At 37.8% G+C, this 144,039-nt stretch overlaps 3 protein-coding genes across 6 annotated transcripts; all 3 read left to right on the plus strand.

The window, feature by feature from the left end:
• Window positions 1-512: 512 nt before the first annotated feature.
• On the plus strand, window positions 513-32,769 carry ints1 (integrator complex subunit 1). Of its 3 annotated transcripts, none has more exons than XM_051887837.1 (49): window positions 513-665; window positions 1,047-1,137; window positions 1,230-1,517; window positions 1,701-1,897; window positions 1,983-2,120; window positions 2,199-2,358; window positions 2,448-2,553; window positions 3,130-3,316; window positions 3,410-3,555; window positions 4,718-4,859; window positions 5,089-5,265; window positions 5,378-5,486; window positions 5,735-5,785; window positions 6,272-6,392; window positions 7,554-7,631; window positions 7,726-7,883; window positions 8,018-8,114; window positions 8,345-8,436; window positions 8,522-8,582; window positions 8,672-8,869; window positions 8,956-9,085; window positions 9,161-9,340; window positions 9,947-10,096; window positions 10,179-10,358; window positions 10,446-10,550; window positions 10,643-10,810; window positions 10,888-10,999; window positions 11,082-11,240; window positions 12,055-12,201; window positions 12,288-12,386; window positions 12,516-12,640; window positions 14,587-14,841; window positions 14,934-15,093; window positions 15,257-15,388; window positions 18,827-19,007; window positions 20,625-20,748; window positions 21,460-21,590; window positions 21,673-21,760; window positions 22,248-22,495; window positions 26,256-26,385; window positions 26,490-26,623; window positions 28,243-28,435; window positions 28,694-28,815; window positions 29,394-29,503; window positions 29,593-29,709; window positions 30,331-30,401; window positions 30,498-30,589; window positions 30,677-30,786; window positions 32,408-32,769. In XM_051887837.1, exons 2-49 carry the CDS (start codon window positions 1,083-1,085, stop codon window positions 32,521-32,523), a joined length of 6,630 nt encoding a protein of 2,209 aa, XP_051743797.1. In that variant the 5' UTR covers window positions 513-665; window positions 1,047-1,082; the 3' UTR covers window positions 32,524-32,769. The 3 variants fall into 3 exon arrangements, with proteins under 3 accessions (XP_051743797.1, XP_051743799.1, XP_051743798.1); XM_051887838.1 differs by lacking the exon at window positions 513-665 and adding an exon at window positions 722-868; XM_051887839.1 differs by lacking the exon at window positions 5,735-5,785.
• A 12,631-nt stretch (window positions 32,770-45,400) lies between these two features.
• On the plus strand, window positions 45,401-48,329 carry si:dkey-43p13.5 (paired mesoderm homeobox protein 2). The gene is made up of 3 exons (XM_051888670.1): window positions 45,401-45,758; window positions 46,639-46,796; window positions 47,509-48,329. The coding sequence occupies exons 1-3, from the start codon at window positions 45,533-45,535 to the stop codon at window positions 47,932-47,934; spliced, it is 810 nt and encodes a 269-aa protein (XP_051744630.1). The 5' UTR covers window positions 45,401-45,532; the 3' UTR covers window positions 47,935-48,329.
• Window positions 48,330-51,810: 3,481 nt separating this feature from the next.
• On the plus strand, window positions 51,811-68,145 carry micall2a (mical-like 2a). Of its 2 annotated transcripts, XR_007929358.1 has the most exons (19): window positions 51,811-52,166; window positions 53,940-53,988; window positions 55,758-55,899; window positions 57,579-57,904; window positions 58,086-58,216; window positions 58,400-58,909; window positions 59,890-60,086; window positions 60,489-60,561; window positions 60,966-61,126; window positions 61,242-61,346; window positions 61,419-61,520; window positions 61,806-61,867; window positions 61,957-62,080; window positions 64,609-64,711; window positions 65,397-65,470; window positions 66,690-66,804; window positions 66,938-66,984; window positions 67,092-67,235; window positions 67,554-68,145. XR_007929358.1 is itself a non-coding variant. In XM_051888661.1 (18 exons), the coding sequence occupies exons 1-18, from the start codon at window positions 52,024-52,026 to the stop codon at window positions 67,178-67,180; spliced, it is 2,553 nt and encodes an 850-aa protein (XP_051744621.1). In that variant the 5' UTR covers window positions 51,812-52,023; the 3' UTR covers window positions 67,181-68,145. The 2 variants fall into 2 exon arrangements, 1 of the variants encoding a protein (XP_051744621.1); XM_051888661.1 differs by having other exon boundaries at window positions 51,812-52,166; window positions 67,092-68,145.
• The last annotated feature ends 75,894 nt before the right edge of the window (window positions 68,146-144,039 follow it).

The raw sequence follows: 144,039 nt of genomic DNA on the forward strand, positions 1-144,039 counted from the left end.
TACATCTTAAGCTTATCATATTTCATTGTGTCATTTTTATTTTATTTTATTTTATTTTATTTTATTTTATTTTATTTTATTTTATTTTATTTTATTTTATTTTATTTTATTTTATTTTATTTTATTTTATTTTATTTTATTTTATTTTATTTTATTTTACCAAAATGTCTTCTTATATGTCTTCTTTGAATTTCTTCAAAGCTCATAAAAGCTTAAGCTTATTATGTTTCATTAAGTTTTATTTTATTTTATTTATTTATTTATTTATTTTTTTGAAATGTACCAAAATGTGTTTTCGATTCTTTCAAAGCTCATAAAGGCTTATTGCTGTTCTACAAGTTTTGCTTCAGGAGACATGCAAATGAAGTGGCAATCCAACACAGTACCAATTACACAGTGATTGTTTATTGTACAAAATATCTCTAAAACAACTAATGAATGTTTATTGTTATTAATATTGTTATTAATATTACCCTGATATATGCCTACATTTTGTTGATGTCCATTACTGTCGGTACATTTTCTCTCGGTCATACCGTTTGTCCCCTGAGTATGCTCCAGTGCTGTAGGTGGCGCTGTCGCACTTTCAGGAAACTCTCCCACTGCAGCAGAAGTAGGAACACGGTGTACGGCAAATCATGTAGCAGCGCCTTTGAAAGACTAAGGTAGTTTATAAATATTCTTTTCATATTCTGCACTTACTATGTCAGTATATTAAATATATTCTACTGTTAGCACTAGATGTTTTTTTTTTTTTTTTAAAGTACATTGCGGCTAAAGTTTGATGTTTTTGCTAAGACGCTACCTGACAAGTACAGCTTGTAAACAAATACAGAGACAATCGAATTTAAAATAACAGCTATTAAAGGTAATAAAAGGCGTTTTTCATTCCTTCTCAGTGGTACAATATCAATGCTCCAAATATGCCATATCAACAACATACAAGCTCGTATAGTAAACCTGAATGCAGTTTTTGTATGGTATGATAATGTCATTGTAATTCCTCTAATGAGATTCAAAGTTTTTGGTGTTTATGTCTCTTACAGTTACAGTAAGTTGAAACTTGTGGAAATTGTGTAACAATGAATCGACCAAAGCCAACAAGCATCAGGCGTCCTAGTAACACCAAACCATCAGGTAAGAGTGTTTAGCTGTGATTACGGCAAAGACGTAAATTAATTAACCTTGCGTAATTTTCAGACACATCTTTATCATCCTGTGTCCCTCAGGTCACCCACCTCCAGGGGATTTCATTGCTCTTGGAGCCAAGAGTCAAGGCAGTGAGCCGAAAGCAAACCCAGCTCTCTTGAAGCCACCGTCCACCGTTTTACCCCCAGACCGCAAGAGAGAGGCAGCTTCATCCCTGCCCTCTTCCTCCAGCCTGTCCAGTCTTTCCAAACGGCCCAAGCACTCTAATACTCCACCCAGTGCCCTCTCACGCCTCGCTGAGGTGGCTGCTGTTGACAAAAGATCAATATCCCCTTCAATCAAAGAGCCATCTGTAGTTCCTATTGAAGGTGAGATTCAGAAAAAAAAAACTTTCATCCATTTAATTTGGTATGTTTCCATTTTACAGCAAATATTTTAGTATTTACGTGTTACTTTAGACATCCGTATTCCAATCCAATGTTCATATTGTCATAGACCATGTTTTTACACCCAATGTGAATTTACACAACATGTGATTGATTGTTTTTCAGTCTCCCCTGCCGTTCTTCTGGATGAGATTGAGGCAGCGGAGGCAGAGGGTAATGACGACCGCATCGAGGGTGTGCTCTGCGGGGCTGTCAAACAGCTGAAGATGAACAGAGCCAAGCCTGACATGACGCTGTACCTCAGCCTTATGTTTCTGGCCAAAATCAAGCCCAATGTCTTTGCCACAGAGGGTGTGATAGAGGTAGATATAATCTCCTGTGCTATAGTACTGGAATTTACTGCTGTTGCTGGTGACGTAGCTTATTGTGTTGAATGTCTTTGATCAGGCTCTCTGCAGTTTGCTCCGCCGTGATGCCTCAATTAACTTTAAGGCCAAGGGGAACAACCTGGTGTCCGTGCTGGCCTGTAACCTGTTGATGGCCGCCTATGAGGAGGATGAAAACTGGCCTGAGATATTTGTCAAAGTAAGCAGTCAATCTGGCCAGCTTTCCTATCTCACAGTAATCATAGTACTGATACACTGTCATTGTGGTGTCCCACAGGTCTACATTGAGGACTCTCTCGGTGAGCGGATCTGGGTGGACAGCTCGCACTGTAAAACATTTGTTGATAACATCCAGACTGCCTTCACAACAAAGATGCCTCCTAAGAGTATGCTGCTCCAGACGGAAGCAGGGCGGTCAGGAGGCGACCTCAGTGCAGGTTGGTGGTCCAAGACTATTCTCAGTCATGGATTGAAATGTGTATTTTAGTAAAATATGGTTTAACTGACTTAAAATACTGTAATTTAGGGAACAGCCCTCATCCTTCCACTCCAGATGAAGATGAAGGTCAGACTGAGCTTCTAATCGCTGAAGAGAAACTCAGTCCAGAGGATGATGGACAGGTTATGCCAAGGTAGGGAAGTACAGATATTTCAAGACAAGGTAGCAGTCTTTAATTATAAAGGGCTACATTACATTGAATAATTATGTTGAGAACTTGAAGTAATGTTTACTAAATTGAGAATGCTACGTTACATAGTTTTGACTTCAAACGTTTGGGGTTCGTAAGAAAATAATACTTTTATTCAGCAATGATTCATTAAATTGTTAAAAATTCACAGTTAGGACTTTTACTTTGATAAACACTGTTCTTTTAAACTTTCTATTCATCAAAGAATCCTAAAAAAAAGTCTTAATTTCTACAAAAATGTTTTCAACACTGATAACAATAAGAAATGTTTCTTGTGCATCAAATCATCATCAAAATCATCAGAATTCAGCTTTGCATCACAGGTATAAATTAGATTTTAAAATATATTAAAAAGTAAAAAAAAGAAATTATTTGAAATTGAAATAATATTTCACAATATTACTGATTTTACTGTATTTTTCTTAAAATAAATACAGCCTTGGAGATTTTTTTTCCAAAACTTCTTCATGGGTACATGGGTATGTGGATGTGTGTAACCGTTATCTGCCTCGGTTCCAGGTACGAAGAGCTGGCTGAAAGTGTGGAGGAGTACGTTTTGGATGTTTTGAGGGACCAGCTGAACCGTCGCCAGCCCATGGACAATGTGTCCAGGAACCTTTTGCGCCTTCTCACAGCCACCTGTGGTTATAAAGAGGTCCGACTGATGGCCGTGCAGAGACTTGAGATGTGGTTACAGAATCCCAAGGTACAACAAGGTGGACAAAAGAGAGGAAGTGTCTTTGTCTGAGAGTGTGAAACCGCATATCTAAAGGTTTGTTCTTGTTTGATGCTTTTCCAGCTGACTCGGCCAGCACAGGATCTTCTCATGTCTCTGTGCATGAACTGTAATACACACGGCTCAGACGATATGGAGGTCATCTCGAACCTCATCAAGATCCGCCTCAAACCTAAAGTTCTCCTCAACCACTACATGCTGTGTGTCAGGTCTGCATTACACCTTCAAACCTGAACTCTCAGGTTATACTCCACAAAATTATAAGTTAGTACTTTAAAGGGTTAGTTCACCCAAAAATGAAATTATGTCATTAATTACTCACCCTCATGTTGCTCCACACCCGTAAAACCTTCGTTCATCTTTGGAACACAAATTAAGATATTTTTGATGAAATCCGAGAGTTTTCTAACCCCCCATAGAAAGTAACATAATCACCACTTTCAAGGCCGAGAAAAGTAGGAAGACATGGTTAAAATAGACAGCGTGACCACAGTGGTTCAACCTTAATGTTATGAAGCGACAAGAATATTTTTTGTGCGCAAAAATAACAACTTTACAACAAGGAAGAGAAGAAATTGTTAAATAAAGTCGTTATATTTGTTGTTTTTTTTCCAGTCACTGTGTGTACCAGTGGAGCTTTGCTGGCATCTAATCGGGAAAACCTGATATTGTGCCCAAACAAAATATTTTTTTGAGATATCATCCTCAAATTTGGAACACAACTTGTTTAGATTTATGGCTTTGATTTTTATAAAATAATGTTCATAAATCATTTTCATGAACTTCAACTTTATAACTTTTTTTTTTCACTTTTTTCCCCTGCACATTTTAAACTTTTACTTCAGCAATAATCTGCCTTGGGTCTTCTTTAAAATTAGACCAAACTTAAGTCTGTGATCCCAAGCTTCAAATTTTTATGACAGTTTTTTTGACATGGGCATTTTTGTCTTCTAAGGACCTCAGAGTAACTTTTTAAATTGACGCACAAGGATCAAAGTCTAAAGTAATGTTAAAGTAACGGTACACAAAAATGATGGTTCGGTACGTACGTACTTGGATCTTGCACTTATTCGGTAGCAGCTCGCTCTGTGTCCTTAATTATTTTTCAGATGAGTTTGCAACATCGAAGTATATTGATACAAACGATATTGTCCCATCTTAGGGGCAGACTCTGACTTTGAAATTACTTTCCGCACACAGAGAAGTTCCACAGGTGCAGTGGTTAAAACAACACTGAATTCATTCGGTACACATGTGTACTGGACCTACACCAAAAGTTTTTGGTACAAATACATGTACTGTTAGACCCCAAGTAAAGTCTAAATGCTTTTTTGATTTTATGTACCTTTTTGTATTTCTCATGTTCTGCAGGGAACTTCTGAATGCTCACCGAGATAATCTGGGCACCATGGTGAAGTTTGTGATATTTAACGAGTTGTCAAATGCCAGGAATCCCAATAATATGCAAGTCCTCCATACTGTTCTGCAACATAGCCCAGAGCAGGCACCCAAGGTGACTTTTCAACCAACATGATTGGCTTCATACACAATTACAAAAAACTGTGATCAATGTTGTTTTCTAGGGCAAGTGTCACTGTTAGTATTGCTCATACTTGTTTTTAAGAGCCCAAAACCTTACTATCAAACTTTGACATATTCCAGTTGTGATATGAACGTGAAGTATGGACCCGAGAAGTTTAATAACATTTATTTTGCATCCTGTTGTTTTGTTTTGTCCCCAGTTTTTGGCAATGGTGTTCCAGGACTTGCTGACCAATAAGGACGACTACCTGCGGGCATCACGGGCCTTGCTTAGGGAAATCATTAAACAGACCAAACATGAGATCAACTTCCAGTCCTTCTGTTTAGGCCTCATGCAAGAGAGGAAAGAGGCCAGTTATGTGGACATGGAGTTTAAAGTGAGGACTATATAGATCTCTTTATTATGTGTAGTTTCTTAAAAGACAATCTGTTTTGATGTATTGCCTGTACTTCTTTTTTTTTTTTCTTTTTTTTTTTTATCCATCTCAGGAGCGTTTTGTCATCCAAGTGACGGATCTCTTGACGGTGTCCATGATGTTGGGAATCACAGCTCAGGTCAAAGAGGCCGGCATTGCGTGGGACAAAGGAGAGAAGAAGAGTAAGATGTTTTATACTCTTAGTGCCTCATATCCAAGGGCCTGTTTACATCTGGTCACTTCATGTGTTTTTACTGATCGGATAGCTATCTGATTTGTTAAAACGGTTCCATTTACACTTGGCCGCATAAATGTGTCTCTCCCCAAAACGAATATATATCCAATCTTCAATTCCCACGCTATATGCAAATTTAGCGGAGTTCACGTCAATGAAAGCAACAGATATGAGCTGCATTTTATTTATCATCAGCTAATATCAAGACCAAAGACCGCAATAGGAGAGAGAGCGACATCTGCACTGGTAAGATAATTTTGTCTCCCTACTTTTAATGAAGATGATTGTGTGTTGAGCGTCTGCGACTTTCTTTCAGTTTCATTTGCGGCAGTTTGCGCGTTGGCTTGCTGAAGAGATACTCAGCTACTCATCTGCGGCAATGCGTGTTGCTGTTGCGCTATCATATCTGACTAAAACATGTCATATAGCCTATAACGTGCTCTCAGACTTTTTTTTTTTTTTTTTATTTTTTTTATACCATTTTTGGAGGAGTAAAATTTACATATGTGGTTTCACCAACCAGATGCATTTACACTTGTCCAGTTTCATCTGGAATGTGTCTCAGACCACCTCCTGAAGTGGTTTGAGTGATCGGATTTAAATCCATCTCAAGTGTTTCTGAGGGCTGTTACACCTGGTCTTTTCACGATCAGAAGTGACCAGGTGTAAACAGGCCCCAACATTCAAAACTGTTTCTATGGTAATGAGATTGCAAATGTGTCTGTATTTCAGATTTGGAAGCATTAAGGTCCTTTCAGAACCAGATCGCTGCCATCCAGAGAGATGCTGTGTGGTGGCTACACTCCGTGGTTCCTACCATCAGTAAAGTGGGACCTAAAGATTATGTGCACTGGTATGTATCAGAGGGATGTAGGACTAGTTTTGTTATTGTTAAAAGCACAATATGTAATATTTTTGGATTAAAATATCCAAAAAAACATTTTTGGAGCTTGATTAAATAAATGCTTTTTTTTATGAGGAGGAGGATGTTTTAAGCTATGAAACTTGCAGGATGTTTTAAAGGGTACCACAGTGTGTTTAAACAACCAGCCTATAATGGTAAAAATCCACCCACTCTGTTTTTTATAATACCCATAAATCATAAACAGTCTCTCGAAGCAGTTCCAGATTTCTCCCTACTCTTACGTAAGAGTAGGAGCTCAGAGGAGGAGCTAAGCTAATAGGGCAGGTAAGCCCTGTCTGACTGGTAATGATCTGCCCTATTAGCTTAGCTCCTATGTGCCGAAATAAGTCAGTAAAGAGTTATTTATTTGCGCAAATAATTTTAAGCTGGACTGCTTCACAAAAGAGGGTCAATTTAATGCTGGATTTGCACAAAAGATGAGTTGAATCAACTTAACTCTACATAAATTTATCCACTAACCATTTAGAAATGTTCAGTTACATTCTAAAACTTGTAACTTTTTCCTGAGTCTCTCCATCAGTGTCCAAATCCGGTTCGAACATGTAAGGTTGAACACCGTTACTGTCAATTTCTGACATTTTGGCTATGTGAGATTCTCCAGTTTTGTTGTTGCAGGGCATGAGTTGTTAAAGCTCTGCCCTCTTCTGGAAAGGGGGCCAGCAGCTCATTTGCATTTAAAGGGACACACACAAAAACTGTGTGTTTTTGCTCACCCAAATAGGGGCAAATTTGACAAGCTACAATAAATGATCAGTGGGGTATTTTGAGCTGAAACTTCAGACACATTCTGGGGACATCAGAGACTTATATTACATCTTGTGAAAACGGGCATAACAGGTCCCCTTTAATGGTACGAAGACCTCTTATATGTCAAGTTAGTCATATATGGCAAATTTGATTTCTCATGTCATGACTGCTTTAAAATATGATTCAAGTTTTTTTGCAACAATAACAATTTATTTAATATTTCATGACCATTTAACACCTTTGATGGAAATTTTAAATTAAACTGTCAGTTGTAAGGCTGCTTGTACGACTTTGCATACAGCAGATTGTTATTTTACTGATTGTTTTGTTGTGTTTCAACAGTCTTCACAAGGTGCTTTTCACAGAGCAGCCTGAGACCTATTACAAATGGGACAACTGGCCACCTGAGAGTGACAGAAAGTGAGATATCTTCTCTGATTGAACATCGTACAGAAAGACTGGTTGTTAGTCCTATCTTTTTCATAGATGCTAAAGTATATCTCCTGTTTGTTAGTTTCTTTCTCCGGCTGTGCTCTGAGGTTCCTCTGCTGGAGGACACTCTGATGCGCATCTTGGTGATCGGTCTCTCTCGTGATTTGCCCCTGGGCCCAGCTGACGCCATGGAGTTGGCCGATCACCTGGTGAAGAGAGCTGCAGGAGTTCAGTCTGATGGTAAGACAGCGCTCCTGACAGTGCACACATATCTTAATCATTAAAAAACAGCTCAGACCTTTTTAGTAGTGGTCTGGTCTGTTTTTAAAGCTAGCCATGTGATGATGTTTGTCTTCCTGCATCTTCAACTGTAGACTTGGAAGTGTTGCGAGTCGAGAGGATCCAGCTCATTGATGCTGTGCTGAACCTTTGCACCTACCATCACCCAGAGAACATCCAGCTTCCTGCAGGGTATGGCCTTTACCTTTCACCCAGTTTATTCCCTGCTGTTTTTCAATTCTGTTTTATTATGCAGTGATTCACCAGCTATATATAGCCTAATAATTATTGGGTGTCATGGACTATTTGCTTTGAAAGTTTAAGCTACCCTGTGGTCTGTCCGCTCCTAAAATCTGTTACTCTGTTTGTGGGCTGTTTATTCTTCTGAGAGGTGAAATACTTTATTAAATGTTCCATTTTAGGTATCAACCTCCAAATCTGGCCATATCAACTCTTTACTGGAAGGCCTGGCTCCTGCTGCTTGTGGTGGCAGCGTTCAACCCACAGAAAATCGGTGAGGCCAGATATGATGCAATACTTGAATTTGATAATAACATCTAATTAGAACGCTATTATATCGCTGTCACTGATGGTTTCAGGTTTGGCAGCGTGGGATGGTTACCCCACTCTGAAAATGCTCATGGAGATGGTTATGACAAAGTAAGTGTTCTGCATATTATGTGGAAATGTGGTTTTATGGATATTTCAGCTCTTGACTCTTCTTGATATTTCTTTTGCTCTCTTCTCAGTAACTATTCCTACCCTCCGTGCACGGTGGCCGACGAGGAGACCAAAACAGAGATGATCAATCGAGAGCTGCAGATTTCTCAGAAGGAGCGGCAGGAGATCCTGGCCTTTGAGAGCCACCTGGCAGCTGCCTCCACCAAGCAGACCATAACAGAAACCAACAGCCTTCTGCTGTCCCAGCTCACCAGCCTAGACCCCAAGTATGACTTTCCATTTGTCGCTGCAGCGATAAGCCAGTGTGTTTTTAAAGAAACTGACCCTGTCTTTGGTTTACTTCTCTTCTCAGGGGACCCCCACGTAGGCCACCACCTCTTGTCCTGGACCAAGTGAAGAGTCTGAATCAGTCTTTGCGCCTGGGCCATTTGCTCTGCCGCAGCCGCAACCCTGACTTCCTGCTCAATATCATCCAGAGACAAGTAAACACTTTCATATGCTTGCGGAGCTGTTTTTTATAAAGAGCCATGCTAAATTTCAGATTTTCCCCCATCCAGGCCTCCTCTCAGTCTATGCCGTGGCTGGCTGATCTCGTCCAGTCCAGCGAAGGATCCTTGGACGTGCTGCCTGTTCAGTGCCTGTGTGAATTCCTCCTACATGATGCAGCTGATGACGCCTCTTCCATTGATGATGAGGAGGAAGGAGAGAGCAAAGAGCAGAGAGTGAAGAAAAGACAGGTAAAGCTCAGCCTCGACCTCACATTTCTGTTGTCTTCTCAAGAGGCCATACAAATTTTTTCCCCCCGAAGTCATCTTATAATGTTGTCTTTAAACTAAAGTTTAGTTTTACATGACCGTTTTTCCAATCCCTACTGTAGTAGATTTGTTAGGGTGGGCCAAGATGCTGAATATATAAAACTACCATTAAAACGTCTAAAGTCAAGATTTTTTTAAAGAAAGCTACAGTAAAGATGTTTGTAATCTTACAAAAGATTTTCATTTCAAATAAATGCTGTTCTTGTGAACTTTCTATTCATCAAAAACTCCTGAAAAAAAGGTATCACCGTTTTTTTTACAAAAATAATAAACAGCACAACTGTTTTCAACATTGATAATAATAATAATAATAATAAATGTTCCTTGAGCACTAAATCATCATATTAGAATGATTTCTGAAGAAACATGTGACACTGAAGACTGGAGTAATGATGCTGAAAATTCAGCTTTGACATCACAGGAATAAATTGCATTTTAAAATATATTTAAATAGAATAAAATTGTAATAATATTTTACAATATTATTGTTTTTACTGTATTTTTTTTCCTCCTCATCTTTCCCATCAGAGGCAGCAGAAACAGAGGCAGCTTCTTGGGCGGCTGCAGGACCTTCTGCTGGGTCCTAAGGCTGATGAACAGACCACATGCGAGGTCTTGGACTACTTCCTGCGCCGTCTCAGTTCATCTCAGGTGGCCTCTAGAGTGCTGGCCATGAAGGTGCGGTGTTAATTAACCGTCCACCAGTGCTTGGTTCATTTAGACACTTTAATAAGATGGTTGATTGTGATGTGTTTATCAGGGGCTGTCTCTGGTGCTGACTGAGGGAGGATTAAGAGATGGAGAGGAGAGGGATCAGCTCATGGAGGAGGACTCTGGAGATGCAGAGTTACTGCCAGGCTACCAGTGGCTCCTTCAGGACCTCCCCAAACTGCCTCTGTTTGACAGCGTGAGAGGCTTGACGGCCAGCGCCTTACAGCAGGTCAGTCCACCTACACAGTTACATGATTATCAATCTTTGTAACTTGATCAGCTTATTGTGTTTGTGTGTTTTTTCTTTTTTTGTCAGGCCATTCACATGGAGACAGATCCTCAAACCATTAGTGCATACCTGATTTACCTATCCCAGCATGCACCAGTGGAGGAGCAGTCCCTCCACAATGACCTGGCCTTGGTTAGTCTAAACCTACAGCTTTTTATCTGTCTGAAAAAAGCTCTAATCTAACCTCTTTCCTCTCCCCTCTCTGGTGTTTCCTGTCTTCTCAGGATGTGGCTCGTCTGATAGTGGAACGCTCCACTATAATGAACTGCCTGTTCGCCAAGCACTCCTGCAGGCCAGAGTCTGACGCCGTTCTCTCCGCTCTGATCACCATCTTCTCTGCCTACATCCGTCGTATGAGGAAGACAAAAGAGGGAGAGGATCTGTACAGCTGGGTAAGGAACGATTAACTGGACTTGAAATTCAAATCAGCTTGTGCACATGATTAAAGACCACATTTTAAACCTCACAGTCAGAGTCTCAGGATCAAGTGTTCCTGCGATGGACCACAGGAGAAACAGCCACCATGCACATTCTGGTGGTCCATGCTATGGTCATCCTGCTCACGCTGGGTCCTCCCAAAGGTGAGTGTCTCCTCTGCTGCAGTGTGTGGTGATGGATTCTGCCTGTACTTGTAGTAACAGCTACTGTGATTGTGGTTTTTAGGGGAAAGTGAGTTCTATATATTGCTGGATATCTGGTTTCCTGATAAAAAGCCCCTTCCTACTGCGTTCCTTGTTGACACGTCTGAGGAGGCCCTTCTTTTGCCAGATTGGCTGAAATTAAGGATGATCCGATCAGAGGTCTCCAGATTGGTCGATGCAGGTATACATATCTCGTGTTTATGAATACAGATTTCAAAATACCGAATTTGATGCCAAGGAAATACCAAAGTTGTTTTATTTGATTTATTTGATTAAAAATATTGTAAAATATTATTATAATGTGAATAATACATTATTATAATATATTAATCTATTTTAAAATGTAATTTATTCCAGTGATCAAAGCAGAATTTTCAGTATCATTACTCCAGTCTTCAGTGTCACATGATCCTTCAGAATTTGCTACTCAAGAAACATTTCTAATGATCGATTTTGAAAACAGTTGCTGATTAATGTTTTTGTGAAAACCCTGATACATTTTTTCAGGATTCATGAATGGCAAGTTCAAAAGAACAGTATCTATTTGAAATAGAAATCTTTTGTAACATTGTATCTTACTGACCCCAAAGTTTTAAAACGGTTGTGTAGTTCAAGTCAAGTTTATTTCTATAGCACTTTATACAATACAGATTACAGAAAGCAGCTTCACAGTAATGCCAGACAAATTCAGTTTCAGCTATAAGCAGCTCTAAGAAGACCATAGTATCATTATTCACCTCAGTTCAGTTCAGTGTTGAGTTCATTAACTGTGTAAAGTTCATCAATTATGAAACAAGTTCAATTTCAGCTCTACAGAAGACAAGAGTGTCATTATTCAGCTCGATTCAGTTCAAGTTTTGTTCTCATCCAATAGTGTCAGTGCAGTCAAATCGATAATATTACTGAATATTAAGTGTCTTTTAAACCCCAACGTCAGTTAGTTGATAAACTGAGGTTTGTGTACAAGTCCGAATGGGTTTCTCTGTCATTTGCAGCCCTACAGGATCTGGAGCCCCAGCAGCTGCTGTTGTTCGTCCAGTCCTTCGGGATCCCTGTCTCTAGCATGAGCAAACTGCTGCAGTATCTGGACCAGGCCGTGTCGCATGATCCTCAGACACTGGAGCAGAACATCATGGACAAGAGTGAGGATCTTTCATTTGGTTTACTCTGTTCTCTCGGCATTCAGTGTGTGAAATGATCCTAATATCATGGATGTTTTACCTGTTAGACTACATGGCTCATCTAGTGGAAGTCCAGCATGAGAGAGGAGCTACAGGAGGACACACATTTCATAGTTTGCTCAGTGCTTCACTTCCTCAACGTAGAGGTCAGGATCTAATACCTTACACCAAGGGTTTAGTCAGCACTGATTAATGGTGCTGTTTTACTCAGTTTGAGTTACTAAAATTATTAAATTCTGTACTAATGAGTCCTTCGCTGATCTGATGTGTTACAGACAGCTCAGAGGTGAGCAGGGCTAAGGTTACCGTTGAAACGCCCCATGGCTCCGTAAAGATGAGAGCAGTTAGTCAGGTGCCAGTGATCGGCCCAGAGGATGATCTCACTGGGATCCTACTACAGGTACGACATCTTGCTTTGATCTACTTATGCTGATTTTTTAGAGGGGTTCTTTCTCCTGCCGAGATTTATTTCTACTATGTTATTAATAATAATATAACAATCTTTTCAGAGCTGTGGCACAGCTGCATATGCTTCTGACACGGTCAGTCTTAAGCCCCGTTCACACCAATAATGATACCTATATTTGCGTCCAGACCAACGAACGATAGTGGTCTGTTTATTCTAAGTTCTGCAGTTTTAAAGTGTGTACAACATGTTTTTGCTGTTCTTGTTGCATTTACACGGCTTTAACCAGCAGATGTCCTCAGCATGCTATGTTTCGAGTGAATAGCTAGTGCAATCGATCTAATCTAACAGTGAATGTAGCTCAATATAGTGGAATAAAAACAATGCATAGTTTTTTTAAATGCACTTTCAAAGGAAGCAAAACAATGTCGTTGAAACAAGCGCTGGATACCTGAGGTAATTTTGTGTTACACTGTTTGCTATAGTCTGGCATAATGATCTCATCGTTAATACTTTTCACCATTTATTCCGAGGGTATGACTGATTGTTTAGCATATATCCATTTACTTTAACATATCCTTGAAAAGGGTGTTTGACTTGCGCGCAAAAAGTATTCTCTTCGCTTCATAACATTAAGGTTGAACCACTGCAGTCACATGGACTATTTTAACAATGTCTTTAGCACCTTTCTGGACATTGAATGACGGTAATTGGGTGCGTTCACACTTGTAGTTCGGTTCGTTTGGTCCAGACCAAAAAAAACAAACATTTAGTCCAGGTCTGATTAGCATTCAGATTGGCAATTTTATCACCGAACCAAAAGATACCGAACCTAAATGGATAGGGACACGTTCACAACCTGATTGGTTGACATATTGCCTATTTTGAGACTGAACTTACCGAACATCCAAAACAATACTGTGTGCTGAGATAAATGCACTCGTTGTGTGTGCGTAGCCTGCATATGATGGTATTTTGGCCAGCTGGGAACTCGTGAAGAGCTTATAAAATGTGTAAAGGAGTCAAAATAGTGGCGGGAATCCATCCGTCACACTCAAAAACAATCTGCTGCGTGCGTCTGATGCCTGTGATGGACAAACTTGTGACTATGATGAGAAAAACCGATATGCGTGAGGATTCTGTCCTTTTTAGAGTCTCATCTTCCTGTTTTTGGTTCAGTTTACATGTCTTTGTTCCGTGTTGCATTCATATATCATTCAAACCTGCACCAGAGTTTGTTTGGAAGCGGACCGAGACCCATCTTTTCAGTGGTCTCGGTCCGCTTGTTTGGTGTGCACAGGGTTCGGATGGCGGCGTTCACACGTTCCGAACCGCACTAACAAGTGTGAACACACTCTAAGTTGCTTTCTATGGGGGATTAAAAAAAACCCTTGAATTTCATCAAAAAATTTTTATTTTAATTTTAATTTGTGTTCCGAAGTTAAACGAAGGTCTTAACGAGTTTGGAATGACAAAAAATTTCACTCATGTCGTTCCAAACCCGTAAAACTTAATCTTTGGAACACAAATGAAGATCTTTTTGATGACATCTGAGAGCTTTCTGTGCCTCCATTGACAGCTATGCAATTGACACTTTGATGCTTCAAAAAGTTCATAAAGAGATCGTAAAACTCTTGAACAAACCTTGAACAAAGCTCAAACGTGCTGCATAACACACAAGAATGAACGTCATTGGTTCTCGCACGTCAAGCAAACATGCGTGAGCTTCTGTTTACCAACTGATGTGTGAGTTGATGAATGTTTATATGTGAATAAAAGCCTAAATTTAATCTGTTCATCATATAAAGCAATCGTTTCTCTTCAGAAAATTTGGACTGAAACCATATAAATTGTGGTATCTTGTAAATTGATTTTTAAGAATATCAGTTTAGATCTTTATGACTTGACAGTGATGCTGTTGATTCTTTTTCCCCATCTAGCTCTTCCCTCTGAAGGTGGATCCTCGCTGGCCTCCGCCCCCGGTCCGGCCATTGTCATTAGCTCTGCAGCAGACCCTGGCCCAGGAGGTCCTGCGGGCACGGCAGGGTCACATCCAGCAGGGTGGCGCTGCCGGACGACTCCTACAAGCCTTAGCAGCCCTTCTAAACTCTGCCCACGCTGGAGCCCTGGTCATGGCAATGCACCACAGCCATACGATCTCCTGCCCTCTACTGCGCCAACTCCATCTTTACCAGGCACCTAACCTACTCCTACCTACATATTCACTATCATCACTGGTGCTTCCTTTTGCTTGCTCACTTTGTCTACTTCTCTTTTTCTCCTCTAGCGGTTGGTGTCTCAAGACGTTGGCTTCTCGTCACTGTTCTTCAATGCCGTTGTGCAGATGTTGACGTGGTTGGAGAACTCAGCGGTAGAGACGGGGCCACTCCACAGCCTGCTGAAATCTCTGGCAGCTCAGTACTCTCACAAACATCGCATCACAGATGGTGAGTCACTCCTGTTCCTGAATCTTAGCTGTACATGTCACCTTTGAAAGCACGTATTCAAACTGACAACAGAATTAGCTGAATCAGGTCAGAAAATACAGTCAGTTGATTGTTTTTAGTCCTAGCATGCTCTTCAGGTGTATTGACTGTGTCTTGTCATCAGTTCGTACAGGATTTCTGCACTTGGCTGAAGCGCTGGCATATAGACGAGATTCTGAAGTGGCAGCGAGGGGCATTATTGCCTCTCTGAGAGCTGGAGAAAAATGCAACGCTGAACCTGAACTCATACGAAAAGGTATTTAAACAGTACAGGGTCCTCCAGTTCTCACTTAAAGGGTCACATCACAATGAATCAAATTTTCTGTGATCTTTTAAAATTAGAGAGTTTATTTTACTGTAAAAAAATGTTCTAAAATGTTTAGAAATCAAAGCTCCCTCCCAAATCCAAAAAGTGCATGTATTGAAACTAAGCCGCCAAAACTACTCTTTCCATACTGAATACAGTAACATATAACTGTTCACATTTACACGTCAAAGATTCTTTGGTGTTCAGAGGAAATAGATTAGATTATTAGTAGATTATTTGTAAATATCTGAAGAACTGAAGGCTAAATGAAGTAGAGTTCGACAAACCTTGTGTTTTTCCTGGTTTGTGTGTAGCACCTGCTGCTCTGCACGTGAAATATACACTGTCCCTTAAAGTTGCGAACAGGTGTAGCAACAGATCTTTTCTTCCATATTGTGATGTACATTCAAGTGGAACGGATTATCGAAAATGAAAAAATGTAGGGCAGGACTTGATTCAATCCATTGGTTGCTGATTGAATCGAGGCAGATCTGAATACGAGTTTGCGGCATACATCACCAGAGCAAAGTATGTTGTTCCACAGGAAGAGTGAGTTATAACATTTTGATTAAACATTACAAGGTGAAAACAAAAAAAATTGTAATAAAAAAAAGCATGGATGAATCATTCACAATAAGATTAAAAAAACTGAATGAGTTTTTATTTAATGCCAACTTTAAGCATTCGCACAACTTTACCCAGTCTAAAAAGAGCATTTATTAAAACTAAGTTGCAAAAATGACTTCAAACGACTTCACTATGTTATTATTCATAGAAGACGAAAAAGAGGGAGGGTTAAACAAACCTTGGGCTGTTCCTGGCTGTGTGTCACTTTGCAACTAAATAATACATTGTCCCCAAAGGCCCCAATATACTCACAGGCAAGTTCTTTTTCGTTCTTCGCTTAGGGGTAAAAAGAAGTTTGAAATATGTGACATCCCGACGCCTGCCACACTTCTGAGAGTGACGTTTAGATGAATATGTAAATATGTGCTGAATGCTTTTCTTTCAACAACAAAATAAGTAAAAATGACAGCGGTGAGAATACAGTAGTTAAGAAAGCATCTAATTCATAGCGATGTGGATGTTTGCACCAGCTCTGCAATTCGGCCCTCTAGTAAAGTCATGTCACGTTTATTTATATAGCATTTTATACAATAAATTACTTAAAAGCAAGCAGCTTTACAGTATTAAACATGAAAAAAACTGTCAGTGTCACTATTATAAAGCAGTTCTCCAGTGTGTTCATGTTTTTACTTGTGGACGTCTGACCTCGACAGACTGAACAGAAGAAATGAACCGGAGAAGATTTCACGTCAAGCAAGGCAGAGCCTCAGAGCCACGCCTACCTATTACATCATTGCCATGGACCAATGGTAGTTTGAAGGTGTTTACCAGCCTAGACTTTTCCAGAAAGTTAGCCTTGGCAATCTTTTTTGAACTCCTGAAACGAGCATCAAAAGAAATTCATTTTGGCCTGATTTTGTTCAAACGACCAGTTCGTTCTTCAATTTCCTTGAAGTAAGAATTCATACAACATTTATTATTAATAAGTTCATAAACATTATGAGTCAACTGCCCAGTTTCCTTGCAAGATGTTATAAAACATGCCTGAGCGTTAGAGAGGATGGTCTTAGGAAACTAAATCATGACTGTTTCTGGCCCAGAAAGACTTTATTACCGTAAGTGGACATCAGAGGCCGGATTCACGAAACATTCTTAAGAATAAAATTCTTCTTAACTGCCAATTTCTTCTTATTTTCTATCTAAAAAAAAAGATAAGAATATTTTGTATTCCCAAAAACTTTTCTTCTAATATTAGAGAATATTATATAATATACTAAGAATATTCTAATCTTTTTTTCTTAAAGCTGCTGTCCGTAACTTTTTTTGTGTTCAAAATTTACAAAAATTGTATAATGAGAATGTACAACATGAATCCATTTTCCAAACCGTGTTTTTGTCGTACCCAGGATCATTAAGATACACTTCTAATAAGTGTTTATATTCAGACTATATTATACCGGTCTGGTAGAACCGCTGCGGTGTATCACAGAAACTGCGTGACCGTCATAGACATAAACTGAGAAAAGTAGCTCCGGCTACAATGTTCTTCCGCAAGACGCATGCAGTTCTGTTTATTAACTGCTAGAGCGCCAAAAGTGATGGACTGCAGTTTTAAGATTGTTACTAAGATAAAATTTAAGAAGTATTCATATTCTCAAAAAGAGCGTTCTTAAAAATCATCGTAAATAGTTTCTTAAAGTTAGGATAACCTTCAACCTGTCTTAAATACCCAAATGTAAGATGTTTAATGAATTTATTGGGTTGTTTCAAACAATAAGCATTACGACATAGCTAGCTAAATATAATGATATAAAAATATAAAATATAATAAAATATAAAAATAAATATAAAATCAAATATAATAATGATTTTAGCTGGACATGGCATTAAAAACATGATGCTGAGTGATTAACTCAGATTAATAATCTGCAGGCAGTGCAAAAAGACAGGCTTTGAGGTGTTTTTCATTCAACGAGTCTTCAGCAAAACCTGCCTTTCAATCAAATAACACCAAAGACTTTCATTTTCTTCTTGAGAAAAAAAAAACAGATGTTCTTAAGAAAATATTTGAGAACTTGCACTTAGGAACATTCTTGCGCACTTCTTAGAATTTATCTTAAGATTTTTCTTAACTTCTTTCTTAAGAAGATTTTCATGAATCTGGCCCCATGGGGGAAAAAAAAGTATGATATAATCCGTTGAATGTTTAGTGCCTACATTGCACAGCACTTATCTGTGTATGATGTTATTAACTTTAATTATAGCTCCTCTAGGAACCACGTGGTGTACTCAATGTATGCTTTGGAAAATATTTTTGAACTGGTTTGTGGCAAACGTAAGGCTAACAGGCGAGGAGCGAAGGGTAAGTCAGCTCTCCAGAGGCAGTTAAGCTCTGTGTGTTGGTGTTGGAGTGGTTGCCAGCATTAGTCAGTCTCTCCGGAGGGCAGCGTTTGACTCATGCACCATCATCACCATTCACGCTGTCCTTAATGTTTCTCTTTATGATTTTAACATTCCGTTCTGAAACCTCACCAAAACAAAAACAACCTCACACAGGGCCACACATACACTCCAGGGCTTGTTTACGTCCAGCGACGGCTCCAACGGCCAGGGTTGACTTTTCAAACATACTTCCTCATGAAAGTTAGCCTGGTGGGGCTGGAGTCCTAGAGACACTGGGTTACTCAGAAGCAAAGCGTGTGGTCGTTCTCATTTTTGCGATGTGGGATTGGCTGCGATGGGTTGTTTTTCATTCTTTTGGACCTGTGTATGTTTCACAAGAGTGCCGATATTATGAAATAAAAACCTTGTGTGCCTTAGTGTTGCAGGGCCTCATGGAGGTGAAGTCTCCGTATCTAGAGGAGCTGTTGTCCCTGCTTATGACCATCGGTACAGAGAAGGGAACCCCAGGAAACGCAGCAGGCCCCGTTGCCATGGTGATCTCTCTGCTGCTACAGGAAACAGAGGAAAGAGGGGTGAAAATAGAGGTGGATTCCAAAATGTAAGCGCACCATGAGTCACTCTACGCTGCCTCATCACAGATTTCCTTACTGTGTGCTGGTGATACTGTTTCTAGGTGGGGAAGGAACACATAGTAAAATTGGGTTAACACTTTTTTTTTTTTGGATCCCTGTCGAACAGCCAAAGTTACCATAGTACATCACAGTGAGACAAAATATGCATCATACACAATGTGACTAGTGTGATATAAACTAGTGCTTCACAACTTTTTTGACTTTTGTAAACCAACAGTAAGACTCAAGTATCCCTTCCTCAAAGCAGCAAACCAGAAATGTGTTCCTTTATATTATACTGGAAAAAATCACTATTATTACAGTGATTTGCTCTACAGAGTCAAATGTTATGAACTTGTAATATCAAGTTCATAACATTTAATTGCATGTATGTGTGTATGTATGTACACTACCAACCAAAAGTTTGGAATAATTGTTTTTTTTTTTGTTAATAATTAAGTCTCTTATGTTCACCAAGGCTGCATTTATTTTATCAACGAAACAGTAAAAACTGTAATATTGTTAAATATTATTGCAATTGAAAAGAGCAATTTTCTATTTTAATATATTTAAAAATGTAATTTATTTCTGTGATGTCAAAGCTGAATTGTCAGCATCATTACGCCAGTCTTCAGTGTCACATGATCCTTCAGAAATCATTCTGATATGATGATTTGCATAATAATGATCAATTATTACTGATGCTCAAATATTATATAATGTTATATAATATATAATGTTTTTTATTATTATCAATGTTGACAACTGATTTTGCTGCTTAATATTTTTGTGGAAACGGTGATGCATTCTTAAAGTTCATAAGAACAGCATTTATTTAAAATTGAAATCTATAAAACATAAATGCCTTGACTGTCACTTTATCAATTTAATGCATCATTGCGGAATTAATATATATATATATATATATATATATATATATATATATATATATATATGGAGTAATGATGCTGAAAATTCAGCTTTGATCACAGGAATAAATTACATTTTAAAATATATTTAAATAGAAAATGGTTATTTTAAATTGTAATATTTCACAATATTTTTTTTTTTTTCGGTAACACTTTACAACATTAGTTAACATGAACTTAGAATGAACAATACTACTACAGCATTTATTAATCTTAGTTCATGTTAAGCTTAACATTTACTTTTTTTTAACATATACATTTTTAAAATCAAAGTTGTATTTGTTAACATTAGTTAATGCACTGTAAACTCACATGAACAATGAACAACTGCATTTATATTAACTAACATTAACAAAGATTAATAAAAGTTGTAAAAAATGTATTGCTCACTATTAGTTCATGTTAGTTACTGCATTAACTGATGTTAACAAATGAAACCTTAATGTAAAGTGTTACCATTTTTTCTGTATTTTTGATCAAATAAATGCATTCTTGGTGAGCATAAGAGACTTCTTTACAAAACATAAAAAAAATCTTACCAAACCCAACAACTTTTAAATGGTAGTATAACATGCCCCTGGTTGGGAATCACTGACTCAGTTAGTGTATTATTTATTTTGCTGGAAACACTGTGTATTGTCTGAGTTGATGACGGGTGTGTGTCCTCCCTGGCAGCACTGAGTCAAAGAAGCCTGGCTCGTGTTCAGGGCTGTTGGTCGATTGGCTGGAGTTGCTCGACCCAGAGGTGACCTCTGTGTGCTCAGATCTTCAGCAGAAGCTGCTTTTTGCTCAAAACAAGGTAAAATAGTTTCTCTCTAAACTGATCATGTAGGTGTGGCTACAGATTTAGATACATACATGTGAGGGTGCAATAAGACATAAACCTCTTCCTCTCTGTTAGAGAGATCAAAAAGTAAGAAGCATACAGCTAATGTTCCTCTTTTTTGATGTGTTTAAGTTTGTTTTATTAAATATAAAATAAAGGCTAGTTCAATTTCAATGTTTTATAGCACAAGTAATTTATCCATTCACTCATAAGCAGTGTTGGGGAAACACATTATAAGTAACGTGCACTATGTAATAAGATTACTTTTTTGATGTAAAGAGTAAAGTAAGGCATTACTTTATCCACCTTATTCCTGACGAGCCTACTGCATTTTGAATTATGAGTGGCACTTCCGGTTTTGGGAACTTCCATTCAAAAAGACTGAAACAAATCAGTTCAAATCATAAGGTTGCCCTACAAATAAAGCTTATCCATCAGTTTGACTGAATGAGCTGTCAAATTTCCTTCATGTTTTATTTTCAGACTTCATGAGAATGCTACACGTAACGCTTGGTATTTTAACGTGACATAACAAGAATATCTGTGAGCTCTGACATGCATACAGAGAAAATGAATGGGAGAAATACTTCTGGATCCAAGGAAACTGAAACCATGGACTGTTGCTGTTGCAATCTGTTGCTTCTATATATAAGATATGTGTGACTTTCTCATTGTCTGTCTTAGGCTAAAAGCAGCGGTGTGAGTGTGGCCCCCTCCTACAGGCCGTACCTGTTGGCCCTCCTCACGCACCAGTCCAACTGGAGCACATTACATCAGTGCATCAGCTCTCTGCTCAACAAGCACAGAGAGCAGAGGTGAGCGGCTTTGTCAGACACACTCCACTCTTTTTGTTCTCACACCTTCGACATGTGTAACTATGTTTCATCTGATCTCCAGACTGGACCCAACCTCAGCTCTGGACTTCCTGTGGGCCTGCAGTCACATTCCCCGCATCTGGCAGGGGCGAGATCAGAAAACTCCGCAGGTTTGGTCACGATTAATATTACATCACAATTATATTTACAAATCAACACCTATTCAGCAGCTTGGCAAGATAGCTGTTTCTCATTTCACATGCAGTTAATTTAGACAACCATAACAGGGTTAGGGTTTCCACAGTCTTGAAAAAGCTCTAGAAATCAGCATAAATGACTCATGTCATGGAAAAAGGTATAGAAGTTAATTGGTCAAAAGGTTTGAGAAACCTGCAATGGCATTTTTACATGTGGAAGTCTTAAAGGATTAGTAGCATTTCAAGGACCTAATGGTCATGTCAAACTAAATTATGACTGTTTTGGTGTAAGAAAATAGAATTTTTGTTGTAGAATATGGCCCCTTTAAGTCTAGTTATATTGTTAACCAGACCCAAGTGCCATTTGTAGTGATCCAAAGGTCTGAAACTACAATGCTTGGCCACAGATTGTATATTTTTAAGTTTATATTGGCTATGGTGTTTTGTGTGTCTCCTGCAGAAGCGCACCGAGCAGTTTGTGTTGAAGCTGTGTTCTGAGGAGCTCATAAGTCTGGTGGACCTCATCCTTTCTGAGTCAGAGCTGAGCTGCCGTGACTCAGCCACCTCCAAGAGCGCTCTGGACCAGGTCTCCTGCTCTCTTCTCCAGTCCCGCTTGCCCCTCCTGCACAGCTGTCTCCACTCAGACCTGGACAATGTCAAGAAAGTCTCTGAGTACCTTATCAGCTGTGTTAAGAAGTGGGGAGACAGGTACATCCTTTGAGTCTGTATATTACTTTTTTATATATGTCAAAATTAATGCATGCAATTTAATTTTATATTATATAATATATTATATTATATTATATAATATTTAATGCAATTAACGATTTTTTCCATCAACCTATAGCTAAGCATTACATTGTGATCAGGCTATCATTCATTCAAGTGTTTTTAAACATTCAAGTGCGATACAACTCAAAAAAAGAACTTAAATCTGTACTAGCACTGTCTGCATTGAGTTCTCTTTCGCTCTTGAATGGACAAAAACACACAAAAGTATGCCAAAATGCCCACTATCCTCGTGAGCACGGTCTTAAATGAGTTAAATAATGTCTTAAATGACCATAAAGAGTTATGAGGACATCGTGTTTCAGGTCTTAAAGTGACAGCAGCCTAATAAACCTGCTGCTGTCACTGATGTTAATCAAAGAACAAAAGACAGAGAAAATCACTCACCGCTCTTTACTGAATAACTTTTGTAGCTTTAAAAAGGATTAATCTATATTTAATTTATAATTTATGCAGTGTAGACTGTGACTTGTTTGATAACTTTATTCAATTTCTTTATATTTCCTACCTGTCAGATCAAATATTTAAAATAAACTGTCTTTACGTTGTTTGTACATTAATTTGGAGATTAAATGAGAAATTAATACAATATAAAAACTTTAATGCTAGGTGCGATTAATCGCGATTAATTACAGGAAAATGTGTGATCTAAATAGTTATTTGTTTTTTGTTTTTTTTTTATCGATTGACAGCACAATTTCCAAAAAAATATTAAGCAACACAACTGTTTTCAACATTGATAATAACTGAGTATCAAATCAGCATATTAGAATGATTTCTGAAGGATCATGTGACACTGAAGACTGGAGTAATGATGCTGAAAATTCAGTTTTGCATCACAGAAATAAATTATATTTTAAAGTATATTAAAATAGAAAACCATAATTTTAAATTGTAATAATATTTCACAATATTATAGTTTTTTCTGTATTTATTATGAAATAAATGCAGTCTTAATGAGCATAAGAGACTTCGTTCAAAAACATTAAAAATAGTAATGTTTCCAAACTTTTGACTGTGTGTGTGTGTGTGTGTGTGTGTGTGTGTGTGTGTGTGTGGAGAGACTGGTCCAAAATTAGCAGTTTCTCTGGATTTACTGTTTGTTATTTATGTGTTATGTATTATATTTTAATAAAATGAACATTTTTGTTCAACATTTCTTCCAAATTTCAAGTAAAAACAATGTCATTTAGAGCATTTATTTGCAGAAAATGACAAATGGTCAAAATAACACAAATATGCCATGTTTTCAGATCTTGGTTAATGCAAAGAAAACAAGTTTCTATTAATTTTTGAACAACACAATACTAATGATTTAACTTGAGAATAGTTCAGAAATCAATGTTTGGTGGAATAACCCTGATTTCCACTCAAAGCTCTTAAGCGTCTTGACTTTATTCTACTCCTGGTGCGAAAATTTAAGCAGCTCAGCTTTGTTTGGTGTTTGTGACCGTGTGTCCTTCCTCTCGATCACATTCCAGAGGTTTTCAGTGGGGTTCAGGTCGGGAGTTTGGGCTGGCCATGAAAGGGTCTTGATCTGGTGGTCCTCCATCCACATCTTTATTGGCCTGGCTGTGTGGCATGGAGCATTATCCTGCAAGGAAAAAAACAATCTTTTGAGTTGGGGAACATTGTCAGAGCAGAAGGAAGCCATTTTTTTCCCTGGATAACTTTGTACATGGCTTGAGTCATGCGTACTTCATAAAAACAGATCTGGTCAATTCCAGATCATCACCAATCATCCACCAAATTTTACAGTGGGTGCGAGACATTGTGGGTTGTAGGCCTTTCCAGGTCTTCCATTAGAGGAGCAGGTTTGGGCAAAGCTGAAAACTGGATTCATCAGAGAAGATCAGAATCAAGCAGATCCATCTTTGTGAAGGACGCGTTACTTACAAGGTTATCCTGGAAGAAAACTTGCTTCCTTCTGCTCTGACAATGTTTCCAATGATCTATGCATAAAAAAGCCCCCCAAAACAGCAAGGACAACAGTGTCAGACAATTTGTACAATGTTACCAAACACTCTGCCACCCTCACCAACATTGCAAAGCACTGAACTTCTTCTTTAAAAGCCCCCTTAAAGAGGCTGATAAATGTGCGTGATTGCCGTTCCTTTGCTTATAGCAGAAATGCGCTACATCAGGCACAATAGCGGGAAGAGCTGTAATTAGTTCTTGTGGTGTGAAATGAGAGGCAGCTGAAGTCGTTCAGCGCTGTGATCTTTGAGAGAGCTCAGTGTAGTATAATGAATGCGTGAGGATTAAGGCTCCAGCTCTTCCTTTGGCTTCTGTTGTGAGTCGCAGCTCAGACTGGGGCTGTCAGAGAGATCAGACCGGGGCTCTTTGTGGTGGCAGCCCCCCTTCCTTTCATGAATTTGCCTTTGGTTATTAAACCCCCTTAATGAGGGGGAGAAAACTTTGGACAAGGTCAGACAAAAATTACTCCCAGAAATACGATATTTTTAAGTCTAGCTAAGCTGTCTTATGGTCGAGAATGGGCTCGAGTAATACTGGCATGTAAAGCGCATGTTTGGTGGGATAAACGCTTGTGTTTGTTTGGCATTCTCTTCGTGTCTGTTGCTTGTGAGCACAACAGCGGATTAGCAGGCATAAACCACAATTAAGCAACAAAGTTGTTGGTAAGAAGGCCTTTGCTTGATTGGACAAGCAGTTATGACTGTGTTTTCTTCTGTTGGTAATGAAGTCTTTTATTGATACTGGCTGTTTTTTCTAGTTAGACTGTGTTAATCTCTCTATTTTTTTTTAATCTTCATTGTTTTTCTTTTCTTGACTTTAAAATACTTTTGGAAAGTTGATTTGAAATATTTTTTACATAGTATTTTGCTTTTTTAAATTTAGAATTATAATAATTGTTAAAATGGCCCAAAATATTTATTATTATAATTCGTATTTAATACATCATTCTCAATACAATTACTATTATTATTAATATACTATAATTATTATATACTATTATTAATATAAGCAATTATGACTTCATGGTTTCTGGATGATTCTCAGTATTATAAACAGCATTTTATGTATTTAATTAAGAAATATAATAGTTGTTAAATTATTATTATTATTAATATTCAATATAAAAGTGATTATGATAATTTGGAAAGTTAACATGCTATTCTGTCTAAAATGATTTGAAATAGTATTTTGCTTATTTAATTTATAACTATAATAGATGTTAAAGTAAAAAATTCATATTATTATTATTATTATAAATATTTATATATATTTTAATAATATATTTGTTCTAATTATTGCTTATTTAATAGTGTTTTTTTAATTAATTTAAATTAAAACTAATCTATAATAGTAAAGCTTTATGCATAAAAAAAAAATTATATCTTCATATTAATTGTTTTAAAAATTCGATTCATTCACCACAAGACCATTTAAAGTGAATTTGTGAAGGCGAAAGTGATTAAAAATGGTGAAAAACTGAAAGGAAATAGTAACCAGTCACAGGACCTTAGACCTTAACTCTTGATGTTGATGAAAAAACTGTTCATGGTCATCCGTCAAGTCCCCTTCTATGAACTTGACATTACTCGTGGAGCCTCTCCTGGAACCATCTGCAATATAACTGTCAGCGCTGTTGTGTGTGTGCTTTTTTGCCTGTTTAAATTCTTCTTATTTATTGTTTTCATATGTGTGGTATTTCCAGTATAATGAGTAAGAGGTGTCAGACGCTGCTGCTGCAGATCTACCTGCACTTCCCAGAGGTCATCCAACACATCCGCCTACCAGAGGCCACCCTGAGTGCTGAGGGGGCAGCAGATGGCAGCACCTGCAAGGTAACCGCTGCAGCTTGAGACACCTCATGCCATGAGTTTCCTGTTAACAGCAGCTGAAAGATTAATACTCTGTTTATTTTCTGTGTGTACATGTGCACCTTCAGCTGGATGTTCTCGTGCATCGTCTCATCACTCTGCTAGCTGACACAGGAGACTCCAAATCAGCTGAGAACCGTGTGTCTGATGCCAATCTGGCCTGCAGGAAACTGGCCGTATCTCACCCCGTGCTTCTACTCAGGTTTATTACTCAACAATTTTCTGTTCAGTTTAAGAACCAGAAATGCTCTAGTGCAGGGTTTCCCAAATCCCTGGGGTTGATAAAAAGCTAAAAATTAATGAAATCATGGAAATGTAAAATTAAAATAAATAAATAATTATAAAAGCAATTAAAATAAAACACTTACTAAAAAGATTAGGGTTTTTTGTTTACCTGCATGTCATGTGACCATTAAAGGTGATGTGTGTAATTTTTTTTGACTGTACTAAAGCATAAAAATTCCTTGTGTTTGCAGAAACTTAGATACATACTTATTTAGAGTTTACATACTTGTTTCTCCGAAAAACAATGCTACAGCCAGTTATTCTAAATATGTGTTCCGAGTCAGAATGTCTGTCTTTGTCGTCTGTGTGGTCCCGCCCACTGCCAATTTACCCAATAGTATTTCGACACCCTGGGTTGCCAGTTGGTGGAAAACACAGCGTATTGCAGCCATGGACCCAAACGAACTGGGCCAGAGATTGCAGATTCTACCCAACCTAAAAAGAACCTCGGCATCAGAGGCATATTAAAGCTCTGATGCAGTAGCTGATCAACTTACAGTTAAAGGCTCGTCACCTTCCATTGTCAATTGTGCTCGTTCCTGATGCATGTCCTCAGGAGAAACAACTCTCCAATATTTTGAATTTGGACTGCAGTACCTTGCTATAGCTGTCAATATTACATACTGCACCTTTATCGAATCAATTACCCTTGTGTCGAATCAATTACCCCTGTGTTAGTTTCTTTAAATTGGCTCCCGGTCCATTTTAGAATCAAATACAAAATTTTATTGTTCGTGTTCAAATCTTTAAATAACCAGGCCCCATTTGGTAAACCTTTTAATTCCATATAATCCTCCCAGAACACTACGATCAGAGAATCAAAAATTACTTGTAGTGCCTAGAACCAACAGCCTATATAAAGGCGATCAGGTGATAGGGCCAAGACTTTGGAATGAGCTTCCCCTGCCGATCAGGTCTGCCAAATCACTGTCAATTTTTAAGAAATTGTTGAATGCACATCTAATGTTGGTAGCATACAATGATTAGATATGGTGCTTTATATGTTGATGTGGTGTTTTATGTTGTCGATGTATGTTTTCCATTCTTCTACGTGTTATGTAAAGTGCTTTGGTGCAACCTCGGTTGTGTTTTAAATTGTGCTATATAAATAAACAAGACAAGACCTTTAACTGACATCAGAGGACCGTAATAATGCAAATGTGTTGTTAAATTATTGAAATATTAACTTGACCTCTCAGGGACTTAAGCATATAAAAAAACAACAGTATTTGAAATGTATGTAACTTCCATAATATAACTGAATATTCAGCTGGAAATAATATTATATTTTTCCCTGCTCACACAGCCTTGGTCATGTAAAAAGGTCATTTCTGAAATGGAGAAAATGATTACATTTTGAAAAAAAAAAACTATTGTTTCAAAGCGTGAAAAATGTTTTACTTCACATACTTAACATGCACTGATGAGTTATGCCATTGTGACATTTATTAAGAAAGTAAACAGGGCTTGTATAAATTTCACGTTGCTTGAGAGTTTATGTCCTGAATGTGTACTAGAGCTGTTTGTGATTTTCAGACACCTGCCCATGATCGCTGCACTCCTGCATGGGCGCATCCACCTGAACCTGCATGAGATCAGACAGCAGACCCATCTGACCTTCTTCAGTGATGTTCTGGCTGTCCTGGAACTGCTGCAGCCGCTGGTTTTCCACTCTGACCACCAGAGGGCACTGCAGGACTGTCTGCTGTCCTTTATCAAAGTACTGCAGGTATAAAGACCTCCTCTTGTAATGGACAATGCTGCACCACATTTATCACATTTTTATTTTTAACACACCACAGTGTTAAATACATAGTGACATTTAATAATTTTTGATAATGGAAATGTTCTTAGCACTATTACAAACCTCTCAAACTTACTTATCTGCTAAATTAATATTAGTTTGTTATAATGAAACTATACAAGCTAATTGTTAAGAACCTTGGGGGAATATTTTTTTCAGCATTTTCATGTATCTTTCTTGCAGAACTTCAGGAGATCATCCCGTATGCCGATCATAAACAAATTTGTGCAGTTCATCCAAAAATACATAACCTATGATGCAGCATCCGCTGTGCCTTTCCTTCAGAAACACTCAGATGTGCTACAGTAAGAGCTTTTTTTGTTTGCGTCACTCTTTTCTGCATTATCAAATGTTCACAGTTAGGTTTGGGCATTGTTTGAATTTTAGCGATTTCAATTCCCATTCTGCTTATCAATTTCTAGTTTCGATTCCAAGAAAGAAAAAAAAGAAGTCTATTTTAATTATCAAAACTATTTATTCTGTCTTTTTGCAAGCTGCAGCTGAATATCATGAACAAATATCAGTAGCCTAAAAAACACTTACACAAGGAAATTTTGCCTATGGTTTCCACAAAAATACAACAGACTGAACAAAGTCCGGGAACAGAAATTGAAATCAGTGTAATCAAATGTATAATAACACTGCTTAGTTTTATACAAATAAATAAATAAATAAATAAAATATAGATGAATCCTTATTAAAGCTACAAAAGTTTTACAAAAGTACCTGATTCCTTATCTTAAGTATCCAATTTCAGGATTGGAATTGATTTTTTTTTTTTTTTTTGATTCTCAGCCCTACAGAACTACATCTACTTTCTTTTTGTGACATATTTTCCTTCGTTTAAAGAGTTTCCTTGTGTTTTCTTTTCTCTCTTTTTCAGGGGACTATCCACTGAGAATCCAGACCTGGTGCAGCTCAAGTCTTTGCTCGCCGGACTTACTCTGCCTGTGAAGTCTGGTTCCTCTGAGAGCGCTGCTGAGGACAGAGACGGTAGGGGCTCCAACACCTCACATCACAGGAGACAGAGTAACATGTGAGATGATCTTCACGAAGCCTGTCTCTCACTCTTTGTATTTCAGCTGAGGATTCGTCCTCAGGCTCCCTCCCTTTGGTCAACATCTCAGCCTCCGTGCCTCTGACTGCAGCCGACATGACTAAATGCCTGAAGAAGATCTCCAAAGGAGAAGCAATTGAGGGTGAGATAAATAAATCTGTTTTCAGACTGCTTCCTGATACACTGCTCTTTAGTGGGCTACCTTTAGATAGATAGGCTCACAGTAAATAAGTGCACGTTCTTCATATTTTCTGAAAAATTCTGTGGCATAGATTAAATGAAAAATTGTGTTTAAATAAAAATAAATAAATAAATAAATAAAAACATTTGGTAAAAAATAGATAAAACATGTTAAATTGAGCTGAGAGTGCTACACTAATGTTGGAAGCTGAAAGACATTCTTTTTCAGAATAAAAAAGGTTAATTAAATTTAAAAGAGGAATGATAACAATTGCATTTGAATTTTGTATGTTATGTAGTAATTTATTATTATTATTATTATTTTATAACATCAATAAAATATACATTTAAACATACAAATAAAGTTTTACATTTGGATATTAACTTATATAATTAAATATTTTTAATAATTATACTTGTTAAATAATTTAGAAATTATTTTTTTTTACATTTTGTATGTTTTTTAATAAATAATAAAACGAAAAATATTATTTGAATATTATATCACATATTATATATATATTTTAGATTAAATATATTAAAAATGTGTAATGTGTTGTTGTTGTTTTTTTTTTGGTTCTAGATGTCTTTGAGGGTTTGACTGAAGTGGATGAAAAATCTAAAAGAAATCCAGAAATCATTCAGTATTTTGTTGTAAGTACATTGCACAATTGCACACGAAATTCCAGAATGGAAAAAAAAACATTTGCAAGATTTAACAAGTACAAACAACTTGTCATGTATTATCAGAATGATCTTCAGCGGTTGATGAGTTCCCCCGAGGAAGTGTGCCGCAACATGGCGTTCAGTCTGGCCCTGCGATGCATCCAGAACATCCCCAGGTGAGATGCCTCCAGGGAAGTATGTAATGTATATTAAATCGAAATGTCATGTACAAATACACTCACCATTATCTTTGCTAACTCTAGTATGGCTGCTGAATTCCTGCCAACTTTCATGTACTGCCTGGGAAGCGGCAACTTTGATGTAGTGCAGACGGCCCTGAGGAACCTGCCTGAATATGTGCTGCTCTGTCAAGGTACACAAACAGACGATGACCTTATTCATTAAGAAACCACTATAATTGTTTTGGTGGTTGTTGTAACAATGGTCAATTTTTGCATTTGTTAAATGAGTTTTGCAGGTTCAAAACAATTTAAGTTCTGTTTACAGCATTTGTCACATGCTGTTGATTACCTCGAAATAGTTATGACTCATCCCTCACTTATTAACATCAAACAAAATACGTTATTTTAAAGCTCTCACAGTGGAAGTCTTAAAGGTTTAGTTCACCCAAAAATGAAAATTACCCCATGATTTACTCACCCTCAAGCCATTCTAGGTGTATATGACTTTCTTCTTTCAGACAAACACAATTGGAGTTATATTAAATAATATCCTGGCTCTTCAAAGCTTTATAATGATGGTGAACTGAGGATGAGATTTTGAAGCCCAAAAAAGTGCATCCATCCATCATAAAAGATAACCACATGGCATCGGGGGGTTAATAAAGGCCTTCTGATGTGTCTGTGTAAGAAAAATATCCATATTTAAAACTTTAAAAACTAAAATAACTAGCTTCCGACAGACGGCTGTACGCGTCGATTTACAGCGAAAGAACGAACTCTGATGCAATGACGAATGCGGAAGCACAGAGGACAGAGCAAAACAAAACACCGGTCACGAATTTGAAGTCTAAAACGAGAAATTTTAAAGAGAAATTCAGAGGATTTTGTTATAAGAGAAGAGGAGCTTGAGTTTGTTGCATAGCCCTATTTGTTTAAACAGCGAGAGGCGTCAAAGTTTACATCACGTCAGGGGTTACTCTTTTGGCATAAGTCGACTTGTGTACGGCCGTCTGCTGGAAGCCAGTTATTTTAGTTTTTAAAATTTTAAATATGGATATTTTTCTTAAACAAATGCATCGCTTCACTTCAGAAAGCCTTTATTAACCCCCCAAAGCAGTGTGGTTATCTTTTATGATGGATGGATGCACTTTTTTGGGCTTCAAAATCTCATCCTCTATTCACTGCCATTATAAAGCTTGGAAGAGCCAGGATATTATTTAATATAACTCTGATTGTGTTTGTCTGAAAGAAGATAATCATATACACCTAGGATGGCTTGATGGTGAGTAAATCATGGGGTAATTTTCATTTTTGGGTGAACTATCCCTTTAAGGCCCATTCACACCAAGAACAATAACTATAAAGATAACTATAACGAGAACTATATTAGTGTCTACACCAGCAGATGATATTGTTCTGTTTATTCTACGCCCACACTTCAGTTTTGTCATCTGTCACTTTAAATGCTGGAGTTCGTTAAAGCAGGGTTTATTCTGATTGGCTGTCAATGGTTTTATCATTCATCAGCTGGAAAAGAAAATCATTCTGAAAGTGATTCCAACGAAATCCTTCCTCTGTGTCATTATCGTTATAGTTTTTTTTTTAATATTTAGAGCAATTTTTATAACTGTATATTGATCGTCCTTGGTGTGAACGGGCCTTTAGGGGTGTTTTGAAAGGTTTTAAGCAGAAATGTGCAACTTGTATTGTTTTAGTGATTATTTAAATTTGTATGTTATTTGGGTATATATGTGTAAATCTGTGATAATGAATAGAATTTTAAGGATAATTTTTCTGTTTTGTTTTTCCCAGAACACGCTGATATCCTCCTCCACAAGGCATTTTTAGTGGGCATCTATGGTCAGATTGACACCAGTTCCATGATAGCAGAATCCATGAAGGTCTTGCGCATGGAAGCAACGACATAGACATCTATTTTAAACATGTTAGTACACAGAATTTCGCTTCGAGTCAGAAGTGTCATGCACTGTTGATCCTGTTCAGATCTGTGTTCAGATATAGCATTCCACATTCACATTTCTAAAAATGCCTCGGATAATGAAAAGCATTTTATGTTTCCAGTGAAATTCGTGTCTGCTGGGAGTAAAGACTGTCATAATTTGTTTTGTCTTCTGCTTTGAATAAAACAATGAGTTGTAGAAATGCTCCTAAAATTGTTTTTAGTTTTGTTTTACTTCGTTTCCCTCTCTCTCTCTCTCTTTTTAACACTTCAAGATTGGTATTGTTTGTAAAATAACTCTTTCCATAGCAGAATAGGGAAAGGCTGTGATCTTTTTCCTTTGCATGATTGCCAATGAGTGAGTCTGTGCTTTTTGGCCCCCCCTTCCTTCCTTCACATTTTATCCCTAACAGATCTCAGCTATGCTGTGAATGCTGTGATGGAAAGTCTATTTGCCATGAAAGTGCAAGTTGTTCTTGTCCAGTGTCACTGATTTCATCTGAATGGAGAAGAGAAGCGAGAACAGCGCGCCGGCATGCCGGTGAGAGCCGATCTCAGCCACAGCTAAATTAACCGTGGCGGTAATTGTTCAATCACACAGACCAAAGATCCCTGTCTGAAGAGTGCATGAGGGCAGGCTGTTCAGAGCCGGGCTGAGAGTGAGTGAGCGGGTGTCTGGTTACACTGGGGTCTGAGGAAGCGGGTTATCTGTGTTTTGTAGAGGGCGATTGGTGGACATGCCCGCACTGGCGGCTGGAGGACTGACAGGCTCTCAGTGAGCGCGGCAAAGTCCGCCTGATGAAAGGTGCTTCTTCCTGTGTTCAGTTTCATGCTCTCTGCTCTGCTTTTAACATGTCATATAAGTGGAATTTATGAATCTTCGTCTCTTCTTTGTTTTTAACTCCGCCTGGCATTTTCCACAAATAGAGTACAGGAAGGTGCCCCCCTTAAGAACCGTGTACATTTTTACAGCATTGACACATGAGTTTAGCATGTACAGGATTATTAATATTATTAACATTAAAAAAAGTAAACATTTGCCTAACTGTTACAGGGTTTCTGCAGGTCTTAAAAAGTCTTAATTCACTCTTGCACAAATTAAGGCCTTAAAAGGTCTTACATTAGAGCAGAAAGTCATGGCATTAAAGTGTTGCATACATTGCAAAAAAAAAAAAAGAATATCTTCTGTTGTATTTTTGTCCTCTTTTCCAAAACAAATATCTAAACATCTTGAAATTAAAATAAAACATTTACTTGAGTTGCACATGTGAAATGAAGTCTTGAAAAACCTGACAAAACTATGTGAGTTTATACTTTAAACAAGAACAAATATCTAGTTATGAAAACTTTCATTAAAATTAAGTTGATTTTTCAGAGCTCATTGGCAAACAGTTCTTTTTTTAATCATAAATTCAGTTTGGTAAATTTCTCAGACTTCATATTTTATGTCTTTTTGCATCTCAAGTAAATGTATCTTGATTTTTAGGATCTTTAGATATTTGTTCTGAAAAAAAAAAAATGTTCTGGATCACGGTGCGATCAGGAGGTACTGTAAAAGTTATTTCCATATTTTAGTGTTTGGGAGCAGAGCAATTCAAGCTACTTTTTTGCAAAATTAATTAAAAAGTAACAGATTTCTGTTGAAAGTCATATTTTCAAACTCTGAAGTGTTCGTAATACAACTCATTGTGTTTCTTAGACAATTACATATAGAAAACAGATGTATTGCTTCAATTTATTCTGTAAATTCCCTTTTCTTGGTCTTAAAAAGGTCTTTAAAAAGTCTTAAATTTACCTTCATAAAACCTGCAGAAACCCTATGTTACGGCACAAGTGAAAATTAGTAGAGAAAATGTGACATTAATGTAAAATACTAAAATGCGTAAAAAATTTTGATAAATGAATAATGTCAAATTAAATAGAATTACACTAAAATAGATGTCTTACACAATACATGTATATCTGAATTAATAAATAATATTGTGAAATATTATTACAATTTAAAATAACTTTCTATATTTTAAAATGTAAGTTAATTTATTCCTTTTCAGCATCATTACTCCAGTCTTCAGTGTCACATGATCCTTCAGAAGTCATTCTTATATGATGATTTTGATGCTCAAAAAACATTTTGTACGATTATGAATGTTGAAAACAGTTGTGTTGCCTATTTTTGTCAATATATGAGATACATTTTTTTTCAAGATTATTAGATGAATAGAAAGTTCACAAGAACAGCATTTATTCAGAATGGAAATCTTTTGTAACATTATCAATGTCTTTACTCTCACTTTTGATCAGTTAATGCATCCTGTATTAATTTCTTAAAAAAAAAAAAAATCTTACTGACCTTATACTTTTAAATGGTAGTGTATATCTTATTCATGAAATCATTAAATAATAATTACAGGAATTTCAATAATTATTAAATTAAATAATACAATGCCATGAATGACATTTCATTGGGCACCATCTGTCTTTTCTGTGGTCTCACTTTAAATTTGTATCGTAATAGATTTTTAGTTTGAAATGAAAAGTTAAATGAAATATTATCCAAGTCTTCAATTTACAAATTGACATAACCATTCATTTAACAAATAAATGGATTATCCGATGACAAAAATTTTAATCAACCTCATTTTTAAGCACTTTTTCAACATTTTTAAGCTTGTAGGCTTATCAATTACAAACCATAATTTCATCTGAAACCGTCTCATTCTACTGGGTAAAAGCTTATTTTAGGCATTTTTGTTTTGTCTTTTGTTTTGTTGGTTGAAAACTGCAAACCTTATTGAAAACAAATAGAAACAAGGTTGACAGTCAGCGTTTTATTAAGAATAAGCAACTCCTTTTATTGACTTGAAAAAAATGTAGGCTCTCTTTTTTTACCCTAATCATACAAAGTGCTGTCCTTTTGATTTGTTGTGCCAAAGAAAATTGATGCCATCCAACTTAACCTTCACATTCTGTGATAAATTAGACAAGAAAACACCCTGCTGTCAGTTAATTGTCAGATCATTTGTTCAAATTTGTACAAAAAAAACTTTTTTGATAACCGTGATTTGTGCATAAAGGGTAGATGTCATAATTGTCTTTTCTAGTGTTATGATTACTTAACGCTAATTTCCTTGGAGATGCTGTAGTCAATTTCCGTCATCATTTGTCTTGTGTTGGATGCGCTTGATCAGTCTTAATTGCAGCTGTAAGGTGTCACGTAACACAGGTTCCTTTCAAAAGTGCTGTTAGTGAAGTTTCATCGGTTCAGACACTTTAACTACCTGTGCTTTTGGTCAGATTCCCAGGCAGGTTCCCATAGGCTGGCTCGCACTGGGGCGGAACGGAGATGAGTGACAGCATGGGTTGGGTGTGAGTGAGGAGTGAGTGTGATGAGCCACTGACACATCGATAACCACTAACCTTTTCATGAGGCATGCCCTTGCTGCTCCGTAAAACAGCTGCACTGCCAAGTGTTGTGTTTTAACTTTTTTATAGTTTTTGGCAGGTAAAGATGAAGAACATTTTAATAATCTAAAGAACGCTTTCAGCTATAAAGAATGGAAAGGTTCTATGGATGTTTAGGGCTCTTTACGATCAGTGTTGGGGGTAACGAATTACAAGTAACTTGAGTTATGTAATCAGATTAACTAGTAAAGTAACGTATTACTTTTACATTTACAACAAAATATCTGAGTTACTTTTTCAAATAAATAATGCAGGATACTTTGTTTTTCCATGTATTGACTGACAGCTCTCCTGTCCCCATGTTCAAATCAGCAGTAAGTGCCGAGGTGTTGTGTGTGCTGTGTGAACATAATGCTTATTGTACCTCTAGACTAAATGTGAACAGGCCAAAATTGCCATTTTGTCCGACTAACAAACCAGACAGGAGAATTAGTAGATTAACGTCGGTGGACTTGAACTTGTAAAATGGTTTGTATTGACATCTTTCCGCGGTTGAAATAACATACCTTCTGATGTTCATACATGTTTATTTTGTGTAGGAACTAGTAGGAAGAGATGATCGGTTCATGTGGTGCTTGAACTGAGGCGTTACAGCGATTTGTCAAGACACATTTAAGAGCCACAGATTTATTTATTATTGTTTGAATTTCTTAAAAACATGACAATTTTTAAGCTGAGACATTTCATACCAAAAGTAACCTCCTCTGTCTTGTCTGTCGGCGTGTTGTCAGTGTCCTCTTTGGTCCGCAATGAATTTTTCACTGCGTGAGAACATAATGTGTGGCGTGAGAGCACCATAGCTTGTTGGACGTAGCAACAAGGACTAAGGGGGGCAGATCTTTGTGAAGGGTCAATTAGTTTCTTTTTTAGGGAGTAATGCAATATAACGTTCCCCAACCCTGTTCATGAAACCATTTATGAAAATAAGGAACCATTTTTTTTAGAGCATTGGGATAGCAATGCCAAAGACATGGGTTTGATTCCCAGGGAACACACTGGAACACGAGAAAAATTGGTGTAGGATTTACTTTACAAGCAATTTCTACATGAAAATGGTTTCAAATGTCAAAAATCATTACAAAGAAACAGCAAGTAACAGATTGAATTAATATCAAATAAGAAAGACTCAAAGAATATTTTCTTGTAAAACATAATCCATTGATCTTTTGTTTTTTTGTGAAGATTGGGTTCATTTTTAGCAGCAGTGACAAATTATTACCAAATAATTTTTTAATTAATTTTAAGGGTTATCCATAAACGAGTGCACATAAGTGGTATGCAGTTACGCATGCGTGGTAAAAATAAACGATGCGCACCAGAAAACATGGAGGGAAGTACCAACATTTTTGAGGACCGGTTCACAGGGACACGTTTACTTACTGGAGTAGGATTTTTCTCCATCTCTGGTAAGATAGCAATCATGATGATAAGTGTGTTCTTTAATTATTAGGTGTGCAACGGATCGCAGTTAATCCGTGATCCGTACGGATAAGGTCCAACGGTTCAGCGCGCATGTGATTCGCAAATTAACTTCTAAGTTTAACCATCATGGAGTGAGAGTTCATCATCTGGACGTGTTTTGTCTCGCCAATTAACACATTTAAATTATTTTAAAAGCGGAAGAAGATGCGAAATTCGGGACTCGCGAGCTGTTATCTGTGCCACACCCGAAGCGCGCGCACAGAGAGAGAGAGAGAGAGAGAGAGATGCATGTTTCAGACAGCGCTCTAACACCGAATTGATTCTGCTTTCACTTGAACGACACATACACACAAAATTATGTCAAAATACCTATCTCGGCAAATATTCTCTTGGTTATGTCATTAACGAACAGGTGAGAAAGAAACCGGATGTGTGTCAGTATATTCAGTCTGTGCATTCCGTCTTAAAGTGACAGCAGCCTAATCAAACAATATCATCATCATCATCTACCATGTTCGAGAGAAAAGAAGATAGTGATGAGAGCAAAGTGTGAGTACCAAGCAACATCTCCAGGTGCTCCCTTGAGAACTAGACCAAAAAAGTTATGTGCTCCCCTGTCCATAAACATGTTGGTTATTGGCCAATATTTTTTATTTATTTTATAAATGAATTGATCAATATTGAATTTGTATGCTTCAATGTTGTATATTTAATTGCGCTCATTTCCCATATTTTTTACATTTAGATTATATTTCATGTCATCTAATGCTCAACGCTGTGATGTTGTGATGCCTAACATGTAGCATGTGTATCTATTGATATTTATTTTAATGTCAGTACCATTTATCAGTTATTGGCCATAATTATTGGTATATTGCATAAAACAGAGTTTTGACATTGTTCATTCCTAACAATTTTTGTGTGTATTTTATATTATAGATGCTGCTGTCACAAAATTGTCACAAAAGATGAATATACAGCCTTAAAATCTTGCCATGCAGACATGTCGATGTGTTACTTTCCAACAGTTTGACAGTGTAAGTTGCATAATTTTGACTAGTATTGTCTTAAGAGCATCTGACCCAAATTTGATGAAGATTTTCAAGAAGTATTCTGCATAATAATAAGAAAACCAACAGATACAATAGCAGTTTATGTACCTTCTGTGCTTTGGCCTTTGGTGAATATGAAACAGTTTTTTGTACAAACTGTAATTGGACACTAAACTGCACTTGAAAATGTGTGAATTTTATTGCATTAGACCACAAAAGTTGCATGATGCCAAAAATTTCCTTAAGAACTAGCTTTTCTTACCCTAATGGTCCCAGTTAAGGGGCCATTTACACAACACTGTTTTCAACTAAAAACGGAAAACTTTTTATGCATTTTGGCTGTTCATTTGGGCGCCAGAAAATGCAGACATTTGAAAATGGGTTTCAAAGTGCAAGTTTTTGAAAAGGATACCATTATCTTCTCTGTGTGAACTACAAAAATGCGAATTTGTGACAATGGTGACGTCATGCGCTCAAATATTACGTGTTCAGTCTATAGGTGCGCAGTGTTTCTTTACAAAGTGACATCTCCAACTACTGGCCTTGCATGAATAATGCAGCATTTTTGCAGTTCGTTTTCACAGATCTGTGTAAATGGGATTGTTTTGACGATGTTGACGCTTGTATGCGATGTTTTTAGTACATCATTGTCATGTAAATGTGTCTAAATATGTTTTGAGGCAACTGTAATAAATTCCCAAACTTTTATTGTTGTTACAGAAACTCTTTTAACCATGATTAATTACCCTGTTAATTTTTTGTAAGGGTAGCAAAATCTCCACAAGTACCAGCAGGTGACCACTAATAAATGTAAAGAGCCACAGTGGAGCAGAGAGGAGTGAAGCACTGCTTATGTCTCACCTTTGGGAGGGACAGAGATGTGCCACTACCTGCCTGTGCACACCTGTCGGCTCTGTGTTCCTCAACAGCTCCTTCGCTTAGATCATCTCCTCTTCCTCCACGCATGAGTTGTGCCTGGCTAGCGTGGAAAAAATGTGGACCGGCTCTCGCCTCCTTTTTCCCTTGCGCTTTGAAGTGTAAAGTGTGATTGCTTTTGGATCGCGGCCGCTCTCCTTGAAGGTTTTGACATGAAAAGCAGCCTGGGCTCTCAGGTTTATCCCATTGCCAGTGATCCAGGACTAAAGCAATCAGCTCACTGCCTGGGAGATACAATTACCAAAGAGATACTAAAGATGACCAAAATATTCTTACCTATATATTACTTTTGTTGAGAATCACATGGTGATTTTTGTTTGAATAGGAAAATTATGCACCATATGGCCAAATCATGACTAATATGGCCATTGACCAGAAGCCTGTCTAGTATCTGTAAAGAATATTTAATGAAAGGAAATGAAAGGAATGACTTAGTAATTAGTAATTAGTGACTCAAATAATGGATTAATTTTCACTTGCACTTTGGATTTGTAAGCATGCAACAGCAGTTTTTGTCTGTAAATGAAGGCATTTTCCCATGACTCACGGACAGTCATCTATCATGTTTAGTGTTTCAGGTGTTGTGTATACTTAAGTGTCACTCCAATGAGTATTAATGTTATTATGCATTGTTCCAAGAGCCTGTGCTGGCATATCCTCAGGAGAATTTGATCGCTTCAAAGCTGATATCAGAGGCTGTGGATTGATGTATGACAGAAAGAAGATTTGTATGTTCTCCAAGACTAAATTTATTTGATCAAAAATAGAGGTAAAAACAGTAATATTATGAAATACTATTACAATGCATCATTGCATCATTAATCTTTTGTTTCGAATCAGTGGTTCGGAGCGCATATCAAACAGCCAAAGTCATGCCCCTCAGTGGTGAACCATTGAAATTTCGAAACACTTATGACGAAACGTGTAGTCACATGAACTGTTTTAAATATGTCTTTAGTAGCTTTCTGGGCATTGAAAGTGTTAATTATCTTGCTGTCAGTGGAGGCCTCACTGAGCCATCGGATTTCATCAAAAATATCTTAATTTGTGTTCTGAAGATGAACGAAGGTCTTGTGGGTGTGGAACAACATGAGGGTGAGTAATTAATGACAGAATTTTCCTTTTTGGGTGAACCAACCCTTTAATGTTGAAAACAGTTGAAAATGGTAATGAATAGTGTTTCTTGTGAGCAGAAAGTTTGGGGAACGGCATTTATTTGAAATAGAAATCTTTTGTTGTATTCATTAGTTTAATTTTTTCATGAATTCAAAGCATCCTTAATGAATAAAAGTAAAATATAATAAAATTCAAATCATACTGACTCCAAACTTTTGAATTATAGTATGTACAGATATTATTTATTTTTTGATTATTGACTATACTAGTAAAAAATACATAATCTCAAAGATTTATTGTAAGGACATTTTTAAATGAACAATGTAAAATCTAGGTCCTGAAGCAAAACTAGTTGAGAAACGTTTAAATTCACTTAATTTTTGGTATAGGATGCAGACCGAAGAATACGGCTATAGTTTTATGAGGTTTTCATTAGTGAGTTACCTTTGTCTTTGAGATTTTAACAAGAAGTTTATTTCCGCCTTCAACAGCCACATATTAATGCAAGATTCATTTCCAATTGCTGTAGAAGCAATTAACCCCTCTAAATTATAATCCAGCATCAGAAATATATCAATCAAGAGAACTTATGCCACATTAAGAAACATTTGAAATGTCTTAAATTAAGCCTATCAAATAGTATTCTCTGTTTATTGTTTGATGATGCCATTCAGGCAGTCTATTTCCCATCTTATATTTCAATGATTTGCTTTAATTAGGATTCCGTATTAAAACAACTGACATTAGAGACTTCACCCTCAATGGAATTTTCACGCTCTTGTCTTGATTCCTCTGTCTGATTTAAAGAAAACTCGATCTCTTTGTATGTCTTCAGTAAAGCCCAGAAGCACTTTGAGCCATTGATGCTGTGAGTTGTTGTTAAGCCCCTGTGTATTCAAATGACGGCACACAGTCTCGGACAAGTGTGAGTCTAAAAGATCAATACAGGCCTGCAAGATCTACTGCCATTGTTGCCCTAATGCCTCCTTCAATAATGCTCTGATATCTCTTTGGCTCATTTTTTGGTTTCACATACAATTTTGTTCAGGCCTAGTGGTTACAAATCTGGGCTGGCAACTGGAAATTTGTTGGTTCAAAGTCTGCAAGGAGTGACTTCTAAGCTTTCACCATTGCGCCATTTAGGAATGTAACCCCAGGATGCCCCACGCTTCAGATAAAAGTGGTCTTTCTGTATCTCCAGATGTATTTGAACCCTGCCAGATTGTTGGTGGAAAAGGATATACAAGCATTCTCTGATAATTACCATTCTGAAAGTGTGAGGAAAGCAGGTAGGGAGGACTTAGATCCCTCGATGTTTTGACAGCTGCATGAAGAGTTTTTGTCCTTCGGTGCTGTTGTGGCCCTAAAGTCAGTGACTCACAAAACCAAGATCGGCCCAGCTGTGTGCCGTGGATGTCTGGATCTGATCAAAGTTAGCGCAGGATTAGCGGTTAACGCCGATGCTGGTGACAGCTCTTGAATCTCTCCGCAGTTTGATCTGATTAGCGGATAGAGGGTGGATAAAGATGATTGTGAGGTGAAATGTTCCTGTGAATTAATTCACACACCTGTGTTTTGTTCTCAGAGAGATCATGACAACTCTTCGTGTATCCGTCAACAACAGGGATGCAGATGTTCGGCGTGTGATGCTGTCTGCTTTCAGTATAAATGTCTGAAACAGGAAGAATTTCTGTTATTCCAAGTTATCAATCATCCACTTTTAAACTTCATTGTGTTTGTGATCAGTCGTTTCAGTGTGAGTACACCCACATATGACATTTGTCATCATTTACTCACCTTTGTGTTGTTCTAAATCCATATGACTTCATTAGGACACAATATTCTAATAATATTTTGATTATTCTGGAGATCTGGTCGGCTTGGAGTTTTTAAGATTCAAAAATGACAGCAGGAAAGTATCATGAATTCCATTTGACTTGTGCACCACATTTTGAGTCTTCTGAAGTCATATGATTGCTATGCGATATAAACAGATCACAATTTATACACTGATCATTTTTATTTCCAATACAACCACATCATTGAGTCGATGAGTTAAACTTAAAGCTGCAATACGCTACATGAATTTTGCCCGGATTTACAATCTGAAACAATTGACACTAGTAGCCGAAAGTCAGAGTCAGTCTGGGCATGCGCAGTGTACACTCTTAAAAATGCTGGGTTAAAAACAACCCAAGTTGGGTTGAAAATGGACAAACATAGCTATTGGATTGTTTTAACACAGCGATTGGGTTAAATGTTTTCCCAACCTGCTGGGTGGCTTTATTTCATTCAACTATTGTTTAAAAATTACTATATTGCTTGCTTAAAATGAGCCCAAAATATGTTGGAAATGAACATTTATTAATATGTTTAATAAATGAATATTTATTAATAAGTTTAATAAATAATCATTAAACAATAAACATTTATTAAATTGCTTATTCATAAATGTTCACCTTTTGATGTTTATTGTTGCATCTAGTAATTATGAGTCTGATTTTTAATTTCCAACCTATTTTGGGTTCATTTTAAGCCAGCCACATATTAATTTTTAAACAATAGTTGGGTTAAATAAAACAATTTAAAACATTTAACCCAACTGCTATATAAGCCAATAGCTGAAATGTCCATTTTCAACACAACTTGGGTTGTTTTTAACCCAGCATTTTTTTAGAGTGTGTGATGGGCACAAACTCTGATATTTTTTTTTAAGTTCAGACTATTTTGGAGTTGTCAAAAGTACCGACTTCGGTACCAATCGGTACTGAAATTTTAAAAATGTGACGCTTTGAGCACTGGATGAGTGGATTCGTAAACACCTCTGATTGGCCATTGTGTTGACGCGCTCATCAGATATGTCTGTGATTGGCTACAATGATCAATGCACGGCAGCGTTTGAAAGCACACTGAAGTGTTTAAATTTGAAAGCGGGAGCGTTTGAAAGCAGGCGTCTATCAGCGGACTGATCCGCGATAGACGCCAGCTTTCAAATGTTCCCATGTGTATCTGTGTAAGCGCTCGGGGAAGCTTCATTGATGACTATTTACAATGTTTTTACAGCGTTGATCATTGAAGCCAATCACAGACATATCTGATGAGCGCGTCAACACAACGGCCAATCAGTGCTGTTTACGAATCCACTCAACAGTGCTCAAAGCGTCACATTTTTAAAATTTCAGTACCGACTAGGTACCAAAGTCGGTACTTTTGACAAACGTTTGATATTTTGAGCTGATTTATATTGTTTTCATTTGTCACATGTCTCCTAACAATAAGGCACATATTTCTATGTGAGCTTCACGTTCTGAATGACTTGAAAGTCTGGTAGCGTGTGATCCTCGGTCTTTTATTGCATGATGCCCAGTTTTCTTTCTGTAACCATTTACAAAGTTGCCAATTAGCATTTTAAAATCTGTTCAGATTTCAAAAGTTGTGTAGTGTATCATTCATGCTAGTCTTGTGAATTGGATCACCGATTAATTGGGACGGTCCAATCTGATTCATTCATGACATCACTACTACACATCAGTTTTGGAACTTGACACTCTCAATTTTCATTAAATTTCATGTGGAAAAGAGGATGTTCTTCAGAAATTCACCTTTTGTGTTCATGCCGTCATGCAGTCAAATACATGAGGGTGAGTAAATGATGACTGAATCATGGGTGAACTATTTATGTAACATTTCTCTATTATCTACATGAAAAGAGTATAATTTTTACTCTGTTTGACGTGCTGTAGTGAATAGTGTGGCATTCCTCTCTAAGTACAATTTGGTCTTAGTTGGGAAAGTGATCTGTTTTCAAAGACCGGAGATCCATGACCCAAAACCATTGTTAGTGAACTCTGTCCTTAGCTCAGGACTGAACAATACACCTTGTTTGGACAGGTGATCTTATTCCTAATGTGAAGAAGGCTTTGAGTGAGATAACAGGCTTAGACGTCTTTTGGACAAAGGCGTTGGTTTTAATCTGACAGCAGAATTCCCAGTTGATGCCACGCATTCTCCATTTCAGAGGGAAAAACGCTTTCGCCAAAGACAAGCATGTTGATTATAAAAACTCATCAAAGCCTTTCCTGAAGGATTTTTTCATTTAGTCATGTTGTATCGCAAATGAATGTCATACAAACACCCAAATGCTGCAAATGGGCTTGTAAATGAATGTCAATTATGTGGGCCAATTAGTGTGATGTGTTTACTGTGTAAACAGAGGCTGTTTGTTTGTGCTCTCTGCAGATTTCAACTAAAGCTCTGTTTGTATTGGGTTTCCTTACTGAACGTTTCTCAGCTGTGAACCTTTTGATTCTCCCTTAATGATTTAATATCCATCTGTTATATCTGCACGTTTTAAGATCTAAACCTTGTACACAATTACACAGAAAGCAAAGCGAGAGCGCCAAACAGGTCTCGCTGGCGGTTGTACGTGTCTTTGAAAGCATTTGCAGCTCATGAACGGTGCTTTTCCCCCATTTTCTCACCGCACTCCAATTCCAAATGTCTGCTTTGTCATATTAATAAGTGAGCACAGAAGCTGAAGAGTGCCCGAACTTGTCCATGGAATACTTCAGAATGACAGGCCGTTCCATATACTCCTCCCCGAATGGAACTGGGGGATATTACTCATTGACTCCTTCAGCATAGCCGAGGTGTGGATTAGGAGGCATTAGGTGTCACCGTGGACGTCTCCTGAAGAGTGATGCTGAAGAAGCCTCTCTTAAATGAACCATGGATTTAATGGTCCCCTATGATTGGGTGCTTTCCTTCAAACCCAGCCCTGTTTCACTAGGATTATTGGTCATAGGTGAGTCATGTGACTCAGGGAGAGGGTGGGACTCGCACCTGATTCAGGTGAGAAAACAAGTCTTGACTCTGGAGCTATGAAGGTCTTCTAAGGAGTTCTCTTCCAACTTTGTTCTTCTGTAACCCTTCAGACCATCTCTTTCTGGAATTCTCTCTGGACCAAAAGGATCTTGCTGAACTTGGGCCATGTTTGGCACTGGGCATTTGGTGTCTCCTCTTTCTTCTGCAGTTTTCCACTCTTCGGCTGCACACTTCTTCCCAGCGTTCCCCAGCAGGTTGAACTCGCCGCAGATCCTCATCCCCGGGCCTCTGTTCAGCTACGAGCTCCTGCGCAGTTACCTGCAGCCTGAACCCTGCAAACAGGCTCTGCTATTGGCCACTCAGTCCGTAGGACAACATGCTGAGAATATCGGTGAGCTCAATGCAACCTATAGGTCCTTTATGTTGTAACAACTAATATGACATCTTATATAATATTATATAATTTATATATAATGTATGTATATATGTATATATACGTATATATATATATATATATATATATATATATATATATATATTTATATGGTACAATCTGCCTGTCATTATCACAAAATAAACCGTTATAAGGATCTTGCATCACCTTGAAGTGGATTGTTTTGTGATAATGACTGTCCTACTGTACATTTTCCCACTTGCTACAAGATAAATAAATATATGTGTATGAAATATTTATTTTGGGTTGAAATCACTTTATTATGTGCGACGAAAGAGGCCACATAGTGATACGAGAGACATTTAGGAAATTGATTGCCTACAGCAGCAATCAATTATACAGTTTAATAAATATTTGACCGCAGAACCGTAGCTGACTAATCAGAATCAAGTATGCCAGAGAGCTGTGTAATAAAATATATAAATAATATATGTGTAATAAAATATGTAAATAAAACCTTTGAGATAAGATTGCTCTCTTATATAATGTGGGGAAAGCTTTGACTAGTGAGGTATAGCTTTGGGTGTTGTATATTTATTTAGGTTAATTGCTCTTAATAATACATATGTGTAGCGTTTATTAAGAGAGGCCATTTGTAAATCATATTCTCTCATAATTGTCCATCCTCATTTTACAGTATTTAATAGGATTCAAAATGTTTACAAAGGATTGGCTAACAGCTCGTAACTAACAATCAATTATCCGGCTCTGCTGAAGAGGGCTTAATGAACGCTGCGCTAATTATCCAATCTAGAGCCATTAGTTCCTTGTCAGCCTCTGGCAATTGTCTAATTGGTGGCTGCGATGTGGCTTCCAGATGAACCCCGGCCAGTGAAGCAGCGGCGAGCTCGGGCCAACTACAGCAGCTGGCAGCTGGAAGAGCTGGAGAAGGCCTTCGAGAGCACCCACTACCCAGACGTCTTCATGAGAGAAGCCCTGGCCCTCAGACTCGACCTGATTGAGGCCAGAGTGCAGGTCACCCTTGCTCTATATATATATATACAATTATAACTACATATATTTTTACAAATATTTTTTCCTACTAAACATACTTAAAACATATTAGTTTTTAATATTAGTTTTGACTAAAAATTATAAAAAGAAAAATCTACTTGAGCTGTAATCTACTTGAGAAGCAAAACTGGAAAAAGGTTAGTAATTAGTAATTTTTAGTAAAAAATTTGTAATTTTTATTTTTTTCTACTAAAAATACTTAAAATATGAAAAAAATCTACTTGAGAATTAAAACTGGAAAAAGAAAAAAATTCTTAATGAGTTTAGAAAAATTCTAAAAACCTAAAATAATAGAAAAAATCTACTTGAGAGACAAAACTGGAAAAGATTTTTTTTTTCTCAATGCGTTTTGGTTTTCCTAATGATTTTTTAATGAGTCATTTTTTTGTTTTTTTATTAAAAATTCTTTAAATAAGAAACATCTACTGGAAACGCAAAACTGGAAATAGGAAGAAAAAAATCCAATGCGAGGAGAAAAGGTCAAGATTAAGTTTCTTTAAGTAGACTTATCTTGCTTTAAGAATTTTAAGGACCTTGTTTTATTTTTATTTTTACTGGAAAACAAAGAAATATTAATACTAATATTGTAAATATTATTTAACTCATATAAAAAAAAAAAAAAATTTAAAAACACAATAAAAATGACAATATCTTTTTTCTTTTGTTCCTCTAGGTGTGGTTCCAAAACCGCAGGGCTAAAATGCGCAGACAGATAAAGCTTCAAAGCCAGGCAGGGGAACAGTGCGTCCGGCACGACAGTGACGACAGACAGATTGAGTCGTCCAGCAAGAACACAGCTCCAGAGCTCCACAGCAGCAACAGCCCATGCTGGGACAGGAAACAGGACAGAGGAAGCCCCACTTGGCCCAAACCCTCCTCATCAGTTATTCACAGCCCCGTGAGCGACGTGCTTCAGCGGCCGAAAGATCAGGACGGGTCAGAGGTGCCCAGTGCGGAGGACTTCCGCTGCTGCAGCATTGCCAAACTGAGGGCGAAGGCCAGGGACTATGAAGCAGAGATCCACAGCACTGTGGCCAAGGCCAGCAGAGAGAGGCAGCTGAAGACACAGGTATCTGCCACAGTCCTGGACAGAGACTGAAGCAGATGTGGCCATCGTCCATTACCTCACTCAAATCCCATTCAGTTCATTATTTATTATTATGCACAATTACACACTCAATGAGGTTGAACAATGTGACTAAGAAAAGCAAATTTCACCACTCTGTTTTGTTCTCAGATTGTCATGATCAGTGTTGGGGGTAACACATTACAAGTAACTTGAGTTATGTAATCAGATTACTTTTTTTTTTCGAGTAACTAGTAAAATAATGCATTACTTTTAAATTTACAACAAAATATCTGAGTTTCTTTTTCAAATAAGTAACGCAAGTTACTTTGTTTTCCCATGTATTGACTGACAGCTCAATCGTGAGAAAAGTGATGTTGTGTGTGTGAACGATGGCTATTGTAGTTCTAGACTTAATGTGAACAGGCATTTACTCATCTCACTTGCACAAAAAGATTCAGTATTCCTCAAAATGAATAAAAACAGTAAAATGCAAACTCAGAATATTACGCAAAACTGCAATAATTATGTTAAATAATACAAATACTTTATGTATTTAATCTCACTTTATCAACCAGTGTTTTGCTGTTGATTCGATGGTCCAATTCCACCATACTAATAAGCAAAATAAACATCACATTTGTTTTTTGTTTTTTCTGAAGAATGGCCCTGTCCCAAACACTTGCGGTCTTCCTATGAGTCTGCGCTTTTGTGACGTAACGCCGCTTTGACTGTTGGGAAGATGCGCAAAAGTGCGCATCGAGGGTGCATATTGGCTGCAAAGGGGGCGCTAGTGAGCACCCTTCTGAAGCTTAAAATTGACAAATGGGACACCCCACGGTCTCGTGGACTTAACGGACACACGCACGCGGCAGCCATCGGAAGTCCACAAGACCGAAAGTGCATAGAAGTGTGCCATTTGGGACAGGGCCTAAGAGTGTTGAACAACTTCTGCTTAGACTTCACACCTTCACACCTTTTCTTCTGCAATCCCTAATGGCAGCACAGCTGAAAGGTGAAAGGTTTGTTTGAGCTGCGCCATCTACTGTACAGGCGTGAATTTGCATTCACTTTGGGTGTGAAAGAGCCTTTACATTTGCCAATTTTTTTTTTTTTTTTGGTTATTAAAAAACAAGTAAGCCCAGCCCAGGAGAGAAAAACTTACTTTTTTAGAAAGAAACTCAAAATGATAAATTACTCTATTACTTAAAATGTAAATTTCCCCAACACTGGTCACGATGTCATGTATTTTTGTGAAGCCAATAATAACTCATAATAATATGCCTACTTTTTTCTCTTTTTTTTAGTTTAATTTTGTTTGGTCGGTAGTGTTGCAAGTGTTGTTGTAAAATGTGCAAATATACAATGGCCAAGTTTTGTTTTACTTTTTTTTTTTTTTTTGACTCTATAGACAAATGTGAGGTTATATTTTTCATTTTAGATTGTTTTTTTTATTTCTTATTTTTATTTTGAGTGCTCTTTAATTATGATTAGCAACAATTCATATACAGCCTATAAATCTTTTTTTTTTTTTTTTTTTGAGGTTGTTTGCTTCACTTTATGCGTACATCTACACAGATAACAATGTTTTCTCAAATGTTGTTGGACTGACAGCTATACAGTGAAGAAGAAAAACTATAAGAGGAAACTCGTGGTGATCTCATCGATGGCCAGCTCTTCTATCAGCTATCCTGTTACCCTGTGTGGAAACACAGGATGTCTGCAAGCTGCCACAAGCCCTCCATAAACACAATGGGGATGACTGAAAAAATGCCTGTCTTTTCTAACAAATGCTTTTTAAAGATTGCAACACACTGTTTTATGTACGAAACAACAAAATATTCCAAGGCACTCACGTGGTTAAGCATAGAAGGCCTTTAATAAATTGGGCTCAATCATTAAAACGTTAAAAAATTGTTTCGGCTTGACACAGCCTTCCTCAGGATAGACTGTTTTATGTATATTTTTCCATAATAGATACCGATTGTGCTCATATAATTATTGCATGCTTTTGGAAATCACTTTTATCCCATGTTTCATACTTAGCATTTACATGCTTTTTAAGAAAATCTGCTACTTAAATACACTTCAGACAATCCTGGGAAATGTTTGTTCAGAGCTGTGACCCTTGGGAACAATATAACTTCTGAACTGCAGGACCCTGCTGGTATATTTGAAAATGTGGACACAGCACCTGTTCCATGTCAAATTAATTTAAAGGTCCTCAATAAGGGAATTTCCTGAGGGATCAGCAGAATTGCAAAGTCAGCTTCATGCAGTGTTTGTGCAACCAAAGCCCTTGTTGAAGAGCCAGAAATTGCATTTGTCTTTAGGTCATTGGTTCTCTGAGCCAGTGTTGAGTAAGAGTGCCCTCCTCTGGGCAACAAGGTCCTCTTGAGTTTAAGGGCATCTTGTCTTGAGATAAGCAGGTCTGTTTGATCAGAGCAGTCATTACTCTCCTACTCCGACTATTGGAATATCGTGCATGTGAAATCTGGGAGAGGATTTAAAATGTAACAGGTAGCTCAGATTGTCACAGCTTCATCATACTCAGGTTTCTGTCTTTCTGAAGTTCGGTGTCAAGCTATAAATAATCCCATTGATTCTGCGCCCATCTACAACTTGAGATGCTCACTTGAGTCCAACTTAAAACCATCAGAGGAGGTGGATCATCTGAAATTACAGTGAAAACAATCTCTCTCTCTGCCTTAGGACAGCTGAATGGTGCTGCTATTTCTGTCCACACAAGGATTATATACATCCTGGACATCATCACAAAGACTTATAAATTGTAGATTATGCTTATTAAATAAGGTTTAGACCATTTTGAACAAAATGTGTTATATTATTGTTAAAGTAAAACAAGCTCTCTTCATCGCAGGGAGCTGAATGTTAAAGAGTTTTTGGTTTGTTTTTTTATGAGGGTTTATATATACGGCCATGCAAATGAGATGGGCAGTCTGACCTTGTTAAGAGGCCATTATAAACATTCATATTCATGCTCTAATAATCTGAATTGATTTATGCTAATGGTTGTAAACATCTTCTGCTGCCCCCTGTGGTTTCATCCTAAACACATTCCACATTGTTTACACTGCCTGTATCATAAAAATATGGGTCATTCTTGTTATGAAGTACCTCTTGGAAAAAATTAATATGTTTTTGTTGGATTTATTTAAGGAAATAGTTTTTTTTGTTTTTTTATTTTTAATAAAGAATACACCAGGCTTTCAGATATATATAGTCTGGTTGAGCTGAAGCACTGAAACTTTATTAATTATAACATTTTTTACACAGAATTATCAGGAAAAGCAAATTATAACATGAAAGGCGGTTGATCAATATATACTGCAATTCATTTTTTTAGTTGCTTAAAGGATTGAAATAAATTTCATTTTCAAAAAAATTTTTTTATAGTAGCCACAAAACTTTAAAAATATTGCCTGGGCTAATCAAAATATAATTACATAAAAAATGTAACCTCTTTGTTTTGCATAAAAACACCAAGCTTAAACTTTGTATTCATAAAATTGTTTGAAACATTTTAACTTGAATGTTTTTTTTACATATAACTTGACAGTTTTTTCATGTTAGAAGTTTGTTAAATGATTTTAAATATACCCCATTTTTTTATTTTATGACAAAAGAACAATTTCTGTCCTTTTCCACTATAGGTCTTCCTTTTGACTGCGACAGCATTACTGGAATGGCACATACATTAAGGTGGGCCTTAACTTCATCACATTCCACAAGTCTTTTTTTAAAGAACATGCTTGTCATATTAAACACATACATCAAAGACCGAAAAAGAGTCGATAAAAAGAACAAATAAAGCATTTAGCGTTTAATTATTGATGATTTGAGGCTCCTCCCCCTTAATTTCCTCTATTCCACAGGTGCCGCGCGCTGCTCTGCTGTAGTGAACAGCTCTGAGGAGATAAACGCCGGTTTCAGCTCACATCCGCTTCAACTCTCTTTCACTGTGACTTCCCGCACTTTCTCCGCAGTCATTTTCTTCAACGCTCCGTTATTTCGTCGAACAAACGACGTCTTTCATTTTCCGTCATTTAAAAGACATTATCTCCCGTGTGTTTTGGCAGTAAGTAAGGGCGTTTGGAGAGGATGGCGGCTATCAAGGCGCTTCAGCAGTGGTGTAAGATTCAGTGCGATGGATACAGAGATGTGATCATCAGCAACATGAGCACATCGTTCAGAGATGGACTGGCCTTCTGCGCTCTCATCCACAAGTTCAGACCGGACCTAATGTAAGAGTCGTTTATTTATACACGGTCGTTGATTAGGATGCAGAAGTTAACTAACTATCTGAGAGTAAGGTAACAAACAGGTATTTATGGGAATAAAATTGTGTAACTCAAAGATGTTGGTTAAATATTTGTCCAATAGCCTACCAAGAGTTTTAAAAGTAGTGTGTAATGTTTTATACTTATAGTGTGGTCTATAGCAACTATATGCAAAAAGTATTTGGACATTTACATTTGAATCCATGTCAGGTCACAATTAAGACAATGTATTTGGACACTTTCTGGAACATGTTCAAATCTGATGAGCTGCTCCTGTAGTTACTGTGAACTTGAGGAGAACTGACTTCATACATCCACTTGAGTGGCAGAAGAAAATGGCAAAGAAAAGTTAGTACACTCTAGCATCGTTTGTTTACAGGGTAAAATGAAGTGTTGATTGCCAGTTTTTAAAGGATTAGTTCACTTTCAAACGAAAATTAGCCCATGGTTTACTCACCCTCAAGCCATCCGAGGTGTATATGTTTTTCTTCTTTCGCATCTGAGCTTTATAATGGCAGTGAGCGATACCAACGAGTATGAGCTGAAGAAAGTGCTTCCAACCACATCCAAAAAACGTGTTTGTGTAAAAAATAATCCATATTTAACAAGTTATGAAGTAAAATATGTAGCTTCCGCCAGACCGCATTCAGTATCGAAGTTACGTAGAAAGTGTAAACTGGCGTCGCGTCAGTTAAGCTTTTCCCGTAAGTCGAAAAGGGAAGGCGTAGGACGTAGCATAAGCTTTTTGAACTGTGAGTTTTACACTTTCTTCGTAAGTTGAAGCGAAAGGTGGTCTGGCGGAAGCTAGATATTTTACTTCATAACTTGTTAAATTTTTTTTATTTTATTTTTTTTTTACACAAACCCATCGCTTCACTTCAGTAGACCTTTATTAACCCCCCGGAGCCGTGTGGAGCACACATTTATGATGGATGGATGTGGTTGGAAGCACTTTCTTCAGCTCATACTTGTTGGTATCACTCACTCCCATTATAAAGCTTGGATGCGTCGGGATATTTATTAATATATCTCCGATTGTGTTCATCAGAAAGAAGAAAGCCATATACACCTAGGATGGCTTGAGGGTGAGTAAAACTTGGGCTAATTTTCATTTGAAAGTGAACTAATCCCTTAAGTGTGTAGCTGAATTGTCCAAATTTCAGAGGCCACAGTATTATACTAATGGAGTTATGACAGCAGATTCATGGGTAGTTGACATCCTGCAATCTAAAAATTTTTTTAAAAGTGTTAAAGGATTTTATAATTATGCTTGCAACTTTTATGATTTTATTTAGAGAGACTACATGGAATAATATTTTAATGTAGTATGTGTATATTTCACATTTAGAGGACTATTTTAAATGAACTAGTAAAGGCAAAATTGTAACTTTAAAAAAAAAAATGGTGAAAACTGACTAGTCAAGGGACATGAGATTTATACTTCTTGTACACTCATACATTGTATTTTTTTATTATTATTATTATTTATCCATTCTGTTATTTACCATAGCCTCAATTGACCTATTGCTTATGTTAAATATAATTTAAGTTTAATATCTGCGGTGTTGTGACCTTTACAAACTGTCACAATATTCTGTTTAATTTGCAGTTTTTGTCATTACACTTTGAAACTACACCTCCTCCTTTATTTCTGTGTGCTTCAACTTAATTTAGCATTGTATTGTAACCCTTCTCCAGGTGTCTTATCTTGTGATTCATGTCCTTGTTTTCTTTCAGAAACTTTGAGTCTCTCTCCAAAGACAATGTGTATTACAACAACAACTTGGTAAGTTATTCTGTTTGGCCTTGATTATAGGAAACTACGACAGACTTGCCTGATGCAGTCAGAGTGACTCACTGCTTACACGTTTCACGGCCAATTTTTTGCTGTATCCTGTACAGATGCGTGTCTGCTACTGTCCTTTGGTTATGCGCACACTATTGAACTTTCTATTGAAAGACTTAATGTTTTTTTTTTTTTTTTTTACACATGATGGCTTGATGTTTGTAACCCAGCTTTGTGTAGTTTTCAACATTCATGCATTGTTTCTCTTATTATTGACCTGAATAATTGAGCTTGAGACCCTTTTCCCACAGCTTGTGAAATGCATGTGATCTAATTTTGCAGCATTCTCAAAAGAGACTTGTTGCTGCCGAGTAAAAGTCTGTTTATGGGTCAAGTCTTGCAGCAATAGCTTTTGGCACGATAAAGATATAGTATCTTTCAGTGAAACTTTAGAGAGTGTGTTTTTTTTTTTTTTTTTTTTTTTTTTTAAGACTTGTCTTGTGTGTACTTGAGACGATGGGAAGAATGTTGTCCTAACCATCCAATTTTACTTATCAGGGCTTAATGTATTCTTTTTTTCCACTGAGTGAGTACTACACCCTCTTGATTGATTCAAAGAAGTATTTATTCATTTGAAAGATTCCACGCTTAAAGCATTTTATCTGTCACAGGCAACTTTTAATCTTCAATTTACATGTGTATAACACTTAAGTCTGTTAGTGTATGTTTCAAATGGAAAATTTAATTTGTATTTGAGTGTAGGGACATTGTCCGACCAGGACCGATGACCTAATTATTTTTCTTCCCTGTCAGGAAGTGCTTATAAGAATGAGGTGGTGAGACGTGCCACAGCTGGGACTTTGTCATAATGATGAGCTCTTTCTCTGGTTGCTTCCTCAGAGACTGTAGATTATAGGCCACACACTCCGAGATCTGTTACAAACCCTCAGCACTTCTATAGGAAGCACAGCGCTGTAGTTTGAACCCGAGCCTTTTGGAGTCTGTCCAGTTAATGCATTATAAAAAAGGGTGACAGTCATCTACAGGGCACCTGATCCTCTCCGTCAAGATTAACTTACCTCTGTTCTACTACTGTCTTTACAAATGTTAGTTCATCTGTGAATTTAAACACCAAAGAATAGCTGTTTTGCGAATACTTCTACCAGTGTCCTTTGGTTAAACCCAGACAGTTTTTGCCTGAAATGTTTTTCATATCATTATTCCTCTCAGTGTTTTAGTACAAAAGAGAAACAGGAAGAGACAGCTGTGGCTGCATCATGAAGGATATGCCGCCTCTCCTCAGCTGTCCTGTAAAATGAGTGTGTCTAGGTCAGACCTAAACAATGCCTTGGCATCCCCCTATTCTATCCCTGTTCCCAGGCCGTGGTGCGCACAGGAAATGTGCTATTCATTATGCGCTCCCTGGCCGGGTTGTCCTGATGTGGTGCCAGATTGTACTGCTTACTGGCCTATTCTATTTTTGACAACTTTTCTTTTTGTGCCTTGTCTGTTTACAGTTAATTGGCCAAGTTCCTTTCCTCTAGAAAACTGTTTCCACAGCGTGATTATGGTGGTCTGAAACAATCATATGAGGTCATGTTGAATGAGGATGTTCAGTGGTTATAAACACAGGGAGTCTTGTGTGTGCTTGTCTTTTGTCGTTGTGGTCGTCTAATTGTTGTTTTCTTTTGTATGGATGCATCCTCCTATTATGTGGTGTTTTAAGTTGTGAACTTAATGGCTGATTTCTGTCATGTGATGTGCTCCAGGCGTTCCGTGTGGCTGAAGACCATCTGGGAATCCCGGCTCTTCTGGATGCAGAGGACATGGTGGCTTTGCCTGTCCCAGACAGACTCAGCATCCTCACATATGTCTCACAATACTATAATTACTTCCATGGCCGCTCACCAAGTAAGACTTGTTATCTATATTTTAGACTGTTCATACTTGAATACTACTAAACTGCTTGCTATAGGCCTGGGTAAAAAAATATTTTATGAACCGATATCAATTCTTAAATCTCAAGAATTGATCTTTTAGTCTATGCTGTTTTCAGTTGATGGATGAACAGAACATTGTAGTGTGCCTCCCATCACTGCTTTGTTACTTTTGATATGAAATTCTGTCTGTTATTAAGAAATTCAAACAATGATTACCGTTGTCGCTCTTTAATGTGGTGTGACCTAAAACGCTGGTTCAAATCCTACCGAGTGGTGCAAGTAAAACCGGAGGGGGTTAATTGGTGCCGTGACCCTGATGGGAGTGAGGTTTAGGGGGGTGAGTTTAACAGAAGTGTAACCTCAGATGTGCACTAGCAACTGATGCTAGAGGCTGTGGTCTTTAGCATCCTTGTTAGCTTGCCTGCCTCCCATGCCAGCAATGCTGGTTTGAATCCTGCTTGGAGCAGTGCAAGTAGAAACGGAGGGGTTACGTATACATAGTCACAAGATAAAAGTGGCGCTCAATAATCTCTAAATATTTATTAACTGTGTAAATGTTTTAGCTTGACTCATAACTTGATCCAACTGCCCATAGTTAAGTTATTGCATTTGTGGGATACAGTATTCCTCTTAGGCTAATCTGGATATATTTGAAAATGCATGTTTTGTCCTGTCTACGCTAACACATTGTCTACACCAGACGCGACTTTTGTCGCAATGTGCCGCAACAGCTAAAAGCTGTCTAAACTGAATGTGACAAACCGACCATTGCAAAGCACTTGGACTACATCAGAAACAGAATGGGGAATCCGTTTACTGTCGGGAATTTGTCGTGTCGGCGTGCCGCATCCAGTGTAGATGTTATCACTGATTACTTATAATGGGTTCTATTGTCTTTTGACGCGTCGCGCCGCTCGCATCCGGTGTAGACATGGTTTAAGACAGTGATCTTGTCCTAAGAAAAAAGTTGTGGATAAATTTGAAAACGCTGCGGTGTAGTTTGGAGGTACTTGAAAATGAGGCATGTTTAGTTGTGATGCGTCTTATTTATACTGTTGTGTGCCAGCTATGCGCTATTAACTTTCACAGTGTTTCCTACGATAAATGTTACTTTGTACAATCTTCATATTTACATTCTTACAAAGATGACAGAAAACTTACTTTCAGTTGCTGTCCTGTGTCAAAACATAAAGACAGTTGTTTTAGTCCATACATGCAATGGTTACGATCTGGAAGCACCAGTAAGTGTTCAGATATCTTGCTAATAAAATAATTGTGCGAGAAGAATAGTGTGAGGGCTTTGTCTCTTTTGTCTTTATCATCTCACTGAGCTTCTATTACTATTATGCATACGCGGTAAGATTGTTTTCCGACGTTTAGTGTGGGTGAGAAACTTTTAGAAAGCACTTGCACACTAATGCAGATGGAGTGTTTTGAAAAGAGAACGCGGTTTTCAAATGTATCTGGATTAATGTAAATGTAGGCTTAGTGTGTTCTGCCGTATACGGCCCATTTTGTCTGCATTCCATGCATACAAAAAGTTTACATAATGTGCATGATATTCTGCAGAAGTAATGGAAGTGTGATTTTTAATTTTTCTAATGTATTCATATTTCTAAGACTTTCTTCTCAATGGTCTCTTATTTTCAGTCGGGGGAGTTGGAGGTATCAAGCGGCATGCTGAAGACTCAAAGGAGGTGCCATCAGAGAAGAAAAATCTGCCTGTGGTTGCCAAAAACCTCAATCTCAAAACAAATACAGAGAACCGTCCTCCTCAAACTGAAATGCCAAAAACTATCAGAGACAACCGTACTCCATCTCTTAACATCCAGAAAAGTGCTCCAGAGAAGCACGTTTTAGCTACTCCAGCTCGGCAGACTGGCACAGACTGGCAGAAATCTCCAGGGGCGAAATGTGTGCAGGCATCCGTCACTCCACTCAGAGCGAGATCTCCACAACCACACAGAGATGCTGAGGTGTCAACTTTGCTTTCCCTTGATTATTCAACATCCAAATGACTGGTCTTTCAGAGCTAGTTATAAAAGGATGAGTTTAGAATGATTCAGTCATGATTTAGAAAATTGATTTTTCTTGGAGTGAGAAGCCTTTTTTTTTTTTTTTTTCTTTTAAAATCTGTTTTCATCTAATCTTTTATAGAAGACTGTCTTGGTGGAGAGCTCAAATAAAACTGGCACATTGAAGAGTGAATGTGCAGTATGTGGAGATCATGTACATTTGGTCCAGAGACACCTGGTAGATGGGAAGCTCTACCACCGGAACTGTTTTAAGTGAGTTTTTACTGGTGGTTCTTGGAAAGTATTGCTCATAATTATTGCAGTTTGGCATGTAACTCATCTTGCACTGTTTAGTTATATTATTGCAGTGGACGATTGCAATTTAACACAATTGTAAAGTACCGTAACTTTTTAAAAAACATTTTTTTAAAAAATTAATTTCTCTTTCTTTAACAGGTGTAGTGTATGCTATGGCACTCTGAAATCTGGGGCGTATAAACTGGGAGGGGACACTGGCTCACTGGTCTGCACTATTCACCAACATGCCCAAAACAGCTTCAAGCCTACTGTTAAGCCTTTTAAGAGCAGTGGATTTACGCTTGCTGATTTGGTACCCAAATCTGACCGTGGAGATCAGCCATCTGCACAACGCTACACCTCTGTATTATCTACACCCATCAAGGCTGTGCCCAAACCAGCGGAGCTCAGTCCCGCTCCACACTCATGGACGGCCTCTGCTCAGAGGACTCAGGCAGCCAGACAGAAGTTCTTTCAGTCCTGTGGCCCAGCAGCAGAGCATCGGCCCGCCACAAGACCGCAGTCAGGCCCCTCAGAGTCCTTCACCAATCAGAACACCAGTCTGAAGATGGAGAAAGACAGAACCTGTGCACTGACAAATGGAAAACTACTTGAAGGAAACACAAACAACAACAATGCGCTTAATTCTGATCCAGGAGCACACCGGCAGTGAGTGACTAACTAATGATTATTGTTATGGTTTACAGTATTATTGATCAGTGATCAACAGTTTCTCAGGTGAAAAGTTACCAATTTGGCTTTCAGACCAGAAGTTGTTAACCCCTACATAATCTTTAAAGTCTAGGTAGGTTGTCACTGTTTACAAATCCTGGGTTCGTAAGTTAATCCTTGGTATTTTGGTTTCATAATTTCCCACACCCTGTGTTAATGTTCTAATTTGCATATTTACAAGGTTAATAACACTGATTTAATAACATTGATTTGGCAACTACAACACTCAATAGTGCATGTTGTTGTTTTTTAAAGAGGTTCTAGACGCCTTTAGAAATTACAAGTGTAAAACTTAAGCTTTCACCTGGCTTTAAAAAAGACATTAAACCTACTGTAAAAATCTTTAATGAATGTTTGGGGAAAACTGAGATCATATGTTTTGAGTAGGCAAGTAATTGCTATTCTACAGTTTACTGCCATTCAAAAGTGTTTTTTGAACACTTTTCAATGCCCAATTTAATTAAAAGTTAAATGGTAATATTTTGAAATCAAGATTTAAAGTAACTTTTTCTATTTTAATATTTAAGATATTTATTCCTGTGTCAAAGCTGAATTTGAATTTTAAGCATCATTACTTCAGAACATACAGTCTTCATTGTCACATGATCCTTCAGAAGTCATTCTAATATGATGATTTGCTGCTCAAGAAACATTTCTTAATGTGTTGTGCTGCTTTAATATTTTGTGGAAACTATGGTAAGTTTACTAAAACAGCTTTTTTTTGTGACAGGAAAGACTTTTACATTACTTTAATATGTCCTTGCGGAATAAAAATGAATTAAAAAAAAAAACAAAAAAAAACATACTGAACCCAAACTTTGAATGGTATTATACATCAGTGTAGCTGGCTCATCTATCATGCGTATGATCATGGTGTAAATGCTGAATGTAAGTGACATCGATACCATCTCTCACAGGCTAAAAATCAGATGCTCTTCTGCTGAGGTCTCTAGCAGGAGGCAAGAGTTACACGGACGAGATGCAACAGGAAGAGCCACTCCATCCAGCCCTGCTATCAGCAGTAGCAGCATGAACACCAAAGAATCCCTCTACCTCAGTGCCATCAGCAAGGAGCGCAGCAGACCTCCATCCCTGCTGCTTTCTACTGCCAAAGGTGCTGTTCGCTCACAGATGACCTTTGCTTGTATGGATTGTGGTCTTTTAAAATGGTTTCTAAAGGTCGCGTAAGAAATATTACCATAAACATACGTAATAAGCAGGAGATGAGAATATAGGCAGGAAAGCGGTTAAATTAAGCCATGGGCTAGCATCCATTGTTTTGTTGTGTGTGTGTGTGTGTGTGTGGTTTTTTTTTTTTTTTTTTTTTTTCTTTCTCTTCCCTGCCCCCACGTAGTCCACAAGAGTAAGATTGAATCTCCAGACTGATTTCTGCCCTGTAGTATTTTAATCCTTTCTGTTTGACAGCATGGCTTCGAATGGCATAGTTTGATATTGTGCGACTTGTGCCTTTTTGTTTTTCCATAATTTTCCTCCCTTCTCTCGGCTTCAACCACAGATGTTCAGAGCTGCGACGCCCCGACTGACTGGAGATCAAAGCCAAAGGCAGCTCCAAATGGACCAAGACTAAAGTAAGTTCGATCAGCCTAGTTATCCCTAATGCTTTCTAATCCACACGAGGGGAAGCAGGCAAATTCACTCGGGTGTGAGCTGCAATGACACTTCAGAGCTGGAGTACTGACAGTGGGGCCTTTCATGTATCCATCCTCTAGCCGGCGGATGCCTCCTGCCTCCCCCATAGTGTTTGACTGCCTCCGAGCGCATCCGCTCACTCTATCCCCAATCCTCAGCAGTCCCAAGGAGTGCTGCGCCTAAACCAGCCCCTCTGAAACGCTATGCTCTTACTTTGAGTTCCTCTGATTTATTCTTTTAGTTTGTTTGCGTCTACTGTATCTAAGGTGAGCATCTGCTTATGCTGGTTTAAAATGATTTGAGTCTTAGTCCTGTTGTATTGAAGTTATTTTGCTTTTTGTAGATCTCATGATAATGCCAAGGATGTCCCGATGACTTGTGAAAAAAATGAGAGTGACCCTTGTTTAAAGGTGCAAGATGCTTCAACCTCCTCTATATCCAACATCTCTCACTGCTCCAGTGTTGCCCAGAAAACTGAAAGGGAACAACAGCAAGGTACCTTGGGTAAGGCAGTCACTTTGCCTCAAACAGCAAATGTCAAATACCAAATGATGCCCTCAAATACCAAATGATGTACCTTGAACACTGCATAATGTTTACCACTTTATTTCCCTCTCAGTTCAAAATGGAGCATGTACACCACCAGATACATGTGTACATTCTGCCCCTATCCAGCCATTCAGTCCTGTTGTCTCATGTTTGGGAGAGACCTGCCATGGGCAAGGTAAGTCCAGGCCACATCAGCTGCAGCGTAAGATTTGAGTTCATGATGATCATACTTTTCTTCTGTCCACAGGTTCAAAACCTGACTGTTCCTTGTCCTCATGTATCTTGCCCTCTCAGTCCTGTCACAAACCTTCATCTCCAAAACAACCTCGCCGCAGGTCGGCGACATCCAGTAAGCACTTTCTGAACTTAATGTAACAATTATTTTTATTATTAAACCTTAAAGGATTAGTTCACATGATGAAATTGATTGTCTTATTGTAGTTAATGAATCACCATCTTGTATAGAAAAGAGAAGCATGGTTGTTCTAAGCTCTGTTTGTTGTTGAACTTGACATTTCTTTTGAGCTATTTGTTTAAAAGAACTTGCAGTAATTCATGCATTTTCTTCAGCTTTCCATATACATTAAAAACAGTTGTCGTTTTTTTTTTTTTTTTTTTTTTTTTTTAATTGTAGGTTATGACAATGGAAATATCTCATCTAAAAATGGTTTACTATGTGAAACGAGGTCACCTACTGTAAGTCTTTGTAAATGTTGAATACTGTCCTTTGCCAAACTATCAAATATCTCATCACCATGGTTTAATTATATTATGTGTCTTTTCAGATAAAGCCTTGCCACATCACACCAGACCAGATCTCAAAAGAGCTCCAGGACATTGAGAACACTCTGAATGATTTGGAGAATGAAGGGGTGGAGTTGGAGTGGAGACTTCGCATTTATGAAGAAGGTTTGAGATTAGATTAGTAGTTCATGTAATGGTAGCGTTCCTCATTTCTTGAAGTTTGAAGTAAAATTTGAAGGTCCTGAGCAGTGTTGGGGGTCGGGCTGGGTGATATGGCAAAAAAATAAAATCTCTTTAACAATCTGGTTAAAAAAAAAAAAGTTCCAAGTGCACCACACATGAAGTGATCAACATGGTGTAAATGTAAAACAATTTGTTAAATATCTTTGCAGAAATATGCCTGAAATATGAAGGCAAATGTTGTACAAACTTAAACACATCCTATATACTCAGAAATAATATAAAATAAGAAAATGCTAAATATTTCTTAGCCAAAAAGTAATGGTAATAAATAACACAAGTAATTAACAGCAAATGCTTTGTAAAAACAGAAAACAGCAGCTTTCAGCCTGTCACCATCATGCAAACATGAAATATCAAACAGGTTTACAGGTTTTTGCATTCCATTGCGCTATTTGTCCTATTGATTTTATGTTTGGCGGACATGTTTAAGTGTTGCACTTGTGTCTCGCGTCTTTTGCAGTGTCTCACCCATGAAACGGCATTCTAAAAACACGGCACTCGTGTTTAATAACTTTGCCTTTTTTCTCATTCCACTGCCTGCGTCTCATTTCTGAATGAACAGCCGCTTAAGAATAGTGATGTGTTCTACGTTTATAGAGCGTCACACGAGAGTGGTTAATCAGGCGCGCCGGCGCCATCATGTGTTCGGATCATTTTCTTCTAATACGGTTATCATTGCTGTATTGTCAACATGTCCAATTGTAACGCTTGCTAACATTTTTATTCAAAATTGTGATTTCTCGGTTTAAAAAATAATAAAATCGAGGCAAAACATTCAAATCGAAAAAAAAAACGGAAGAATCGCCCAGCCCTAGTTGGGGGTAACGCATTACAAGTATCTTGAGTTATGTAATCAATTACTTTTTTTTTCAAGTAACTAGTAAAGTAACATTACTTTTAAATTTGCAACAAAATATCTGAGTTACTTTTTCAAATAAGTAACACAAGACTGTGTTGTGTGCACTGTGTAAACATGATGGTTATTGTAGTTCTGAGCAGGCATTTACTCATCTCACTTGCACAAAAAGAGTCAGTATTCCTCAAAATGAATAAACTGTGAAATGCAAACTATTACTGTATAGAATATTGCACAAACCTGCAATTAAATATCAAATTAAACAAATATACTTTATGTATTTAATCTTATTTTATTAACCAAGGTCTTTGCTGCTGACCTTCAATGATCCAATTCAACCATACTATTAAGCAAAAATGACTTTAAACATCACATTTGTTTTACTTTTTAAAATTTTTATTGCTAAAGTAAGAGTGTTGAACTTTCTTCTCATGCACCCTATTCTTCTACAATCCATAATGGCAGCACAGCTGAAAGTCTTGTTTGTTTGAGCTGGGCCCTCTACTGTACAGGTGTGAATTTGCATTTCCTTAAGCCTGATTCTTATTTCATTTTTGGTGTGAAAGGGTCTTTACATTTGCCCAAAAAAAAAAAAAATAAATAAATAAATAAATAATTTTTTTTTTTTTTTTTTTTTTTTTTTTTTTTATAAATATTAAAAACAAGCACAGATCAGGTGAGGAAAAAGTAATGCAAAGTAATGTTAATGCATTACCATAAAAAGTAATTAAGTATAAGTAATGCAATATTGTAATGCATTAACTTTCCCCAACACTGGTCCTGAGTTCTTTCAAGGTTGTTTAGGACAAGATAAGCTCTTTTGGATATCAGATGTTCCTTTTGGTGCTATTCAAGACTGATCATTCGATGTGTTTTAGATGGCATGTAGCAGCACCGTGTATGTGGTTCATTGAGTTCTGTGAGACGCGCACTCATTCCAAACCTGTTAGCTGAGCCCATCCACCTGGGAGTCGGAATTCCAGTGTAGCCTTTAGGGGAAGGCTGTGGCCAATAAAGGGCTCTCGATTCCAGCAGCCAGGGCCAAATGAGGCGAGGCGCAGGGGAAGCTCCCTCTTCTCCTGTGGGATGCTGGGATGAAAATGGAGAAGAGGCGGTGGGCTGCAATGAGAGGCTGCTAGCTGTATGGGGCAAAGGGCACTTGATTGGCTCTTTTCAAGGTCACCATGGCACAGTAATATCATCTCCAGTCACCTGTCCTGCTGCTAGCAGCCAGTGGGATTTCGTAGAACCTGACTGCCTCTCGGTCCCACCAAGGCCAAAACCACCACTTGATGAAATTAAGTTTGTGTGTGTGCGCGTATGATTGTACTTGTGTTTTTTTTTTTTTTTTTTTTGTACCACCTCAAGGCAATGTCAATGGAAAACATGCTTTTTAGATCGTATTACAGTGCTCTATTAGGAGACAAATAGAATTCAATCATAGCTCAAATAGAAGTTGAAAGTGAGTATTTGGAGATGCCTGTCTCCAGAGCACTTTAAATTGTGGCTCGAGGTGGAGTGTCTCTTATGTGTTTGGATGTGAACGGTGCAGTTAGGACCCTGGTGTCCTTGGTGACTTTGAACTGTTTTACAGAGGGTCATGGGGACCTTCTGATGGATCCCTTGATGGTGGAATGGTTTAACCTGATTCGGAAAAAACAAAGCTACATACGCAGGGAGTCAGAGTTGATGTACATGTAAGTGATCCCTTTTAATGTTTTCACCAACTTTTTCGTCTAGCAGTCTTATTTTTGGATGAAAACGTTTTCAAAATAGTTAAAGGTTTAGTTCACCCAGAAATGAAATTTGTCATTAATTACTCCCCCTCATGTCATCCCAAACCTATACAGTAAGACCTTCGTTCATCTTCGGAAGACAAATTAAGAATTATTATTTTTTTTTTTTTTGATAAAATCTGAGGGTATCTGAACCACACAGGCAGCAACGTCATTGCACCTTTTGATGTCCAGAAAGGTAGTAAAAACATCGTTAAAATGGTCAACGTGACTACAGTGGTTAAACCTTAATGTTATGAAGCGATAAGAATACTTTTTGTGCACAAAAACAAAAATGACTAATGATTTGAACTGTTGTCATACATAGTTGACGTAGTGAATGCACTGCAGGCTTGTGCGTTTACATCCGAACGCAGACTCATAACCTTTATGATATAAGGATTAGGTTATTATTGTTATAACAAAGGTCTTACGGGTTTGGGACAACATGAGGGTGAGTACTTAATGACAGAAATTTCATTTTTGGGTGAACTAACCCTTTAATATTGACTAATAAACAAAATAATGGAGAAAAACAGCTAGTTTGTCTGCTTGCTGTCTAATTTGGTCCTTACAGATCTCAATCTTTCTTTTCTTTTTTTTTTAGAGCAAGAACACAGGATCTGGAGGAGCAGCAGCCGGGAGTAGAAGGAGAGCTCAGGAGATTAATCAATAAACCAGGTAAAAATGAAGCAGGGTAACTAGTGCAAAGTGCTGTAAATATTACTCGCCAACTTTTTTTGTCATTAGCAATAGACAAGTGATTTAGGGGGAGTGAACAAAGTCAATAAAATGAAATGGTTTAATCGTGTTAAGAACCTTCAAATGATCATGTTGGATTAATGTAAAACTGGAAATCTTTCATTTTGCACTGTAAAAAATAAAAGTTGTGTGAACTTAAAAAATAAAGCAACTAGCAGCAAAGCATTTGAATTTTCTCAACTTCAGTAGTTGTGCCAACTAATTTTTGAAAATTCTCCCAAATTAAGTTAAATCAACCCTCCCCTGCAAGTCAAGTACATTAAGACCTTAACACTGTGAAATTATTTCATTGGAATCCACTAAAAATGTCTTAATATAAAACTATATGTAAAATTGAAATTGTATGACACTTGTCTCAATCAGTGCAAAGGGACTTATATTGCACTTATATTACAGTACATTTACAAATTAATAACTATTTTTATTTATAAAAAAAAAAATTTTCTACCATATTATTTTAAGACACTGAAGCATTAACAGTTTGATCTGCACTAAACTTTCATAAATTACAATGAGCTTTTTAATTTTGCTTTGAGAGGTATATCTTCACTCTTTGGTTGCTATGGTAAGTCTGTATTTAGAAATTTAGCACCAATTATAAATGAAGCTTATTCATAGATCTCTTGTGACACATGGAGGCATTTCTCAGACATGTCTGCTGCTTCAAATCATATCAGTAATGATTTTAATAATTATGCATTATGATTTTAACTGGATTTGAAAAGTGATACAAAATGAAATCAACATGTCAACTATTCTAGTCTTTAAAAAGGGTAATGTAATATAGCAGTACTAGTTTAATCTGCTTGGTCTCTTTTTGCATGTTTTACAAGACCTGAGGAGAAGCCATAACATGTGTTTGTGGTTCAGGTATTCCCTACATTGTGGCCTACATTTCCCCTACATATTTTTATATTTTTTTTTTTTTCTCCCTTTTTCCTGGTCCTCGTGAGAAAAACGGTTTATAAATCCTACTAAATGTTTTTTGAAAATGTAAAAATGCAGAAGGTTTTCTGTGATTGGTAGGTTTAGGGGATAGAATATATAGTTTGTACAGTATAAAAATCATTGTCTATGGAGGGTTCCCATAAAACATGGAAACCCAACTTGTGTGTGTGTGTGTGTGTGTGTCTGTTAGAACACCTCAAGACTCTGGAAGAGAAGAAGCGGGAAACTGAGCTGTTGAACAGACTGATGAAGATTGTGAATGACAGGAACGCCATTGTTGAGGGGCTGGAGGAAGACAGGTTAAGGTAAGTCCTGAAGAAACCACACCAGATATCACTCTGCTTATGAAATGTAAGTGAAGATTTAACAAGTTTGTTTGCAAGTTTTTAAATGTGGTTAATGTAGTTCTACCAAGTAAATGTAATCTTACATTTCAAGGGAGGAGGAGGAAGATCAACAGTTGAATGAAATGATGCAAAGACTGGGTGAGAACTTTTGCGCTTTTTTTTTTTTTTTTTTCTTTTTTCTTGTAAGATTTACTATGGCCTTGAACATTAATATGAAAACATGCTTTGTTTCTGTCTGTATGCAGGTCTTCAGAAGTTTAAAAACAAACGCAAGTCGTCCTTCTCAAAGTTATTTCGACGGAGAAGTAAAAGCCTCAATGGGAGAGTGAAGTGATCCAGATTTTCTGCTGTAGCCTGGTGAAGATTTGCCTAAGAAAGTTTAAAACAAGGTGGGACTAGAATCACAACTCTGTCAGGCAGCTCAGTGAGATAGTTTGAGTTCCTTGAGCAAAATGTTTCTTTAATAACACTCCCCCCCCCCCCCCCCCCCCCCCAATTATTCTAGTCATGTTCTGATAGTTTTCACTTATGATTTAGCTAATACTAGTTCTATTCTATTTACTGTAAGTGTTTAACATTTCTGGTCCTATGTTTATTTTTGCCTTCGCTTTAAATGTGTGGGCTAGTTTAAATAATTGTTCAAAATATACATTTATTTTCCTTTTTTTTTTTTTTTTTTTTTTTCTTCCACCCCCTCACTTGTTCAGACATAAACGGTAACTTATATTAGCAGATAAACAGATGTCCAAGATTGGCTGAAGCATGCTACTTGACTGTGATCCAAGAATCTGTTGAGCATCTTAATTTAACCCTAACCTCCCCAAAAAAAGAAAAGTTGAACTGTGCGCTGCTTGTTAAAGAGTCGTTCATGATGCAGTGTGTGCAGTGAACTGAAGGGGGCACTATGAGCTCACATGCATTTGTATCAGAGTTTTCCAGTTTCTTATTTTATATTCCTGAGAATGCTAAATCAAGCTGGAGATTAGACCGCAGAGGAGCTTGTGTGCTGGAGAGGCGCGGATTATTGGTTTTATTCTCTTTTTAAGTCCTCTAACCTAGTTCAATTAAAACTGTACCTCATTTAACTTATCTAAGAAACATAGTCTGTCCAAAGATGTCTTTTACATGGTGTTTAAATATAAGTATTTGACTTAAGTGTTTGGAAAAACCCACAGAAGGAATGTTTTAAGAAGTTTTTTTTAAAGTTCTCTTGAGAGATGCTTACAAATGAATGTGCTTATTTATTGTATATTTGACTTTTAAAATGAGTTATCCAATAAATCTTAATGAAGTTTCTTATTGTATTGCACCTAAAACAATTTTTAGAGCTTTATTTTTTTTATTGAAAAACTAAGTTTTATGTCTTCATGCTCACAATCTCTGAATTTCAGATATGTGAATTGTGAGGCCCAAAAACGTTAAATGGAAAAACCCATCCATGCAGACATGGTCAGAAGTACACAATAACCAAAATGCCCGGTTTATCCCAAACTTCCAGTCGGTTCCCTTCTCCGAAAATTAAAATGACACCACGCTTGCTGCAGCAACCATAATTGTTGTTCCTATCATTGCTCGTGCTGTAAAACGGCCGTTTATACAGCCATCATTTAATATGGGTTTTAGTAAAATGCATTAAGATAATTTACTCACATTTAATATCATGCCACTGCTTACAGGCCATCCATCCCCAATTTAAGATGCATGAAATTGTGATCATGAACTTGGAACACCATCTCTCTCTAGCTGAGAGGAGCCGAGGAGGATATTGGTGCAGAACGCCACGCGTGATGCGGGTGACAGTCGAGACTGAATACGTGTGATATTAGAGTTAATTAAAGCTTTGCGCCCCATCTCCTGCAAATGCTCGCACTCCTGCAATTAAGAATCAAAGGCGAGGGCTTAGTGTCAGGGGGGTGTCTAATACATGGTTTTAACAGGAATGGGACCTGATTTGCCAAGCTCCTAGCGACAAGCATTAACAACAGCCTCAAATTAGGCGGACATTAATATTCATAAGTAAAACAATTCGTCCTGTGAATGGCTGATGAAATGAAATTCTCCGAGGTGAGCGCTCGCGTCCACGCCGCCCGTGTCCATCAAAAGATGCCATTACTGATCAAGTGCTTAATGTATATGAGCTGCCTGATGAAATTGAAGGGATAAAGGATGCCGGGGTTCGACTTGTTTGTCACCAGCCTGATATTTCAAAGTCGGTCCGCCAGCTCAAATGCACCGTCGCTAACCTCAAGCATGCGCGCACGCGTCTCTCTTTCGGTACATAACTGAATGACATTTACATATTTGCTTGATCAAGGCCAGCTAAACGGAGGTCACTAACACAAAATGGATTTGAAAATGGAGTGTACTTAAGCGTTTTTTTTGTGTGTTTTCGGTGGAAAGTGCGCTAATGCGATGCTTCGCAAGCTTTCAGTGTAATGCGATGCGGTTTAATTGTTTAATTAAAAGCATACATTACACTTATCTGACGTACAGTTTATTCTAAAGGTCAAACTCTGCTTGTCCAGCGGCGGCCGCTGAGCTGTTTGTTCTCTTCCTGTAGGTGTGCGCGTGTGTTGCAGATATGGTGCTAGTGCTTCTGCCACTAGTCTGTAATTATGATCCTCAAGGTAATTTTATCAGCCTCATTAGCTCTGATGAGTAAACGAGAAGCGTGCTTCTAATTTATTAGCCATCCAGACTGGAGCCCTGGCTCTCATCAGACAGATCATAATGTTTGTATAGCGGAGCTGATATATTCTGTGTATCATCCAGCTGCAGGAAAGATTTGGCATTGGTAACTGAATTCTAAATGCTGGACCTGCTCGGATAGCTTAGTTTGATTTCTAGAGCAGTGGTTCTCAACCTTTTTCACTTTAAGGCCCCCCATTGGCAAAGACAATAATTGGAGGCCCCTCAAGAAATTCCTGGTACTTTTACTGTATTGGCAAAACATTTATTTGTGTGATCTATTTTTTTTTTTTTTTTTTTTTTTTTTTTTTTAAATTCATATATTGCCACTCCTATCAGTAAATAAAAATACATTTAAATTATAAATAAATTCCATAATTCTAGAAGTTTTAACTCCATATTCTTCAGGTTTTACACTTCACTGCCAGTGATTTTTCTAGTCATTTGTCTAGTCAAAACAGATGGTTTTATTTTTAACTCTCAAATAAAACACAAATTCTACCCAATTATATTTTAGAGCTTGACATAACTAGAAAAATTGGTAACATAAGGTCCATTTGTTAACATTGTTTTTCATTAATTGACATTAACATGAATAAACCAATTTAAAATCAAGTTTCTTCCTTTTAAATTTTTAATAGAGCGAACATGAGCTAAAATTGAACAGTTTTTTTTTTTTGTTTTTTTTGTTTTTTACTAACATGAGTAAAAATTAATAAATGCTAACTCTAACACATTTATTGCTCATTGTTAATGCATTAACTAAATGTGAAGTAATTAGACCTTATTGTAAAATGTTAATGAAATTATTATAAAAAAAAAACTTCCATTACTTTTCTAGGTCTACAAATCACCCTTTTAAAAATCAATTCACATCCAGGTTTTCCAAGACCATGAGAATCCTGGTTCTTAAAAATAAGTTATAGGGATAGTTCACCCAAAAATGAGAAATTATTCCATGATTTACTCCCCCTCAAGCCATCCTAGGTGTATATGACTATCTTCTTTCAGACGAACACAATCGGAGAAATACTTAAAAATATTCTTAGTCCCCCAAGGTTTATAATGGTTGTGAATGGCAGGCCAAATTTTGAAGACAAATTTTGACGTACGTCCAAAAAACGTTAACTTCCGCGACGTAGGGTCTTTATTAACCCCCTGGAGGTTTTTTTTAAATGGATGCATTTTATTTATTTATTTTTATTTATTGTCTTCAAAATTTGGGGTGCCATTCACAACCATTATAAACCTTAGAGGACTAAGGATATTTTTAAATATATCTCTGATTGATTGTGTTTGTCTGAAAGAAGAAAATCATATACACCTAGGATGGCTTGAGGGTGAGTAAATCATGGGGTAATTTTCATTTTTGGGTGAACTATCCCTTTAAGTGAATGAATTAAAGTAAACTAAAAGCTGCTTTTTTTTTTTTTTTTTTTTTTTTTAAATAATTGTAAGGCATCTTGTGGTGTGCTGAGGCCCCCTAGTTGGTCCCAGACCCTTGGTTGAGAACCACTGTTGTAGAGATAAAAACTAAAACAGATTTTTCCACTTCTGATGTACTTGCGCCTCAACATACAGTACAATATATAAAAAGCTGTTCATCTGATTACACTGTAAACTTCCATTACCCACCCCAAAATTATTTTTTGCAGAGAAAAATTCATTTAGTCTCTGTGTCATTTGGTGTTTAAAGAGAGGAGGTAATGTGCTCACAATTTCACTGTGTGAACATTTGCATTGAGGGGAAAATATGCACACTGGCTCCTGGGAATGAGATGGAAAGTGCATGACTGGGAGACTTGACAAGTGCAGCTTTTCATCCATCTCAAATGAATAATTTTCCCTTCCCTTAAACATCCCTAATCCAAGCATGTTATCAGCGCCAATGCAGGATTCTGCCCGACTCTGCTCAGCGGCAAGGCAACTTTTCCCTCTTTACACGTTCGCAAGATCTGCTGCTCCTTACACTGGCACAGAGACTCGTCGCTTTATCCTTTCGGCTGGTTTTTGTGGATCAGTGGAACGGGCCCCACAACAGAAGTGATACATATGGAAACTCTTCACAAATGCCAAAGTCTCTTTTCACCCACAATCTGAGCTGGCTCACTAGATGTCCAGCATTGGCACACAACTCCTGACAGAGATATCACAGCATTGCGCTGAACAGAAAAACTGTCATTTCATCTCGTATCACATGTTCTGCAATTGCAAGTAAATGTTCAGCATCTCAGTTTTGATGTGGGCCTGTATTTTTATTTTATTTTTTTTTTCTTGAATTTCAAATGAATATTTTTAGCTTTTCAGTAAGCAGCTGGAATCTTTTGAAATGTATTAAGTTGAAATTCTCAGCATGGGAGCTCTTTCTTGTGACACTTTCCGGTGGACAAATGCTTTGCTATACAACTGAATGGCTGTTGATCTTATGGTGATTGGTAATGAGAGAGTCAACGTTTTTAATAACTCCAACATTCACTGCATGTTAACCTCATTTCCAGGTAACTTTCGGATGCCACAACATCTCATCTTAAAACGCCAGAGGAAGCTTTTAATTTGTCATTTAGTGACACTTTAAGCCTTTTAACTGAACCCAGACAGGGATTTACAGTTCCCTCCCAAGAAAAAATAATTTTGTTCTCTTCATAGCAAAATGAAGGAAGAGATTAATGGTGAACATGCTGTGTTAGAAGAGAATTTTATGCATACATCAATGCTTTAGGTGTACAGTTTTGGTAGGCACACATTAAACGTCTGGAGGTGGCTGTACCAAGGAAACATTGCATTGAAACAAATTGGATAAGAAAATAATTTATATTATAAAAATATTACAAAATGTGACAAACTAGTGATTTATACACTTTTTAAACTAAAGTAACGCTGTCCAACAGCGACATCTGCAGGTAAAATTACAGCGGGAGGCTGCGTCTCTGCCTCCCCTGAGTCCATTGAGTTTTGACAGACTCCCTAAAGTGGGCTGTGGGGTTGGTGGGGGTAATTGAGAATGAAGGGGTGAGAGGATGCAATGCCTCCATTGCGCTATTATTGGATATGGTTTGTGCAATAAATCCTGCCTCTTGTTTCCGTGAGCGTTCGCGAATCTGTCACACTTCCAATTAATTTTCTTTGTATAGTCAAATTAAAAAGCTTGTTGTTGTGTGTTTGTTTGTTTTTTGTTTTTTTAAATGTCTTTTTTTTTTTTTAAAGGGTTAGTTCATCCAAAAATGAAAATAATGTCATTTATTACTCACCCTCATGCCGTTCCACACCCGTAAGACCTTCATTCGGAACACACATTGAGATATTTTTGTTGAAATCCGATGGCTCAGTGAGGCCTGCATAGGGAGCAATGACATTTCCTCTCTCAAGATCCATAAAGGTACTAAAAACATATTTAAATCGGTTCATGTGAGTACAGTGGTTCAATATTAATATTATAAAGCGACGAGAATATTTTCGGTGCGTCAAAAAAACAAAATAACGACTTATTTAGTGATGGCCGATTTCAAAACACTGCTTCAGGAAGATTCGGAGCATTATGAATCTGCATGTCGAATCATGATTCAGATCTCGTGTCAAACTACCAAACTGCTGCAATCACGTGACTTTGGCGCTCCGAACTGTGGATTCGACACGCTGATTCATTATGCTCTGAAGCTTCATGAAGCAGTGTTTTGAAATCGGCCATCACTAAGTAATTCGTTATTTTGTTTTTGTTTTTTGGCGCACCAAAAATATTCTCGTCGCTTAATAATATTAATATTGAACCACTGTACTCACATGAACTGATTTAAATATGTTTTTAGTACATTAATGGATCTTGAGAGAGGAAATGTCATTGCTCCCTATGTAGGCCTCACGGAGCCATCGGATTTCAACAAAAATATCTCAATTTGCGTTCCGAAGATTAACAAAGGTCTTACGGGTGTGGAACGGCATGAGCGTGAGTAATAAATGACAATTTTCATTTTTGGGTGAACTAACCCTTTAACCAGGAAAATGACACAACATTAAGTGTAACTGGGACATGAAAATGCATATATATATATATATATACATACATATTTTTTTTCTTCTCATTCACTCACTCACACACATCACCCTGGTCCTTGAGTTTAGATCAGTCAAACCCTAATCGAGCACATCTGATTCAACTCATCAGCTCATTAGTAAAGACTCAGGTGGGTGTCAAATAAGAGAGACATCACAAATGTGCAGTTTTGGGGGTACTCCAGGACCAGGGTTGGGAACCACTGAAAGCAGATGTCACAAGTTACGTCACTGCAGTTGCACGGACTTTGTGGTGGCAGAAAAACTGGTAACAAGTGGAGGAAAATGGATGAGATCCACTGAATAAGAGGGGAAAAAATGTCTGGTGGATGTCAGAATTGGAATGCAAAAAGATGGTCAAAGACACCTTTTAAATCTAAACGTTTATGGTTGCAAATCTTTAAACGGACAGACTGGACTGAAATCTGCAACAATTACTCTTCTATTAAAGCATGAATTTGATGTAAACAATAACTACATGTTATTCACACATGCAGTTCATAGGGGACATAAATTATCCCTACAGTTGCAGCATTAAACATTTATACCTATAACATTTTACTTAGCATTTAAAACCTGTAACATTTTTATCTCAATTGACTTTTTTTCTCGTAATTATGAGTTTATATCTCTCAATTTGGACTAACTCGATTGTGAGTTTATATCACAATTCTGAGGAAAAAAGTCAATTGTGGGATGTAAACTTGCAATTCTGATGAAAAAAAATATTTGAGTTGAAATTTCGTATTTATTATTTTCTTTATTGTCTTTATTCCTCAAACTTAAATTGTATATGTTTTTTTTTTTTTTTTTTTTTTTTTTTTTTCCCCACAGATGTTGATCATGAACTCACATTTGACTCAGTTTTGTGTGGTCTTGAGTTATTCCTCTTAATTATTATAAACTTGACGCATATTTAATGTAAACCTGTGGGCCCACTGAAGTCATTCCCTGAACTTCATGGTGACTTTTCCAGCATATGGGTTTCCACACATACTGGGCACCTGGTAGCTGCTTTTCTTTCTGTATTTCTCCAGTTCACAGACAATTATATTTGTCTTCAAAACTAATTAAGCATTTAGCTTTCAGATCAAAAGGTCTTTTGAATCCTGAAAAATTAATAATTAAGAGTCCTGCATAAAATTGATAGTTTGTCAAATACTAGTGGTTTTACATAGGCCTCCATTTTTAATGTTTCAGAACCTGTAACATTGACTTTTGCCTGTGTTTTTTTTTTTTTTTTTTTTGCTTTGTTTTTTGTTTGTTCGTTTCCTCTTTTGGATTGTCAATGCCAAGGATTACATAAAAGTTGTATACATATTTTATCAATAAAACAAAAATTTGAATTCTTTAATATCATGCCTTAATCACAACCACTTTATGGATTCTGGGGTTAACTCCCTTCTGGTGCTTATAATGACAGACTCAGAAGCAGCCCTGATATGCTAAAGAGAGCTCATTGAGTGTTTTTTGCATGGGACACTGTGTGTGTGGCCGTGCTTATGTCTGTTTGATGGCCGCTGTGCGGTGGAGACTGCGCTGTCTTTTCTCTCTGTTGGCTGGCTTCGTTTGATGCTCTACCTCTCTTATCTTGAGCCTGGCAAGGTTAATGAAGTGCTAGCACTCTTGGAGGAAGTAAAAATGAACTGACTAGCAGAGACCAGAGGAAGCTTGGAGATGAAACGCACATCTTGGAGCGGCTCTAAGTGGCAATTTTGGTGAATTACTGAGACAATGAGAGGAGGAACGTCATCTTCTTAGACACAACGACACTGGGTATCAGGAATGGTCGATTGGATCTCTTTAAACCCGGCTCATGTGGAATTACATTAGCATTTTAGCCTTGCTTGTAATATGATCTGTCACACCTCTTCGCCAGCCAGTGGCGGCGGAGCCGGGTGCTGTTTTTCTGGCATTGACAACCCACTCCTTCATTTTCTGGATTTTAGGCGAAGTACGTTGGCTAATTGATTGTGTGGGCTGAAATATTCAGGAACAAACACAATGGGAATCTTTTGTGTTGAATTTGTTTTGATTGATCAACTTTAAATACAGAATTTTTCCCTTTTTTTGCACTAAACTATGGCCGACACCTTTGGCTTGTACTAACATTTAATGGGGTGGATGAATTATGAATCACTTTTAGGCTACTGTGTCTTATTCGCTGTGCATGTTTTTGACTTTGCCACCATGTGTTCCTCAAAGTCAATTCAGGAAAATGGTCATTTACTGTATGACTTCCAGCTTTGCTCTTGGGTGCTGCTTAAATAAAACAGAAATGGCTCATAATATGAGATTAATAGAAGGAAACATTGTGCTAATACTTTGTTGCCCATAGCTCCCCCTCCCCGTCCTTTCCATTTCCAATATTCTAATGTCCCTTCGCATCTATATGCACTAATAGGTAAACATGAATCTGGAAGGTCTACATTCCAATGAATTAGCATATAAATGACTTCATCTTATACAAATAGAGCTCTTTTGCCCATAAGTCCCAGTGCTAAGCAAAAGATTGTGTATGTAAAATATGTCAGGGGAAAATGTAAATTAATCTGTCCCACTCATCGTTCAGTCTAATGAGAAAATGGTTTTACCTTTAACCCGACTTTTCTATTTCCAACAGCTCGCTGACATCACTTTCACCGATACGCGCCATAATTGTTTCAAGCAAACGTGCAGCAGCTGTCAATAACAAGCAGGTCTTTTTGGTACAAAGCCTGAATGGAAGAAACAAACAAAAGCTTTAGTATCGCGTTTCTATTTCATACTTTCGGAGCCAATAAGTCTGTCACAGTCATGCCATTCTTCTGCTTATAAATATATGGATGGTAATAGTCTCCGACACAATAACATTCATACCACGCTGGCCGTCTCATTTAGCTTTTCATACTCACGGTTGTAATTAAGCCTGTACTTTTTCCATGAATTCAAGCTATTTGTTACATAGCTAGAGCTAATATGTTAGAAGAGGCTTATCGAATTGGGTCAGCTAATTAAGCAATTAGCTTATTTCAGCTCAGTACTGACACTTTGCTAATCTAGGCCATTGTGCTCAGTGATATGCCAACACTGAGGAAGTGTTAGTCTCTACCACAGCAGGGCTCTCTCTACCCTCTCGCTGGGAAGGGCTTTTCAAAGCCTTGCCTCCGCCATCAGCTCGCACTTTGAATGACTACACACATCCTTCCGCGTTAATACTCCCATTTCTCATGCAAATCCCTGGAATTGAATAGGTTGTTTATTGTGCAGTTAATATATTGAGACATTCATGCGGTGTTGTTGGAGTGTTTGCTTTCTACATTTTTAGCTGTGTTAACACACGTGGAATCCCAGACAGATTACAGTGCGATAGTGCTAAAGCCCCGATGAACGTCTGCTTCCGCGTGGCGTTCGAGGCGACCGCAGGCTTCGTTGCGCTCTAAAGTGTCGAGGTTTAATGATTAAAAACCCCAACGCCATCTCTAATTAGAAATGCATCTCTCAAGTCACTTTTTCCACTTGGTCTGCTTTGAGTATCTCAGGGTTTTGTGACTTTTATAAGCATTTAGAGAGCAAACAAACAGTTTGGGATGTGCGCTGTCCAAATAGTTTGATGGGAATATGCTACACGACCCACTGTATTGTCGTACATTAACTTTAATTGGCCATGGCTCGCTGAAAAGTGTTTTCTGTTCAGATGTCTATCATGGAAAGAATGCTGTGAAGCGGCGTTCGTTTAATGAATAAAAAGATTTGCAATTAGAGCCTATAGGCTAAGGAATGGGAGTCGAAGCTTGGAAAGCCTGTAATTATATCGCAATAAGCATCTCCTAGCTGCATTCTTGTGTGAATGTGCAAAAGTGTGTTTGATGTGGAAAATAATTGCACTTTCAAGTTCAAAGCACACTATTACACCTTTATCAATTGGATTTATTTATTGCGTACAGTGCTCCTTGTGAAGTCTCATGCGTATATATATATTTTTTTTTTCTTTTCGAATTTGTTGTTCATGTAAACACAAACGCAGGTTAAACTCATTTTAGTGTTGAAAATACCTTGCTGAAGAGGCCAAGCAGCCTGTCTTGTTCACTAAGGCCATTAAATCGTGGTATGTATTAGAGTGTGTGCTAATTACAAAAGAGCTTAACCTCTTTATAGAGGAGGATAATGTTTGCTTGGTTGGAGAATGTTTTTGAATATTAGTATGTATTGGGTTTTCACAATTTTATGAAAAATACTAAATATGCACTGCAAAACCTTTCCTTTAATTATGATATTTGTTTTCCTGTAAAAAAGAAATTAACTTATTTAAATATATTTAATTATTAGCTTGGTAAAGCAAAAGATAAAAAATGAGCAGAAAATGTTAGGACTTTATTTTAACTAATGTTTTAAGTTCCTTTTAAACTTTTTCTGTTCAGATATTCTGACTGGAAAATTAGACAAATATGTGACCCTGGACCACAAAACCAGTCATAAGTCACACAGGGATATTTGTAGCAATAGCCAACAATACATTTTATGGGTTAAAATTATCTCTTTTTTTTTTGTTTTTTTCTTGATTCCAGATTTTCAAATAGTTGTATCTCGGCCAAATATTGTCCTATCCTAACAAACCATACATCAATGGAAAGCTTATTTATTCAGATGTATAAATCTCAATTTCAAAAAATTACCCTTATTAGGGCCTGAGCACCGATGGTGTGAGGCCCCTATTGTAATTGCTCGGCCAATTCTTCTCCGAAAATAATTGCATTTTTGAGGGCCTAAACATGCTCAAACTCATGAAACTTTGGACACGTGTCAGAAGTGGTGAAACTTTAGAAACATGTTAAATCATGCAACACTTGGCTAAGTGCTAATGTATGCGATTAACGCCACGAAACAGGAAGTTGTAGTAACTCAGGCATACAATGTCCAATCTGCTCCAAACTTCACATGTTTGATAATAGTCCTTTCCTGAAGACATCTACATGGCAATATTTAGTAACAGTCAAAGCGCCACCTGTTGGCAGCAGGAAGTGTGGCACTTTGAAATGACTTGGCCATAATTCTCCTGTATTTACTCGCTTGTTTACCCACTGTTCACTGTTTTCCTGATGCCGCCGGGTGGCGGTGAGCCCGGGTGCGAGGGCCCTTTCATCGCTGCTTGCAGCTTTAATGACTAGTTTTGTGGTCTAGGGTCACATATAGTTGAGATTTTAGATACTGTTCAAAAGTTTGTGTCAGTAAGTGTTGAAAAATTTAATTAAAAGAAATGTTCTTTGTGCAGCAAATCATCATATTAGAATGATTTCTGAAGGATCATTTGACACTAAAGACTGTAGTAATGATGCTGAAAATTCAGCTTTGACATCACATTTTAAATGCTTATTGTAATATTTCCCAATATTACAGTTTTATTTATTTGATCAAATAAATTCAGCCTTGGTAAGCATGAGACTTCTTTCAAAAACATTTTAAAAAACCATATCACCCCCAAACTTCTGAATGGTATATGGGTCAGTGATGTGACAGGTAATTTTATTTTTGTCCAAAGGCCTTAATAATAATAAACAACAAAGATATGACATCCAGACATCCAGGTATGTAAGGTAGTACAACTAGATCTCTTTTGTTGAATCCAAAAGTGTTTAATTATATTTTGCTATATATAAAGGTATTTTGGAGACTTTGAAGTGTCAAAAGGTCATTCGGTTTAACCATCCAAAGGCCAGTACAGCCATTTCATTTGTGATTAAAATATCTTAATGTAATAAATGTATATATTTTTTTATTCTGGCATGATTTTATAACATCATATATCAACATAGTGCACAGTGGTATTAAAATTATGTGTAGAAGTCATTACTTTGTTATGAGAAAAAATGTCCGGGAAAAAATTAATTTCATTGATGTCATTCGGAGTAACCAATATAAAGGGACCATTTTCGATAAAGTCATGCGGTCAATATCATGTGACAGGATGTGACATCATTCAGACACCTACAAAGGACCACATAGTTGTGAAGCAAAGTTACTAACTCTCTCTTAACTATTTGAAAAATTCATGTTTTCACTTGCGCTTACGCATGTCCTGAAACATCAGGTCATTTGGTACAACCAATATAAAACATGGAAAATGTTGTAATATTTTTAAAACTTGTAGAGTTGTTTGATTGTCCTTTTGTTAGCTAGCTAGCAAGCTAACTAGCCTGTTAGCATTGTTTGAAAATATCGTCATTCTGTATAACTAAAAGTGTCATTCAGTAAATCAAAATTTTGGTTAAACCAAATTAATTTTTTGGTGACAAATTTTGTCCATCTTGTAAAAAAAAAAAAAGAGACAAAAACAGAGTTAATTGATTATAAAAACCACAATCTCATTGTTAACACTAAATAAAACTTTAAAATTAATTATATCTTCATTATGTTTTTTTTTTTTTTTTTTTTACACTTTTAAAAACCTTCGTCAATGACCCATATATTAGACATTTTTCAACTGCAAGATAAGCCGCCTTAACAAAATGACGTTTATTTCCTCTTTGTCCCTGGAAACACAAATATCTCTAAATAAGCCTGAGTTCCAGAACTGTCAACACAATACCCAGAACCTTTGTCCAGTTTAGCTCCAAAACAAAAACATGTAAATACTTCCGTATGATCAAACTAGCTTGTGATCGGTATGACAGAATTCCCAATGGTGTTTGATGTCATTAACATCAAATATAATGTGATACATCATTGTATTGGGTGTTTTAAAGCTGTGGTTTTCAGTGAACAACAACTTCCAAAGAAGAAAGCCATCCTACAGGTCTTGGAACAACATAAGGGTGAGTAAATTGTTTATTTTTGTGAACTATTCCTTTAAAACTTGTATATCTTGCTTTTTGGTTGCTTGACCTATTGAGACCCAAAAATGCTCAGAAGATGAAACGCAAACCAGTCCTCTTGTGTTTTTAACACATGCTCTTTCATTTTGTTTTTTTTTCCCAGTGTCAGGGGTTTGATTTTCCATATAGATGGTCAGAGGCAGCCTACATGGGGGGTAAGTAGCCACAGCTGATCACAGAGGTGCAGGAGGACGCCTGCAGCAGGGGTAATACATAATGCGGGTCATTGCTCTGAGGTGACATTTATCACATGCTGTGCAATGATCTCCTTTTTGAATATGAGAGAGCGAGCGCCTCAGTCACACAAGTATGGTAATGCGTCCAATATGATCCACTTATTTCCCAAAAGCAGAACCGAATCCAACATGGCTGACTCGTGCTTCCCTTGAAAGCATTGATTTGACATGGCAGAGCGGCGCAAAGCCTAGTGAATGGATCATGCTTAAACACACGTCTGGCAGCTCTGTTTGGCTATGTAGAAAAAGGAGCGTACAGCATTTTCTTTTGTACGAGTCAGGGGAACGGTTGTTTCTGTACATGCCCGCTACTGTACGAGGCCCAGAGCGCCATCTCTGTCCTCTCTTAAATCTCTCAGAGATTTCCCCACAGAAGCAACCTGATTTTCGAAAGTTTCCAAATCGGTTGTGATGGATTAAGTCGTTCCAGGCGGATCCGACACCGTTTAGCGCTTGGCAATGCGTAACGGTCATTTTGATGATTAACGGCGGATTTTACTTCCCAAGGGACTGTGAATGCCGAGAAACCGGAGATATTCTGCTAGTGACCCTTTGACGGATCACACGTTCAACACCATTATCAAAACTCCTCTCTTTTCCTCTCTCGCCTGCATTGTTAGTATTATAATGCCGAAAATGATCCATTCTGGTATATATGTAGGCCACTGTACCCCGAAGCCTAAGTGATAATAAGATTTTACTGACTAACCTGTGCGTTGTAGATATGAGATGTTCAATCATCTTGAAGTTGCTCTATTTAATAATCCATCTGCCAATTAAGCCAGTCAGTGGTGTTGAGGCCCACAAAAGGTTAATAAGCCTCAGCTGCAGTGTGGTTATCCTGGGTAAATGTCACTTAGATGAGGGGCACGCGGGGTCAAGATCTCCCTCCAGATCTAAATTTAATCACACCGCGTGTCCACTGGCCTCCTCTTCACCCTAATTAGTGGCTGGCCTGAGTCGGAGCGTGCGATCGGGTTCTCCTCACCCCCTCCACGCGCCTTGCACACGTGACCGGCTAACAAACTAACGCTCAAAGTCAAGCGCAAAGCCACCGGTGCCTTAATTGCCTGTTCGGGCCGAGGGTGCCTGTATCCTCGGAGGTTGTGAGATCATCAGTGGGATTTGGAGCCATATGAGGTGGTAAATCTTGTAAGTCATTGTGTTAGAGGTTTGTTTAGTTTGAAATGCATGGTTGGATTCGCTCGGCTAACTTCATTAAAGACTTTGTCAGAGTAGTTAACGCGGGGAGCAGGGGTTAATGCTGCCATATTGTTTGTTTGTTAGGGAGACGATGCTGCCGTGTGTATTTCTGCTCGCAACGTGCTACTGTACGTTCTATATGCGCTGTGGAGGAAACAGATGGACCTATTGCTTAAGTATTTAATTTCAAATATTAATATAAATTAGACGCAAAATGGGTAATCATTCTCCTGCCCTACAGAAATGATTAACATAATTCGGATAAATAACCAGATGGCAGAATCACAGAATTGAGGTAGATTTATCTTAATTAATATCTTGAATCTACTTGGAGAAAGGTAAATGACTCCACCGGGGCCGGAGATGTGTGTTTATCTGTGAACCTCTCTTAAAGCGGGCCACATAGTGGCTGCCGGGAGAAATGAACACACTCTTTCTTGGGATGTATGAAACTGACATAAACACTCACTCAGATTTTCTCTTTCTCCATCTCCGCCTCAATCCGCGGTTTTATAAGCCACACAACAGTGTCTGTTAAATCATTTCAGCCTAATGGAAAGGAGATTTAGTGTAAGAAAAGTGCCGTGGAAACTTGCCCAGTAATCGCCGGCTTGTGCAAACAGGTATATTAGAAGGTAAATCGCTTCTCTGCTCTTCAAATTACGCAGAGGTCTTTATCCTATCAGTTATATTCTCTTCCAACTCGTGTATAGCAACTTTCCGCACTTCCAGGCGGATGTAAAATTCCTTTATTCCGTCTCATTGAAGCTCGTTATTTAAAATGTTAATCATCTTATGCTAGAACCGCACAATAGAGCCTAAATAAATTGATGTATTGGCGTATTTTTAAATTAATTCATTTGGTTTCCTACTGTGTTGCATAATTATACTTAAGTGCTTAATTACATATTTAAATGGTGCCTTCAATTACTCTGGCTTAATAAAATATCATTAGCGTGTCTCCCAAGTTATAAGCTTCAGAGACATATATTAGTCTAGCAGCCTAAAAAATATTTGATTATGGACAGACAGGGGTTTGGCAATAACCCAGGTCCAATCTACAGTGAATCTCTGTTAACATAGAAGCCGCTGCTCACATCAAAAATTGACATCGGAGTTAACAAACAATGTGAAATTTACATATTAATTAGCACTGGGCACTGTGGGCTGAATTTGAATATCCACTCTCAGTCTCCGTGAAGTATCTGTGCGCAGTCACACTGCCGCCGTGTGGAGGTGACTTCTGGATTTAATGGAGACAATACCCCGGCTTCACCTCCACTGTCATTATCCAACATCTGCATTTAAAATAGCCAGCTTCACCCACTTGTATGTAAATAAATATTGCCCACAGCTAGAACTGTCACCATTTATTTATTTTTTTTTGTTAACCTTTTTAGAGCGTAAAAGTTTTAATTTTTTCCGCAAAGTTCTACAGAGTACCTTTTCACTTCTTTTAAGCAGACATTTTTCAAAAAGAAAAGAAAAAAGAATAGGATCTGAATGATAGGGATATTGACATATTAAAGGATTAGTTCACCCAAAAATGTTTTTTTTACTTTTTATTAATCACCCTCATGTCATTCCACACCCGTAAGACCTTCGTTCATCTTCAGAACACAAATTAAGATATTTTTGATCAAATCTGATGGCTCAGTGAGGCCTTCATTGACAGCAAGATCATTTCCTTTTTCAATGCCCAGAAAGGTACTAAAAACATATTTAAAACAGTTCATGTGACTACAGTGGTTCAACCTTAATATTATAAAGTGACGAGAATACTTTTTGTGCGCCAAAAAAACAAAATAGTGACTTTATTCAACAATATCTAGTGATGGGTGATTTCAAAACACTGCTTCATGAAGCTTCGAAGCTTTACGAATCTTTTGTTTCGAATCAGTGGTTCAGAGCGCGTATCAAACTGGCAAAGTCACGTGAACAATTGAAATTTTAAAACACTTATGACGTAACGAAGCCTTGTTTACTGAAATCATGTGATTTTTGGTGCTCTGAACCACTGATTCGGAAAAAAAAGATTCGTAAAGCTTCATGAAGCAGTGTTTTGAAATCGGTAGATATTGTTGAATAAAGTCGTTATTTTGTTGTGTTTTTTGGAGCACAAAGTATTCTCGTCACTTTATAATATTAAGGTTGAACCACTGTAGTCACATGAACTGTTTTAAATATGTTTTTAGTAGCTTTCTGAGCATCTGAAAGTGTAAATTATCTTGCTGTCAATGGAGGCCTCACTGAGCCATCGGATTTCATCAAAAATATCATAATTTGTGTTCTGAAGATAAACGAAGGTCTTACGGGTGTGGAACGACATGAGGGTGAGTAATAAATGACAGAATTTTAATTTTTGGGTGAACTAACCCTTTAATATTACAAATTTAACACGGTCTTGATTATAACATCCTTATATAATTAAAATTAAGGACATAAGTTTACAATAAAACATTTTATAAAATAATTATTGTAGATTGCGTCCAAAATCACATACTGTCAGAATACTCTATATTACATGTACTATACAACATACTACATCCATTACGTTGTCATGTGACCTATGACGCTGTTTCCCACCATTTACAAATACAACTCTGACTCTCCCATGGCCTCATACAATAGTAAAGTGCCCATCAGAAGCACACTTCAAAATCACTGCAGATGTAGTAGGTCATTATAGTATTTTATTTTTTTTTGCCTACCGTTTTATGAATATTGCATAATCTGCCATACTATTAATTCTGCATATTTTTACATAAAAAGCAGTATTTCACATACTGTTTTTACAGTGTATGAATAGGCGTATTGGGATCCAAGGACATTTCCTAGCATAAAAGAGTGTTAAACCAAAAATAATGATCCGCCATGATAGTTTGACGTCACAGTTGTTGCAATATAGTGAATTTTAGAAGCACTGTATTGACCACTTTGAAGCCAGGACTGGAATGGTCCTTTTTGTAGTGTAACATCAATTTTAATTGCCAAAGATTTAGATGGCAGACTCGAATGCTTTACAGAGACAAATTGATTAAAAGGCAGTATGAACGTAAAGAAAAAACTTTTACATTGTTACAAAAGACTTCTATTTCAGTTAACTGCTGTTGATTTGAACTTGCCATTCATTGAAATCCTGGGGAGAAAAAAAAAAAAAAAAAAAAGTTTCTTCAAAAATATTAAGCAGCACAACCATTTTCTACATTGATAATAATAAGAAATGTTTATTGAGCAGCAAATCAGAATGATTTCTGAAGAATCGTGTGACCCTGAAGACTGGATTAATGATGCTGAAAATTCAGCTTTGCATCACAGGAATAAATTACATTTTAAAACAATTAAAATAGCAGTTTTCTATTTTAATATATAATACTTTTTCACAAAATTACAGTTTTACAGTATTTTGATTAAAAAAATTAATGCAGCCTTGCTGAGCATAAGAGCAAAACAATCCCATTGTCTCTAAACATTTGAACTGTAATGGGCTGTAACTTTTTTATGTGTATTTTTCATTGGGCATTGGGGGATAATATACTCTGAAAAGATTGACTTTATTGATTATTGATTTCAGAGCTCCTACTCACAATGATTCATCAAGGTTTCATGCAGTTAGTGGCTTGCGAATAAATGCAGATTTTGCCATTAAGACTGACTATATTGTGATCGTGAAACCTCACAGCAGCATATGGGGAGAAAGACCTTGTCCTCTGCTCTCCTAATATTCACTAATAATCATTTAATTTATCACCCTCAAAGGTGCACAGAACTGTTGATTAATTTCTTCCAGTTATGGTGCAGAATGCTTATTGAACTGATTACAGCAGTTCGCACATATCTACACGTCTTTTCGTATGTTTAACATCTACTCGTAGTAGACGGTGCGGTTCTATAGCAATGGCTCCTGGGCAAATTGTTATAATTAGAATGCAGATCAATTGGGAAGCAGGTAATTTACCTTTAGGGAAGAAAGTCTAATTATTGCCTTTGAAAACCTAATTTAGCGTCAAACACTTCAGGTGTCTCTTCGCAAGAGGGGGAAATCTGTCCCAGAGCATCGCGGGAGCTCTCCGCTCTTCTTTGTCTCCAGTTGCTCCGGTGTGGTCGAGGAAACCTGAGAAGCCTGCTGAAGAACGAGGCATGTTCTTCCTCATCTCCCTCTCCATCTAGCTGTGAACGAGATCTGAGATGGGAGAAGGACTTGTCGCCTCTCAGTTAAATGCTCCTAGCAGGTAAGGCCGTACCTGACAGATGGTGTTTGTGAGTGATGCCCGTTCCCAGTCGAGCAAGGCCCCAGGAAACGCCGGAGGAACGTCTCCACAGAGTGCTCCTCGCAGCCTGATGGCATATGCTCTGCAGTGGCCTACACCTGCTGAAGGATGGCGCTCACACCCACGTCCCTGGGCGGCCCAGCCAAGCCGGGGTGTTAATCACAGCTCAGCCCCTCGCACAGACTGGTAAATAAAGCCGAATATGCTGCGGCGGGAGGGGCTGCCACCTGGACTCGGCGTGAGGAAACATCTGCACGAGGTCTGCTCTTATCCGGTGGTCGTTCTCTCACGGACGTGAGCGTACGGCTCCGCTCTATATTCGCCTATCCGCGGATTGGAAGGTCACCAAGACATCCTCAGCTGAAACAGTGAAGAATACTCCAACTGTCTGCAGTTAGCCATGTCCAATTGGAAAGTGTTGAGGTGACAACACAGAAAGTGGCGATTAGGCCCCACTCGCCTGAGTCCGAGCCAATTCGGCAGTCTATGAAACCTTAGGCTAGGGAGTGCGATCTGGCGCTCTGTCACAGACGGAGTCGTGCCGTTTCCAGCTCCAGACCCACTCCACTTTCCAAACCATCTCCATCTCAGCAGATCTTGGCCGTCTTCGGTCCCCGCGGGCCGCTGGAAATATAATATGCTTTGTCTGGGTGTGTGTGTGTGCGCGCATGTGTGTTTTGCGCCTCTCCCAAAGACAAATACGGCCTGCCTTCATGCTATAACAGCCATTACTTAATTGTGCCGGATTTTCCGAGCAGAGTGTTGCTTTAATTAAGCAGCTAATTGCAATGTAGTTCTTGATTAGCTTTGGGGGATGGGAACGTTCAGGCAGGCTGATATGTTGTGCACACTTCAGAATCATTTACAGAAATTGAAGCTAATTTCACTCTCTGTGTCTATTGCTGCATTAATTTAATTTGGGTTGCTTTTAGCTCATTAACACTTCTAATTAATACGTTGACATCACCATTAAGATGTCTCTTTGAAATTGCTGTCTCCAGATAATCAGGATGGAGGAGGCTGACGGATGGCACCAGAGACCGAGCGGAGGAGAGGTTCAGGAAGGACAGGGACTCCCCCGTACTCGTTTGTAAATCAGCAGCAGCGTATGATCATGGACTCTAATAGGGCTTTGTGGCAGGCGGCGAAATTGGAAATGAAAGGCAAGTTGATTGTTTTAGATTTGACGGAGGTTACAGTGTGTAGAGGTGTTTGTGGCGGAGATGGCTGTGCTTGGGGTTGCCGGTACGGGCCAGATGCTGTACACAGCTGAATCTCACGCTTGACTGGCTTTGTGTTTGGGTTTGTCACTTTAATGAGCAGAATTTAGTGACTGTGGGAGTATAATCCTCAGGGTGAGGCTGCTATCCAGTTCATCACACTGTCATCACATCCCGCTCTCTCCACACTCCACGCTCATTTCCACAGCCTCGGATCAAATAAATTTAGCTATGTATTTGTATTTAATTTTCAATGCTCAAATATCTGTAAATGTTTGCTCTGTAAAGAAGCCCCTTTAGCTGTGAGGAAACCCATTGGTTTTTCCGGCTCCCATGGAGGCCTGGCCTTCAGAGGAATTATAGAAGTTCGCCAATGACTATTTAATTAAAATCTGCCAGAGATTATAATATAAAAAGTGAACTTGTCACCCTCAACCCTCAGATGTGAAATTAAGTAGCTGTCAAATGCCAGGGTTTGTGAGTGTTAGTGCTATAGGCAGTCGTTTTATAAACAAAGAGTGCGGTAAAATTAGTGACGTTTCTGCGCGGTCCTTTTCTTTATGGACTTTTTTTTGCGTTTAACATCAACAGCTTAAGTCTCCGTCTCATTCAAGTGCTTTTAGCTGGAAACGGATGTGCATAAACACATTTTTCAGTCATTTTTATCAGCCATGTGTATATGCATTAAATAACAGCATAAGGAGCTTAAATGTTATGTTTTAGCATGCAAAATACATCTTAATGCGCACATAGTAATAGTGAGTAAACCTGTGTAAAACGAGGGGGGAAAAAATAGGGAGTGATTGACTTTCTGTTGCCTCCAGCCCCCCATCAGGAGCTGCAAATCAACAACATGGCGATGTGGCAAAAAAGCTCTTATTTAACGCGTAAATCAATGGTCATCTGCAGAGCTTTTTCCTAAAAGCTGCTCTTTAGGTTTGTTTTGAAGCATTCTCCAAGATACAAACCTACTGTAAAAAGCCTTCTGTCTAACACTTCATTAAAAAGTGCCTTGGAATAAGAGTCACAGGGGAGATGAACCCTGCGTCATGTGTAAAAGCTATCAACAGCTGCATCAATTAACCTCCCGGCCCCTCGGGGCCCATTAGCAGGAGAAACACCCTTTAAAATTGCATATGCTTCAGATTACACAGGAGCAACTAGCCCCATAAATGGCCTTATTTGCTTTTCCTATAGAGTTTGGTTTGTTAAACAATTTCGTGCTAAGAAGACATCTTTATTAGTATGTGTGTGGGTGTGTGTACGTATATGTTGGATGTGTAAATTTATCGTGTCTTGTTCACTGCTTGTTATGGAGAAAAGGGAAATGTTTTGCTAAGAGACACAAGGACCCCAAAGACCACAGACGTGCACTGTGGTTATAACTGACCTCTGACTCCTCTGTGCCGTCACCACTATTAAGATTATTCTGAGCAGCAAGCCAGTTTATTGTATTACTACTATTGGTTAACTTTAAATCATTCTGTTTCATAAAAGACTTGTTTGTTTGTTGTAGTTTTATGATTTAGAAGGTTTAATATTACTCAAGTATTAAGCTTTATTGTATAACTCATCTCACATTGCTCTACGAATGTATGATACGTCAAATTGTCCGGCTTTTTGAGAAGAGTTGTGCAATTACTTTTCTAAGCATTTGGTTTAGGATATTTGCTTGGCAGGCAATAAAATGGGGGGAAATGGCTATTTTCCCTTGAGTTAGTTAGCAACCACCTCAAATCCTTAACAACTGCATAGTAAGGTGCTAAAAACCACTTTGAACACCTTAGGCCCTGTTTACACCTGGTATTAAGATGTGTTTTGGTCGATCGGATCACAAGTGGACGACTAAATACAGGGATCTAAAACTGTTTGAGCTTGTCAACTTTAGACCACTTCCAGAGGTAGTTGAAAACGCATTCGACTGGATTGCTTTCATAGTATGAACACTCATGTGGTCAAATGCATTCGAACAGCCACAAAAGACCACCTAGCCTACTCTTCGCCAACTGACCTAATGCGTAAACATTATGAGAGGCGCACTAGCCAGACGGGATTTAAACTTTGTCGGCTGAAGATCCAAGTTTGGTTTGAAGATGAAAAATGTACCAAGCACAATGTTCTCTCACCATTCTTGATTTCTAACACTCACTCACAGTGTTTGCCGTGGTCTCGCAGCTATCAGAGCAGAAACGAAAGCTGATACTCTGTTTTTCCATTGTCTCTGGGCGCATTCATATGTAAATTGTGCAAGCTTATTTTGTCCATTAAATCGAAAGATCTGAAAAAACCCATACATTTACCCACCCATGGACCCTCGCTTTTAAGAAATCAGTACAGAAGTTGTTGAAAGTGGACAAAAGAGACGGATTAAAATACCAGGTGTAAACGGGTATGTGTCTCCTTCATACACTTGTGATCCGATTGACCAAAACGTATCTTGAAGGGTTAGTTCACCCAAAAATGAATATTCTGTCATTAATTACTCACCCTCTTGTCGTTCCACACCCGTAAGACCTTCGTTCATCTTCAGAACACAAATTAAGATATTTACAAATATTTTGTTTCGAATCAGTGGTTCGGAGCGTGTATCAAACGATCTCAAACTGCCAAAGTCACATGATTTCAGTAAACGAGGCTTTGTCATAAGTGTTCACCACTGGGGGGCGTGACTTTGGCAGTTTGATACACACTCCGAATCACTGATTCAAAACAAAAGGTTCGTAAAGCTTCGAAGCTTCATGAAGCAGTGTTTTGAAATCGCCCATCACTAGATATTGCTGAATAAAGTCACTTTTGAGGTTTTTTTTGGCGCACAAAGTATTCTTGTCGCTTCATAACATTAAGGTTGAACCACTTACTCTCAATGCAGGCCTCACGAGCCATCGGATTTAATCAAAAATATCTTAATTTGTGTTCTGAAGATGAACGAAGGTCTTACGGGTGTGGAACGACATGAGGGTGAGTAATTAATGACATAATTTTCATTTTTGTGTGAACTAACCCTTTAATACCAGGTGTAAACAGGGCCTTAGAAACCCTGTAGAAACACCCTAGTATGACTGGCGAGTTTTGTCTTCGCACCACTCACATTGTGCTCAGATAATATAAAAGTCTAGATGTTATTGTTCCCTGACATGAGTTAACCAATCAAAAGAATCTTTTAAGGAGGTGATGGCATTGAAGTAGGTACTGTGTCATCGCTGTGTCAAGAGAGGCTTTACTGTTTAAGAGTTATAACAGTCCTAATCCAGTGATTGGCCAATCTTTTAGCACGTTATTGAAATAGTAAATACTACGAAGCAGTGTGTCAGCTCTATGGGGAGCATGAGAATTTACTCGACTGTTTGCGCTTCCTGCTTCTCAGCTTTCACAGAAAGATTCAGAGTGGAAAATTAGCATTCTACAACTTGATTGTCTAATATCTGAATATATTTTTTTTAATGCTTAGCTTTTTTGACCTAAAAACGCTGAATAAACGACTATATAAAGACCCATGCTATGAATACTGGCAGATGTCTCTTTGATCCTTGAGCTTAAATATTCTTGATATTTTGGATGTAATTAATAGTCAGTTATTCGTTTTAATCCAAGGTGAAGCTCATAATTCAACTTTATTTTTTGCCTTGTAAAGTGATTTCTAAAGAAGAGGTAACCTATTTTGAATGTTAATACTGTGACTTGCTCTAATGCAACAAGACGTTTTGAGGACACCTTGGTGTTTCTAGGGTGGGGTAGAAACTCAAAAATCTCAGACCATTTTAGATGAGGCATTAAAATGACACGCCTCCATCTCAACCGTTTCCGCTTAATCCCGACTATTTTGTTTCTGCCGCATATTCGCGGCGTAATTCAGGCAAGTTTTTAATGATTTCGAGTCTAAATCCACGGCTATCATCCGCGCTATTCTCCACCGGCTGTAGTGCTCAATTACAGTGTATTTTTAGAGGTGAGCAGCACGTTTGTCTGTTTGGTTTGAATATTCCTGTTATGTGTGGGATCTCAGGTGGGGGGGAAGAATAAACAAACCCCCCTAGCAGTCGTCGACGCGGTGCATCCGACGGCGATGTTTATCCCTCACTTCGCACTGACGACACAACCCAGATGCATTAGCAAACCCCAGACCAAATCAAGAGTAATAAAATCATTCATTTTGGTTAATGAGGATATTAACAGCAGCAGTTGTGTTTAAGCACAAACAAGAACAACAACATTAATAATTGCAACTCTCTAGCGCTTGGCTGATGTAAGCGTTTAATAATTAACAACTCTGTGTCTTATCCCCCAAAGGTTTGCCTCTTATTATCCAACTGAGTTACGAACGGGTAATTACTCTGCCACTGGATGGTCAAAACACTCGTCTCGAATGCATTCAGGTCTGCGGTATCAAACCTCTCATTCAATCAATCCTCTGTTCGTCTCGTGTTTATTGTTATAAAGTAGAGAACATGCCGTTTCGATTTATTTATCTCCTTTTTTTTTTGCTTTCACTGGAGGATTACTCTTTTACCTCCTGTGTTTACATATTAGTGCTAATCCAATTGAGTCAACAAGGGCACTTAGCATTGACTGAGGAACTGAAGGGCGGAGGGGTGGTTATTAATTTAAGACGTATTCCAGATTTTAAGCTTTCGGGGAAATAGTTCTGAAACATCTGTTCTGACAATCCCAGCAAATGGTGTGTTTTCTGGGTTAATGACTCAGCTGCGTGTCAGGGCCGTGTGCTTTTGAAGTGTGCTTCTGCGGCCGGCCTGCAGAGGGCGCAGCGGAGCCCCCTCACCCCTGGAGAAATAACATCAACTGTTGTTTTGACATTAGCACTGGGGGCATCGGGAATAAAGAACGGACAAACAAGCAGCGATGAAAGAGAAGATCTCTGGGAAAGGCTCTGTGTGTATGACAAACACAGGGCTGTGGGAGACACAGTGGATGTCTGCGTTGCCAGGTTGATTTAAGGGCAAACAGATCGCTGTAATGAGGATTCTGATCCCTGAGCTCTGCCACGACCCTTCTACTCGCCATCATCCCCCTACAATCGGTCGGGACCTTTGACCTGAAGGACACACCCTGTCAGCTGAAACTAATTAGAGTTTGATGACGTGTGACCGGAACGCTGTCTAATGGCAAAACGGGGCTGTTTAGAGAGAAAAAGACATAAATGAAAATAAGGGAAGTGTCAAATGCTGTGAAGTTAAAATGGACCGCACCTATACCTACCAATAAGAGGGTAAAATGGGGCGACTAAACTATACAAAATAATAATAATAATAAATTAAATATTTTAACATGTACACTAACGTTCAAAAGTTTCGGGTCAGTATGATTAAAAAAAAACAAAGATATATTAAATCAATGTTGTTTGATTAAATCAAAAGTGAAGCCATCTTTTAAACATCAAATCATCATATCAGAATGATTTCTGAAAGATCATGTGACACTGAAGACTGGAGTAATGATGCTGAAAATTCAGCTTTGACATCACAGTAATAAATTACATTTTAAAATATATTTTATTTTTTTAATTGGGTGAACTGTCCCTTTTAATGCTGGTTTTTAGTAATAAAAAATAAGCGCATAAATAATGATACAGATGATTACGCTTTAATTTCCCACTTTACCTGTTTTCACCTAAACAAGCACTTCCATACAAATGCAACAATCATCATATACAGTGTATCGATGGATCTCGAGTAAACAGATGCTATTAAACTGACTAAGGAAGTCTCATTTCACTACACCACATAAATCTCTCTGATGTGAGGTTCCAGAAGATCAAGTAAATTCTCAATGAGAGCATTTAGCTGACAGATACCCTCATACGTCGTTTCATTTAGTTTAGCACAGGCACTAACAAGTCTTGTCTGACACCTCTCCATCTATCGCTGAATTTATGCCTCTTGCAGTCTATTGGCTCATCAGTGGACCAATATTTGTGTACTTCAACCATTTATCCTGGCCTAATTAGTCCCGGATCAATCGCCCAATTGATTTAGCAATACACTTAGAGTTTTAGAAGAGGTGTCATATACCGGCATGGTGTGCAGACTCACCATTAGAGGCTTAATGCACTGAAATAGGAAGCAACATTAAAGAGGAGTAATCCTCGCTGTACTACACGTGGACTCCGCTGTGACATGTAGTGTTGTGTCAGCGGTTGTACTCAAATGGAGTTTTATCATTAATCATTAGTCGTTCTCTCCCTGTCTCTCTCGTTCTCCTACAGGGCTGGGCTGATTCTGGCTAATTAAGCAGTAGCGGGTGTCAGCAAGGCTGTGAGGCTTCCTTCTCATAGCTGTGAAGCCATCCCAGCAAACATGGCTATGAACAGAGAGGCTTTCATCACGTCTGTGTCTCTGCAACACGTAACGCTGCTTGAACAGCAGTGATCAGAGCGAAGTTTACACCCACTAATATAGTTATTCCATGAAGAACCTTACAATTGTGCGCAGTTCCAGAACCTTCTGGGAGAAAGTAGGCCGCATCCCTTGGAAAGACCAAATAGGTGATCTTATTCCAGTGAGTACGGCAATGACCTTGTTTAGCACTTTATTGGAGTGCCGGTGTGATTGCAACCCACAATTACTTACGCGAGCGAAATTGGGAGGGTGGCGTCGGCGCGTAAAACGCCTTTTGTGCGAGGTAGGGACCGCACTAGCAGAGTAACACCCATTAAAAGCTCATTTGCACGGGTAGGCAGTTCATTAATGCAAAGGATAGTGAAATCACACCAATAGAGCCAAGTGTAACCCCAGGGCACTGGCAGAGGCTGAGGTTCAGTGTGCCAGCACACTCACCATGATCATACCTCATTTACACTGGGAATCACAACTAGCCGGGCTATTTGTTTTTACTATTTACTCACATGAGCAGCTTCGGTTTAAGACATTAGTCATTATTTTTCACACACAATTTGCATGATAACTTTGTTGACGTTCTGACAGTTTTGTGGTGGGCGAGTGAAACCACATGAGATTTTCCACTATTTAGCCTACAGGAATTATGTGGAGCTTTAATTCATTTGAATGCATTTTTAGAAAACAAAAAAATATATATATACTGTACAACATTGGCTTTTTTAATATATTAAAAATGTTTTTTTTTTTTTTTTTTTTTTTTTTTTTTTTGTGTTTATAATTTAATGACTTGTATATTTTAGAATTTATATTTTAATTTAACACATCACTAACTAATAATAATAATAGTGTAATAATTTGAATGTTGAATGGAAATGTTATTAATAAGAATTTGTTTAATGTTTTTTTTTTAAATATCTAAAACTTAGTATTATTATTAATTCACATTCTACACTGAATTATAAAATTACTATTATTGTTAATAATAAGAGTAATATTGTAATACTTATAATGGTAAATGTATATTATTAGTATTATTCTTGTTGTTAAAAACTATTTTAATTTTTTTCCAAAATTTAAACTTGTGTATATTATTAAACCTGTATCTAAATAAGTATATATAATAATGATGATATTAATAATAATAATAAAATCATATTCAACACAAATTATTACTCTATTAATAATAAAATAAATAAAAAAACAGTGGGAGCGGGGGCTTTAAATCTAAAACTCACTTGTATAATATTATTATTATTATTATTATTATTAAATTCACACTCTACACTGAATTATACATTATTAATATTTAACATTATTAACATTATTAAAATGTAACATAATTAATAATTAATTATAATAATAGTAAATTCACATTCTACACTGAATTATAAAATTATAATAGTAATATTGTAATACTTTTAATGTTAAATGTATATTATTAGTATCATTCTTGTTGTTAAAAACTATTTTAATTAGTTATTTCAAAATATTTAAACTTGTGTATATTATTAAACTTATTAAACCTGTATCTAAATAAGTATATAATAATAATAATAATAATAATAATAATAATAATAATAATAATAAAATCATGTTTACTCTATTAATAAGAAAAAGGTGGGGGGAAATTAGTGTTGTTGTGTTTTTTTTTTTTTTTTTTTTTTTTTTTTTAAATCTAAAACTCACTTGTTTATTATTTTATTATTATTATTATTATTATTATTATTATTATTAAATTCTCTCTCTACACTGAAATTTAACATCATTAATAATAATAGTAATAGTGTAATGCTTTTTTAATGTTAAATGTATATTATTAGTATTATGCTTGTTAAAAACAATTTTAATTTTTTTTTTTTTTTCAAAATATTGTGTTAACTGTTATCTAAATAAGTATCTATAATAATATTATTAATAAATTCACATTCAACGCAAATTATTACATTAATAATAAAAAGGTAAATAAAAATGAGTGATTTAAAACAAATATATATTAAAACAAACCGTTTTTTATTATTATTATTATTGATGACATAACACTGCCTCCCAGATTTCCTTGACTCCTTCAGGACAGGTTGCAGTTCGGTTATCATCCAGCAGATGCCATATTCTCTCTCCGAGGCCCTCTCTCCCCAGCGGACCGTTCTGTCTCGGGTCTCAATGAATTTCCCTTTCTTTTCATCACTCGCTGATGTCCAGCTGCTCCTGTCAACACCTTCTTACAGCAGGCAATTCATCGCTACACACTGGCAGCTGAGACCCCCGTGATGAACTTCAATCTGCTATCCGCAGAGGGGGCTGCACCCCGAGTTGGGCTAATCAAGGGAAACACCCCTTCAAGAGGGAGGGGGAGGGGGCACACAGACAGATTGAGCCCAAGTTACCCCCGTAATTATCCTCTCATTGCCCCCGTGCCGCAAGCTGGTGCCTATGAATGTGGCGAACATTTACCCAACACCCCGCGCCATTGTTGTGCTCCCGTCCCGTCTGCATGGGCTGCAATGCAAGTTCATGTGTTTCAAGCAGCTTTGGCACGACGCAACCATGCGGCAATTTTATTTATATTTTTTTTTTAAAGGGCTCTGATATGGTGAGGCATTTACTATGCTCTCTGCGATAACACGCCGCAAATGTCTCTTGCCGCGGGTTTTGATTATTTTCAAGTTGGTAGAAAACACCCCCTGGGGCCAGTTCTCGGGCCCTCCGAATTTTATTAAACCCTTTCTACAGCTGATTACTTGCAGCGAGGTGCACAGGTTGGCGCATTTTAGGAGTGGAGTGCAGGCCTGACAGGGTCATGTTTAACATGTCCACAGGCAATCAATTCACCTTAACCCCTCGTGGTACTTCAGCCTTCTCCACCTAAGCTGTCCTTAATAACCAGGCAATGGTGAATTTCTGATAAGGCGTTAGGGTCTCTGACCTATATATCCGTCCTTCTATATATTGGAAAAATCCATCCAAGGGAGAAATGTACCTTTTTAAATGCATATCCTGAAATTAAATAATTTTTCACAATGAAAATGGAGGGAAAAGCATTTGGTGTCACAGCCTGTTAGCTGGATAAAAAAAAGCATAATGCAAAAATGTGTGTTAAAATGTCACTCTCATAATTTTAAATATAAAAACAGGATAATCGCGAACTCATAATCTTGATTATATATTGTGAGAAATTGCAGATATCTGACGTCAATGAATGTCAGTTCTGTTAGATTATAGCTCACTCATAAAAAAGAAAGATAAAAATCACTTGTGTGAACGAGCGCTTGGTGGGGTGTCTGATACCAAAATGTAGTTTCTCTGTAGGTAATTGAAAAATCTATATTTCAAAGTGAGCAGAGCTGCATTGCAAGAGGCAGTGACATTTATTTTGGACTGGTGTACTAGTGAAGTGTTTGATTTTCAGAACAAACGGAAGACAGGTGCTTCATAAGTGCTGTTCTTAAAGGGTCACAACGGTGAACTATATTAAATGGAAGATGTAGATAATTTAAGACGCCACATCATGCTGTCGCCTTTGTACAACAAAGCCAAGAGATAGTCAAGCGATCTTTCAAAATGCAATATCTCGCCCAGTTTAAAACACTTTTTTTGACTGCAAAAGCATAAATATAGTGGGATTAAGTATTCGCAAGTTATGTAATCGGATTACTTTTTTCAAGTAACTAGTAAAGTAATGCATTACTTATTTACAACAAAATATCGGAGTTATTTTTTTAAAGTAACGCAAGTTACTTTGTTTTACAATTTATTGACTGACAGCTCTCCTGTCTCCATATTGAGAGAAATCGTGAGTCAGTGCAGAGGTGTTGTGTGCGCTGTATAAACATGATAGTTATTCTAGACTAAATGTGTGCATGCATTTACTCAGTTACTTCTCCTGTGTCCAGTTCTTCTGTGATCCAGAATGACCAATGCTATCTCACATCCAATTCGTACGTATTTTACGAGGTGGCTAATTTGTATGAATTCATACGATTTGTTTAAACCCCAGTGACGGGTAGGTTTAGGGGCAGGGTTAGGGGTAGGTCATTCGTATGAATTCACACGAACTTGGCAACTCGTAAAATATGAACGACTGAGCAAAAAATGTATGAATTTGTACGAGTGAGGTCGTACGAATTAGCCACCTCGTAAAATAAGTAGGAATTGCCGTGAGATCGGGTTGGAATGGCAGCACAGCTAAAAGGCTTGTTTGAGCTGCGCCCTCTACTGTACAGGTGTGAATTTGCATTTTCTTCAGCCTGAGGCTTATTCATTTCACTTTTGATGTGAAAGAGCCTTGCCAAAAATAGAACTTTTTTCTTGTTATAAAAACAAACAAACAGCCCAGCCCAGGTGAGAAAAAGTAACATACACATTACTTTCCATTAAAAAATAAGTAATGTAATCAGTTACTTTACCTTTACTGCATTACCTTTAAAAGTAACTTTCCCCAACACTGATTATTTCCAAATACAACACCCCTTTTTGTCGTTCTTCCCACAGTTCCAGAAGGATGTAATCTATGCGAATTCTGTGCTGAATTTCTTCATTGGTTATTTTGCAGTAAAAGAAAACCATTGCCTTTAGGCTTTAAGAAATAGTATTGTTCCCCCAATGAATCGGTGGGTAATGCTGTATTTTCCTTAGTGTCACTGACCTCTGTGTAGATTTTTACCTAACAAGCATGTAGAGAGTGCTACATTTGCCCCTATTTGACAGTGACTAATTGCTCAAAGAGTGCGTAGTGCTTGTTAGGCCGGTGGAAGTTTCACAGACTCCACAGCCAAGCTAAATTCATTATCCTCTCTTCGCTAGTCACTGCACCCCTTCAACTTACAGCAACCAAACCAGCCTAATTTGAATAAGCCAACCAGCTCCATTACGATGAACCCAAGTTTCTGGTTGGGTTTGGAAAAATATCCAATAGTGTACATGACGGCTTGCTTTTTTCGTGATTCTATTATAATTGTGAACACCACATGTCCACTTGAACGATACGTTTTCAAGATGTTCATGTGGTTTGGTCATTTGCAGACTATTTTAAACTGAGTTAAAGGGTTAGTTCATCCAAAAATTTAATTTCTGTCATTAATTACTCACCCTCATGTCGTTCCACACCCGTAAGACCTTTGTTCATTTTCAGAACATAAATTAAGATATTTTTGATGAAATCCGAGAATGTTTTTTTTTTTTTTTAATCCCCCATAGAAAGCAGCATTACCACATTCAAGGTCCAGTAGTCAATGTGACTGCAGTGGTTCAACCTTAATGTTATGAAGCGACGAGAAAACTTTGTGCGCAAAAACAGGGAGAGAAGAAATTGTTAAATAAAGGCATTATTTTTGTTTTGTTTTTGCGCACAAAAAGTATTCTCATCGCTTCATAACATTAAGGTTGAACCACTGTAGTCACGTTGACTATTTTAACCATGTCTTTACTTCTTTTCTGCACACTGAATGTGGTAATTACGTTGCTTTCTATGGGGGATAAAAAAAAAAAAAAAACTCTTGGATTTCATCAAAAATATCTTAATTTGTGTTCCGAAGATGAACGAAGGTTTTACGGGTTTGGAATAACATGAGGATGAGTAATTAATGACAAATTTCATTTTTGGGTGAACTAACCCTTTAACTATGCAGCTGTCAAGGTCGAGCCCGATTGGCCAGTACCGGGAGCAAATGCTGTAGCAAAACGGGTCAAAGAGAGGAAGTTCCCCACATCAATCTCATCTTCCATCCCACCCTCTTATTACCTGCCTGCTGTTTGCTTATTTACGTCCTCTGTTTAGCCAAAACACACATAGGGGGTACAGCAATTAAATCAGGGTGGGATCCAAGCTGTGGATGGTCGCTAGTGAGTTTAGCAGCGATGCTACGCGGTTTGACCCAGAAAGCGTCAATGAGGTGACGTAGCAGACAGATGGCAGGCTCCGAGAGGGTGGGAACGGAGTCTCTGCCAGACTGTACCTGACAGGAGCGTCATAATGCGTGATGGGTGCCAACGCGCACCCTCAGCAAGACAAAAGCCGGCTTTCTTCTCCGTTTCAGTCCGTCCGTTCGCTTGCTCGTTCGACACGTCTCTCCTCCCCCTCCCCGAACCCCAGTGCGTCCCTGGACAGGTTTCAGCGTTTAAATTTGAAAATGATTTGTCCTGCCCTCTTAATAATAGATGAGAGCACATAGTTGGGGTCCCTTCAATAAACTCCCTCCTCGCTTTAATTAGTGAACAAAAAGCCCAGCCTGCTGAGGACTCGGGCTCGGGCGCTGTGTTGGTAATTAAAACTGAAACCACCAAAAGGAGAGGAGGGGAAAGGCTCTATTTTTATCGCACAGGCTGTTTGGTGCTGAGTGCCCATGGAAGGTTTTGCAATAAAGAGTGATAATGAAGGTGTGAGACCTCTGGGGGCCAGCCGGGCGCTCGCTACAATGGTTGCTCTCACACCAGACTGAAATACAGGGAGCAATTAGTGAAGGCAGCACACAGACTGGTCACTGGAGATTAGTTAACACCTCAGGAGCTGCGCTTCAGGACGGGCACATGCTTGTTTTGCTTCCACACCATTTGCTTTTAAAGAATAAACTAACGGCGTAATGAAGAGAGACTGTGTTTTTTCGCTTTGAAACTGTATTTTGTGTGAAAGAATCGCTGAGGTCAACGACGCAGTCACGGGCGGCTATGTTAGCACGCTACCGCACGGCTCGTTGAAATACCAGATTTCTATCTGGAGTGGTCAAGTTTGCAATCGCTCTTTCAGGATTACGGTCCCGAGGAACATTTTTCTCACCGGATGCTACTAAAATCTATGATGAGCTACAGCTCAGTGCCAGAAACCTTAAGCCCAGTCGCTAATCCAAAAGACATTGTTAATAGAGGCCACATACGAGCTGCTAAGCCTGTATGTTCATAATGTTATATAATTGAAGTCATAAAAAGCCAATTAACTTCACCTTCACTCGCACACACATTTGCAAACCCGCTTAAGGGGGGGCGCGAAGCATATGTAGCCATTGAAACTTGCTGGTTCCGCATCACTGAGCTTTACCCTTTAGGTACTGTCAGTGTGGTGGACACACGTGAGGGGTCATTCTACAAAACAGCTGCCATTTGTGTTTGTCATTTAAACATTTGCATGAAATGGTTTACACCTTCACTTTTAAATAAAAATAAAGGTTCTTTATTGGCATTGATAGTTCCATGAAGAACCTTTAACATCCCTGGAACCTTTCCGTCGCATAAAAGGTTCTTAAATTTTTTTAAATGTTCTTCACACTAAGAAAAAAAATGGTTATTTTGAGATCTGTTTACTGAAGGTTCTTGGGGGAACCAAAAATGGTTCTTCTATGGCATTGCTGCAGAAACCCCCTTTTGGAACCTTTATTTTTAAGAATGTATTGTAATTCACTTTGGATTAAATGCCTGAAACTCTGCCAAATGCATGAATGTGAATGTAAATTAATGTATGTAATTAAGAGCTGAAGAGCTGAATTAAGAGAACTTTTACTAATACTATGGAAATATCTGTAAACATTACAGCAGAAAATGGTAAAAAAAAATAAAAAAATATTTTTGGTGACACATTATTTTAGTGTTCGTGTTACATGTTACATTTACTTACTACAGTAATCCCAGGTGGAAAAAAAGTACACTTCCATAATGTACTTAAAGTGCTCTATTTTCACGCACTAATTTTGTACTTAATATACTAAAAATTCTTTATTAGTACTTTTTAATATAATCTTAAGAACATCTAAATGTACTCAACTGTGCTATTTTGAGACATCATGAATATGAACTAAAATGTGCTTTTAACATACTATCTCTGTATTCAAAAAATGTATTTAGTTACCACTTGTAGTACACTATGGCTTCAAGTGTACTACATTTTTATATATATTAGTACACTACACACATTTTTATATATATATATATATATAATTAATAAAACCTAATAACTGACATAATATCATTATCAAACAGTGAACTCTTATCATCTTTACAAAGGATGAAGGATGATACTGTCATTATAATAGTTGTGGAGTTTTATTTTTTCTAAAAATGTCGACTTTGTTACCATGATGCTGATTTGAAATGTGTTGATATATTAGCATTACATTTTCTTTCTAGCACAAAGCTTGTAATGTCAAATTAAACTGTAAAATGGTCAGCGCTGTTACAGTCTGAAGGCATAATTATGCACATTATTGATAGAATGTTTAAAATTATACACAAATTTAGATAAAGCCACCTTATCAAACTGGTAAAGCCACCCGTTTCAAAGAATGACCCAAAGGACATGTTACTGTGCGTTACCCAGATGCCTGTGGAAGAAAATGAATAAATCCTCAAAACTGCACACAAAAAGACACATGCTTTCTCTCTCCCTCACATCCTCTTCTTCCCCCCGCCACCACGTAATTTTCTCGCAAGAAAGGAATTTTGCCAAAATGTTTGCTTTAAGGAAAATAACAACAGTCAAACGCAATATTGGATCAGTCAAATTCAAGCCATTTAAATTTGAATGCGAGTGAAGTGGAGGAGGCAGCCGTTGTTAAATATGATGCTTGAATGAAAATCTAAACCTTCCAATACCTCTAAGCAATGTACCTCAATGAGATGAATTAACTGTAAATGGCTCCCTCTCTGTGTGAGTGTCTTCCAATTTAAAATCTCATTATTCGTAGAAGATCCAGAACAAGGTGACTCTTAGGATAGATCGAATAAGTGAAGATAATCTTACCGGCCAGTTTTATGCAAATAGGAGATGTATTGAATCAACTAAAAGAAGAATGGCGAATCAAATAAGCTAATAAAGCAAGGTTAGGTTAAAAACTCAGCATGAATTGCGGTTCTGACGGCGAGCACCTCGGCTCTCGGCTTTGTGCCATTGTGTGCCAAGTTGCAAAGTGTATTACGTCTGTCGTGGAAGTTCGACTTCCACTATAGTCCTACATTTAAAGTATTAGGGAAATCTCTGCGTGAAGCCTCGGATGGATTTAAGTAAGTTTTGGCACGAGAGAATTGGGTCCCTCTGGGTTGTTCAAACATTCATTGAACATGTTTGGGACAGAAAGGTACATAACGTTGGATGCGATATCCCAGTTCAATAACTACATTAATGAACTTGCAAGCAGATCTTGAAGTGGAGGGTCTCATAGCTCAGATAGAGTTCAAGTATATTCACCATTCACATCATTAATAATGTAAGATTCATTACACAGAAATGTGAAGCTGCATTTTTTTTTTTCACCCAGCCTGAATATAAAGCTAAAATATTAAGTGGTGCAATTTGTTCTTGACCCAAAGCATGAACTGACGTTACATCATAACCTTCCCATATATCTGTACCCTGCAGACAAGGAAAATCATACAAGGCCACATGTTATGAAGTAAGGCAGTTGTTGTAACTTATGAGATTAACCTTGTCTCCTAAGCATATCCTATGCTGTGTATTTAAAGGGATATTACAAGTTGCTGAGTCACAATAGTGACTCATTCCTTGTTTTCTTTAGGAAAAAAAAAAAAAATATGGAGGTAATAATGGAAGTAAATGTGGTCAATTTGTGGAAGATTTGGATATAATTTGATATAAGCACTTGCATCAATTCTTCTGTTAAACGTGTGTATTATTTGAGCTGTAAACTTTTCTTCTTGTTTTTATGGTTGGATATAATTTACAGAGAAAATGTTAGTAAGCTATTTTTCACACTAAACTCATGTTAACATTACTTTTTGAAACATTATGCAACACATGCTGTTGATTTGAGCTTGTATTGAACCTGAAAAAAAATCTTTTAATTTGTCTGTTACTTTTCTCTTTTTATTTACTGCATGCTTGAATCTTGTGGGCATAGCTTTGTTTATAAGGTCATTTGGATTTTCATTTTCGGCAGTCAGTTGACCGCAACTTACATAGTCTAATTCAAACTAATTATCAATTTATTTCCACAGAGGGCTGAGATTTGCTAGCAAGTAAAGCTCAAGTCCTACAGCATTTTTTTTTTTACACTTCAGCTAGCTGTTCAGAGCTTTGGTAATACTGCACAAAGAAGCCTCTGGAGAGACAGTTTTTTTTCTTTCTGTATTTTTTTTTTTTTTTTTTTTTTTTTTTTTTTTTTTGTACTGTGGATTTACAAGATTTATTGCAAAGACAGCTGTGTGTCAACCACTTTGAGCTCCTGCAGGCCTCCCATCATTCCATATTACAACTCCTTTGAACATTAGTGTACTTCACTCTGAGCTGCTGACATGCCGTGTGAATCTGAGGATGTAAAATTATACACATTTAAGCACAACTGCTCGGCATTAGGTGTGAGATGAGAGGCTGTAAAGATGCATTGTGGAGTTTGCTGAATATCAAGAGCTGCGTGATTCTCCACGGTGTTGAAGGTGCAATGCCAGTGTTTCCTCCCTGTTGATGTGCCTGAAACTTATGATCTCTTACCACGCAAACTCATGCCAGTCTCAAAAAATGATAGGCTTTGCTAAAGTGAACTATGAGAAAATACACTGTATCTGGAAAAAAAAAAAAAAAAAAAATCACACGAAACTAATCTAAAAATCAGTATAAGGATAATCTTACATAAAGATTATATCATTAATTCCTAAATATAAAAGGTTACAAAAGGATTTTTCAGCCTGATGCCATAAGAGATTTTTAAGCTTCTGATTGCCATTGGAGAAAATTGACATTGTAGGACAAGATTTTTATGCTCCTATGATGTCATACTGTAGATTACGGTGGTCTAATGCTTTGGAAATAATGTAGTCAAACTTGACTAATTCTGGGTCACTGAGAACGAAAATTATGCTGAAAATTGTTGATTGGCTCTAGGCTGTTGGGTCAGTATATACGACTTCTAAAACGGTTAGTTCCTGTCCTTGATTCGGATTGGTCAATATTTGTGTTTTATTCACAATAAAACACGGCTATGACTTCTTCACCCAACAGTTCTGTGTATCACTACACAACACCCTTAGCAACCACTCTTAGCAACGTAAACTAAATGTTCTCAATTTATATTGTTCATTGAAGCTTACTGTATTATGTAGAAGAGTGTTGTGAGAAAGAGATCGAGTGAGCGCGTTTATTACCTGCATTCAGATTTTGCATTATCCTTCAGGTCAGTCCTATGTTCATAATAAAAAATCTGTTTAAATGTCCGATGTATTATCTTGTCCTTTTAACAGTTAAGGGGTTTTCCAGTGACTGACAGTGCTAGTCAAAGCATTTGTCAGTTGCGTCTTGTTTCGTGTTCACAACAATTCAGTCTTTTCAATGTAAAAGTCTTCACTACTGACTGACACACTCATAAAGACAGTCTTTGCCGCCATCTAATGGCGTAATAATGTAACTTCTGTTGCTGTTCACGGTCAGGGACTATTTTTTCCGGCGGAAGGAAGGCTTTTAGTAAAAGTTTACTTCATTAAAGTTGCATTGATACATATTTTTGGCTTTAATATTTGTATTGTGTGGTAACTGTTTTATAAAAGCAATAAAGTACTCGCGTCGTGCCTAACAACGCCCTTCAGCCGTGACTTATTCACAATACAGCACAGCCTCTCGTACCTTATTGCTTACATATATGACTGTAGGAACAGTCTTTAAGCTGTTTTGTGTTTTCTGCAAAATGGCAATGTTTTGCCATCAATTCCAGTTGGTCATGCAGTTCATATGAAGGAAACGTATGATAACATGAAAAAACATTTGATGTGCATAAACTATGAGCAACATCAGTAGCAGCTTTGTGGCAATCTGAAGATTCTTGCTCTCATGGTCTGCAGACTGTATACACAAACGTAAAATGTAAAAACCTAAATATCTTGGAAACAGTAGCCAATCATTTGTTTTAATTGACCGATTGCAAAGACCCGCCCCCTTTAGTTACTGTTGCTACGTCCAACAAGCCGCTCTCACACCACACAGTGAAAAATACATCTGACATCTGACATCTGACAATGTGCCGACAGACAAGACAGAGCAGGTTACTTTTGATATGAAACAAAGTCTCAAATGTCAAATTTTGTAATTTTTAAAGAAATTTAAACAATACCGTTTTGTGGATCTTTAATGTGTCGTGACAGATTGCCTTAGTTCAAGCAGCTCATGAACCGATCATCTCTTCCTACTAGATTATTTATAGCAACAAATAAACATCAGATGGAATGTTGTTTCAACCTCGCAAAGATGTCAGTACACACCATTTTTCAAGTTCAAATCCACCGACGTTAATCTACTAACTCCCCTGACTGCTTTGTCGGACAAAATGGCGGATTCGGTGTTATGTTCGGTAAGATCGCCTGTCAATCAAACTCCCTGCGAAGGGTCATATTTGAATTCAGCACATCAAAATACATAATTAATAGCACATTTTATCTCTGAAGCAGACGACTTCTAAAAAAAAATGTGGACCACTGTTATTTTTAGGATCCTATTACATCTCAAGCTCAAGCATTGAATAACACTGGCATTGTAAGAGAACATTTCTAAGCTCCTATGATATTATAAGAGAACGTTTTTTCAAGCTCCAATGATGTAATTTGAGAACCTTTTTAAGCTCATAGGGCTTGTTCACACCTGGTCACTTCATGCTTTTTCTCTAATCGGATAGCTATCCGATCGTGAAAAGAAATGCCCTCCGAAACGCAATCGAGACGGATTTAAATCCAATCGCTCAAACCACTTTAGGAAGTGGTCCGAGACGCATTCCGGTCAAAACTAAACAGGTCTAAATGTTGTTGAAACCACATATGTAAATTTTACTCCTCCCCAAAACACTAAAAATAAACGTGTGAGAGCGTGTTATAGGCGAAATAAGTATAACATGTTTTAGCCAGATATGACAGCGCTACTGCATCACGCATCACAACAGATGAGTAGCCTATCTCTTCAGCAAGCCGACGCGCAAACTGCAGTGAATGAACATGAAAGTAGGCTAAGTCGCAGATGCTCAACCAGTATCTACTTTAATACTGTTGCCACGGGTTGTTTTTCATGTCCGCGGGTTGAAGCAACCCCAAATAACATGATATTTAGCCCTGGAATGTGAATTTTACCAGGGGAACCCTGCAAAAATTTGGATTTCACCCCCCGGAATGCATTTTTTTCCGGGGTACCCCCCCTGAATCACGAATGGGCTGGTTTTGAGAAGCAATTGGGCGGGTTTTGCTATGAAAACCTGGCAACCCTGCGCTCAACACACAATTGTCTTCATTAAAAGTAATGAGACTGTCTTACCAGTGCTGTTGCCGCACTCTCTCCTATTGCGGTCTTTGATTTTGAAATTAGCTGATGGTCAATAAAATAGCTCATATTTGTTACTTTCGGTGACGTGAACTCCATTAAATCCGCATATAGGATTTATATCCGTTTTGCGGAGACACATTTATGTGGCCATGTGCAAATAGAATCGTTTTGATAAATCAGATCCGATCCAATCAGTAAAAACACATGAAATGACCAGGTAAACAGACCCATAGGAGAATGTTTAGGCTCCTATGATGTCATAGTAGTACATTTTTAAGCTCCTATGACATCATAATAGAACATGTTTAAGCTCCTATGATGTCATAGAAGGGAGAACAACTCTTTTAAAAGTTAAATGTTCTATGGTTCTAAAATAAATAAATAAATAAATACCAGTGCTTCAAATAAAAACTTGTTAGAGCTATAACAAATGATCGCTAGAACCAATACACTGACCTGAAGGACCATCAATATGTCAAAAAGATTTTTAAGAACCATATAGCAAAGTCAAAACTCTTAAATACAGTAGCAAGAAATTATTCTTGACAGTAAAAGGGTTCATTTCTAAACTTAATATGCTGTAAAGACCCATTAAAAAGTAGGTGCAGAGAGTGGAAGAACCAGCAACATGATTGATTCTTCAAGCCTGTCAGCACATTAGTAGGGATGAAAACAAATCCAGGGTCAGAGTTGTACGGCGGGCCGTGAAGAATCTTCTCTTCCTCTTCCTCCTGCAGTTCCTGCCAAGGAAGGGATCAAAGCTGCAGCAGCGGCTCCATGACTGCGCCGTCCTCCGTCAGCTGAGCGTACATGTCAGCCGTGATGAAAAGTCATGATTTTATGGGAGAAAATGAGATTTATGAATGTGTTCATTGCGAAATACGTTTATAAGTTACAGTAGCTGTGAATTTGGCAGAGTGGTTTGGATCTGTGAGGAGAAGCCAAAAACAATGACAGTAACATGGAAGGAATTTGGTTGAAATAATCCTCTCTTTTTTTATCTGGCTAATGCATCCTACAAAACTGAAACAGATTACAAAATGTACAGAGTATGAGCACAACACTCTGCCCCTCTGACTGGCTATCCTGTTTGATTTGGCAGGATATTAATCATTTGTGTCAATAAAAAGCGTAGTGAATGCAAATATCCGGGCTAGCCGTCAATAAGTAACCATGAAACCAGTGCAAATTAACCTCTAAATGTCATGGGAAAACCCAATACCAAATCCATTATCCACTGATAGGTAGAAAATGCTCATATTACTGTTGCTCCAGAGATGGAAGAAGAAAAAAGACCCCTTCAATGCCTCAGAGAAGAGACTTGTTCAGATTCCAGCCTCCAGTGTTATAAACGGCACCAGAAACTGCTGCTTTCATTACTTACGTCAACATGATGAAACTATGAGCAAGTGCAAAAACCAGCAGCACAATCACTTTGGTGCATCACCGATGATTTTGTTCTGTGTGAGCTTCTATTGCTGCACTGCAAAATCATTTTCCTAATCAGTCGTTTTGTCTTGTTTTCCAGTAAATATCCAGACATCTTTAAAACGAGACATTTACTAATCATAGTATGCACAACAATATGCAAATAGAGTCAGAAAATTAAACTTAACTCTCATTATATTCTCCCAAAATAAGTCTTAAAGAGATAGTACACCCCGGAAAAAAAATAAATAAATAAATCTGTCATTTACTCACCTTCATGTCATTCCAAACTCTCATGGTCAGAGTAGTCATAGTAATGATATTCAACTAGTGATATTCAATCTTAGCAACTAACAACTTACATTTTGGTCTGTTACTTACACATCTGTTACTTACACAAAGCAATTCTTCAGTGTTGGGGGTAGCGCGTTACAAGTAACTTGAGTTGCGTAATCAGATTACTTTTTCAAGTAACTAGTAAACTAGTGCATTACTTTTTCAATTTACAACAAAATATCTAAGTTACTTTTTCACATTTATTGACTGACAGCTCTCCTGTCCCCATGTTGAGAGAAATAAAGTGCAGAGGTGTTGTGTGTGTAAACATGATGGGTATTGTAGTTCTAGACTAATTAAGCATGCATTTACTCATCTCACTTGCACAAAAACATTCAGTAATCCTCAAAATGAATTAAAACAGTGAAATGCAATCTTAGAGTTGTATGCAAACCTGTAATAATTAACTATATTAAATTACACAAGTATACTTTATGCATTTAATCTCACTTTATTAACCAATGTCTTTGCTGCTGACCTTCAATGATCTAATTCAACCATACTAATAAGCAAAAATTAGATTTGATTTAGAAATAAGAGTTTGAACTTCCTTCTCCTGTATCCTTTTCTTCTTTAATCCGGAATGGAGCACAGATGAAAGGTTTGTCTGAGCTGCGCCCTCTACTGTACAGGTGTAAATATGCATTTCCTTCAGCCTGAGGCTTATTCATTTCACTTTTGGTGTGAAAGGACCTTAACATTTGCCAAAAATAGCACTTTTTTTGTTGTTATTAAAAAAACAAAACAAACAAGCAAGCCCAGCACAGGTGACAAAAAGTAATGCAAACGTAATATAACACATTACTTTTCATAAAAAGTAACTAAGTAATGCAATTAGTTACTTTTTAGGGAGTAATGTAATATTGTAATGCATTACTTTTAAAAGTAACTTTCCCCAACACTGCCATTCTTACACAAAGCAAGACTTGGAAAATAACAAAATATAGCACTGTAAGAGGGCGTTCACACAGAATGTGTTGTTTTTGTCTTAAAAATGTGAAATGCAGCCAGTGGAATGGAAAAAACGCAAGGTCTCAAGATGTTTTCTTTTTTACAAGTTTAACTATTTTTAAAAGCCTGTTCACTCCAAGGATGATAACTAATGTTAACTTTAAAGGAGGGGTATCACACACAGTTTCTGCCTCGCGGCATCTCATGTTAATCTTGAGTACCTATAGAGTAGTATTGCATCCTTCATATCTCTGAAATGTCTTTAGTTTTATCATATTTATAAAAGATACATACGCTGTTCTGAGTTTTTTCTAAAAAAAAAAAAATAAAAAGCAGAGCTCCAGGAGGCGTGCTGTGGGCGACGCTAAAGAGTCAAGAGCGCACACAGCTTTTGCGTAGAGATCGTCTGCAATCTGCGACATCATTATAAATAAAAACGGAACAAAAACGTTCGTGTTGTTTGCATTATATGCACTTGCGCATGATTGCCAACAAATCACAGATATCTGATGCAGTTTTACTCACAACCCGCGATCTGCAAATCCAGCGGCCAAACTTGTTTACAAAGTATTCATCACCGAAATTCCGGGAGCAAACAAGCATACGTGTGCAACTCCGTTGCTGCCCTGGAAAAACAAACTTCATCCACTGTTCCCTTAACGCTGGGTTCTTTGGGAAGCTGAAAAAGGTAATCTTTCCCTTACAACCAAAAACACACTCCTTTGGTGACATTCCCTGCGTCTCAATCATTTCCCTAGCTCTCTAGGTCGTGAATCAGTATATCGTGAAAATGAATCTGGCCGACTCCCTGATCAGTGCCCTGACTACTGAACTAGAGAGCTGATTGAGACACACCCATTGTTGAAAAATCTCTCGGCTTCCGTATCCCGAACGAAGCGCGTTGATGGGTGTGCTCTTGCTCTTGCTCTTGCTCTGGGTAATGTGTGTGTGCTCCTTATCAGGGAGAAGTGTCAATACAAGGAATTCAGCCCTTTATTACGTGATAAAGGGCTATACTGGAAAAAATCTGCGAAACATGTCCACAACCGGAAGTTGTATATTTGGCACAGGAATACTCCCATCATACGTCCAACTTGTGTTTTGAAACTTTGGCCATGTTTAGCATGAGAATGCAACTCTTTAACAGTGTAAATAAGTCAGAATGCATGAAATAGCATAGACCCCCTTTTAAATTTTAATAATCGTTCTATGTCTGTGAGAATAGTGAATTCACTATAATGATAACTGCACAGAGGAACAATATAGTTGGAATCACTTTCAGAATGATTTTTTTTTTTTTTCAGCTGATGAACAATAAAAACATTGATAGCCAATCACAATCCATCTTGCTTCAAAGAGCTTGAGCATTTAAAGCAGCAGGCAATGAAACTACAGCTTAAGCTTATAATAAACAGAACATTATTGTGCATTAGTGCGGATGCTAATATAAAAACGCAAAAACGTTCGAATGGCTGTAAAGCTGCTTTGAATTCATTTGTATTGAATAAAGCTCTATATAACCAAACTTGATTTTGACAGAAAAGTTGTGTGGACCACTTTTATGCTGCTTTTGTGTCCTTTTTAAGTCCAATTTGCATGGCAATGAGCTGCCAGCACAGTCTTCAGAGTATCTTCAATCATGCTCCACAGAGAAAGAAAGTCATGCCGGTTTGGAAAAACACTAAGGTTGAGTAAATGATGACAGAATTTTAATTTCCGGATGAACTATCCATTTAATATGCTTTGCAATTTTGCTTCTCAAGACCAAACTAAGAAAATGATTTTTTTTATTTTTTATTTGCTGTGCAGTGACTTACTGTTATGGCCGTATACCAGGAGAGTTTTTCCACCGTGTGAAACGTGTGTAAAGTTTGGCTGTTATCCTCTACTTTCAGCCCGTTACTGTGGCAGACACCTCTCTAACGTGGAGTCTATTTACGAGCGCACCCTCTAATCCATTAAAAGGGATTCATGCGCAAACTAATGTTTCTCTGCATAATTTTAATGGCACAAAGCTCTTCAGTGTTAACCTTACCAGCCAAGCTTTATTATAAAGCAGGTTAGAGCGTTATCCCATCAAGAATATTTTATGGAAATTGTGTAATTTAGAAATCCAGCTAATATTAAAAGTAATGTCACACACCAAGGTCCTAATATTCATAAGCGCTTGTTTCATGTGTCTCATTAAGTGTTTATATTGTGTTGCGTCGGTGAACTGAATGACTCCAAAGTCTTTGATAAGGTCACTCAGCTTTAACAGTGTTTGTGCTGTCGCAGTTGTACAGTGACTCTGTATTTGGAAACCAGAAACGAAAATTTTTTGGTAAGCTGCAGTGATTCATCCAATGACAGGTCATCTTAAAACAGCCATTGAAGTGTTGATGGTAAGCCTTGGGAGAATCCATGTCACTGCTGTTCTCTTCAATGACAATATCAACACAAATGTCAACACTGAGGTGGGCCGGGATGCCTGAGTAAAATGTGACATGGGCGGTCTGGCGTTTTCTGAGCCGCCTGGCTTTGTTATTATCCAGCTGGGTTTCTAGAGACCACTCCATTGGCCATTCTGACTATAGAGGGGTCGCATGTACATATATGCTTTGTTTGGATGCATAATGCTCAATATATTCATTGCTGTTTTTGCGTCTGTGAATCTCGCTGTAGGGCTGCTCCAAACTTCCAAATTTATTTCTCTGTGACATTTCAAGATTGATCCCTTGTTTCTTCTCTATATGTCTCTTCCCGAGTTATTAAAGACATATGAGTCTCTATTTAAAATGAAGAGGCTGTGTTATGCTCTTTGGAATTATATTTCATTATAGTCCATATGAGAAATTCAGTGTTTGTTTGCGGAGACGGTGAAGCTCTTGAGCAATACAGAATTCTTTTGCATATATTACTCAAGGGTATTACCCAGCAAGCCAAAATATACTTCCTCACCATTCAAACCGGCTTACTCTCCCTCAGCCACTTAAAGGAATTATGACAGATGAGCTGTTCCAGAACAACATAATTTGTGTGTTTATGTGTGTATTGTCTAAGACATGCAAATTGTTTGCTTCCCATTGGTTTCGTCTGTGTGGTGTAAAAGGCTTCCAGCGCCTGTGTTTTAAAAGCCTCGCCTGGATCGGCTTGTTTCCGTGTTGTCTTTGGCTCATGCGTATGCATTTTTCATGTGTAGATAACACCGACGAACTTGTTTGCCTTCTCATGATAAGATTCTCTTTGGAGTATCTGGCAAATAAAGAAAATATATACTTGATGTTTTCAAACCATGCGAATGGTGCCTCAGCATCTCAGTGGCAAGCTTTTCATATTACTTACTAAAGCTTGAGTAAAGAGTATATTATTAGAGCAGATCCATTAATTCCTGCATGTAGACACAGGGCTTGTGCAGAAAACATTGCCAGGCTCATTTGTGCTATTTCTCTTGTTTTACATTCAGCTCTCTCTGCACAAGTGTCTCTGGTACTGCAGTGAAATGCATCCTGACATTTCACAAATCTATTTGTTATGAGAAAGGTTATTTAGTTTCCTTGTTGTTCGGCTCATTGAACCGCACAGGGGCCGCGCGCTCAAACCAGACGAGTGTTGTCTAACCACCGCACAAGCTTTTCATATTCCCATTGGCTGCACTTTGAGATGGCTGATTGATATGTTCAAACAAGACACTGGCCATTTATTGTACTCTTGGCTCATGTGTTGCCAAAAAACATCACAGCAGCAGAACTTCTCTGGTGTTCCATGAAGAATTCCACACCGTCTGCAAGTGGAATAGCTACTTTAAAAAATAATAATAATAATAAAATAATAATTATTAAATAAATACATAAACAAATACATAAATAAAAATACATAAATTAAGATAAAATAAAATAATATAAAAAAAAATTAATAAATGTATTAAATAGTTCAACATTTTGGGTCTTTTTTTTTTTTTTTTTTTTTTTTTGCTGGTTGGGGGGAATAAATGAATACTTTTATTCAGCAAGGATGCATTAAATTGATCAAAAGTGACAGTATTTACAGTAATGCCTTTTCTAAAAGATCTATGATGTTTTCCCCAAACATTTTAAGCAGCACAACTGTTTTCAACATTGATAATATTCAGAAATGTTTCTTGAGCAGCAAATCATCATATTAGAGTGATTTCTGAAGAATCATGTGACACTGAAGACTGGAGTAATGATGCTGAAAATTCAGCTTTGACATTACAGGAATACATTACATTTTATAACATATCAAAATAGAAAACAGTGATTTGTACTGTGTTTTTTGATCAAATAAATGCAGCCAGCAAGTCACTGTGCCCCCTCTTGACGACCACCCTACCCAGCCCCGGAGTGGGCGCCCAGATTTTAGTTTGTGAGCTAGGCAGGCTCCTGGGAAGCCTGGGAAGATCTCCCACTCAGAAGTACGAGATAGGGAGTGGATGGGTGTGCAGGCTGTCACATACATGGATTAATTGTTTTCATTTCGGGGTTGATTCTTAGCAAAAAAATATTTTTTTTCATTCAGCCAGATTCCAGAGAGAAATAAAGGAATGGAATAGCATTCATTTGCTTTATAATGAGAGTTTGTGCTAATAATATTTGAAGATAACAATAAAAATTGAAGAGACAGATGCAGTTGTAACTTAAACATGTTATTTGTTTAGCTATTTAACCTTTTTAAATGGTCTACGTACAGCATTAGAGCCATCAACACAGTGTGGGCAGCATGTCTTCAGTTGCGGATGCCGCCTTTAGCTTCAGATAATGATTCTAAATATCTTTTAGAGCTCTTTGGATTCAACCCGCTTTATTTTCCTCATTTGTTTGAAATAAAATTACATTATTAATAAAAATGCATATAGACAATTATTTTATTAATGAATTATTTGTTCACTAAATTATAGCTTAAATTATTATAGGTAATGTGATTTGTTGTAATTTTTTTATTCTTTATTTATTCGTTGACATTTTATTGTCGTATGATAGATTCTGACAATTAAAACAAAAACCAGGCTTGTATATTTATGACATCAATTAAAGAGTTACTTCACCCAAAAATGAAAATTCTGTCATTAATTACTCACCCTCATGTCGTTCCACACCCGTAAGACCTTTGTTCATCTTCAGAACACAAATTAAGATATTTTTGATAAAATCTGAGAGGTATATGACTCGTCCATAGACAGCAATTTAACCACCACATTCAAGGTCCAGAAAGGTACTAAAGACATCGTTAAAACAGTCGACATGACTGCAGTGGTTCAACCTTAATGTTATAAAGCCACAAGAATATTTTTTGTGCGCCAAAAACAAAACAAAAAAATAGCGACTGTATTCAACAATATCTAGTGATGGGCGATTTCAAAACACTGCTTCATGAAGCTTCGAAGCTTTTGTTTCGAATCAATGGTTCGGAGCGTGTATCAAACTGCCAAAGTCACGTGAACTGTTGAAATTTCGAAAGACTTATGATGTATCGAAGCCTGGTTTACTGAAATCACGTGACTTTGGCGCTCTGAACCACTGATTCGAAACAAAAGATTCGTAAAGCTTTGAAGCTTCATGAAGCAGTGTTTTGAAATCGCCATCACTATATATTGTTGAATAAAGTTGTTTTTTTGCTTTGTTTGTTTTTTTGGCGCACAAAAGATATTCTCATCTCTTCATAACATTAAGGTTGAACCACTGTAGTCACATGAACTGTTTTAATATGTTTTTAGTAGCTTTCTGGGCATCTGAAAGTGTTCATTATCTTGTTGTCAATGAAGGCCTCATTGAGCCATCGGATTTTATCAAAAATATCTTAATTTGTGTTCTGAAGATGAATGAAGGACTTACAGGTGTGGAACGACATGAGGGTGAGTAATTAATGACAGAAATTTCATTTTTGGGTGAACTAACCCTTTAACGTTGAATTGGCCCACCACCTGAAAAACGTTGAGAACCATTGCAGTAAAGTAAAGTTTTCAGCTTCTGGACATGTTGGATTTATCATGGAGCCCCTGTGGCTGGAATGGTCAGAGGTGGGAATATTTAACACAGGGAGGGATTTCTCCCTTTGAGAGTGCTAATTACTAACTGAGGACAACTCTGTCCCCATCACTCACTCTGTCACTCAATATTAATACGGCCACTCATTGATGTCTGGCAAGCTGTCTAGACATCACCTGAGCCATTAATCAGAGTTGTGTTAAAGCAGAGACGCATCTAACTACACAGGCTACCGATAGATAACCAGAACAAGTCTCCATACCACAACCAATGACTGACTAATACAACCCCGATCAGCCTGCTTAAAGTCCTGTGTTAACATTTTAAATCTATGGGCTCATAAAAGGTGAGTGCAAGGAAACGTTGCACTAGCATTTCCCCAAATCACACACTCCTTGATTTGCAATTCCAAAAAATCTGGTACATAAATAGAGCTTCACGGCCACGGCGTGAAACCAACTAAAAAACCTTGAATAGATTGTGAATTTTAAAGTCAAGATCAAATGAAAATCGCACAAAGGAGGCAGCAAGTGGAATTGAAAGTGTGATACAGAAGAGGGGGGTGTGGATAAATACAGGATTAGACTCCGCAGGCCTGGTTCCCACAGATTGCCTGAAACGGGGGTTACAGATTTAAAGCAGGTACCGGTTGTTGACAGGTTCAGTTGTGCGCTCCCCCCATTTTCTGCATGTCTTACACATTAAAGCAGACCCATATCAAAACCTGTTTACATGTAATCAAAAGGACTGTAACATGTTCTGCTGTGCCACACATGGGATGATGTGACAGTTCGACTCTCTTTGTTTCTGGATGGGTTGGACTGACAGTGCTGACAGAGCTCATTTTGTTCTCATTTTATCCAGATTGTCTAAACAAATGCAAGCTCCTGTTTTTAGTTTTCACACTTTTTCTTGAACTCTTTGCTTCAATTTCTTTACATACTAACAGGTTAGGGCTTGCTTTCCTGTGCGTCAGCAAGTTTAGCAGCTCCGTGTTTAATGGGATAAGGAGGGACATGTGGCTCACTTCAATCCCAGGCCAATTGAGTGTTTTTAATGCAATTTGTGGACTAGCCTCTGCTAGTAGGATTTGTTCCATACTGTTAGATGTGGAGTCAATTACACAGTATCTCTGGAGTGAATTTAGAGGAATTGCTCATCTAGCTATAAAGATACTTATGACTAGTATTGAATATGTGAGCTTGGCATGACAGTTTGAAGTCTCTACTTCAAACTATTTGTAGGGGAGACGGGGACTGTTGTAACACTTCACATCTTCTTCAACATCTGTTTTTTGCAGTATGAATAATGTAAGAATATTATATAAACTCAATATAATATTCTTATATCTGTCTGCTAAAAAATTTAAGTAGATTAGGAATCTACTATGTCTTCCTAAACTGTGTAAATTAATGTCAGAAACACATGAACTTCAGTTTAAATTTTGTGCATGAATTTGGTGATCAAACTTACTTATACCATCACCTATCCTTATTAAATTGAAAAAAAAAATTGAAGTTCAAAATATCAAACATAAAGGATGTAACCATGTCTTGGACATTGAGGTTTAAATAATAAATGATTTAAAAGGGATTTCAAGAATAAAGAAAAAGAAATAAGAACAGTTAAAAAAGTTATATTTAATTGTAGCCTAGTTGTGAAGTCATCCATTTAAAGTTTTTGCAAATAATATTTTATTTTAAAATATGCACACATTCACTCTTATTTATGTCAAATATGTCAAAAACACAAAACATTAAAAACTTGATTTTCAACACAGGGGGTCTTTAATATATATATATATATATATATATATATATATATATATACATAGGCTGGTCTGCCTCGGTCTAACAGCCCTCGTCAATGTCAAAATGATCGAGATGGCCAATCAGATCAGAGAAGGCGGGGCTTACTGTTCAATAAAGATGAGTGTGAATTCCAACGTGATGTTTTAGTTTTTGCAGTAAAACAGTGCGTGGAAAGATGTAAATAGCAAAACATTTAATATTTTTACTGTTTTAGGATAGATATGTTTTTCTTTTACCATTTTGAAATAAAAATATGCTATAATTTAAAGACCCCCTTGTGGTGAAATCGCGTACTGTTGAGTAGGTACTACATTTGAATTTAAATTTACTTTATTTACACAACCATTGAAAAAATATGTTCTATATAGTACAAATGCGTGTAGTATGAATGAATTTGAATGTACTACATTCGCCATGTTGTTACTGTCACATGACCTACCAGCGTCAGTTACGTCCCTTCAACTCCATTCACAAATCCTCTCCCGTGGCCTCATGGGATAGTAAAGTGTCCGTCGTATGCGCACTTCAGAATCTCACCGGAAGTAGTAAGTCATCCAGGTACTTTTTGCCTACTGTTTTTTTGAATACTATGAATTCGGACATACTACTCTGTTCGCATACTGTTTTTCGCATACTTTATAGTAGAGATGTATTCGATTTTGAACGCAGCTAGTCTCAAACCCACGGTTTGAAATCGCTGGTGTTTCTGATGTCACAAACTACCTTGTAACCAATCACGTCAACATACCGACGGGCTTTAGCATATCATTAACGGTGAACTAGCAGGGGAATCTCGAGAGAAGCCCGGTTATCCAGGTATATTTTTCTGTTGATATGAAAAATCGTGTAGATTATGCAATATGGCGGGTGGATGATACATATTACGATGTTACGATGAATTATATGTCTTTCTCCACTGATGTTCTGAGTTGTTCAAAGCGTTTGTAAGGATACTGATGGTTAGAAGGCAGCTGTCTGACTCTGACATGGTGAACAGGAACATGGTTTATGTAACATTAGCAACATATTTTTAGCTGTTTCAAGCAAAAGGCTAATCATATTAATTACCATTATGTGTCCGACGTTGTAAAAAGCGATACCATTGTGCAACGTTTACCTCAGTAAGTTGACCGAGTGGATCTCTGAGCTGGTGTGAGCGAGTGGAGGCGGGGCTAATTTGCGTATTCATTGATCTGCATATATTAAATGAGGCAAGGGTGTAGAGTTACATTCAAGCTATTTTAAGGCATGAAGAATTTTTTTTCACAGGAAAAAAAACATTTAAATATGTCATTTTGGTGATCAAAGATGAGTTTTAAGGGATAAAATTATTGACTACAGGGGGACTTTAACAACAAATAGAGTTGTGTGTAATGGAGACCAGCAGAGCACCGTCAGAAATACTGAAGGGGACAATTTGGCCATTTCTAATTATTGATATTGATATAATAAATCAGTATCACTTTTGTAAGAGTGTGTTATGGCCACATATCAGCAGGCTGCAGGCTTTATTAAAAAAAAAAAGGTTTAACAAACAAGAATTTAATATTCAGTAACTTACGTTTTAGATGCAATATTACCAGTTACTTTGTCTGTTTTTGTTCCACCAATGAAAATTATTCCAAACCAAGCCACTAAAGATCCACCGCAACACATGTAGTGCTGTTTCGTTCCTGAATGATGTGTTTTTAAATGAACCAGAGTGAAAGATTCAATGACTCACTCATAAAGACTCTTGTCTCATTCCTGAATAATTCTGTATTTTTAAACAAATATGTTGAGTGATTAATTCAATGATACACCCCAAAAGACTCTTGTTTTGTCCTGAATTAATCAGTGTTTTGACCGAATAAGTTGAAAGAATGATTCAATGATTTACTTAAGTCACTTGTCGTGACCTTCTGGACTGTTTTCTATATGTACACATGAATATAATTAATACGAACAATATGGTAAATTACAATAACAATGAATACTGCTGCTCTACAATATAATTGTATACATGGCTATATGTTGTTTATAGGCCTATATGTTGAACGCTGTAAAGTGTGGTGGTGTTATTTTGTGTTTTGGCTTTTTGATTGTGCTGTTTATCTTTTCAGCAAGTGCATGCCCTGTAAAACGTTCTGCCTGTGTGTTTGTGTTGTGGAGAAGAGGTTCCCTAGTGCCCTAAGTGTTATATCACACACATCTCACACCCCCAGCTGGAGCTCCATACATTAATGTATAAACTGCTTGTGCAGACTCAGCTATTGTTTGTTTGTAAGCTAGAGGCCATATCAGTGGGGAGCACTACAAGCATGCAGGCTCACATTCAGATGGAGGTGTATACACGCATTATGTGACATCAAATCGTCCTTGTGTCCATATTTTCATTAAAATTAGTGTGTAATGTTGTTCCATGCATCAGGTTTTATGCAGTATTTTATGCATTCTGTTAAAATGCAAATGTACTTAAAATGTAAATATATGTTTAGATTTTTTTAATGGATTATTCAATTTTCCAAAACAAAACGGGAAAAGAGCCGTAAAAGCCACGCATTTGAGCTCCGTCCAGAGAGAGGAAATGAGCCTGAGGAATGTGCATGAATCACCATCAGAATCAAGGCACTTACTCGCTAAACGAGGGTCTACTTTGTTTAGACCCAGCAGTAAATAGAAAGCCTTCACTCCTTAATATCGTTATTATTGAAAATGTTCTATATGATTAATCATAGATTTGAAGCACCCCCAATGACTTACCGGATAATGTTAACAAATAATTCTCCCTCGAGGGGTTCTATTAATAATTTTCATATTCTTTCCAAATATTATTCCACCCACCTGCTGGGTGAGATTCTTTTTTTTTTTTTTTCTTTCGTTTTGTGATCATACATTATTTAGTCCCGTGCCACATCTAATAAATGATGTTGACATATGCTCTAGGAGGGAGCAGAGCCTGGAAATGTTGGATGATAAGCTTCTTTGCATTCACACTGGATCCAATTTTGTCCTATCAGTGCGTGTGTGTAGGGCTGCAGACATAGTCCACTAGGCCCTGAGATGTCCTGGGGCTTGTGATTAGTGAAAGCAGTGCCGAGGAAAAAAAAAAGCGTGAGGCGGAATCAGCAAGGGACTTGAAAAACAGAGCCCACGAAACTGTCCTATCACAACTGCTATCAGCTGTCACAGTAATGTTCCCCCATTGCTGTCGAGTGCTTGATTTCCAATTTCCTTTCAATATCTGCGTATATTTTTTTGTATTTCATCAGGCCGTCTGCTATCTTGTGTTTCTGTTTTTATTTACCCTTGGGAGGTTATTGCATTGATCTGCTATTTCTGCTGTTTGTGTTCAATCGATTCACACTTGCTAAGAAATAATCATTATTTATGTATGTAATTAGTCTCTTAGTCTCTTTTTTTAAAATGGAATTATACTATAAAAGTAAAGATAATAAAAATATTTTAAATCTTATAAGCTATACATGTTACACTTACAAAAATAACATTTTAATGTAATATACAGTAAGAAATAAACTATTATTTTATGTTTTGTTTAATCTCTGCAAATGTGTATGTATATATATATATATATATATATATATATATATGTATATGTATACACATACATATATACACACACACACATATATATATATTTTTTTTATTTTATTAATAATTTTACAGTTTACATAAAGTACATGTGTGTTAAAGACATTACAAAAGATTTCTATTTCAAATAAATGCCGTTCTTTTTAACTTTGTTCATCAAAAAAATCCTGAAAAAAATGTATCTCAGTTTCCACAAAAAAAAAAACTATTGTTTTCAACATTGATAATAATCAGAAATCTTTCTTAATCATCAAATCATCATATCAGAATGATTTCTGAAGGATCATGTGACACTGAAGACTGGAGTAATGATGCTGAAAATTCAGCTTTGACATCACAGGAATAAATTACATTTTAAAATATATTCAAATAGGAAACATTTATTTTAAATGTGTGTATAAACACACTATACATATATATTTATATATATGCGTATCATGTATATATAATGTGTGTGTGTGTGTGTTTATACACATGTAATAACTGTTTTATACAGTTATGGCGCTACGGTCTAATTAACATACAATTAACAATATACATACATCTCAATTTAATGAACCTTTGGTAATTTTAGTTTAAAGTTTTTCAAAAGAATCGAGTAAACTGAGCTGTGTTTCCCTTGAATGTGCAAATGTTTTCAAAGATGTTCAGGGAATTTGGTTTCGAAAGCCTTGCCGGCAAATCAATTCAATCAATTCCTCTCCACCAATTGTTTGTTATTTTTCTGCTGACCACACTGCAAGGATTAATATTTGATTAGCCTTTAGGAGAAGTGGAAAGTACTTATTAACCTTATTTGTCAATCTGTCAGTGCCACTCTGTGTATTGGCCCTTGCTGCAGGCAGAGGAATAGAGAACAGGAGGAGGAGCGTTTTAATTTCCTCTGATGGCTTGCAGGGTAGCTCGCAGGTATCTCACAGGGCAGCGCCACCATAATTAGCCACTTAGGCTCGAACATGCATGCATTTGCTATCAGTTTTCCATGACTGTAATCTGATCTTTTAAAGCAGCTTGCCTGCTGTGGTGTTTGAGATCAACAAATTAGATGTACGCGTAATTATGCACCGTTAACAGACATGGTGCTTGGTACAACGCTAAAGGCGTTTTTGGGTATATGAAAAAAATGAAATCCGAATGTTCTAGTTTTTCATATGGATGGTATAGTACGAGTCAGTATTAGAACAAATGAAACTCTCTCCAGGGACTCGGCCTCTAACAGTTTTCAGAGTTGTTGTGTGGTACACACATTTCTTCCACATTGGATCAAAGTGATGTGGAGTGAATACACATTGATCCAGACTAATGAGGAAATCCTCAGCCCACACACGGATAACAGCCTCCGAGACCCGAGCGCCCCACTGTCTCAAAGAGTAGTAATATTCAAGAGCCAACAACTTTACCTCCGTATCTGATCATATAGACATCAAACAGCTTGTGCTGGATATCAGGACTGGTGCAATTGTGTCACGGGAAGGAATACTGAGTGTTGGGACTCTATTAAAAGCTCTTACTGTGCATGTGAGGGAATTTGTGTAGCGTAATGAATAATAGTTTTCATTTTCACTCATTATATAGTTCTGATATATTTGAATTGGGCCTGTGGGTTCTATAATTAATAATACCTTTAATGTTTCCATTTATTTGTAAATAAATCATGCTTTATTGCAAGTAAGGTCATTTTCATTACCTTGCCAAAGTAGGGAGGCAAAACATTTCAATTCCCTTATTTGAAAATTGATAAGTACGGCTCCTTGCAAAGACTCACTCATTTTTCATTAATAATTTTAATTAAGTCGTCTGCACAACATAGAAATTGACTGTTTGTATAATTGTTCATTATGGGTCTTGTTTTCCTCAATGGGTAGATTAAAATTCCCCTAAATAGAAGAATTTAAGAAATGATTAGTCTTTTCATCCCAAATATATAATTGCCTGCTCCAAGAGCAAAGGCATTGTGAAATGAGAATAAATTAAAGATATTGATAGCTGTGCCTAGACAAAACCAAAAATGAAATCTGATACAGCAAAATATGGATTCTGCAAATTGCTTCTCCACACTTATAATGAGACATTGTTCCCTATTAGTGACAAAGGAAGAGATTTCACCAATAAATATTCAGAGTTGTGGTTTAATGCTCTGACTATAGCTACTGTTGTGGAAGTTTGCTAAAGAATTAAATAAAGGTAAGAGAGGAAAACATGTCCACTCGTTGACCGGCTTTCATAAACGATGTCCCAGGTGGTTTTATTTATCTGAACCCTGGAATATTCTTCACATCTCGATAAGCTCTTCTCTCCTCCCCTGAGCTCACTGGAGGCCTCATCTGCTCAGCCGAGTTTTATCAGGGATCATCCACCCCCATGCCATAGCATCAGGCTAAAGACCGTCCCACAGTTAGCCGTCTTAATTACAGATCCTTTGATGTGATAGAGCACAGCCCTGTTGAGATTGATTACTGTTAGAGCTAAGTTGTCTACCAATTACTTAGACAATTAGCCAACTAATTAAAATACTTACCCAGTGCATTTGAAAAGGAAGAGGAGCGGCGCTATGAGAAGCTCCCCTGACAGATGAGCTGCCTGGGATTCTCACTATAGCTCTCTTATAAAGACAGAAGTCAAAAGAGGGCTATGATGTGTTTATTTACCACACAGTGGCTAGCGCTAGCAGGTTAGCAAGGGAGATGCAAGCTGTCCTCCAAAACCTGTCTCGCTGTTTACTAAGGCAGCATTCTAATTGAAATGGAACTGCATTTGTAATTGATTCGGAACACTAGGATCTATGTGCGTCATAGAAATAGCCCTCTGTATGTGAAGCACATGATTGATTTCTATACAAGCAACACAAGAGTAGTATGCACATAGCACACACAAATTTGAACGTTTTATTATGTTATTTATTAAATAATATTTAAATAAAATAAATATTTGTATTAATGTATTTGTTTTATTATAATGAATGTAATTTAATTTAATTATTTAATTATTTTATTTTATTCACAATTGAATTTTTATACAGGCAGTGTGCTCCTATATAGTTTTACAAATGAATTATATTTTCAACTCGAAAATTAATATGCGTATAATGTAGGTAATAATTTTTGAATTGTTATTTTGGAAATAAATTAATAAAACAATAAATGTTGTCACGTGATGAATCTGCATTTGGCGGATAACTGCATAGATCTAACAGCCCAACAGATGTCTGTTTTAAAGCAGATGGTGAGTATTTTTACTCCTTTATTTGCTTAATAACAAACTACATTAAAATAACGTGTTTAGAGTCCATTTTCATCGTGTTTATGTTTAGCGCGGCAAAACAGACTCAAGTGCTTGCGATGTATCTGGTGGCCACGTAAAATCACTTCAATATTACTATATATATGAAGTTAAACATATATAGGTTTACTATAGAAAAGCTAAAATGTAATTAAAATGGTGACTGACCAACACTACTGCCTTGGTCTGTAATTAAATTACAGAAAAAATAAGAGTTATCCCATACTCTACTTTTTCAAGGGAAAAGTAGGCCTAATTAAATTACAGTAATTAATTACGTAATTACTATATATATATATATATATATATATATATATATATATATATATATATATATATATATATATACACTGATCAGGCATAACATTATGAACACTGACAAGTGAAGTGAATAACACTGATTATCTCTTCATCACGGCACCTGTTAGTGGGTGGGATATATTAGGCAGCAAGTGAACATTTGTCCTCAGAGTTGATGTGTTAGAAGCAGGAAAAATGGGCAAGCGTAAGGATTTGAGCAAGTTTGACAAAGGGTCAAATTGTGATGGCTAGATGACTTGGTCAGAGCATCTCTAAAACTGCAGCTCTTGTGGGGTGTTCCCGGTCTAAAGTGGTCAGCATCTATCAAAAGTGGTCAAAGGAAGAAACAGTGCGAACCGGCGACAGGGTCATGGACGGCCAAGGCTCATTGATGCACGTGGGCAGCGAAGGCTGGCCCGTGTGGTCCGATCCAACAGACGAGCTCCTGTAGCTCAAACTGCTCAAGAAGTTAATGCTGGTTCTGATAGAAAGGTGTCAGAACACACAGTGCATCGCAGTTTGTTGCGTATGGGGCTGCATAGCCGCAGACCAGTCAGGGTGCCCATGCTGACCCCTGTCCACCGCCAAAAGTGCCAACAGTGGGCACGTGAGCATCAGAACTGGACCACGGCGCAATGGAAGAAGGTGGCCTGGTCTGATGAATCACGTTTTCTTGTACATCTTGTGGATGGCCGGGTGCGTGTGCGTCGCTTACCTGGGGAACACATGGCACCAGGATGCACTATGGGAAGAAGGCAAGCCGGCAGAGGCAGTGTGATGCTTTGGACAATGTTCTGCTGGGAAACCTCGGGTCCTGCCATCCATGTGGATGTTACTTTGACACATACCACCTACCTAAGCATTGTTGCAGACCATGTACACCCTTTCATGGAAATGGTGTTCCCTGGAGGCTGTGGCCTCTTTCAACAGGATAATGTGCCCTGCCACAAAGCAAAAATGGTCCAGGAATGGTTTGAGGAGCACAACAATGAGTTTGAGGTGTTGACTTGGCCTCCAAATTCCCCAGATCTCAATCCAATCGAGCATCTGTGGGATGTGCTGAACAAACAAGTCTGATCCATTGTGGCCCCACCTCACAACTTACAGGACTTAAAGGATCTGCTGCTAACATCTTGGTGCCCGATACCACAACACACCTTCAGGGGTCTAGTGGAGTCCATGTTCGACGGGTCAGGGCTGTTATGGCAGCAAAAGGGGGACCAACACAATATTAGGAAGATGGTCATAATGTTATGCCTAATGATGAATGTCCTTAAAATTCAAGATATGTGGGGCAAAAATGCCCCTTTTTGAGTGTTTGTCTCATATTTAGATCATATGAGTTAAGTAATATCATACAAGTAATGAGTGCAATATTACGCAAGTGCTGTTTTTGTCCCTTATATAAGAAGTGCATTTTCTGATTTTATACAACAGTTCAGTAAATAAGTAAATTTTTTGTTATTTTAGACACAATACTGTTTTGTTCAATTTTGCCAATGAAAAAATAAGGACAAAGTGTCTCCGTGCAATACCGAAGCTGTTTGAATGAATCGAATGAATGAACGAACAACTTCATCATTAAGACATTTACCGCCACCTACTGGCAGTTTTAGTTTCTTATTTAGGGTCTATTTTTAAAAAAAATAAGCCAATAATGTAAATCCAGTCATCCTTTACTCAACCTCATGGTCCAAAAGTTCATGTGTAATAAATTCTATGTTGAATAAAATAAAATATTTCTTTCTGAAGATAATTTTTTGTAATATCTATTTGACATTTTACATAATAATGGCTTCAAATTATCTTATCAAATTATCTGGGGGTAATTTCTCAGACAAAATTGCGATTAAGTTGCGATAAATTAGATTAATTGTCACATCATGTAATTAATTAGATTAAAAATTTTAATTGTATATATGTGTGTGTTTATATATATATATATATATATATATATATATACACACATACACAGTAATTTTAATTATTTTTTATTGGTACTTTTCAGTATTTTTGAATAAGTATTGTGTTATATTGTAAATTAAGTGTGTAATCAACATTTCTCTTTTCGATGATAGTACCTCCTAAGAAAAGTGCTACATCAGGTGGCATTTTAAAATCGATCAGATGGAAGCGTCTTATAAGACAGAATGTTATGCAAACAGAGTTCGGACATGTCTTGATGTTTTCCTGTATCATATACTGCCATTTTTCAGGTTTTAGACAGTCATAGACCTGTCAAAAGCTGCACCTTGTCTGAAACAGGACATTGTGCAGTTGACAGTCTGTCAAGCGTCATTGTGCAGCAGAGATTGTTGTTGAAGTTGGGTATCAAGTACAGGTTAAGTAGTAGTAAGGTCCTTTTATATGAGTCCCTGTACTGTGTTTATGTATTATGATAAAAACTGTCAACATAGACATTTTTGAATATTAGTTAATTTAATTTATTTTTACTTTTATTATAGGTACAAAAGTCGCAGAAGGTGAACACCATAAGGAAATTTTGCAAGCAGGATTCAAACCTGTGCACGATGTTAAGGCAAGTGTGAAATTACTTTTATAAGAAACTGTACTTACGATTTTCCTGGTGGATGGTAAAAACATTATCTTAAGAAATCTAGTTGATGAAATATTTGTTTTCTTCATGTGATCTTCTAAACAACAACAACAAAAAATCTTTCTCAAACATATTAGATCCAAGTCACCTTTTGCAGCAATGGAAATTTTGTTCCTATCATTTAATATAAACCTGCATGATACGAATGCATCCCCCTTAAATTTCCTCAGCATAGTCACATCTGACAGTTTCCTGTCTGGGCTCAAAATGGTATCTTCCACCAATTTAAGAGTGGTCATTCTGACTCAAATAAATACATTACCCCTATTCATTTTGTTCAGAATGATAGTTGACACTAAATGTTCATTTGTTCGCTGCTATCCCTACATTGTTTTTTTTTCTATTCTATTCCTGAATGGGCTGTCAGGCTCAGGGAAATGGCTCAAGCATGTCTGATTGAAGTTGCCAGGGCAGGTTGGATCGAAAGGCCCCCACTGATTAGAAAGGGTGTGAACTCTTAGCGATCAAACTCTTCAGCTTCATCCTCTAATCACAGGCAATATAAAACAATCTAAGCACCACTTAACCTGAGCAGAAGCCCTGTTATGACTTTGCAAGCCCTGTCTCCATTAATCAATCTGACTCCGTGTCTGGAGAGCAGAGATGCAAATGCATGGTAATGCCCCCTCCTCCATCCTGGATCATTCCTCTCTGTTTTCCACTCGCTCACGATTTGTGCATGTTCTTTCTGTTGTCGTGATGGCTGGAGAGCACATCCTGGACTGGTCTTTACGGAAAAGTGCTGCTGAATGTGTCTTGCCGCCAGCAGAAGTGCCAGAGTGTTGGAATGAGTCTGTAATGAGGCAGAGGTGGCTAGCAGACAATCCCCTCCCTTCTCTTTCTCCGTTCAGCCTGATCTGGCCTGGGCAGAAGGCACCCTGCTGGTCAAGGGAGGCAGGGAGCTTGTCCAAATGGCCGGCCATCCCCAACACCCAGGCCTCTCGCCGTGCTGATGAGTGGCCACATAAACAAAGGCAAAAAACGCAGCATCTCTGCGAGTTTTCCAGGTGCTTAAGCGCGCTGTTGCTCATGATGGCAGGAGTTATTTAGTCCTTACGAGAGGGCAGGATGTCTCTGGTGTCGGCGGCGGGTGATTAATGAGCGGGAATGGCTGCCTCCTGCTGCCGTGGAGCACACGGTCTAGACTGAGATTACTAGAGCAGCCCCCTCCCCGCCATGGGAAAGGCTTCTGCTGAACTCACACAGTGGTGGCCTCTGGTCTGTGGAATAACTTAGACATTTAGGCTTTTTCAACAAAGCTGTAATTGATTTGTCAACATGGAATCAATGAAAGAATTTACTTGCACAAGAGTATTCCGACATTAATCAGAATTTGGTTATATTCTGAATATGTAAGCGCCATTGACCTGGTTCCCATAACCAGATTAAGCCAATTTTCAGATGTTTTTTTTTTTTTTTTTTTTTTTTTTTTAGATCTGAATAAAACAGCTGGCATATCCTTATTAATCAGAACTGTGTTATGTAAACACCTTATTCAGAATATCCAGCATCCAGAGGTCAAGCTATTGAGAAACACATTTTTTGAGACCTTTTTGCAAACATTAAAAGAAACATGATGGTCTGTGTTTTTAAGTCTCATGACAGACATTTTGCAATTTATCTGGCTCTCGTGTGAGTGGACATGAATGAGAATTAATGAGCTGATTAAATTATTGTCCAAAATTAATAAAATGCAGCGTAATAAATGGCAAAAGGGGCATTTCCAGTATTTTAGAAGAGCGCAGCTGGAAAATATGCATGTCTTAGTTGATTGGATTTAGATTATTTGATTTGATTACATGTAATATTACAATAGCTTTAAGCGTGTTTCTTTAACTTTGGGTACTTTTATATCCAAGGGGATAATTAATTAATTGATTAATTGATTAATTGATTAATTTATTTCCCAGAGCCAGATGCAATGTTTTATCTTAAAATATGAAAATCCATTCTAAAAATAAGAATTATTACATGTAAAACTATGATTTAAATTATAAACTATTTCATTATAAACTATCCCCCCCCTCCTTGTCTGAGATGAAATAAGATACATATAACAGAAAAGTATCACTAGATAAAAATATCACTTTTTAGCAGAATATTTTTTATTGTGCATCGTTTCTAGTCACACTGTATAAATTTATGCAAGGCGATTATTTCATTTAATTATTTAATGATTATTTAAAATATTATTTAATTGTATGTATTTAGGTTACATAAAATAATAGCTATGAAATTAGCTTAGGCAAAACAATGGAATCTACCATTTTATTTAAAATGTCAGTTCCATCACAGGGTGTTATTAAAGGGATAGTTCACCTAAAATGAAAAGTCATCATTTACTCACCCTGGTGTTGTTCTAATGCAGTATGCCCTTCTTTCTTTTGTGGACCACAATAGGAGAATTTTTAAAAAATGTCGCACACATGCTTGTCCATATAATGGAGGTGAATTGTGAACAGCATCAAGCTTTTTAAAAAAAACGCAAAAGTGTCTCAGAATGACGATATGAATTTTAATGTATTATTTAACGAAAATCCTGAACTTGGCCGTGTGCGTTCATGTGACTCTATTAGCGCCGCAGTTCACTCCGTCTCGCCCAGAAAAAGCACACAAGATGTAAGAAATCAAGATTAACAAAAGCTATCAACAATTCATGTACCTTCTTCCCTGAGGTGAATATATCCGTTGTGTTCCTTGTAACAAGAAGTTATCAGTCATTCTGCCTGTCATCAGACAAACTGAGTTCTGGTCTGGAGATATTTAATGGCCATGGTCAGGATTTCATATCGTATACCTCCAGAACACTTGAAATATACGACACATGTCGCATGGGCTTATTCTGTGATACTTTTGCATCTTTTTTTTTTTTTAAAAAGGTTGCTATTCACTGCCATTTCTTTAAGATTTCTCTTTTTTTGGTCCATGAAAGAATGAATGATTTAATTTTAATTTTAGGGTGAACTATCCCTTTAAACACACAACATAATTTGAGACTTGATGGAAATGACATTATTATGGGAATAATTATTACTTTCAGGAAAAAAAAGAGAAGTAAAAGAAAAGAAAACCAGCATTATCCTGTCATGTATGCAAATACAGTGTTATATGTTGTATAACAAAGTAGATAAACTAGTGAGAGTGTGAAAAGTGTGCTTTAAGAGAGATTATCTCCTTAAAGTCCACAGGGCCAAAAGAGTCCATAGTTGATGAAACACCCAAAGACATCTTTTCCATAATACAGACTTAGCTAGAATATGGATTGGAAAAAATGTGTGTGTGTTATGTCTCTATGCTAATATCTGAGTCAAAACTTCCACTCTCATTCCCAAATCCTGTGACTTTTATTTTGCCTCATCACTGTACTGAAAGGAGTTCGGTTCATTGTGAAATTGCTTAGACAACCTCTGCTCTCCCCTTCCATGTAGACAAAATAATGAATACATTTTTAATGGGAATTTGTCAGAATATATTAAACGGCACAGGCGGGTCATAAAATCAGGCGCTTGGCCTCTCACCACTCGTAATAGTTATCCTGTTCCTCCTCTCTGCCATGGACTCATTTGCAAGAGTTGTCTAACACCAAGGCTATTTATCACCAAGCCACCAAGAGCTTTATGACAGTGAAATATCAGCACTTTGATTTATTGAGTTTAGAAAATCCGTCTGTGAGCTTGTCACAATTGTTCCTCAAATCTTCCCTTGCAAGCCACAAGCACACAAGCTTCTCTCTTGAGAAATAAAAACTGGGTCCTTTTATATACAATGCATTATTAACAACAACATTACAATGGGCACACTGGGTAAGAGATTGTTTCTGAGGGATTTTATGTGAGATGTTTCGACGAGGAGGCCATGCTGAGAGCTACTGTCTTGCATGACCTTTACCATCAAAGCCTATTCTTATTTCCAATTCCCTCTGAGCACCGCCAACAACCACGCTCTGCTGGGGACTATAGGACTTACATTATATCATTTGTCCAATTTGCTATTGTTTCATCCCTGTCAGGGTAATTTGCTTTGGGTTTCTTTGTTATACCTTGGGTTTTAGGCTTCCCCTAGAGAGGCCTCTTCTGAAGTGTGTGCCCCAGATAGCGTCTGTTTATCAAGCACCCTTTGCTCTGTCACGTTCACTTCCTCAACGATGATGCGCAGATCAAATGCACGTCTCCATCTAGCGCGCAGTCTCCTGCGAACTAACCTGCTGATCTCCGAATGGCCTAGCTCGCGCGCCGTGTTTGTGCTGGAAGCTCCGGGAAAATATAGGCAACACTAGATGAGAGGTCATTTTCCTCATAGCCTGACATTTCTCTCTCATTTCTAATATTAGCGCAAGGTGATCGCTGGATCATTGGTTTTTATTGCGGGCCCATCGGAAAGCTAATTCGTTTAATGTGTCATTACATTTTCCCTTCGGTTGGATGTTCATTCCATGTGTTACTGTACATCTATGTGGGAAATGCTCTCCGTGGACACTTCTTTTACCACCTTACACTCTTAAAAATAAAGCCTGCAAAAGGGACTTTTTGCAGTCATGCCATAGAAGAACCATTTTTGATTCTCCTTTCAGTGACAGGCTCTTAGAAGAGTCTTTTTTCTGTTTGTGAAGAACATTTTAAAAATCTAAAGAACTTTTTCCTCTCTATAAAAAAAAACCCTTTTGTGAAATTGAAAGGTTCCATGGATGTTAAAGGGTTAGTTCACACAGTACCACTGCTGCAGATTCATTTCGGCATTGGTAGTGTTGCCATTGAAATGCATAAATTCGAGTCACAGACCACTTCTAGTATAACGTCACAGGTTGCCATCTCTTAATTACGGTAGTTATGGTGTGAATGCAGCATAAGCTCATTGTTTTGGTTCAGGAGGAACTGTAACGGTGAATTTAACAGGGGAAGGCTTGTCTGAGGCTTGGTGCTGACGCGACTGTCATAGTGACAACAGCCAATCACATTACTTTTCGGTGTTGCTTGAATGCAATTGGCTAGCGTCTGCACTAGGGTATTTGCATGACGCTTGCGTTGGTGCTTGAAAACTTGAAAAATGTTTAACTTCTGCCAGGAGTAACGCGAGTGAAGCGACCCACAATTCAGTTCGGCAACGCATGACGTCACCCATTCAAAGTTAATGAGAAGCGTTAACGTTGACGCCCCATGTAAATGCACCATAAAAGGCGGCTGCTGTTTTGGTTGCCGAACTTGTGACTGACGTCTGTCCTACTTTGCATAGCAAGGTCAGAAGCAGGTAAAGAAGCTGCTTTTGTGCTCAGTCAAACTGCTGAAGTATCTAGTAAAATATACTATCAGATATTATTCGCTGAATGTCTTTATAAGACAGAAGATTAACGCAAATACACTATATTGCCAAAAGTATTGGGACACACTTCCAAATAATTGAATTCAGGTGTTCCAATCACTTCCATGGCCACAGGTGTATAAAAAAAATCACCTAGGCATGCAGACTGCTTCTACAAACATTTGTGAAAGAATGGGTCGCTCTCAGGAGCTCAGTGAATTCAAGCGTGGTACCATGATAGGTTGTCACCTGAGCAATAAGTCCATTCATGAAATTTCCTCACTACTAAATATTCCATGGTCAGCTGCTAGTGGTATCATAACAAAGTGGAAGCAATTGGGAACAACAGCAACTCAGCCACGAAGTGGTAGTCCACATAAAATCACAGAGCGGGATCAGCGCATGCTGAGGCACACAGTGCGCAGAAGTCGCCAACTTTCTGCAGAGTCAATAGCTACAGACCTCCAAACTTTGTGTGGCCTTCAGATTAGCTCAAGAACAGTGTGTAGAGAGCTTCATGGAATGGGTTTCCATGGCCGAGCAGCTGCATCCAAGCCTTACATCACCAAGTGCAATGCAAAGCGTCGGATGCAGTGGACTCTGGACTCTGGAGTGACAAATCACGCTTCTCTGTCTGGCAATCTGATGGACGAGTCTGGGTTTGGTGGTTGCCAGGAGAACGGTACTTGCCTGACTGCATTGTGCCAAGTGAAAAGTTTGGTGGAGGGGGGATTATGGTGTGGGGTTGTTTTTCAGGGGTTGGGCTTGGCCCCTTAGTTCCAGTGAAAGGAACTCTTAATGCTTCAGCATAACAAGACATTTTGGACAATTTCATGCTCCCAACTTTGTGGGAACAGTTTGGGGATAGCCCCTTCCTGTTCCAACATGACTGCGCACCAGTGCACAAAGCAAGGTCCATAAAGACATGGATGAGTGAGTTTGGTGTGGAGGAACTTGACTGGCCTGCACAGAGTCCTGACCTCAAGCCGATAGAACAGCTTTGGGATGAATTAGAGTGGAGACTGTGAGCCAGGCCTTCTTGCCAACATCACTGCCTGACCTCACAAATGCGCTTCTAGAAGAATGGTCAAAAATTCCCATAAACACACTCCTAAACCTTGTGGAAAGCTTTCCCCGAAGAGTTCAGGCTGTTATAGCTGCAAAGGGTGGGCCAACTCCATATTAAACCCTACGGATTAAGAATGGGATGTCATTAAAGTGCTCTGTGTAGTGATGCGCGGATCGCAGTTATATCCACGTGCGCCGCAGATAATCTGCGGACGGGTAGGTCAAGTAATAAAAAAATAACATTGATTAATTGCGGGTGAAAACGCAGTCGGTCATGTCTTAAATTAATGTAACCAGAAGTATATTCGGTCTGTGCGTTCGTTCTTAAAGTGACAGCAGCCTAATAAACCTGCTGTTGTCTGTCATTAATGTTAATCAAGCAACAAAAGAAAAAGACAAAACCACTCACTGCTCCTGACTGAATAATTTTAGTATCTTTATAAGGATCATCAATCTATATTTACAGTGAGCACTTCAAATGATTGCATGTAAATTTTGTTTGTATTTTTGTATTTTCAAATTACTACATTTTTTTACAGCAGTATTTTGTATTTTATTTAAATACATTTGAAGAGTAAGTATTTGTAATTTGTAAATAAATACTTTTTGATGTATTTGTGCCCATCTCTGCTGACGCGATGTATGACGCAGGATGTAGGACTATCGTAAACCTTGACACCTCTCGCGGTTCAAACAAATAGGATTGGGCAACAAACTGAAGCTCCTCTTCTCTTAAATCGAAATCCTCCGACATTCCTCTTTAAAATTTCTCGTTTTAGACTTCTGATTTGTGACCGGTGTTTCGTTTTGCTCTATCCTCTGCACTTCCGCTTTCATCATTGCATCATGCGTCAGGTCAGAGGTCACTCTTCCGCTGCAAATATAGTTATTTTACTTTATAAAGTTTTAAATATGGATATTTTTTTACAAAAAAAATATGTTTTTTTTACAAAAACCCATCGCTTCACTTCAGAAGGCCTTTATTAACCCCCTGGAGCCATATGTTTAAAAACACACCACTATAAAACTTGGTAGAGCCAGGATATTTTTATATGTATCTCCGATTGTGTTTGTAAGAAAGAAGAAAGTCATATAGACCTTGGATGGGTTGAGGGTGAGTAAATCATGGGATAATTTTCATTTTTGGGTGAACTATCCCTTTAAATGTTCTTGATGGAACCATAGATGCCAATATAGAACCTTTTTTAAAGAGTGTATATGATACAATCATTCAGCACTATATGGTGCCAGCAACTGAATATCTGGCTGGAAGTGCTTTGAGATGAAAAACAATCACACATCCTGCCTGTGGGACTGAGACGAACTGCACCGTTTAAACATAATGTCACTGTGTTAATGAATAAAGACACTGCGATTCCCGTTTTGAGGGAAACACCAAATTGATTTTCAATGAAAGTGCGTTATAGGGCCCGTCCTGGGAGAGGGCCGGCAGCTTAACAATTGGCGTCATATTTTGACGTGTGGCGGTCGAGAGCTCATTAATCACCTTGTGAACCCAGTCATTTTCTGCCTGGTGGGTTCACTAGTCACATGAGTAATAGACAGCAGCCACGGCGCCCGGACGGGCCTCTGACAGCTCCGTCTGGCTTCCCCAAACCATACGGCAGCCTCAGCGGCAGGCACCCGGAGACGGGCGGGACGCAGGCGTCTTTGTCATTAATAATGATGAAGTGCTGAGAGCTTCTCTCCTCCTTCATCTTTAGCAGCTCGTGTCATGCTTCCTCCATTAATTGCTTGTGTTCCAAATGTATCTCGCCACATTATCTTGTTCTATCTTTTGATTGCGCAAGCTTAATCCTTATCGTAAATGACTCTGTTGCGTGCTGCCACTGGGCCGGTCGTGTCTCATATCAAATTAGGCTTAAAATTGTTTTGCCGTGCTTTTTGCTTTTGATGCAGCCTCTTTAGCTATGAGTTTAATATCCTCACAGACCCAATTACATGCTTTCACACTGGATAATCCCAAGGAAAAGGAGGAGCGAAGCCGACGTGGCAACACCTTGGTGTTATTTTGGTGTCGATTCGGCTCGTGCTCTACATCATCATAAAGAACCTCTACATCCTGTATGATTCTGCTGGTTATATATGGCACCATAAGTCAGGGAAATAGCACAGGAGCCAAAGCAGGAAGAAGAGTAATGGTGCACATCATTAGCATGAATGGAAGCTGGGGTAATGGAGCACTAGCTCTGTTATTGTTCTGCTTGTTCAGGCATTGCTCTTACAATAATGGGTGGAATAAACCCTGTGTGTACATTATGGAATGCATTTACAAAGCATGGAAGGCATTTCCAACCACATGAAGACAACAGAGTTTAACTATCCAATTCATCCAAACCTTGAATGGGTATCGGGCATGTCACAAAAGCAAAAGAAAAAAAAAAAGAAAACCTTTAGAAATAAAAGGAGTTTGACTGCAGTTTAACAGTCTCTGAATTGTTTTGATCTCTACCGGCATTTCAAGCATTCTTCATCCCTGACTCACAAAAGTTATCTAAAAATATATATATCCGTCCATCTGTCTGTCTATTTTATCGTTCTGTCTATCTATCTATCTATCTATCTATCTATCTATCTATCTATCTATCTGTCTATCTGTCTGTCTGTCTGTCTGTCTGTCTTAGTTGTTCGTTCTATCTATCTATCTGTCTGTGTCTATCTATCTTATCATTCTGTGTCTATCTGTCTATCTATCTATCTATCTATCTATCTATCTGTCTGTCTGTCTGTCTATCTATCTGTCTATCTATTTTGTCGTTCTGTCTGTCATTCTTTCTATCTATCTATCTATCTATCTATCTATCTATCGTATTGTTCTGTGTCTGTCTGTCGTTCTATCTATCTGTCTGTCTATCTATTTTGTCGTTCTGTCTGTCATTCTTTCTATCTATCTATCGTATTGTTCTGTGTCTATCTATCTATCTATCTATCTATCTATCTATCTATCTATCTATCTATCTATCTGTCTGTGTCTATCTATCTATCTTATCGTTCTGTGTCTATCTGTCTATCTATCTATCTGTCTATCTATCTATCTATCTATCTATCTATCTATATCTATCTATCTATCTATCTATCTGTCTGTCTGTCTGTCTGTCTGTCTGTCTATCTATCTCACTCTTATCGTTCTGTATCTATCTCTCTATCTTATCGTTCTGTGTATGTCTGTCATTCTATCTATGTATCTATCTATCTTATCGTTCTGTGTCTATCTATCTATGTATCTATCTATCTATCTTATTGTTCTGTGTCTATCTATCTGTCTGTCTATCTTATCGTTCTGTGTCTGTCATTCTATGTATCTATCTATCTATCTATCTATCTATCTATCTGTCTATCTTATCGTTCTGTCTATCTGTCTATTTGCTTTTCTAGTTAAAAATACAGTTTGAATTAATTAATTTAAATTCTACTTCCTTGCATTCAAGTTTGAATTGTAATTTACCTACCTCAATTCAAATTAAGTTTAAAATTAAAAAAATCTAAAAGGCATTATCTCAGCGGCTTACAATCAGCGTTTGTGTTCAAAGATGCTGCGTGGTGATGCTTGGATGGAGGTTGTAGCCTCAGCAGACGTGTGGCTAAATGATGGGCTGTTTATCGTGTCACAGCAGTGTATTCTGTGCAAGGCCTGAGCATCCACTGCCCACTGATTTCTATTTTGTCCCCATTCTGTCCACATGATCTCAGCCAACACAGCTCTGTAATCAGCCTCCCTGGGCTAAATGACTAACACCCATCCCTAGGGCAGCTACACAGAGGTACAGACACTCCTTATGAATGACAGCCGTCTGATGCCTCTCATGCCATGTGCTGCCAAATCGGTGCCCTCCCTTTCCGTTCAATCACTTTACAGTGGGCTACAAAGAGATTTGAATGGCTTTATGATGCAAAAGGCCGAAGGGTCCCACCCTCTCTTTATGTGGCTGAGAACCAAGAGCATATTGTCAGCTCAGCTGGCATCTGCAGTCAAAACTCCACACATCTTTTTTTCATGAGCGCGTGGACGGCTGACTGCTGCGCAGGGTCTGGAGCAATTATTGCAGTGTGTTTATTTTCTTATTAGAAAAACGTGCTGTTTCAAAGCAGCACTTTAATACCACCCGTGTTTGTGGGAGCGAACGTGTGTGTTTTTTAAGGCCGCCTGTCACACTGTTACGATGCCGGTTTGGGCAGTAGCTGCTATCTGCTGGAGTCTCAGCAGAGGCATTGTCACAGACAATGTTTGCCTTGTTAATTAAATTTCTTCTCAGCAAATGAGGTCATGGGCTGCCATGGGTGTAATGTCTCTCTCATGTACAACAAAGGGAACGCGGGGAGCCCAGGAATCTTAACTGAAACAATCACGGATAAATCTCTTTATTTGTCTGCGGATCTATATTTTTTCTTGAGCATCACTGCTGAGATATTTGATGTACAGCGAGTGGTTTTTATTGCTTCAATTTTACAGACAGTTGGGATTAATGACAGGCTCTATAGCTTCCAGGAAGAGCTGGCAATAATGCAAGGGCTTTTCCCATTATTCTCAGCCGATACAGAATGAACACATTTGCTCAGATGTCAGTCAGCGATGATGACCAGATTGTAACTGTACGCTGTTTAAAATGTCTCTCGTATTGATAAATGTCATATTGCGCTTCTTACGTGCAATCTCGCCGTAATGTTTCCGGGGTCAGCTCTGCGATAAGGATTATTTGATCTTTTTCAACCTTTATCAGTGCGACGGAGCGCTTGCAGTAATAACTTACCGCTAAATAAGCAGCTTGTATGCAGATGCACGTGAGCATGCTAAGGCGCAAATGAACAAGTTCCCTGGCAGAGAAAGGCAATTGTTTACAGCGATTCTGTCCCTTCGTCCAGAAAAAAAAACTCTAAAGCCCTAGCCTTTTGAACTGAATTAGAAATAGTTATTTTTTCCGTCTCTGTGGAACAACTCACTTAACTTATCTCGTAAAGGCTCTCTCCACAGTGTCAAGTGAAAGTGCTTGTCCAATTAAAAATAATGGGAATGTATTTTTCTCCATTTCTTTATCTCTTATACTTCTCTGCTTTTGTTAAGGAACATTTCAAGTTAAAATGAAATCAAAGGTTTGCATAGAACTCCTGTTCAGTGCCCATACTTTCACAAATCCCTCTTCCTGTCTCGCACAGATATGATAATGTAACTTTGAGAATACCGCTGCCCTGCACATATGTTTAATTACTTCAAAATTAAGTGAGACTGATAGTATTACAGTGCCATCTCAATAGAATCCAAAATTGAGCAAATTAAACTTGCGCTTGCAGTTATCGTAATAAAAACAGACAACACAAACAAGTGCAGCCTTCGCACAACCGCCGGACTGTTATTGCTGTGATAAATAACCTTGAAACTGTGTAATGTGGTCGGCTTGTCTTCAAGTGAACCGTTTTGGAGTTTGAATTGTTTTATATGCTGTAGACAAAGAAATAATGCGCTATCTCTTGAATTAGTTATCTGTTGTTGTTTATTTCCATACTATCATGACTGGACTTCAATGCAGCATTACATTGTGAGTCTTAAAACACTATAGGTCAACGCCACATGTACACAAGCGTCGTCATTTTGAATTTGACGGTCTGGGAAGCAAATGTGCTTTATTGCAAAAGAATACGTGAACGCTGAGCCCAATGTTCAGATCGAGCTTATTGTTGTTTTTAATGTTTTATTCATCCCCAAAGAAATTAACTTGTGCGCTTGAAGCAACGGTACTGACATGCCCAGAGCCCTGTTGTGATCTGTGTGTGTGTGCTTGCATGCTCCGTGTGTTCTGTCCTCTGTTAGGTCCTTAGCTCAAGACTGGAGACAACACAAAGCAGATTAAAGCGGCCAATAGGAAATCTCTAATAAATTTGCATTAACACATTGTGTAAAGCTGCTGCTGATTGCCTCCCCGAGACCCCAGGGTTCGGCATGCCATCCCCGACTCCTGTATGCCGGCCAGATGGTCACTTCAGAATGAGATTGACACACCGTTTCAAACTGATTTCATGCAAGCCCTCTGGAGGGAGAGACAGACCATCAGCTCCACTGGGAATCAAGATTACAAAATAGCCAATTAAAAAGGAAAGTGTTGAAATCTTGGCCTGATAAGGTGGAGATTAAATCGGTTATAGTTTATTAGGGGAAATTAGATATTAGAATCCGCACCTCTCCAAACAGATTTCCATTACCAGCTCCTCTGCTTTTTATCTTGCTCTCTGTATCTGATGCAGTGCAGGGTGCTGTAATTACAGAACTTAAGAGCAGCATAATGGGGCATCATTCAAAAAGCCTAAAGAAAAAAAGAATGTTTGCGTCTTGATTCAGCATTTTCAGGATCATTTAGGCACTTTTTTCCATTGAAAGCCCTCTCTTGTCAGAGCTAGTACTAGGTTGGAGATGAGCCGGGGTGTGACCGGTAAGGGGCGAGTCATCTGCTCAGTGGGTGTGAGAGGTAATTACTACAGGAGAATGGTGAAGCAGATGTGAGGGTCTCGCTTAGAGGAGGGAGCCGGGAGCCTCCTCCAGTCTGCTGCCGCTGCTGCTGTTGGTTCTGTGTCCCAGAGCCTGTGCTCCGGAGGCATCTGTGCAGCACCTGTGGGCTCGCTTCCACTCTGCCTCTTCGCTCAAAGTCTGCACTCGATGTGCCACAGAAAGTGCCGCCCCAGGTCAGGCAGGATCATGAGAAAACACTCCTGTAGACCTTCTCACCTTCCCCACCTCAACTGCCTCCCTCACTTTAAAGGCTTCCTCAGCTGGTTATCTGCCTGGACGTCCCGCGACCTGGGGCCAACCTGACCGCGACCCCGACCCCATGTCAATCTCACACGCAACCCGAACCCCAAAAGAGGCGCTCGGCCTGGCAGTGAAAACAACACGATTTCCTTCAAAAGAAATAACTAAACCGGGCTTTTGATGGATCTCAGTGAATATTAACTACACAGGGAATCCAGAAAATTGAATAGCTGGCATTATTTCTTACAGGCCATTAAACAGTATTTTGCATAAATTTATTACAGTTATACAATACATTTATATTATATTATATATTACTTTAATTATACCTAATAGTGAAAAACATATTTTTCCTTTGGCCACGTGTCCCTGTATATCTGGAGTTATGAAATACAAAAAAATAAACAAATAAATAAACAAATAAATTGGCTTACTATTTATTCACTACCATTTATTTCTGTTTAATACAGTTTTATATTATATTATATTATATTATATTATATTATAAGTTAATTTCACTCAAATATGACTGAAAGTTCATTGCAGTTAACAGAAAATAGTTATGTAAGCTCAATTACTGATTATATTACACAGAACTCAAACTGAATGAGTTACGGCAGATTTCTAGTTCCCAGAATGCTTTGCTTCAGACTATATAAGAAAAGAAATTGTTGGAATTAAGTGTTATAAAATGTGTTTTTGCACACGATTAATAAAGGGGGAGATTTGTAAGTGTCTAATGTTCTGCTATGTTAAATGTTTAAAGGGATTTCTGTTGTGTTAGAGTTTTAGGGATTGTGCTGAAGTGTAAAGCATGTGGACGAGAGTGGCCCATAAAATACTAACACTGTATGTGCTGCATGTTGCTTTATTTGAAATGCAATAATTGTGCACGTGACAAAGAAGTGTCTTTGCTAATTGCCTTAGCTTTGCACATGCATAACTCCAAAAAAATGAGTTCATTTTCTAACTTTTGGTTTTCCCTAAATAGCCACACAATGTATCTGAATAGAGTTTTTTTAACAGTAAGAAATATATTTTTGTGAACTTTTTTTTGTGAAATAAGTTCACAGTACTCATAAATATTCAGTTAGGGTTGGGTTTTACAGTGCATTAGTGGTGTGTTTGAGTGTGGACAGACATGCGTTACTCCAGACTGTGTCCTGGCAACTCTTTACACAAATGTTTTATTAACCCCAATTAATAACCTCCTCCTTTATCCAGACTGTGTTTGCTGGTGTTGGATGCCATGGTCCTCACTGAGTCTTCATCTGTTATGGGCTGCTTAATGAAATCTGTGTCTCCCCCCCTCAAAATTTCTCAACATATGTGATACTGTAGCCACTCAGAGCATTGGCACATCCTAATGTGTTGCTTACAGAAATAGTGGCATTAGGCTCAACAATCTGGTAACAAACCTCATTCAATGCAAAGATAATAGCGTTCCACGCACAAAGGAAAAGGACTGCGGGACTCCCATTTGATTTTATTAGAAGGCAAAATGAGAGTCTTGATCTCCGAGGACATCCAGTAACGCCTTTGGCAAATTGACAAGCATAATGCAGTTTGATTTGTCTCTAAAACAGGCAGCTGACCAGACTGAATCTGTCTCTCAGATACTGATGCGCTCATGATACTGAAAGACAGAAGATGGCTCCAACGGGTAAGAGGTAATGATGAAGTGGATAAATAAAATGGCTAGAGTATGTAATACAGCAGTATAAACGTTGGACTGCTCGTTCGGTTTTTTCCACGAAGCACTTTTTCGTATTCTTTTTCAACAAATTTCTTGTTTTAATGCATTTAAACTGATGCTAAAGGCCCGTTTACACCACGAACATTAACTATTTAGCGTCCACACCAACGGATGATATCGTTCTGTTTATTGTCTGTCACTTTAAATGCTCAAGCTTGTTACAGCAGGATGGATTCTGATTGGCTGTCAATGTTTTTATCTTTCATCAGCTGGATAAAATCATTCCAAAAAATGATTTCAGCAATGTTGTTTCTCTGTGCCGTTATCGTTATAGCTGTGGTGTGAACTCTGCTATTCTTTATTATTGAGAACGATTTTTAGAACTATGTCTTTATCGATATCTTTATAGTTATTGTTCTTGGTGTGAACAGGCCTTAACACTAAGTAGTGAAAGTGCTGATTATCAAACAAAATAATAACAGAATTATAGGTATAGGAAGCTAACGTAAACAAGACAACTGAATAAATAATTAAAACATTTTAAATAAATTATCATTTATTTCTTTGGGCTGAAATAATATATCCCTGAAATCTTTTTATTATTGAATTGGTGATGCCTGCTGCTTTATATAGTCGTTGAGAACATTCATGCAGAATGATCTAGAATCATAGATATTATGTTGCTCAAAGCCTTGATATTTGCACAGGATTTCTTTCCTCGCCCACATAACATAATTGTGGTTCCAGTACTGTTTCAACACTATGCATTTTGTACACAGTATTTCTGTTATTTCCATGGTTACATGTAATTTATAGTTCTCCGAGGACATGATTATCTAAAATAGTGGTGAACATAGCTGCTTTGCTAACTGTCCTTCCTTATATATGAAAAGGGACCCTGGCTGCATAACTCATTCATTTGTGGTGATCATTAAACACAGCCGCCATATGTGTATGCTGCGTATATCAAAGCGCAACTATTAAGAAAAAATCAATAAACATTTTTTGACTTGTCTGAGCAGTGCAACACTTTAAAGAATTCATGAGCTTCTCTCCAGATGGCCAGAGCGGTATTTCAGACTAATAATCCATAGCATGCACATTTGGCTTTTTGATGAAGACTAGCGCGCTTCCCCACACAATTACAGGTCACATTTACTAGCAGTCGCCCAGCGCGCAAATTTGTTTTGCAATGGGTGTTTCGCTTCGAGTGGCTGTCAGGCTTTCTGTAGCCATCCGTGGCTGACAATCATACTTTATTGGGAATGGAAAAGTGACGGCTAATTGATTTTACAGTGATACCGATGGAGAGACAATGAATGTGCCATCAATTCAATCCGCTATTTAATGGTTCCAATTTAGCCTCTGTAAACGCTCACTAAACTAATTTCTCTGGGTGCAGCAATCTGAAAAGCTATCATATCTCTAATCTCCTTCTATATATTCATCAGGAAAAGGGAATTTAGCCAATTCCAAGGTCTGGAGATGATCTGTTAGCGCAGTGTAAATGTTTAGAACGCCGCAATCGAGTTCATTTATTGGGATATGAAAAGTTTTATTGGCAGGGTCAGTGGAGTGGAACTGTTGGATAATAGGCAGTTACCCACAAGTCTTTGGGAGCTATGAAGCATAGAGATGTAGGGAATAAAATGCCAGGACATACCTTAATCGGAAGCTAAACTGAAATTCTGAAACAGCACGGCTGTTAGATTCCCACTGATAAAAGGTGCAGGGGCACGGGCGATTGCTATTCAACCATCTATTTATTTTCCTCTGTGTAAGCTCTTCAATTTTGGCCACAACTAGGGTTCAGTGAGCCGCATATGCCAATGCGACGTGAGATGGAGATGGCGATGCGATGGGCTCTACCTTTCCATCAGGACATTCCAGCAAGCCAATCATCATCGGATATGACTTTGACTTCCAAACCGTAGAGCAACTAGATGATAATATGGCTATTCTCTCCAATATAAATTCACAATA

Source organism: Ctenopharyngodon idella, chromosome 3 (genome assembly GCF_019924925.1).
Source record: "Ctenopharyngodon idella isolate HZGC_01 chromosome 3, HZGC01, whole genome shotgun sequence".
NCBI lineage: Eukaryota > Metazoa > Chordata > Actinopteri > Cypriniformes > Xenocyprididae > Ctenopharyngodon > Ctenopharyngodon idella.

Bases quoted from the DNA above. Each gene is read 5' to 3' on its own strand.
- micall2a (XM_051888661.1), top strand. From the start codon at position 52,024: ATGGCGGCTATCAAGGCGCTTCAGCAGTGGTGTAAGATTCAGTGCGAT. The intron at 57,905-58,085 runs GTGTCAACTTTG...AATCTTTTATAG, and splicing joins AACCACACAGAGATGCTGAG to AAGACTGTCTTGGTGGAGAG. The intron at 66,985-67,091 runs GTGAGAACTTTT...GTCTGTATGCAG, and splicing joins TGAAATGATGCAAAGACTGG to GTCTTCAGAAGTTTAAAAAC.
- ints1 (XM_051887837.1), top strand. From the start codon at position 1,083: ATGAATCGACCAAAGCCAACAAGCATCAGGCGTCCTAGTAACACCAAA. The intron at 7,632-7,725 runs GTGAGATATCTT...CCTGTTTGTTAG, and splicing joins CCACCTGAGAGTGACAGAAA to TTTCTTTCTCCGGCTGTGCT. The intron at 21,591-21,672 runs GTGAGCGGCTTT...TCTGATCTCCAG, and splicing joins AACAAGCACAGAGAGCAGAG to ACTGGACCCAACCTCAGCTC.
- si:dkey-43p13.5 (XM_051888670.1), top strand. From the start codon at position 45,533: ATGTTTGGCACTGGGCATTTGGTGTCTCCTCTTTCTTCTGCAGTTTTC. The intron at 45,759-46,638 runs GTGAGCTCAATG...TGTGGCTTCCAG, and splicing joins ACAACATGCTGAGAATATCG to ATGAACCCCGGCCAGTGAAG. The intron at 46,797-47,508 runs GTCACCCTTGCT...TTGTTCCTCTAG, and splicing joins TGATTGAGGCCAGAGTGCAG to GTGTGGTTCCAAAACCGCAG.